This window comes from Argiope bruennichi, chromosome 1 (genome assembly GCF_947563725.1).
Source record: "Argiope bruennichi chromosome 1, qqArgBrue1.1, whole genome shotgun sequence".
NCBI classification, from domain to species: domain Eukaryota; kingdom Metazoa; phylum Arthropoda; class Arachnida; order Araneae; family Araneidae; genus Argiope; species Argiope bruennichi.
In genome coordinates, this window is record NC_079151.1 from 4,441,052 (window position 1) to 4,585,230 (window position 144,179).

The 144,179-nt window shown below is 30.7% G+C and overlaps 4 protein-coding genes across 4 annotated transcripts; 2 read left to right on the forward strand and 2 right to left on the reverse strand.

Moving 5' to 3' along the window:
- The first annotated feature begins 28,840 nt into the window (after positions 1-28,840).
- Positions 28,841-65,595, forward strand: LOC129962507 (26S proteasome non-ATPase regulatory subunit 8-like). The gene is made up of 7 exons (XM_056076252.1): positions 28,841-29,064; positions 34,854-34,926; positions 51,397-51,499; positions 54,705-54,798; positions 63,456-63,554; positions 65,160-65,345; positions 65,420-65,595. The coding sequence occupies exons 1-7, from the start codon at positions 28,957-28,959 to the stop codon at positions 65,552-65,554; spliced, it is 798 nt and encodes a 265-aa protein (XP_055932227.1). The 5' UTR covers positions 28,841-28,956; the 3' UTR covers positions 65,555-65,595.
- LOC129962500 (26S proteasome regulatory subunit 10B) lies at positions 65,581-100,709 on the reverse strand. Its single transcript, XM_056076245.1, has 12 exons — positions 100,528-100,709; positions 89,669-89,748; positions 88,746-88,785; positions 86,470-86,590; positions 81,831-81,945; positions 81,032-81,181; positions 80,307-80,430; positions 79,350-79,411; positions 73,239-73,359; positions 71,587-71,667; positions 66,603-66,674; positions 65,581-65,759 (listed from the first exon to the last, which is right to left on the reverse strand). The coding sequence occupies exons 1-12, from the start codon at positions 100,646-100,648 to the stop codon at positions 65,641-65,643; spliced, it is 1,206 nt and encodes a 401-aa protein (XP_055932220.1). The 5' UTR covers positions 100,649-100,709; the 3' UTR covers positions 65,581-65,640.
- A 19,721-nt stretch (positions 100,710-120,430) lies between these two features.
- Positions 120,431-131,926, forward strand: LOC129962124 (uncharacterized). Its single transcript, XM_056075866.1, has 4 exons — positions 120,431-120,563; positions 120,623-120,964; positions 121,468-121,605; positions 131,691-131,926. The coding sequence occupies exons 1-4, from the start codon at positions 120,431-120,433 to the stop codon at positions 131,924-131,926; spliced, it is 849 nt and encodes a 282-aa protein (XP_055931841.1).
- A 460-nt stretch (positions 131,927-132,386) lies between these two features.
- On the reverse strand, positions 132,387-132,824 carry LOC129962133 (uncharacterized). Its single transcript, XM_056075875.1, has one exon. It carries the CDS (start codon positions 132,822-132,824, stop codon positions 132,387-132,389), a length of 438 nt encoding a protein of 145 aa, XP_055931850.1.
- Between the last annotated feature and the right edge of the window lie 11,355 nt (positions 132,825-144,179).

Here is a 144,179-nt window from a genome sequence, read left to right on the forward strand (position 1 = left end):
TTTCGATAATCACTGCCAAAATATTTTACTCTTAGAATGCGGTATTTAGGGCATTCACAAATGATATGCCGAACTGAAATTATAGTATTACATTTTGCACAAACTGGAGCTGTGTCTGAATGAAGTAAATGTTTGTGAGTAAAATGAGTATGACCTATGCGAAGCCTTGTTAATACAACACTCATTCTACGGCTGAGAGAGTCATTCTTAAACCCAGAAATAAATGGTTGGATGGAATGCAATTTATTATAAAGTTGCGAGTCCCAAGTACTCTGCCATATACGAAGCGAACATTGCTTTAAAATTTGATCTAAGTCTTGAAACGGAACAAAGGTTTCTTCATTTGAGCTGGCTGTTTTTGCGGCAACATCAGCTTGATCGTTCCCAGAGATACCAACGTGTCCAGGAATCCAACAAAATAGAATATTAAAATTACAATCCAGCAATTTAAAATATAGTTTTACAGTACTGAGCACCAAAGGATGGCTTTGTCTGGATGAGTTCAAAATTGCTTCAATTGAACTTTTTGAATCGGTATATAAGATCCAATCTTTCTTTGATAATAGTCTTATCTCTCTTAAAGCAGTGTAGATGGCAAAAATCTCCAAGGTAAAAACAGAACAATGTTTGTTTAGCTTCCTGGAAAATACAATGTGGTCTAATATTACAGCTGAGACAACATGGTCACCAATTTTGGAACCATCTATAGAAGCAGTGCCATACTTTTTAAACGACTGCCTATGATCACAAAAAATTTGTATGTAAACAGATGGTGCAGTTGTAGATTTTGGCAACTTATTAAAATCATCGACAGTAAAAATGCTTTTGCATGTCCAAGGGGGGACTTCGTCTTCTTTAGTTAAAATGTTAATGTTCTTTAGTTTAAAACTATCTAAAGGACGGCGGATTCTAAAACCAAATGATGGAATAAATGAAATCTTTTTCTCGTATAACTGTCCATAAATCGGATTCACGATTCTGTCATATAAAGGATGTGATGGATTCTGATTTATTTTAAAAAAGTATTTGAGAGAAAATCTTTGGCGTCGTAATTGTAAACCTGATTCTTTAGTTATTATATATAAGCTTTGAATAGGAGAAGTTCTAAAAGCCCCTGATACAAGTCGGAGCCCCTGATGATGTATTGCGTCAAGCTGCTGCAGAATAGACTTTGCTGCTGAGTCGTAAATCACGTTACCATAGTCTAGTTTTGATAAAATCACATTTTTGTAAATTTTTAATAGAGTTGAAGTATTGCAACTCCACGTTGTATTTGACAAAACTTTAAGAATATTTGAAGACTGAACACATTTTTTCTTTAGATGAAGAATATGAGAACGTAATGTTAGTTTAGAATCAAACAAGAGGCCTAAAAATTTAACTACTGACACAACGGGAATGGGTGTGCCTTTTAACTGAATTCCTGGATCGGGGTGCAAGCCACGAACTCGACAAAAATGAGTGCATTTTGTTTTTTGAGTTGAAAAAACGAAACCATTTTTATCAGACCATTCCGTTATAGATTTGACAGCAGCTTGCAATTGTCGTTCGATAAAGGGCATGTGAGTACTTGAGCAATGGATTTGAATATCGTCGAGAAATAATGACCCATGAACATATGGTGGAAGTTTTTCCATAATTCCATTAATTTTAATAATAAATAAAACAACACTTAAAATACTACCTTGTGGTACCCCTTCATTTTGAATAAAATCATCAGATAAAACATCATTAATACGAACGTTAAAAATTCTTTTCTGAAGAAATTTTTGAATAAAAATTGGCAATTTTCCACGAAAACCCATATCATGTAAATCTTTTAAAATGCCATGCCGCCAAGTATGATCATATGCTTTCTCCATGTCGAAAAAAATAGATACTAGATGTTTTTTTGTAATGAACGATTCCCTGATGGCCGTTTCCAGGATTAGTATGTTATTTAAAGTACTGCGACCATGTCTGAATCCATTCTGATATTTAGAGAGCAGTTTCTTCTCTTCTAGAACATGGATTAATCTAGCATTGATCATTCTTTCCAGAGTCTTACACAGGCAACTGGTAATGACTATAGGCCTATAGCTTGATGGAAGCTCTGGATTTTTACCAAGTTTTAGAATGGGAATAATCGTTGCTCGATTCCAGGACGTTGGGAAAACATGCTCATTCCATATTCTATTGAATAAAATTAGAAGCGAATTTAACGAATTGGAACTCAAATTTTTTTATCATGTCATGATGAATGCCGTCAGGTCCAGGTGCTGTAGGATGCGAGTTCTGCAATGCTCGCTTAAGTTCATGAAGCTGAAAATCAGCATTATAAGCATACGACGCTAAGGTATTAAAATCTATTTTTCTTTTTTCTTGTTGTTTTTTATAGGTAATAAAACTTTGAGGATACGATTCTTCACTGGCTGCATTAAAAAAAGCTGTACCCAATGTATTCGTTATATTTTTTGTATCAGTGATAGAATTTCCACTGCTGTGCAAGAATGAAAGTTTCTGATATGATTTATTGTTCCCTAAAATCTTCCTAACTTTTTCCCACATGCGCTTGGAAGACAAATGTCCGTGGATGGAGCTAACATATTTTTGGAAGGAGTTAAACTGACTCTCTCGTCTAATTCTTCTAAAAAAGGATTTAGATTTTTTAAAGGCAATAAAATTTGGGGTGGTAGGATATCTTCTGAATTTATCCCAAGCCTTTCTTTGTGCTTTTTTAGCAGCAGCGCATTTTTCATTCCACAAGGGTTTGTAAAACCTTGGCAAATTTCCAGAGGATTTCGGAATAGCTATTTCAGCAGCTTTTATCAAGCATTTTGTTATTGAATCTACTGCATTATCAATATTTGGCTGTTTTACTATATCTTCTGTAATTTCGGAATGAGATCTAAAGAGTTGCCAGTTGGCTTTGTCAAAGATAAAACGCTTAGGTCTTCTGGGAAGGCTAACATCAGATTTTGAATATTTTAAAATAATGGGGAAATGGTCACTATTGAATAGATCATCTGAAACTGAGAAATCCCAATGGGGAACAAGTGAAGGTGAGCAAATGGCAAGATCAATGGTGTGAAAAGTTTTATTTGCCTAATGAAAATAAGTAACATTTGAATCATTTAAAAGACAAAGAGAATGGTCATCGATGAGTTTTTCGATCTGTCGACCTCTTGCATTTGTATCTGTGCTACTCCAAAGCGTATTATGCCCATTAAAATCTCCAAGAATAATAAAGGGAGCTGGTAACTGTTTGATAAGATCATCAAGATCTTTCTGGTGAATGGTGTCATTAGGCGGAAGGTACACAAAACAGACGGTTATTACAGATTTGATCTGAATTTGTACAGCTACAGCCTGCAGTGGAGAAGGAATATCAATATTCTTGGACGGAAAACAGCTGGGTATGAAAGTCGCGACACCTCCAGAAGCACGAGCATTTTGTAAATAATCTTTTCTATTTATTTTATAATTTTTTATTCTCACGTTAGTCATAGGGTTGAGATGTGTTTCTTGGATACCTAAGCAAACTGGTTGATATTTATTCAAAATAGATTTGATGTCATCAGAATGGGTGCGGTAGCCATTACAGTTCCAAGAGATTAAATAAATAACCATTATTTGGGTTTTTAAAAAAATTTTGATTTAAAATGTCCGGATGTCATGTGAGTAGAATCAGAATTAACTTTGTCCTCATCCATGCTACTTATAGAATCGTCTGATGGATGAATTTTCAGTTGTTCTTCCTTTTCCTCGATTTGATGTTTTTTATTTTCTTTTTCAAGATGTTGACGAGCTTTTACTTTATTCAAAATCTTTTTCCGCTTAACGTTTTTAGGAGGCTGGGAGGAATTTTCTTCATACAATTTTTTTATCTCAAGAAGTGCGAGCCAATCACTTCTTTTTACTGTTACAGTATCTGGGTTGGTATTTGCAGGTGTTACAGGATTATTAACAGTCGATTTAGGTATTGGCTGCGAATTTCGTTCAGTTGTTGAGTTTAATGCAGCATAATATGAGAGACCTGGTTTGGGTGTTCTGTCTGTTACTATTTTTCGAGCTTCTGGAAAAGGTATGTTTTTTGTGATTTTAACAGTTTGAATTTCTTTTTCTTCTTTGTAACGTGGGCATAAGCGGAAGTATGCTGGATGGTCACCGCTACAATTGAAACATTTTGGTGTTGTCGAAGTGCAGTTGTTACTATTATGATCAGGAAGGGAGCATCGAGCACAAATTTCTTTGTCTCCCCTGCATGCCGTTATGGCGTATGCAGATTTCTGACATTTGAAACATCGGATGGGATTCGGTATGTATGGTTTAACAGAACAGTTTATATAGGCTATTTTCACAGATTTTGGTAAAACAGGAGTGTTGAATGTTAAGATAAGGTGCTTCGTAGGCAGGATTTGATTGGTTTTTTTTAATCGTGATTCTACGAACAGCTATTACATTTTGTTCCTTGAGGCAATTTAGGATGTCTTCCTCAAGGTCTGTTTGAAATTCTCGTTCCGATATAACGCCTCTGGAATGATTTAATGATCGATGCGCTGCAACAGTGACTTGGGTTTCCCCTATCATTTTCCCCTCAGGGGCTCACCTACTATAGGTGAGTACGGGTGTCCCAATCCCGAGGTACCCAGGGATCTTTACTCCCTTTAGGTTTACTCTCCTCTGCGCCTTCTGCTGTCTTCTTTTTTTCTTTCCCTCGAGGGTAGGCGAGGGAGCTCTCCATGAGAAGCTGTCGCCGCTCTGTTTGCTTCCTGCTTCTCATGGACAGCAAATACCCCCACGTGTTTGCCGTGCGTGGCGACCCATTAGACGGGTGGTGCACTGTGGTCCCCAGTGTATTAATCGGCTGGTCGCTAGCCACCTAAGTGGTTAGTCTGCTAGGGATCAAGCGAAGGGGTTACTCCTTGGGCTTGGCGTTAAGGGTGGTCACTGTCCCCGGGGGTAACTCCCAGCTTATAGGTACCAGTTAGCATTATGGTAAGTGCTGAGGCTAGGAACATCTAGAGCCAGTTACTACCATCCCTTGTAGGGCTCCGTGGTGGGCGATGCCGCTAGGCCTGAATCCCCATCAATATCGTATGGGCCGTAAAAACTTTGCTCCCTTCAGTGGGCAACAAAAGAATCAAACATCCTCCTTAATACATTTTGACAAATTTTTCATCATAAAGCGCATGTCTACAAACAATGAAACCTTCCATAATGTTTCACCTTTTCTTGTTGAAAAGGCCATCAGTGGAACACTTGGTACTGTATCATCGACCCGGAAACTACGATCTGGTGATTTGCTTGTGGAAGTGAGTTCCCGAAAGCAATCACAACAAATACTGAAACTGAAAACATTGGGAACAATATCTGTAAGCGTAAGTGCTCACGCTACATTAAATTCTTCAAAAGGTGTAATAACGTGTGGCGAGTTGTTTAATGATTCCATTGAAAAAATTACTGCAGAACTGAAACCTGAAGGAGTAACTCATGTACGCCGTATAACTATCCGACGGGATGGACAACTCCTTCCTACTAAGCACTTCATTCTCACTTTTAACAATCCTAAATTACCTGAATCTGTGAAAGTCGGCTATATGAAATTGCCTGTTAGGACATATATCCCAAACCCACTTCGATGTTTCCAATGCCAGCGCTTTGGGCATTCTAAAGCCAGCTGCCGCGGGACTCTCACCTGTGCCCGCTGTGGAGAAAAAGGCCATGACAACCAACAGTGTTCTGCACCGGAAAAGTGCGTGAACTGTGATGGTAACCACAGTTCCTTTTCTCGATCTTGCCCCCGTTGGACATTGGAAAAACAGATTGTATCGGTTAAATTCAAGGAAGATATTCCATATCCTGAGGCCAGGCGAAAAGTACTTGCTCAGACGCCAACACCAGGCGTGACTTACGCATCTATTACCAAAAAACAATTTTGTGCAAATTGCTCCTGTGCAAATTGTGTGCAGAATATGCCCAGAACTAAACCTCTACCAAAAGTATCTGATACAGATTCGGAAATTTCTATAACCAGTGCTTCTGAACCCAGTAAACCGGAAAAGCATCAACGCAAAGTAAAACCGAACAAAGCATTAAAGCTTAAGATTTCGAAACGCGGCATCCCTCAAAATAATCTTCATCAAAAAATGAAAAAGTCAACTTTGAATAACTCAGTCGCTCTGGGACTTGCGAGTCAGGGCATAGTCCACAAGGATTTATCATCCATTTTTAAAGGCGTGCCCAAAAGTCCCGATAGTATTTCGCTTCATCCATCTGAAGAGGATGATAATGACCTCCAAATGAGTTGCGAGTTATCGCCAACTCCATCTAATGTTCCTACCACTGCTTTTAAAATACACGCTTCTTAATGGGTTTTTGTATTTCATGGAACTGTCGCGGCATTCGTCCCAAATTAAATGAAATTAGGACAATGCTTAACAAATTTCATCCCGCTTGTCTCTGCCTTCAAGAAACTTTCTTGAAGACAAACATCCCACTTAAATTACGTGGTTATAATACCGTTCGGAAAGATGCAGAAAACGGCTCCCATAATTCTGGAGGCGTCTGCATTCTAACCTCCAATTCCTTTCCTAGCACACCTCTTTCACTCCATACTGATTTGCAAGCTGTGGCTGTTCAAGTGCATGCACGAACATTAATTACAGTCTGCTGTATCTATTTGCCACCTAATGCTTCTGTTAGTCAACAAGATCTTGACAGTTTAGTGGATCAACTTCCAGCGCCGTTTATTCTACTTGGTGACTTTAATGGCCATTCTACTTGGTGGGGTTCAGATGGAACAAATTCTCGTTGGCGGCAGATCGAACAGTTTATTTCTAATAACTGTCTCTGTTTGCTCAATAATGACGAGAAAACTTATTTTCACGAACCAACACGCTCCTTTCACAATCTAGATCTTGCAATATGCTCGCCAGTTCTCTTTCCGCTTTTAAATTTTACAGTTGAAAATGATCTTCACAGTAGTGATCATTTCCCTATAATAATTTCCCATGCTGACAGTGGCGGTATGATTCAAGGTCCGCCTTATTTTCTATTTCAGCGAGCGGATTGGTCTGCATTCACAAAACAGGCAAAAATTACTGAAGCTATGGTTTATACAGCAGATATATCGGCAGCGGTACAACAAGTCCTTGACAGCATTATTAATGCTGCAAATAATAGTATTCCCAAGCGTTCCCCACGTCTAAGAAAATTTCGTAGACCGTGGTGGAATAAAGATTGCCACGATAGTTACAAAAAGCAAAAGCAACTTTGGAACAAATTCCGTAGGTGTCCTACTACGGAAAATCTCATTGCTTTTAAATGAGCTAGAGCTTACGCTCGCAGTATCCGTCGGCGTAGTCAGAGGGAATCCTGGCTTAGATATGTTTCTACTATAACTTATTCTATTCCTAGCAAACAATTGTGGAAGAAAGTCAAAGCAGCCAATGGAATATATCCCGATTTTTCCTTCCCTGTGTTAAAATCGGGAAATGTGGTATACTCTTCGCCTCTTGAAGTTGCCAATAATCTCGGGTATACTTTTCAAAAAGTTTCCGCTGTAGATTCATACAGTCCATCATTTCTGGTGGCTAAGAAGCGAGCGGAAGGAAGTAAATTACAATTTATTTCCCGTAGATCTCTTCCATATAATTGCGAATTTAGTTTGTTCGAGTTGAAAAGTGCACTGGCTTGCTCTAATGATAGTAGCCCTGGTCCTGATGGTATAACTTACAATATGCTTCGCCATTTGGACGAGGTCTCTCTTTCCAATTTATTAAAGCTATTTAATCGAATATGGACTGAGCATGAGTTTCCATTACAATGGCGTGAAGCTATAGTTATCCCAATACTTAAACCTGGAAAGGATCCTGCAAACCCTCTAAATTATAGGCCAATCGCTTTAACTAGCTCGATGTGTAAAACTTTCGAACGCATGGTCAATGCGCGCCTGGTATTTGAATTAGAAAAACATGATTACATTTCGCCACTACAGAGTGGTTTCCGCCGTGGACGTTCAACTTACGATAACATCGTCCTCCTGGAAACACAAATTCGTAATGCTTTTGTACGAAGAAACTACCTTGTTTCTATCTTTTTCGATATAGAAAAAGCTTATGACCGTGCGTGGCGCTATGGTATTTTACGAACTCTCTTTAACCTAGATTTTAGAGGAAATCTCCCTATTTTTATTCAAAACTTTTTAACCTCACGAACTTTTCGAGTACGTCTTGGTAATTTTTATTCCGATATTTTTAATCAAGCTGAGGGTGTTCCGCAAGGGTGTGTTCTCAGTGTCACTCTTTTCATAACCTATTTTAGCGAAATTCTTAGTCAGCTGCCTCCATCAGTTCAAGGTACGCTTTATGTTGACGATCTGCAGATCTCCACTCAAGGTTCTAATATGCACCTAATTGAACGGCAACTGCAGAACGCAGTCAACAAATTAGTTTCGTGGTGTGATAAAAATGGGCACACTCTTTCTCCGGAAAAGAGTCGTTGCGTTCATTTTTGTCGAAAACGACAGCTGCATCCAGAACCTGTGATCAATATTCGTGGAACTGTCATTCCCTCTGCCGATGAAATACGGTTTTTAGGAGTCATTTTTGATAGGAAGCTCACTTTCCTTCCGCATGTCCTGCATCTGCGGGAGAGGTGTGAGAAATCACTTAACATCCTGAAGGTGCTATCTAATACTTCCTGGGGGGCCGATCGTACATCCCTCTTACGGATCTATCAGGCCGTCATTTTATCCCGTATTGATTACGGGTGCATGGTGTATGGATCTGCTCGCCCTTCCGTTCTGCGAAAGCTTGATACGATACACCATTCTGCCCTTAGAATTTGCTCTGGTGCTTTTCGCACGTCACCAGTAGAAAGCCTGTATGCCATATGCAGTCAACTTCCTTTAAATCTTCGACGTAAGAAGATAGCCGCACAATACTATTTTCGAATACTATCGGCTCCGAAGCATCCTGTTAGTCACCTGTGTCCCCCGGTTGGTCTTCGGAGACTTTATGATGCTCGCCCCTCTCACATTCCTCCATTTAATGAGAGGGTTAAAGCTTTTCTTCATGATTCGGGACTCACCGAGGTTTTAATTCAACCAATAAATTTCTTTTCTTTTCCTCCTTGGGATGTCCCACAATTTTCATTTTTGAACCCTTTTTCTGGTTACGATAAATCTACAACAGCACCGATTATTTTTCAGCAACTCTTTCACTATCACCGTTGTCAATACTACCCTTACACAGAAGTTTTTACTGATGGATCAAAATCCAATCAGCATGTTGGTAGCGGAGTAGTATTTCCCTCTGAAACTTATAGCTATCGCCTGCCCACGTCTTTCTCGGTTTTTACTGCCGAATTGATTGCAATAGCTTGCGCTCTTCAACTGATTTCAGCTTCTTCTAATCGGACATTCTGCATTTATACTGACAGTATCAGTGCTTTGAGGTCTCTTGCCAATTTCAACAACCGGATGCATCCTGTTGCTATGGAAATCCTTCTTCTTCTTCGCGACCTTGAAAAAAGAGGCGCAAAAATTTCATTTTGTTGGGTCCCGAGTCATGTCGGAATACCCGGAAACGAAATGGCAGATATTGCGGCAAAAACGGCAAGTTCTTTGTTGCAGCGTGAACTTCCATATGACGATGCAAAAAAATATTTTGCTGATCATGTTCGCGCTTTGTGGCAGCAATCCTGGGAACAGCAAACTTCGAATAAATTACATTCTGTTGATCCAATGACAAGTTTATGGCCTGTTATCCCTGTACGTGCATTAGACGTTAAATTAACTCGACTGCGCATTGGCCATGCCCGCTTTAGCCACAAGCATCTTTTATTTGGGGAACAATGCCCTTCATGTCCAAAATGCCATGTAATTTTAACAGTCAAACATGTTTTAATAGAGTGCCCTAATTTTAATCCTCATCGCTTAAAGTTTTTTAATTCACTATCCATTGAGTTGCGAGAGATTGTGGGTGAAAGTCCTCACCCTAACATTTTTAAATTTCTACATAACATTGGTTTTTTACATTCTATTTAGTTTTGCTTTCTCAATTTGTTAATTTTTCGTATTTAATTTGTTTGACGCCTTTATTAAAAAATATGAAAAGCATATTTTTAGAGTACTAATTTTAATACGTTGCCCTTCAAAATTTGACTTTTTATAAATAAATTTCTTAGTATTACTTTTTATACGAATTTTATTTATCTCACCATTCGAGTGGCGCAGCATAGCCAGATTTGGCTTTTGTGCCAAAAACCCTAAATAACCAAACCAAACCATCCCCTATCATTTTTAGCTTTTCTATGTTTACTTATTGCTGTTTATTTTTCACTTCTATAAAAAGTTTACCATTAAATAATTTTTTTATATTGCTAACGTCTCTAATGAGACTAGTTATACATTTGTGAATAACAATTGGTGAAATAAATTTCAATGAACTTTTCTCAGCACTTATAACAAAAAATTTAGAAAAAGCATTACAATGGTTAGAAATAGTAGAAGTCATGCGACTTAGAGAAGGTTTCGGGCCCGACGGCGCCGCCCACCACGGAGCCAAACAAGGGATGGCAGCCACCGGCTTCAGACATTCCCAGCCTCGGCGCTTACCATGGTGCTAGTCGGAACCTATACGCTGAGAGTCAGCCCCGGGGACAGTGACCACCCTTAACGCCAAGCCCAAAAAGTGACCCCTTCGCTTGATCCCCTTGAGCAGCCCAGTCAAATGTCTGGGATACCAGCCGATTGATACATCAGGGACCAAAATGTACCACCCGTCTAAAGGGTTGCCACGCAGGGCGAAAACGTGGGGCTTTTGGCTGTCCATGAGAAGCAAGATGCAAAGAGAGAGGCGACAGCTTCTCATGGAGAGCTCCCTCGCTTACCGTCGAGGGATAGAAGAATGAAGAAAACAGAAAAGGAAGGGGGATTTAAAGAGAGAAGGGGGAAAAGAAGAGAAGAGGGATAGGGTGGAGTAGGAAGAGAGAAGAAAGCGTAAAGATCCCTGGGTTCCTCAGGATTGGGACACCCGTACCCACCTAAAGAAGGCGAGGGGATGGTCCTGTAGTTCGTAAATTTCACACTGTACACATAAACGTTTCTCTATCTCGTTCATTACGATTGGATCTTCTTATGAACGATTTTTGAGCCTTTTTATTCAACCTTTCTTCTCTTTTTCGACGATTTCATTTTAAAATCGATACGGCACGACTTACACTCATCGTTAAAAAATTTGTCCGTTTGTTTTACCGTTAATTTTTTGTTAAAAAAATTTTCAAACCGATGTAACCGCGTGTGCATTAACACACGATGAAGAGAAAAGGGGCACGATACTCGGTGGAAAGAAACACGTAAATCTGAGTGATACAGCTATACAAAAATTACCTGATATCACCGCAACTCCGCAGTTAGAAACACAAACAATGTCATAGGGATAAAGAGGGACATTTATGCGATTCTGCAACTCTGCAGCTCCATAGACTCTGAACCAAAACCTATAACATGCCTTTCTGGGCCTGAACCTTGATGCTTTTTTAATTGAAACAAAAATTCACTATTCGTAGGACAGCCATTAAAACTCCTCTCCGAGAAGATGTTGCCTATTTTTCAAAGGTCACTTCAAATAATCTGTTCAAATCTAAACGCGTTTTCCTCCATGACGCATTTGTTCAAGTTTTCTTGTATTCAGATTGTTATAAGTCAAGAACCGATAGATTAAGGGATGAAATTCTGAACATATCTTTTTTAAACATTTTACTTTAATTCGGTTTCAGTAAATTTTTTAAACAAATTGCACTTTAATAAATATGACTTTTTAAAAAATTAGTCTAAAATTTTTAGAGATTTTTATTCAAATATTTTTCATTTTCTTATTGAATTAATATTTTTTTAATTGCTGAAACAAAATTGAAGCTCATATATTTGTGTATAATTTTTTTTAAACAAAAATTGAAAATTAACCAAGAATATTTTGAGTTTTAGCGATTTAAAATCACATCACTTTTTCTTTAAAAAATTAAATTTTAAATTTTTTAAAAAAAATTTATGTTGTAATTTTGCTTATTAGTTATATGGTTAATCAGTACAAAAAAAATTCCAAAATTCTAAATTAATTAATTTTTTTAAAATATATCTCGGGCCTCCTTAGTATTTTAATCGAAATTTCTCAGACTCTACAAACTTATTTTAGAATATTTTTCTACTTTAAGTGTGTAATTTTGATATGAAAATCCCCTTGCGACAGAATCGTCGATGAATTGTATTTAAATAAACTATGGTTTAGCCTCAGCACTACAATGCGTATTTATTCTTTGGAACAGGAAAATTGCATCTTTTGTTCACTATTGGCATTATAATCCTATTAAAAGTATATTTAACTCTCTAAAGTTTCGACATGTTTCGACGTAATGCCTGGCTGTCTTCATGACCGTTATCCACGGATTTTAAATTAAACCGATTATTGCAAACTGAATTAATAAAGTATATTAGGTTTGCATGTATTATTATGTAAGTCTTAGACTGCTCGAAGAATGTTTCAGGCGCATTTTAACGTGTTTCCTTCCCCTTGCAAATTTGACATTTTGATTGATTGAAAGGTAATTAACGCAATGAATACCGACAAGGTGGTTTTACAGTCATTTATAGATGCCACAGAATGTGGGGACTCACAGGCTTCTTTAAGGTGGCACATTGTGATGTCACTCACGTAGAGGGGTCAGTCTTTGGAAAGAGGATGCTTGTCTTATCTGTGTTGACTGAGACTGAAATTGTATTTTGCTTCAAACAGTATTTTTTTGGAATAGCTTTTTAAATCTAAATGTTGTTGTTAAATTGCATTGAATTTATATTCAAAATAGATTATATATATACAGAGTATTGCCGAATTCGACCGACAAATTCAGAGGGATGATAGCAGGCATCAGGAGGATAAACAATCACCATAAAACAAGGGTCCCAAACGACGTTTATTAGGGGTAAAAATCTTTAAAATATAGGGAGACCGAGAGCTGTTGGAAACTGTAAAAAAATTACAAACGGTTATTCAACTACGAATTTTTTTTAAGTGAAAATACATTTTTGAAAGGTTTTTTTTTTTTTTTTTTTCATGCTGGTAACATGCGAATTTGATGATCTAGGGGGTCGTAAATTACTGAAAACGAAAAAGGAGTTTAGAACACATATTTGCAAAAATATTAAAATTTGAAGAAAAAAAAAAGCTTAAAAATGTAAGGAATTTTATATTTCATGATTTGATATAAGCGTTTAGTGTGAGAACTGGGAAGTTTTAAAGGTATTCAAAAAAAATTAAAATGGGAGCCAGAAAACATCGCTGCAACATCAGTACCGATGTTCGCAGAGAGCGTTGTCAAATTCGGAAGACAAATTCGGAGCAAGGATAATAGGCACCAAGTACATGAAAAATTACTAGAAAACATAAGTTCGCAGGTAACATTTATTCAGTGAAAATCGCAAAAACAGACGTCGAAAAAACAATGTCTTGCGAAGAGAATGGCCCAATGAATACGAGAATTAGGAACAAGGTAATCGAGAAGAAGCCTTCTCGTATGTAAATTTTTCATGCTTTCGAGAAAAATAAAAGCAGCGAGCAAATATTCATTAATGAGCATTGCAGAATTGGTGGTCGTTAAACTTCATTCGCAAACAACAAGTCAAATTTCACAAATGCAACTAAAACTTGCTGGTGCTCCACCATGCATTAATCAAATGTTCTGTCGTACAATTGTCGATGTTCCCTGCAATAAATCTGGTGGAACGTGCTGGAAAAAAACAAGGTACTTTGTGCCGTTGAAGCGTTAGGGCAGAAGATACGATCCAAATAGATGACTCTGTCCAGATGTTAATATCAAACTTGTGTTGTACGTTCGACGAGATAGTTATGTGGGGATTTTCGAGTGACCAAATATTCGCATTGTGCTTGTTGAAGGCATCTTCTCTCGTAAAGTAGACTTCATCTGAGAATAAAACTCTAGCAGAAAAATTCCAGTGTAGCAAGAAGCATCCAGCCTGCGATTCCACCTGATTTGCGATTTTCATTGAAAAACGTTACCTGCGACCCTATTTTTTTGGTAATTATTCATTTACTTAATACTTGGTCTGAATTTTTCTTCCGAATTTGACAACGCTCTGTGCGAACATCGGCTCTGATGTTGCAGCGATGTTTTCTGGCTCCTATTTTATTTTATTTTTATTTATTTTTTTTTGAATACCTTTAAAACTCCCCAGTTCTCACACTACGCGCTTATATCAAATCATGGAATATAAAATTCCTTACATTTTTAAGCTTTTATTTTTCTTCAAATTTTAATATTTTTGCAAATATGTGTTCTACTTTTTTGTTTTCAGTAATTTACGACCCCCGTAGATCATCAAATTCGGATGTTACCAGAATGAAAAATAATATTTTAAGAATGTGCTTTCACTTAAAAAATTATTTACAGTTGAAACACCACTTGTTATTTTTTTATTAATTTTTTACAGTTTCCAACTCTCTATATTTTTGCGATTTTCACCTACTACACGTCGTTTGGAACCCCATATTGTATGCTGATTCTTTATCCTCTAGCTACCTACTATCACCCCTCTGAATTTGACGGTCGAATTCGGCAACACTCTGTATATATATATATATATATATATATATATATATATATCATCTCATTAAAAATTTAACTAATAATGAATTTTCCAGAAACTACTGAATATTGATTTTTTAATTAAAAAAGAGATGATTTGGTATTAATCCGTTGCCTAAAATAAAAATATATACTTTCCGTTGCATATTAACTAACTCAATAGATGGCGCTAAGACCCTCCAATTATTTATCGCCTTGAAAGTCATAAGAAGAAACCAAATGAACTAGATGGGACACTTTTTATTTAAAAAAAAAAAGGCTGCTGTTATGTTCTTGATATGGTACCTGCTGCTGATATAATCTTTCCTTTTTGTTTTAATAATTGGCTATGAGAGTTCTTATATAGTTTATTTTATATATTTTTTTTCGCTTAATTTCTGGTTGCATTCATTTATAATTTTTTGTTTTGTTTCATTTCTGTAAAAAATGGTGCATCTCTTAGGCCATTTCTTTCAGGGGATTTTCGGGGAACGAGGGGTCAATACTGTTGGACTCAGGTCAGACTCCTCACAGAAAAAAATCCTTTTTTTTTTTTTTTAATCCCTGTCTGAGGGTGACCTTTAAGAAAGTCTTCAGGCCGGATTCTTATTTTATTTGGTTTAATTTTGTTTCTATTTTTCCCTTTAACTTAGTTTTTTTCCCTTTAACTTAGTTTTTTCCCTTTAATTAGTCTAGATTCATCTGTGTTTTAGTTGTAGCTGCATTTGCGTTCTCTAAATAAAATGATGCTTTTTCTACTTTTTAACTTTTTACTTTGATTTCGAAATAATTTAGATTGTTTCAGAAATAGATTTTAATTTCATATTGCTTATATATAACAATGCTTATATATATATAACAATTGTTTATCCCTCCATGCAAAATAAACTGGTGCAATTAAAAAAATAAAAATTTCAATGAATGTATACAAATAAGGCTTCTTTCTTCGGATTTAAATCATTCTTTCAGTTTATACTTTTTCGTTTATTTGATAACGAAATTAATTACTTCGGTGATTAATTACTTCAGTGATGTGTGAGACACAAATTACTTTTAAATATTGGGAAGTGGTGAATTCGTAGCTGCAGGGGCTAAAAAATATTTTCGTACGGAAGACAAAATAAAAATAAACTAGCATAATTTCTAATCTTTGCTTTTCATCTTTGTAAACTACTTATATATAATTAATGTGAGTCTTTAAAGGGGAATTTCATAATTAATTTCTCTTTTTACAAAATTCAGTAAGTCTTTTGCAATTTTTAAAATAAATTACGAAGTATCATGCATAAAAAAGTTTCCGTACGCAATATGCAAATTCTTCCTGAATGTTTTACAACTGACCTACAGTAAATATTCGAGGTTTGTTGCTTTGTCAGAGTTAATAACACAATATAGCAACAGTTGTTTAATTGCAATTTGTAGCTGATCGTCTTAAAATGGAAATTCCGAAAGCTATTCGTGAGTTAGTGCTTTGATTGCGAAAAGATGGATTATCTATGGAAAGAATTAGTGAAATCACTAACAAACCAAAGTCTACAGTGTAATATATTATTTGAAGATACCGTGAGATTCAAACATTTGAGGATATAGATCGATCTGGAAGACTTTCGAAGTTAAATTGTTTGCACAAAATAAATATCATGCATAAGGTGCAAGATAATCTGCGTATTAATGCACCTCAACTGGCAACTGATTTAATGGCTGATTACAACATTAAAATCACACTTGAAAGGATGAGAAAGGTCATTAAAAAGAAGGTTATAATGGATGTGCGTCCTTAAGAAGATTTTTAAAAATCTCTGCAACAGAAAAAAGAGCCTCGAGTTTTCAAAGAAGCATGTAAACAAACCTTTATCTTTTTGGGAATCAATCCTTTTTAGTTGTGAATCAAAATTTAATACCTATGGGTCAGAAGGTCGATTTATACAGCGAAGGATTTTTAATTTGTAATAGCACGGAAAAGTTGCCTTTCGGTATAGATAAGATAAATAAAAATTATAAAAAATCATTAGAGTACATCTTGAGGAGCGTTAAGGATGTTAAAGTTTCATAAAAACACACTTTTTGCAACTTTTTAAAGATTTTTGCGTGCCGCGATTATGAAATAAAAAGCTTTAAATAGCCATTGTCATATGAATAAAAGTATAAAAGCAGTTTTACTATTGCACTGGAATGGCACTGACTCGTCACCGGAGCGGTAGTTATTCATGTAAGATGGAAATTTGTCTGCATCCGGTGGCTAGGACAGAGTTGGCTTCAAATTAGTAGCTTTGCCGAGTTCAATTGAGTTTTCGTTTCCACTTCGTCTATTGTGTAACTCATTAACGTAACTGATTTGTTAATGCGTGCGCTTGTGTGCTTTGCTGTGAGTAAAAATGGCTCAGTCTAAATTAGTGAAGACAAGACAAATATCGGAGTGTTCCATTTTGGGGAAATTTGTGATTTGCTTGAAGTTGAACTCACTGCTTACGAAACTAGTGCTACTGTTATATTATACATAACCTCAAAATTGCTTTAAATAGGCGTTATCATATGAATAAAAATATAAAAACAATTTTATTACTGCACTGGCGCTCAGAGAAGGATCCTTCTGTAAGCGAAATATGTGACAGTTTAGTTTCCATAATAGAACAAATATGGTCAAGAGCTTCTATTCCTGTTGCTTCTATCAAAATAATTTCTCAAATGATAAGATAATGCTAAATACAGGAATACTTATAATACGAAATACAGGAATTTATTAAAGTCAAAAAGTAGAAAATGTTGAGATAAGTTTGATTCCAAACTCACAGAATTAATACAGTTAGACATTTATTTGACATTGTTGACTTGTATAAAAGAAAAAAAATGCCATTTATGGAATAAAAGGTTATAAACGATCAATGCTCTAACAGGAAAACGGTTGTAGGTAATATTGATATTGCTATCACAAACGTTTTGAGAAAAAAAGGAGCAAGAAAGAGTAAAGAACTACAGAGAATAGTTAAGTTTAATTAAGAACGGACTAAAAATATTAGTGCATCAGAAACGATTACTGGCGACGATGACAACGCTGAAGAACAACAGTTTTCTTTACAGAAAGAGGTAAACCAACCAGATCCATCAAAAAGACAAGAAGAAATAAAACTACCAGGTGCCTGCGTGTTTTAATATTAGATTAATGTTAAGTTACCTTTCATGTACTTATGGCTCCAAACATTTTTTTAACCCTATCTCATATTCACACTATCTCTCTGACGATTTCAAGAACGTTATAGATCGGATTATTCAAAAGAAATGGGTTCTTTGATGCTTCAGAAAATATCTTTTTTATCATGCTAAGTGATGAACGTGAAATTCAAAGAGAACTTGATTTACGACGTGTTTTAAAAACAAAAACAGGAAGTAAAGACAGATTCAGGAAGTTTAAAGTTCCAAAGTTAAGCTTCGATGCAAAGCATAATATCGACATTATCTCATGGCTCGAAAATGACGTAACTGACCCCCCCCCCTTTGCTAAAACGTGTTTCCAGTGACTCTCTCAAAAATTTTATGCAGAAAGCATCTGAAGCTGAACCAAAAAGTATAGGAGACTCAGTTATCGACTTTCCAAGGCTTCCTTGTCACATGCAAGTAGTGGAAAGAGCTGTGAAACTGCTGGCCGAATCGGCACAAAATGTTTGTTGTTCAATCGCAAGAGAAGGATGCATAACAGCAAAAATTGACTCACGTGTGAATATGCCAAAATTTAATTTAAAAAAAAGAACAGTTTAATGTATCAGTGAAGTATAAACACATTTTGTATCTGTAACATTTGCAATCATTACGGATACAGAAGTAAGAAACTCAAATTTTGACATAAAAATATTTTTTTATTATTATACTTTGTAATTAATAATTTTTTTTCAATTTCTATCATTATATATGTATTTAAAATAATCTTTTGTAATATTATGTGAAAGAAAAATTCATAAAAATATTTTATCAAAGTTTATAGTATTTCAATTTTTTTACAAACTTTAAGCTGCTTGCGGTACCTCGAGATATTGTTGAATTGTAACCAGAATTTTTTAAAATTATTTTTGAATCTAAAAGCTAACTTTTTTCCACTATTATCAAACTAAAATCTGAGAAAAATTTTTAAAGACCCTTTTTAAAATTTTTATTTCTTCAACTTTTTTACAAATTTCAAGCTCTTTGCGGCACCTCAAGATAATGTAATATTGCAACCAAATTTTTAAAAATTGTTTTTGAACTTAAAAGGCAGCTTTTCCGGACTATTAACAAACTAAAATCTAAAAATAAATAAATAAATAATAGAAGAAAAAAAAATTAAGGCCATTTTCGTTCCAGCCTAATGTACGTGCATCTTGACATACTAAAATAAAACATTTTGATCAGTGCATAAAAAATATAGCTTGGAACTGACTTTATTTTTCAAGAGGCCAACGATCCTACACACATCTCCAAGATTTGTCAACAGTGTAGTATTTTATAACGATTTGAAATATTAATTATGAACGAGTGCAGCCGAATAATTCACAACCTTTATAGTGTTAAACAGCAGAATTTATAGCCCTCCCCAGCCTCCTAATTTAAACTTTAAAGAACATTTATGGCAAGAAATCAGTCATGAGTTTAAAAAATGACACAAAGAACAAGGCTGGACTCGAAATATCCATTGAGGACATTTGAAGCAATATTTCTCCAAAAACAACAAAAAACTTGTGAGGGTTATGCCACAACTCTTAAGAAGTGATAAAGGAAGACCTACCGATCATTAAATGTAAGTTGGTTAGCATGAAAAAGAGCTTTCATGTGCTATGTAAATACCTTACGGAAACAGCTTTGTTCCTTATTAGTGGCATCTTTTATTTCTTTCAATTTGCGTATTTAATTTTCTCCATATTTTTTCCCTTATAATATTCACAAATAATAAATAAAATTGTGTTAAACCAATTTTCATTTTCATTACAAAGTATTTTGTGTCAAAAAATAAACTTTCATTAACAGTTGCACACGGAAACTTTTTTTACACATTGTATGTTGGAAAATCAAAACCCTTTATTATTTTTGTTGCTACTTCCACATTATGAGACAAGTTAAGTTTATATATGTCTTACAACAAAACATCTGAATTGTTGAGAGGGATTATGGCTCATTGGGGCCGCAGGCCCCACCATCCGTAAATCTAACAAGAAATAAAACTTTGGGGTGAATAAATAATTGTTCTTTTTAGTTCAAGGTACTAGTAAATGATGAGAGATTATTGAGATGACACCACAGGAGTGAGGCCAGGAGAAGGGAGCACTGGTTTTTGGGGTTCAGATTAGTAGCCAGGAGCCAATGAGGTGCAGGATACTGGGAGAGACTTGTTGGGACCAATCAGGAGATGGCGAGGTTAAGGGAGGCGTAACAGCGCTGCAAGAGAGAAAAGCTGGGAGATTATTCTAACAAAGCATTAATTAAGATGAGTTTCCTGGAAATTCCGCCAGCATAGACTTGATTTCTCTTAGTGAATCCAAGAGATCTTGAATAGGCATGTTTTCAGGGGTGGTTGGGTTTCCTTGTTTGGGTGGGTCAGGAGCGATCGAATGATGATTACTGAACTTGTTTTTTGCAGCATCTGCGTAGGATTTTCTTAGTTCCGGATTAATTTTGATCACTGGGTAGGATTTGCATCCACGCCAAGAGGCGAGGTGTCCAGCTTGGTGGCAGTTGATACAGACAGGTTCTTCTATCTTTTCTTTTATGTCACATCTATTTGTAATGTGCTTACCGTTGCATTTGATGCATCTGAGGGTGCATTTACAGTTTCTTGCACTATGATAAAAACCAGCACAGTTGTAGCACATCGTGGCTTTGTTTCTTTTTCTGTAGGTTTCAACTCTGATCTTTAGAAAAGCTATTGATTTCAGGTTGTAGATATCTTGAACAGATTCAGTCCTTTTTAGTTTAACCATGAAAATTGGGTAGAGGGTTTTCTCACGATAATTTCTCAGCTGGGAGATTCTTAATGGGTGGAAGTTCCTTTCTCTAAGTTCTTCATTAATTACACGACTTTCCATGTTGACTGGGAGTCCCTTGATGATGATTTTAAGTGGGCGGTCTTCAAAAGATTCAGAGAGAACATATTCTTGATTCTTTTCATCTAGGAGGGTGAGAATCTTATCTCTTTCTTCTTTGGCATACGGTGAGATTTGGATAAAGTTATTTCTGAAGGTGTTGACGGTTCTTGGGAATTGTCGGCATATTTCTTGCAGTATAATGCTGTAGTTTTCGGATATTTTTAGATTGATGGCTGGGATTTTTGACCTTTTGGGATCTTCAGAGTGTGTGATTTCTTGCTTTTTATCGTCTTCCAATAGGGCGTATTTGTTCGCAGTCTCAATATCAGGTTTATTAGTTGTAGAGAGAGTTCTCTTCGCTGTTTTCCTTGGGGATACTGGTATGAAGTCGTCGACATTCATATCTTCATCGGGTTGTGTGGCATCTGAGTTCTTTTGTGGAGAGTTTTCGGGTGATGAGTCCGCGGAAACAATGGATTTGGTGGTTGGTCTAGGAGCAGGCTGGTCTGGGTCATTCCTTGGTCCTTGATGTTGATTTACTGTCAAGATTCGGAGCCTTTCGTAGAGTTTATTAAGCTCTTGTTGGGCTTTTTTCTCTAGGGCGGACAATGGGGTCAATTCACGGTCACGTGTCAAATACCAAACAAACCGCTTCTGTTCAATTTTCAACCGCTCTGTGCATGTCGTTATGTCTGCCGATAACGTTGACACTGTTTACATTGTTGTTGACATTGTTTATTAAATATTAAGCTAGCCGATCAATTATTAAAAACTTCTGATTTTTTTTTAAAGATATTATTTTGAATTATTTTCTCCACATTTTCTTAGTTATATAATTTTATTTCTTATATTAAAATTTTAATTAGTATTTTCAATGGAATTATTGTTTATGCAAAATTAATTAACATCGCTTTTTAATTCGTTTGGTGCCGCTTTATTCTTTCCTTTCCCATATCCCCCCACCCCCTTTTTTTTGTCCGAAGGATACATTTTGACAAATGACTATGGCAGTGTTTTTGAAAAATTACATATGTTCTTTTTTACATATTATTTAAATAGTATTGAATGTTGAATTTTATGAATATAGTTCCCCCAGTTAGTTCTTTTTAAAAATAATTATTACTCTTAGATAAGTTAATATTTTAAAGCTTACTAATGAAATTATTGTATTTTTTTTTTTCCTTATGTAATTACTTTTTTAAATATTGAGACTTTGATGTTTTCAGTTTGCTTAGAAGAAAGAACATGAAACTCAAATTAGTATATATTGAATAAATTATGTTTACAATTTCAAATTATGAAATATAAAAGGTATGGATACCTTTTTTTAAATCTATGCAACTTATAAATAAATAATTTCATTTTAATTTGTAGAAAGTAGAAATCATTAACTGAAAACAAACAAACTCGCGCTTTCATAATTTATATATATATATATATATATATATATATATATATATATATATAGAGAGAGAGAGAGAGAGAGAGAGAGAGAGATAAAATATATGTGATAATTATTTGAAAAAATATGATCAAATGGATGTTTCTATGTACTCACTAATACAAAAAACTATTTACTATTTATCAACATTTATTTTTCTAGACACTTAGAAATAATATAAACACAGTATGACAAGAATGTTAATGTAAATGATGAAATCAATTTTATTCAACAAAAACATCCTAGATACTAAAGAACAGTTTTTTTTTATCAGTAATAAAAACATAATGTTGAACAGTATACTTTTAAAGCAGGACATTTATGAAATTTTTTTAAATGCTAAAGTTACATTGATAAAAATTATATTGAATGAATAAACAGGAATAAGGTCATGATATATATATATATATATATATATATATATATATATATATATATATATACAGAGAGAGAGAGAAGTTAAATAGGATATAATGAGGAGATGAAAGAAACACTTTTATGCTTTCACAGAATTTTATAATTCAAAATTGATATGTTAAAGAAATAGAAAAAAAAAGTGAAACATGCATGTAGCAATGAAGTTGGGAATAAAAATTATATAATAAATGCTGATATGGAAATTGATTTTCAATGAAAAGACCTTTATTTATTAAAAATGAAATCACTGAGGTGCACAGTGTTATAACAGGATATTATGATAACAATGAATTTCAGTTTAAATACAATAAACTATTGACATTTCATTTTTAATAATAGAAAAGATATTTGATATAAATTCACTTTGAATCCATCACAAATCTGCAAATGTAATCAGAAAACTAGTAATATTCACTTCCACCTAAGTTTAGCATTATAGCAGTTGTTATTTTTGCAATAGGAGTTTGTTTACTTACATAAATTAAATTTAGATAAGATTTTGTAAAAAAAATGCAATGTAATACTCATGTAAACATTTTAAAACCTTCTAAACATATTTAAAATTATCAGAAATTTCATCAAATGTGAATGAAGTAAATTAGAAATGCACTCATGATTTTGTTTGATTGTTTTTGGTGGCAAATCGCTTACCGATTTCTTTTTCTTCGAAGAGTTTTTCTAACAAATTACTGGAACAGCTATATTTAATAAATGGACACACACTGAATGAATTCTTCAAAATGATCGAAGCATATCACCGACTTCGAAGGCTTGAAAAAATCTATACCAAAGGTATCAACCATAGGCAGGATTGTTGAAAGGAAAATAAGAAAACATTTGATCATGACAGTCACTCTTGTGTTTCGCATTAAAGCATCCATCAGCACACCAGTATTTCCTCTTTTAACTCGTAATAAGAGGAAAGAAAATGACTCAAAAATTGTAACTGCAAATGTAAACAAAAAAATCCGCTTCATACTCGGCGGAGAACGTTAATGGCAGACTGATCGACGAGAGCGGCGCGGATGAAACTTAAATGCCATGCGCAAGAGGTACATGACATGTGACTTTTACGTCATATGAATTGACCCCATTCTCGGCTGTTGGGGTCCTTTCTTATCATGTAGCGGACTTTTGTTACTTCCTTCTTCCCATGAAAAATAGCATCTTTGCATCTCTTTATTTCGTCGCTTTTGGCAATTGGATCCATGTTGTCGAGGTCCATAACGTCTGCAGGTGAGGGTAGGTCCATAGGCCCTTCCGTAACTAATCCTAAAAAGGACGAGTCGGGCCTGACTGACGTTGTAGAGTCGGCAGTGGTCAGCGTAGTCCGGCCAGAGTCCGAGCTCAAGAGAGATACGTCTTATCACTTCACCGATCTCAGGGCGAATCCTTCACCTACAACAAAACATCTATAATATTCGTTAATTGATATATATAAGATGGATGTCGTATGTTGCCTTAAGAACAAATAATGAAATATCACGGCAGGTGCAATTATTGCTTTATTTTAATATTTTTAATATTAATAATAAAAATATTAATATTTTTATATTAATATTTGAAATTTTGGTGATAATTATTTAATATGAATTTTGTGATTATTATATATTGTGATTTCTTTTAATAATATTACTAATTGTGAATGCCAGCGATTTGTGTGTGTTCGAGTGAGCGTACGTGCGAATTTCCGAGATTGTAAAATATTGTGAATTATTCGGCTGCACTGGTTCATAATTAATATTTCAAATCGTTATAAAAATTGGGTGGCGGGAGGGGAGTATGCATTTCCTCGTTAAGCATAAAATAAATTTCATATTCAATCCCGAATATAAGATTTAAAAGTGATTTTGTTTAAGATCTTATTTAAGCATTGTTTTCCCGATATCATGCAAAATAGGATGACGTGAATTTATATGAATATAAAACATGTTTTAGATATTTATTTCAAGAAAAAGAAGTCACTTTATGTAAAACTTTAGTCTTAGACAAATTTCTGGTTTCGTAAATGTAGCAATAAATTGTCCTTTGCTCGAATCAAAGAAAAAAAGAAAATTAAATATTTACATTATATTTAATAAAATTATATGTATCATTTTATAATTCATTTATTTATAATGCAAATTATTAATTTTTTTTCTAAAGCCGTGGCGAAAGAAAAACTAAATAAAAGCAAAAAAAAAAAAAAAAACTGCATAATTCAAAATTAATAAAATATATTTAATTTAAATTATTTTTTATGGCGACATAACTTCTAAGCAATCTGAAATTTATGTGGAATGAAATATTTTTTTTATAAATGATCACTTGTAATTTCTTAAGAGAGTCATTACTTTATTTTAGCTGCTATTAACCGTTTTTCAGAATAATAATTTCGCTGTGTTTCAGTTCGACATTTTTAATGTGGTTCTGAAACTGTCAGAGCAAACGGGAGAAGAATATATATATATATATATATATTACGTAAACTGTGTAGTAAGAATTTGTGTGCATGCAATTCTTAGCAGAAATTACTAGAAAATTTCTCTGTTTCTATTGTTCATATTTATGCTGTGCAAACTACTCATATATCGATATTATTATTCGGCGATCAAAGTTTAAATGCAGAGGAACAATCTTCCTATACAATATATCTAGAAACATCTATATTTCGTAACCATAAGCAATAAACGAAAGCAATTCTATCTTGAATGTGCAATAATTTGTAGTGACTGCTGACCTCCCATGGCGTACATATCTCTCGCATTTTCAATGTATCTCTATTGAAAAACCCATGCGTTTTTACAACAGCTTACTGGTCTCACTGAAGTCGCTTTTCAAAAAGTTTTACACATTGATAAAACCACCCAGAGGGTTAATGTTAACTTAATCTCTGAACATTCCACAAGAAAATTTAAGTAATATATGCTCAGAAAAGACAGATGTAACTCATAAGGATCTTGAGTTAAAATAAAGATTAAAAAATATGGGCTTCTGGATTGTAATATAAATATTACTTTTCAATTTATCATTTATGTGTGTAGGGAGGCAGGGAATGGGTCCCATTACCACCTACATCAACTATTTTCCAATCCAATCCGTCACTGCTTGAATCAGAAACTCCCCAAAAAATCTTCTTCGGACTATTGAATGTCTGTTAGTCCATTCAATAGCCCGAGTTGACTATCTCCTAATTCACAGAAAACCATTGGGGTCAATTCACGGTCACGTGTCAGGTACCAAACAAACCGCTTCTGTTCAATTTTCAACCGTTCTGCGCATGTCGTTATGTCTGCCGATAACGTTGACACTGTTTACATTGTTGTTGACATTGTTTAGTAAATATTAAGCTAGCCGATCAATTATTAAAAACTTCTGATTTTTTTTTAAAGATATTATTTTGAATTATTTTCTCCACATTTTCTTAGTTATATAATTTTATTTCTTATATTAAAATTTTAATTAGTATTTTCAATGGAATTATTGTTTATGCAAAATTAATTAACATCACTTTTTAATTCGTTTGGTGCCGCTTTATTCTTTCCTTTCCCATATCCCCCCACCCCCTTTTTTTTGTCCGAAGGATACATTTTGACAAATGACTATGGCAGTGTTTTTGAAAAATTACATATGTTCTTTTTTACATATTATTTAAATAGTATTGAATGTTGAATTTTATTAATATAGTTCCCCCAGTTAGTTCTTTTTAAAAATAATTATTACTCTTAGATAAGTTAATATTTTAAAGCTTACTAATGAAATTATTGTATATATATATTTTTTTTCCTTATGTAATTACTTTTATAAATATTGAGACTTTGATGTTTTCAGTTTGCTTAGAAGAAAGAACATGAAACTCAAATTAGTATATATTGAATAAATTATGTTTACAATTTCAAATTATGAAATATAAAAGGTATGGATACCTTTTTTTAAATCTATGCAACTTATGAATAAATAATTTCATTTTAATTTGTTGAAATCATTAACTGAAAACAAACAAATTCACGCTTTCATAATTTTTATTTATATTACATATATATATATATAGAGAGAGAGAGATAAAATATATGTGATAATTATTTGAAAAAATATGATCAAATGTATGTTTTAATGTACTCACTAATACAAAAAACTATTTACTATTTATCAACATTTATTTTTCTAGACACTTAGAAATAATATAAACACAGTATGACAAGAATGTTAATGTAAATGATGAAATCAATTTTATTCAACAAAAACATCCTAGATACTAAAGAACAGTTTTTTTTATCACTAATAAAAACATAATGTTGAACAGTATACTTTTAAAGCAGGACATTTATGAAATTTTTTTAAATGCTAAAGTTACATTGATAAAAATTATATTGAATGAATAAACAGGAATAAGGTCATGATATATATATATATATATATATATATATATATATATATATATATATATATACAGAGAGAGAGAGAAGTTAAATAGGATATAATGAGGAGATGAAAGAAACACTTTTATGCTTTCACAGAATTTTATAATTCAAAATTGATATGTTAAAGAAATAGAAAAAAAAAGTGAAACATGCATGTAGCAATGAAGTTGGGAATAAAAATTATATAATAAATGCTGATATGGAAATTGATTTTCAATGAAAAGACCTTTATTTATTAAAAATGAAATCACTGAGGTGCACAGTGTTATAACAGGATATTATGATAACAATGAATTTCAGTTTAAATACAATAAACTATTGACATTTCATTTTTAATAATAGAAAAGATGTTTGATATAAATTCACTTTGAATCCATCACAAATCTGCAAATGTAATTAGAAAACTAGTAATATTCACTTCCACCTAAGTTTAGCATTATAGCAGTTGTTATTTTTGCAATAGGAGTTTGTTTACTTACATAAATTAAATTTAGATAAGATTTTGTAAAAAAATGCAATGTAATACTCATGTAAACATTTTAAAACCTTCTAAACATATTCAAAATTATCAGAAATTTCATCAAATGTGAATGAAGTAAATTAGAAATGCACTCATGATTTTGTTTGATTGTTTTTGGTGGCAAATCGCTTACCGATTTCTTTTTCTTCGAAGAGTTTTTCTAACAAATTACTGGAACAGCTATATTTAATAAATGGACACACACTGAATGAATTCTTCAAAATGATCGAAGCATATCACCGACTTCGAAGGCTTGAAAAAATCTATACCAAAGGTATCAACCATAGGCAGGATTGTTGAAAGGAAAATAAGAAAACATTTGATCATGACAGTCACTCTTGTGTTTCGCATTAAAGCATCCATCAGCACACCAGTATTTCCTCTTTTAACTCGTAATAAGAGGAAAGAAAATGACTCAAAAATTGTAACTGCAAATGTAAACAAAAAAATCCACTTCATACTCGGCGGAGAACGTTAATGGCAGACTGATCGACGAGAGCGGCGCGGATGAAACTTAAATGCCATGCGCAAGAGGTACGTGACATGTGACTTTTACGTCACATGAATTGACCCCATTAAGAGATAGTCAACTCGGTCAAACTGTTTGCTGTAGTTTCTTTGGATATATAATCAATGCGTAGAAAGTCTCGTCTTTCACTTGCCAAAGATGAACCGTTCAATGATGGCGGATGAATCGGATTTGAAAACAGAGACAGATCTAACTAATACCATTTGCAAATAATTGTTATTGAAAACTTGCTTTCAAAAGTGAAAATAAGAATATAAAAAAATTATGTTAAAAATAATCGTAAGGTATGTTTAATTTCGGATAATACAGCATATTTCACAAATCACACTTTCTGCAGTCTCGAACTCAAATGGTGAGTAAGGTTCATAGTAATTGATTATCGATCACATATTATTCAGTTTAAACTGTAAAATAATTTCTATAATTTATATATATATATATATATATATATATATACACCAAACAGTTTGGAGTTGTTTATCTGAAAGCTAATTAATTACTATTAATTAGAATTATAGTCATTAGAATATTATTATTGTTTGATTACTATTAATTAGAATTAATATTATTATTGTTTAATTATATTAATTAGAATTCAGGATTAATAAAATTTCGTTAAACGTAATTAAAAGACGCTTAAATTCTATTAATTAGAATTTAAATGTCCATATATATAAAACGTAAGGAGTTTTATCTATATGAATTCGAAACTTCGTGAAGTAAAAGATATGTGTTTTACTTTTTTTTTTTTTTTTCATGTTTCTTCGCAGAACTTTGTTGAATTTCTCAGAAATTTCCCACCATTAATCTTTGCTTGCTCCCTACTCTTTCATTCGAAATAAATGCAGAAGTGAAGGGAAGTAAGTAATGATGTAGCAGAAATGACAACTGCAGTTTCGATCATTCGTAACCGTCTCAAGAGTTGAAAATTATTATCTAGCTTTTGTTTTCCTTTCGACTTTTTAATAATAATCTTAAACATGGAGAAAGTTAACGATGTTGTTCATGTGTACCAAGTTTTGTTACAAGAATGGAAGAAAAATCCTCCAAATTTAGAAAAATGTGGCCAAATCTTGGATAAATTAAAGGTAAGTTGTTTTTTTTTTTTATCCAGACAGTTGAAAGATACCTAACAACTCATTTTAATAAATTGTCTTTGTATAAATGAGAATTAAGGCTAAAATTTCATTATTTTTGTATAATTTATATGGTTTTTATTATAAGTGTAAGTGTTTGATTATAAGATTTGGTTTCGTGTATTTTTTGTGCAAAAGAGCAGAATAACTTAAAGCGTTCTTTCTTAACAGTACATTTCCATTTCATTCATTTTCCATGTCATGTAATTTTCTCTCATCTTCCCTTCGAATAATTTTTGTGTGATTATGAATTTATACATAATTATTTGATTTCATTATCAATTAACATTATTTATTAACTTAATTATATATCTAATTGAAATATCAGTTATATTTATTATTTCAAGTATAACAGCTTCTTTCAAAAACTTACATTTTATTGTATGTATTGTAGAAATTTTATTTTATGGCTTTATTTAGAATATATCATAAAATATAGAAGTGAAAAGGAAAGAAATATTGTTCTACACTATTAATAGGATATATTATCTGGAAAAATGTTAACATTTGTGTTAAATTACATTTGTTCAGATTGAAATATCATGGGGCTATAAAATATGAATCCTTTAAAAAAAATCTGAGTATTATGGTCAGGATTTCATGTAAGTAAAATTATTAAAATTTTCATATGGAAGAATGCAAGAATATTTGTATTACAAATATTTTTTTCATTTTACTGAAAATATTTACAAATGTTTGCCTGTGATTAATTGCCATTGATTGTGTGCTTAATTATTCTATCATAACTATGATTATGTTCACTAATTGCATGTAATTAATACATAAGTACCCTATTGTGATTTAATAAATCATTTAAATTTTTTAACATGCATGCTTGGAAAAATTGCTTTCTCATATTGTCTTACACATAATGATTCTATTCTGTGAGCACAGATTTAGACAGAAACCTCTATGTGATAACTAGTTACACCACAATGTTAACCTTGATGTGGTGCATACATATAAGAATGAATAATATTTTATTGATATAGTACAAAGTAGCATCAGGATTCAAACTTGTTGCCAATTGGAGCCCTGCGATGGAATTGTTTTGCTTTAATTTATTTATTCAAAAAAGTTTTTTTCCCTGCATATTGTGAAAAATATTTAATCATAATTAATTTTTATACCTTGAATTTTTTTTAAAAAATTGTTATTTAAATTTAAATAAGCAAACTGTCTAAAATAAGGGGACTTTAAATATATTTCAAACCCACTTGCCAGTTTCTCTTTTTGAGAAAACAGTCAATATTCTTTTGCATAATGATTTTTAAAAAATCATTATGCCTTTCCTAAAAATTATATTGTTTTATGGAGCTTTTTTTTTATATATGTTATCATTGTGATGTATACCACATATTGATCATGCAAGAGAGTTAACTACAACTGCATATGCATAGCAATAGCTTTCATCATTTGTTCATTTATTTTCAACTAGCTACATATGGCCGCACTTTGCTGTGGCTCAGTCTGGTTAAATGGAAAAGGATGAAAAGAAAAAGTGCCTGTTTAAAATATGAGTAATTTTACAATGCATGTGGATATACAGTATTTTGTGTTTTTCCATTATCTGTGCTCATATGGAGATTGCTGATTTACTGACTTTAGAACACTTAATATATAGTTGTCCATTTAAGAAGAATCAATTTCTAGATCTAAACCATACAATTCGAATGATTAAGTCAAAGCTTTGTTAATGTTCACTGCAAATGCCATTCAAATTGGGAATTGCATTGCATATTTTGTGGAATCACCGGGATGCGAAGAATAAAACAATATCACCACTGAAAGTTCCTGTCAAGATAGTTTCTCATTAATTTCTTTACTGCATCTGATGGCATTTCTTACAGATCATGTGAATTCAAAAATTCTGCTGGATAATTAATTGCTCCATCTGCTTCTACAATAGTGTCGATGAACTTGTATGTGACTGCCATAATTTGAATGTTTAACTAAATAATATTGTTAAGCTCATGAATAAGTTTGATCTTGGCCTTAAGAATAGCTTATTTTCCCAGTCAATCGTAATTTGTTTGAATATTGGAAAATACTTTTTCTATCAATTCTTCTTTTTACATCATTAAAGAAGCAATAAAATTCATCATGATGTCAGATCAACCTGCATCACCCTGTTCCCAATTTCTGGCAATTGATATAAGAATATATCAGCTAAACGGTCATTTTGCAGCTGGGCATGCAAATTTGTAATTAATTACGGTACTTTTCCATTATACTGGCGCAGGAGATAAAGTTACCAATAAAGATGCAACCAATGCCAGATGGAATATTGACGCTGGTAACTTTTAAAAATAAGTCTGCTTGGTGTGATTTGTTCCGACAATTGTATGCTGTCGCCAAAAAGTCTGCTTGGAGAGATTTACACTGGTATAATGGAAAAGTACCTTAATTACAATCTCTTTATGCATCGCCACGAAGTAGAGTGTTTCAGGCATACATTTATTTTATTCGCTGGTGTCATTCAAGAAATTACAGGCAAAAAATCATAAAATCTTCGGAATGTAATAATAATGCACTCCCAAATGGTCTGATGTTTCTACGCAAATCTTATAATGATCAATAAAGTGCCTTGAGCAAAATTTTTATGAGCCATTTTGCATCATCCCTGGCAATAAGTGTGAAATTCTGCTCTACTTTTCTCATGCCAAATGTTTTTAAAATGCCTCAAGTTCAAGGCAATTTCAAAGCAGAGTTAGTAGTTCTTCCATCTGGCAATCCTTCTACCAATCTTGTTGATATTCTGTAGGCAAGAGCAATTTTGGAATGGAATTGTTGCTAGAATCAATCTAATTAGGTTTTTTTATCAGCTCCTCCTAGCTCATCTAAAATTGCTCTAGGAGGAATTTCATAAGTTCAGATTTCTGCAGCCCCATTATTGACAATTTGCATTATTTGCACGCAAATTTATTTTTGCACAAGCTTAGGAATATTTGATTGCATATATAACAAAAGATCACCCATGTTGTAATTTTCTTATTGGATGAAACAGTAGCAGATCAGTTCGGTAATAGGATTCCCATATGATTGAGAGCTTAGCCTGCAATTTATAAGCACAATCTTTAAATATTATCATGGCATCATTGTAGATTTCTGCTGTGAAATCCATGTTCATACTTGAATTTTCTTTGCATATTCAACGAAAAATATCTTTACTCATTTGTTACTTGCATTTTCCCCATAACTCTGTAGTAGATGAAGGAGAGCAGGTGCTCAGTATTATTGTAAACAATGCACAAATTTGATTTAGATACGACATGTTGCACATATCATTAATGCATATTCCCAATTTTGATTGTTTCTCAGTAAATTCAGATCTTTACATGTACTGCAGAAATTGACATTATAATGCTTTTGACAACTCGCAGTTACTGAAAAAAATGTTGGACCAAGCACATTGATTAATAGCATACGAAGAAAGAAGCATTCATCTGGACTGGGATGCCAGGGGTACAATCTACCTAATTTTGTCAATCTTTTCTAGTTCCCATGGCAGGTGTAATAGTAAAGGTGAATTTGGAACAACCCATCAATTATCTTTTTTGATATTGCCATTTCATATTTGTCTGTCATTTAATTTATGACCATTTTCTGTTGATCTTCTTTTGAATAAAGAATTTACATGGTTTTCTGTAAATGTTAGATACTAATACTCGAGAGAAGCATTGAGTATTTCTTGTCTCTTGTGCAAGGTGAAATTGGTTTCAGTATGCCACAAAGTTCATGTGTTGTATTTGCCGCATCAACATCATGCAAATTTTTATTGGCTTCCACATCAGGTATTTCTATGCATATTAAATTTTGTGGCTTTGTTATAGAGACATATTTATATATATGTGTGTGTAGTAATCCTTTCATTTGCCATTCTGTGGCAAGTGAGAAAAATGAATGCTATGATAAAATACTCAGTTCAATTCCACTGGAATGTCACATGAAGTGTTTAATTCAAAATGAAAATTAATTGAAATTTAAGAAAATTTAATTTCATTATACAATCAGAAACCTTGAAATGGAATCATGAAGTAATTAGTATAGAGTGTGTTACTTTTAACTCCAACAGATGACACTGTTTTACATGGCACTATCTGTTGGACACTGTTATCAAAAAACAGCAAAAAAAAAAAAAAAAAAAAAAAAGCATTTTTACTATTACAGATATAACATTTGTGTAATAAGTGTATAAAAATCCACTAGTATTGTAATGCAACATTGTGTCAAAATTTCAAAACATCCGAGGAAGAACTTTTGGCAATTACTGATTTTGAGCAAACAAACATTTACATTATATATCTTTGCCAACGTATTCTAAACCCCTCCGTGCTTGTGTTAGGATGGGTTTAATTTGGCAAAATAGGGGAAGATGTTTATTTTTAATAGTAAAGTAAATTCCTGAAATAGAGCACATCCTTCTGTGTATCCCCTTAGTGCGATGGAACCTTCAAAAAGTGGTTGTCTCAGAATACTGAAACGAACAATAGATGGTACATTTCTAATTGCTGTCTCTAAATCTGACAAAAAAAAAAAAAAAAACAGCAGAAGTAATTTCTATGGTTATAATACAAAATACTTTGGTAAGTTCACATCGATTTTATCTCTTCCTTCCACTTTTATTTAGAAAATTTTTTTAATGAATAGGTGGTCATTTCTATTTGAAAACTATCATTTGCTTTTATATAGTATATTTTTACCATTGGTATAGCTACCGAGTTTTATTTTAATATCTGTTTAAATTTCTTTCCTCGGTATTTAGCATATCTGATTGAAATTTGTTTATTTTCTAAAAAGTACTGTTGTCTTTCATTACTTAAGAAGTTATATCTGTTGATTTTTAATGATATTTTTCCTGTTTATTATAATATATGTACTTTTATTTTAATTTTTTCCGCTTAATGGATAATATTTTGACACATAAATATTTCGTCTTTCCATTTTTACACTAAATCACTTCAAATTGTTTAATAGTAGATTTAAATGTTTGTAATTAAAAGCGAGTTGCTTATCTGATATTTCGTGTTGAACTAGACTCTTTCTAAATATTATTCTTTGCTAAATATTATTCTGTACATTGTTATTTATATTTTATTGCTTCACATAATGTTTTAAAGATATCTTCTGATGCGGTTTTAGTATTTCATAGTTATTTTTAGACATTGGTGCTGTTTAATCTTTTATTAAGCCTTTGTAGTAAATTAGAAGGCTTTTTTTTCCCCTATGAATTATGTATTATATTGTTTGATCGTAATTTTGGAGATTTAATTCGTCTTTAGCCTTTATCTTTTTAAAGTTAAACTGTATTGTTTACCTTCACAAAAACAGTTCTTTTACAGTAAAACAGCATTTAAAAATAATTATATATAGTAATATATATGGTAGAGAATGATGTATCAAATCTTTAATCATATTTTTTATTATACTTATTTGTGAACATTAATATGGTCTAATAATGTATTGATTTCTTCTGCCGTTTTTGTTATTTATTCTTGTATTGGTGTCTTTCTTGCGTGTTAATGCTTATAGTTGTTGTATTCTATAATATTATAATTACTTTTTGTTATTAGAAAATAGTGAGCTTTGTCATGCTAAGTTCAGAGCAGGCTGTTGTTTCCTATTTAGCCCTTTTGTATAATTCAAACTGTCAACAAATAAATTCATCGAAAATTATTGGTATTATTTTTGTGGATTGTATAACTATTATTTTGATTTAAAAACTTTCTTTAATATTCTAGGTTGCTTTAACCCATATGACATTTTTGCCAACTAGTGATACATCAGCTACAAAGCAGGAGCTGCTTGTTGCTCGTAAGTTCATTCGTTTTACTTTATTTTATGTGATTTAATTTAAATACCTGTGCATTAATTAAGAATAAATAGAATAATCACATTTCAGTTTAATATCTAGAATCTTGTGACTATTTCACCGATATTTCTCTCTATAATTTCTAACTGTAGCTGGTTTCTGAAATTATTTTATTATTATGCTATGAATTATATCATTTTCTATACATTTTTTTAAATTGCATTTTTTTAGCACTTATATCTTGTTATAAGAAACTTACTTAATTTTAAATTCTGTTGGTTGCATTAAAACATATATGATTTTTTAAAGCCACTTTCATAATAGTAAATTTCAAATTTATTTTTAACATAGTATTTACACACAGATACAAAATTTCCATAGTTATTTCTTTAATTAATTTCTTTTTATTTTTTTAAAGATTTTATATAATACCATCTCTGGATGACTAGGTGAATTGATGGAATTATTCTTAGGAAAAAATTTCTTAAATACATAGTCTTAGTTTTAATAGTTCTTCAATAAAATTTTATTTTTAACTGTCTGCTTTCAGCGACCAGTTGGTTCGCCAGTATTAATGATCGCTAAAATTTACAATTTAGGTCCCTTAATAGGTTTTTCTGCAAAGTATTTTTAAGCTTCATATTTTGCTAGTTATATAATTCTATCATACTATTATGTAGGCCTTAAACAATTCTGTTTAGCGTACTACTTATATTTTTAATTTTCTGTCAGCACCTATGAAATTTCAACTTTAGAGTGGAAATGTTAAACTGCAAGTATAAAAACTTTTTTTTATTTGGTAACTTCAGAAAAGTTAACTTATTTTCTAATTTGAGCTTTTATCAATGTGATGGCAACACATTAATAAAACCTAATTTTTTCCCCTTGATATGCTCGTGCAAATTAATTTTTATTTTGAGCGAAATATATTGTTGAAAAATATGGTTAAAATATTTCTTTAAAGATTCATTAAAAATTGAAACTTAATTTATAGGTTAAAACAATGGTATCATTAAACAGAATTGTTTGAGCTTTAATTTGATGCAAAGATCAATTTTGTGCTACAATATTTTCGGAAGTTATATCGAAAAAACGCTGAAGTTTCATTTAATTTTTAATTAATTAAAAATTTGCTCCGAGGTGCTCATTTCCGCCCTCCAAGGTGCACACATGCCAAATTTGGTATTTATAGATCGAACAGTCTGGCCTGTAGAGCATCAATACACAAACATTGAGCTTTATTATAAGTATAGATTTAGAATTTTGATAGCCATGCAACTTTTTAGAAGTTTTATATTTATTCTGTTCATTGTATTTTGCACCTCAACACTTCTGTAATTTTTCTTAAAACTTGGTATTTAATCTGAGAGAGGAAATGGTTAAACTTCAATTAACTAATGATATGCTAGCAATATCAAAACACACTGATAAAATATATAAAGAGAATAGATGAAATCATTCAGCATTTGAATTTTTTGTTGCATCAGCTTTGTTACCTGTTTTTTTAATATCAATGTAGTGATTGGATTTTGAAGCGTTAGGAAATAAACGTTCATAGATGGCGCTAGACAGCTAGCGCGAGTGTATTTAAAAGAGTGATGTCATTCGAATGTTTGCTCTTGGAGGAGAAGGAGTTACTGAGCAGAGTAACTCTAACGAATCTGCAATAAATTTGTTGTTAAGTTTTCTATTTGCCTATTTATTCAAAGCACTCACGAACCAGCCACGACATTTGGCGCAGTCGAAAGGATTGAGAATCGAGTGCTATTTTTGACGAACTTGAAATCGAACTTTATTCGATAAAGGTGTGCTTTCGGTATCAATATGGCCTTCCTAGGCACTGCGAAAAAGGAAGATTTGAAGTTGTTGGCCGAAGAGCTGGGTGAAACTGTTTCATTAGAGATGAAAATTGTGGATTTAAAAAAATTAATTACTGGAAGTAAAAATTACGAGGAAGAGTTTGTGAAGAAACAAATAATAGTTATCATAGAGGATAGAAAAGATCAAAAACGAAAGCAAGAAGAACGAGAATTTGAAGAAAGAAAAATTAAAGAGTGGGAATTGCAGGAGGAAAAGGCACAAGAAGAACGAGAATTCGAACGTGAGAAACTGAAGCTGCAATATTCCAGTGTACCCGTGGATGTCGAATTACCGACTCCTAAAATAGAACTCAGGCACGTGATGCAGAAATTCGATGAAAAGAACAGTGATATCAGTTTATATTTGCTGTTGTTCGAGAGGCAAGCCGAGTGGGCTCAAATAAAACGAGAAGATTACGTGTCGCATCTAATAGGATTATTGCCAACGGATATAACCCAGCTCATCGTTCGAGAGCCAATCGAGAAAGTTAAGGACTATGACCACATCAAGAGTTTATTAGTGAAACGATTTAAACTCAGACCGGAAAAATTCAGGCAAGAGTTTATGACTCATTTTAAAAGACCGGAGACCACCTGGTGCGATTTTACTTACGAACTTAAAAATTATTTTGAGCAATGGATTCAAGGATTGGAAATAACTACTTTTGAAAGTTTGTCGGGTTTAATCATAACAGAACAGATAAAGCGAAAAGTACCTACGAATATTAAAGAACATTTTATTGATGTTTGGTCACAATTCACGAATCCAAACGAAACTGCAAGCAAATTAGATGATTATGAAAATGTGCGATCAAACAGTGTGAGGAAAAAGAAAGAACTGTATCAAGAGAATAACTGTTCTAAATATCAAACCTACGACGAAAAAGAGAGACATTTTTCGGAACTGAAATATGTACCCCCGTATTAACGAGAATTCAGAAACAAAACTTTCATAAAAACGAAACTACAAATTCAAGAAAAGTAACAAGAGACTGTTACGTTTGTGGATTGTCGCATTTTGCTAGAGACTGCCCAAACAGACATAAAAAATCGCAGTTGAGAGAATCTGCGGCAGAAAAGAAACGGGAAGACATTTTAACCGCGGAAATTCAGTTGGAATTAATTAATGGTGAAAAAAGCTTAAATATCAAATCTTTACAGTACGTTGATATTTGTGTGGGCAATAGAGAACTGAAAACCCTAGTTGACTCAGGTGCTATGATACTAATTTTAAATTCTAAATATGTGTCAAGTGAAGAAAAAGGAAAGATCATTTTAAAAAGTGCATTTGGAGAAAGGATAAACGCTACTCTTTCGAGTTTCCAAATATCATTAAAAGATAAAAACAACGAAGGATTTTCCAGGTCTATTGAGATAGTTGCAGCTATCACGGATAGAATTCAAGAGCAATTCATCCTCCCCCCCCCCCCTTCCTCTGTATTAAACTTATTGGGAGAAAGCATAAACCACAGCCGCACCCAAAACTCGTCTGGATTAGAGGCGCCTATGGAAGAGAGCTTTGATGAAGTTATGATTTGTTGTGGAGTTAGTCAGAACGAAGAACAACCGAGCGGAAATGAAAGCGATTCTTTGGATAAGAAAAACAAAATTAATGCATTGAAAGAAGAACAAAGAAAATGTGATACTTTGCAGTCAGTAAGAAAATATGTATCGCTTGGAAAAGGAAACTTTTTTATGAATGATGAATTAATATTCCACCGGGATAAAATATTAGGCGAAAAAGTGTGTCAGTTGGTTTTATCCAAAAATAAGAGACTGAAAGTTCTTAAATTAGCACATGAATCAATTTTTGGATGCCATATGGGATTAAAAAAGACTAGTGAAAGAATTAAATACAGTTTTTATTGGCCAAATATGACAGATGATATTAAAAACTTTTGTAGATCCTGTAAAGAATGCCAGTTGAGGAGTCCGGAAAAAATGATTGATAAAATTCCTATTACTCCTGTTCTCCGTCCGGAATTGCCATTTGAGATAGTATAGGACCCAATGAACCCTCTTCTGCTCGTCAGCATAAGTATGTATTATGTCTAATGGACCAGCATCCTCGATGGTCGGAGGCTGTTGCAACTGTGGTTAGTGGTGGTGCTTAATGATGAAATTCCAACTCTCGGTGCCTTTAGATATTTTTTTATTAACAATAACAACAGAGTTTAAAGCTCAGGGTAAATTCCATTACCGCTGGGGCCCGTACCTGTCACGCAAGTCCCCATTCTCGGGGGTGGATGTTTACAAACAGGAAGTAAATAACAGGCGGGAGCGCCATCTATGTACAATCCGCAACACTCCCCACCTGAACTTGTATAAGTTCATTTTCCATATTACATATATAATCATAAACAAAGAGAAAAATAGAAATGCATGAATCATAACATTACAACAATATAAAATATTCTTCCGATTAATGAAAAATTAAATACATTAAATTTCAATACCATTATTAATATATTTCCACCATTTACTTAATTCAGAATTTGCCTTTTTAAATGTTTTAGCTTTATCAGAATAAATTACAGAACACAATCCTCTACGAGAAATAAATCTCCTAAAAGCTAATAAAAATGAATAAGTACTCATATTATTAACTAATTCTAAATGAACAGCTCTTACTACAGCACAAGTAAATATTATCAAATAACACTTATCATTAGAGTCATTCACAAAAAAAGGTCCTGCAAAGTCTACGCCAGATACATCAAATAGCGAATGTTCTAGAATTCTGTCAGGAGGTAGTGGAGCTACCACTGTTCTCCAGTCTTTACCTTAAAACGTCTACGTATGAGACAGTCATTCAGTTCCTTTTTTACACATTGTCTACCTTTGATGATCCAGAATTGTTCCCGCAAGTGAGTTAAGGTACCTTCAACACCTAAATGGCCCATTTTGAAATGAGCATCCAATATCAGTAATTTTACAAATTTATCGTTGGATGGGAGAAGCCAAGGATGCTTCACCCTCATGTCACCACTAGAAAACTGCTGACGACCCTTCAATTGCAGCAGATTATTTTCATCGAGTTCAGGGCTCAAATTATACATGCGCGAGTCCTTGCAGATGACACTCTTAGAAAGAAGCTGATGAATTTCAGCTCCGAAATATTTATTTTGAGTAGCCTTGATCGAAGAATGTAAGGCTTCCTGAAGTTCGAAAGCACTAAGAGGTCCACTAAAATTTAAAGAACCAGGTTTAGAATTGTTCATAAACATTTTCACAAAAGCTGTAACACGCAAGAGTTTTCGAAGATTGCTGTATTTATCAATGTTAATACAGCTTGAAATACAGTCATCAACATTGGTAGTAGCAACCATTATGTTGACGTTTTCAGTTCTCCGTCGCTCTGAGGAAAATATTTCTTTATCACAAATGGAATCAGAGAGAATTGACGAACACTGCACAGGCCACGACTGTACCGGCCGAGAGAGCCCCTCAGGTCCCGTCCACCAGAGAGAACTTGAGAGAAATGCGTTCGCCGATTCCCCTCTCGTAGTTAAATCAGCAGGGTTTTCCGATCCACTACAGTTGTTCCAACAGAGCGGAGAAGTAAGTAATTGCACCTGAGTTACTCTGTTACACAAAAAGGGTTTCCATATTTTTGCCGATCCCTTCACCCAATGGATAACAATTTTCGAGTCGCTCCATAAATAAACTCTTTTAATTAAAGATGGAAAGGTGTCCTGCAAGTATTTCGCTAAGCGAGCATCGATGAGTGCTGCCATCAGTTCCAATCTCGCAAGGGTTAAAGTTTTCAAAGGAGCAACCTTACTTTTAGAAATAATAAAGCTCACCTTTGCTCTTCCTTCTTCTGTGATGTATCGGAAATACGCCACAGCCCCATAGGCTTTAGGACTAGCGTCACAGAAGATGTGAAGTGAAATGTCATTCGTTCTTAATTTCGTAAACAGTTTACGTTCAATCCGCAAGTTATTTATTGAAGAGAGTTCAGAGCACCAAGTTTTCCACTTTTCTTCCAAATCCTGTGGTAGCTGTTCATCCCATTCGAGGCCCCTTTTCCATAATTCTTGAATGAGAATTTTAACTGTGATTACAAAAGGGCCGATGAGTCCACAAGGATCGAAAATTTGAGAGATTACTCTCAGCACATGTCTTTTAGAAGTTCCGTTGGTGATTCCAAATTCCAAGGAATTCCTAACGTCTTTTAAATTCAACTTAATTTCGTCCTCAATTGGATACCAATTCAATCCTAAGAAACCCGATCCTTGACCATGATCAGTATTTTCTTTATACCCATTCTCAAACCAAAGTTGATTTAGCTCGACACAATTTTTTCTTAATTTCCTTAAATTGAACCCGGCGGAGCGTAATATCTCTATAGCAGAAGTTAACTGATAAGCATCCTGTGCGGTATCTGCTCCATAATATAAGTCATCGACATATAGAGAATTTAACATTTCGCAACATTTAGGATATTTATGACTAAATTTCCTTATATGAAATTTTAAAACGCAAGCCAAAGCAAAGGGGGATGTAGTTAAGCCAAAGGGAATACTTGCTTTGAGCCGCCCGTATCTTCCGGAAACCATAAAATTTTCAGATACTTTCTATCTTCCTCTGCAATTTCTATCATAAGAAATGCCTTTTCTAAATCTCCGCAAAACGCAATTTGATTTTCCCGAAATTTAAGAATAACATCCAATAAATTGGCATTAAGATTAACTCCTGTCTCAAGCGAATCATTCAAAGATTTTTTTATTTTCCCCTCCCTTACTACTACAATCATAAACTATTCGAACTTGAGTCGTAGCTTTATCGTCACGGATAATCGCTCTGTGAGGTATATAATATCCCGTCCGAGTGTCTTCATGAACACATTTCTCGACAATATCGCATTCTAATTGATCCTTAACAATTTTTTTGTACTTGCCCGCAACTTCAAAATTAGAATCCAATTCAACCGGAGATCCCATATTATCTTTCCACATTAATTTGCAAACATACCGTTCTCCATTAAATTTCAAATTATTTTCGAAGGTTTTAATCAATTTATCATCCCTCTCAGAAAGGCCTCGTATTTCGCTAGGAAATTCCTCTATCTCCCAAAATTTATTGAGCTCAAACAAAATAGAAGAAGAATCCATTACCAAACATTCTCGCAACTTTCAGTCGAATCGTTCCTCTTACCGACACCCCCTATCAGCCACTAGAAGACAATTTATGACCCAGGTGTTCTGACAGACCCTTTCCCGTTGGTCATAAACAACTTCCCAAAAGGAGTCACTGCCCACTAGAATTTCCACCGGAACCCCCTTGTCAAATGAGTCGGCAAGTTGTATGTTTTTTGTCTTCAACTCGCTCGAAATAGAGTCGTCTGGAATATTTCAATTCGAAATTATTTCTTACTAGCCGCCTTTGGCGACCAGCCGGTTCGCCAATCTTAATGTTCGTTAAAATTTTAATAATTAAATATTTTATGCAATTCCAACTTTAATAGATTCTTCAGCAAAATATTTTAAAACTTCAAATTTTGATAGTCATATAATTCACTCATAATATTATAAAGGCCTTCAGTCATAAAGTGATATGTATCTCTCTAATTTTCTGTTACCCCTCGTAGAATTTATGCTTTAAATTAAAGTGTAAAGGATTAATCTGCAATTAATATAATAATATTTTTTACTGAAACAAAGCATTTTTTTAATAATATGATTACTGATAATAGAGTCACTGAGCGTTTAAACTTTATGGGCACTAAAGAATATCTTTCTTAATTTATGTAATATCTCAAGAATTTGTCAACAAAATTTTCTCAGATTCATCATGAACGGATCGATTCATTAACAATGTTTCATTTTAAATGCATCAAACACTAAGAAAATAAAATGAATCGTTTAAAATAATCGGTCGAAAACAGGTTTAAAAAAACTACTTAAAAAACGATAACTATAAGGATATATCAAAAAAGTATATAACTAACATAAATACAATTTAATTACAAAAGCATGCAATTAGCCTAAAAATAATTTAAATTATTGAAAACAGGTTAAAAAAAACTACTTAAAAAACGATGTACTTAAAACTATAAGCATATACAAAAAATATATAACTAACATAAATACAATTTACTTACAAAAGCATAGAACTAACCTAAAAGTAATTTAAATCGTCCGTTGATAATGGTTGCCATGCCAACAATCAGAACATAGTGCGCATGCGTGAATTTTCTTCGCCTTTTACGGTAACGCAAATGCGTGAATTTTTCTACGCCAGTTGGGGTAACGCTATGCAGATTATACATTTTTAATTTCCTTTATTCTGTGTTATTTTAATTCAAAAGTACTTCAGAATGAATCTGAAACATGGATTAATTAACAATGTTTAATTTTAAATGCATAAAACATTAAGAAAATAAACAGAATCGTTTGAAATAATCCGCCGAAAAATCTTAACCCTAGCCTCATTACTGTTGGGAGAAAAAAAGAACTAAACCCTAAATCATTTGGCGTTGATGAAAATGGAAGATTATTTTGGCGGAAAAGTTGGCGGTGGGGAAAATGGAAGATTTTTTTGGCGGGAAAGTTAGTTTTTTATTAATAATTAAAATTCTAATTAAAATTTCAAAAAAAGGGACCCCAGGTGCACATTCCCGACCTCTAAGGTATACATGTACCAAATTTGGTAGATGTAAGTTGAATGGTCTGGCCTGTAGAGCGCCAACACACACACACACACACACACACACACATTGAGCTTTATTATAAGTATAGATTACCAGAGCTTCGAGCATATAAAATTTTGATCGATCATGCCTATTCTCAAGCTTCAAGCATACAATCGGATATCGTTTTTTATGATATGACGTTATTTTAAGTTTGGCCAAAAGAATATATAGCAAGCTCTTCGTATCTTATTGGTTTGAGATTTAACGTTTTAGCTAATTTAGCCGAGATAAAACTCTTATGAGAAGCGCTATCCAAAATGGCACTTGTTAATACCGACCTTTGTAAAAAGGCTTTATTTTTCGCATTAACATTACTATGCGATACAGAAATATTCTCAACATTTTTATTTGATATCGAAGGTGAATTATGAGAATTACTTCCGATTTCAGTTTGCCTTCCAACTACGTTTCTCACACTGCTTAAGAGGGTTATCATTTTTCCTACATACTGATTCATGGTGAAATTTAGAAGAACATTTTTTACACACGAATCTGCTCATATGATTTTTTTTAAAACAATTCCAACATCTACCCTCAATTTTAAGTTTATTTATTTTTTCTTCGATATTCAAAAGTTTACAACTTGTTGAATCATGACCGTTTACGCAATCGCAAAATATACAAACATCTTTTACCTGGGTATGCAATGCCGCGGCAGACGAAGCATTTTTTGGCCTTAAATAATTTTTTTGATGCCTATTATAATTTGGAGAAACGGTGCGTTGAGTTTTAGAACTTTTTGGGTTACTAATAATAGACTCACAAATTTCCCTCGATTCAACTTCATTTCTTAAGAAATCCATAATTTCCGAAACCTCACAGTAGGGATTGCAAAACCGGACCAAAATTTAATACCAGTATTCGGTATTTTTTATCTTAATACTGGGATACCGGTTTTAATACCGGTATTAGAAATTTTAGAAAAAGAAAGAAAACAGGTGTTTCTTTGTTTTATTTGCCAGTTTTGTTAGAGTAAATATCACAAAAATAATTTGTAACTTATAAATTATAACAATATATAATCACAAAAAAGTAAAAAAACATGTTATTTATTTAAATCACAAGAAAATTCAATCTGTGGTACTATTACAAATTTTTGAAATGTGATCTCAAAAAACATAATGCATCAATTGTACTGTCATTAAGCCTGAAAAATAATTTTATGTAAAAATTACCAGCTGTCGAAAACGCTCTTTCCGCGTCTACTCTAGTTGGTGGCACTGTTAGCAATGACCAACATACTTTTTCCAAGAATTGACCTCTAAATCCCTCATCTTCAAATAAATCGATTTCTCGTCGGATGGTTTTGGATATAGCTGATTTCCGTATTATATATTGGTTAGTTATTTTTTTTATGTTTTATTTATCGCTAATTCTAATTTTTGTTCAAAAGACAATTCCTTTTCACTATCGACATTAGTGTCATCATAATCTTCGATAAATGAACCGAATTCTTCTGAATGTAGATAGGTTTGTGGGTAAAAAATTTTAAGAAAATTTACTCTAAACTTAATCAGATTTGAATTGGTTATTTTCTTTTCTTCTTTTTCATTTTCATTTTTAAAATCATTATAATTATGTAAATATCATAAGACATTTTCTATTTCGGTATGCCTTTCTTCTGTGCGATTTTTCATTGTAATATATAATTCTTCAGATAGTGATGTGTGTTGTTCTTTCAGTGACTGCAACATGAAATTTATTGTTGCATTAGCTGTTAATAAATTAGAATCTCTCCGGCATAATGCCTCAATAGTCAGTTTTATTGGAAGTAGAGCTGATACAGTTCTGGATATTAAGTCGAATTCACTATCTGAAAAATTAATTTACAGGTTTAAGTCGATTATTGCTTTTTGGATTGGATTTCTCAGTTTCAAAAATCGTTCCATCATTAGAAGTAAACTGTTCCAACGTGTTTTAGAATCTAATATTAACATATATTCAGTTTTATTTTCAGTTAGTATATATTTAAGTAATATAAATTTTTTTAGGGGAACGTTTAAATATCTTAACAATTTTTCGAACTTTATAAATTATAGGATGCAATTCTTGATAGGTTAATATTTCATCCTCATTAGCAATATCTTCTTCAACAATTACATTGTCATTATCTTCATTGTCAATATCACTCTCACTCTTACTCTTTTCCAAGTTGGAATCCGAAATTTCTATATCCACAGTATTTGGATTCTTCTGTTCTTTATTTTTTTGGTATAATACATCTATTACTCTTAATTGAATTTCATGTGCATAGCACAACTGCTGATTTACACCAATCCACTTTCCAACTTTTTTCATAATTGTTGCTCCATCAGTCGTTATGGATACAATATTTTCTTTCAGGGATAATCCATATTTCGCTAATTTAGATTCAAGCCATTAATTAGCTATTTAATTTCGCACGTTAGGAAGACATAAAAACAAAAACGTATACTATTTTGCTATGTTCGCGATACCTGAACATATAATGAAGACAATTTCTAGTAAATATCGAAAAACCGATATTTAAACTTGTGAATACCGGTATTACAAAAATGTACAAATGGCTCAAAATACCGGTATTCGGTATCCCGGTATTGCAATCCCTACCTCACAGTTATTATCCTTACTGCGCTTCCGATGAAAATCCAAAACCAAATCTTGGGGCAATAATTTTAATAATAAAGGATTCAACAAATGACCATAAGATAATTCTGTAACATCTAGAGATTTTAAATTTCTTATATTTATTTCAATGTCGTCATACAATCTACGCAAGCCTTTAACGTGGGATGAATTTCTAACAGGCTCTAAATTTAGTAATCTAGACATATAGGAATTTATGATGAAATCCTTACGCCCATAGCGTTGATTTAAAAGTTCCAATACAAGAATCATAATTTTTTTCATTTAACTCGAATCCGGCAACTACGTTATATGCGGGGGGAGAAAGCAACGATTTTAAGTATTGAAATTTTTCTATTTTAGTTAATGAGTCATTATATCCGATTGCACTATTATAGCAATTAAGGAATTCCATAAAATTCGTACCGCCAGAAAAAAATAGAATTTCTAATTTAGGTAGTTTCAGAGCCGAAACTGCATTTATTGATTTGTTTAGGCTCGAATTAGATTCCTGGGCAGAAGTATTTACGGTGAAATGTTTAGATGACACCTTAATTTAATTTTGACTGTTAATATTTTATCCTCATATTCTTCCTATCCTTTTAATTCTGATTTGAATTTTTCTGGATCAGTAATAAGGTCTTCTACTTCTTGATTATATTGTTTTAATATTTCCTCATTAGTTCCTAAACGTTCAAGGATTTCCTCCAAAGTATTTCAGTCACTTTTTTCTTTTTCTTCCTCCAGAGCTACATGTGCTCTTTTTAGTAGCTTAGTGACGCTGCTGCGAACACTGCTTCTCTTTTCTATTATCTTTGTTAATTTATCCATGCTTAAATAAAATATCAAAGGTCTTACCCGTATCCAATCTTGATTAATTTCCCGGCCGATGCACCATGTTGCAACTGTGGTCAGTGGTAGTGCTTAATGAAGAAATTCCAACTCTCGGTGCCTTTAGATATTTTTTTATTAACAATAACAACAGAGTTTAAAGTTCAGGGAAATTCCATTACCGCTGGGGTCCGTGCCTGCCACGCAAGTCCCCGTTCTCGGGGGTGGATGTTTACAAAGAGGAAGTAAATAACAGGCAGGAGCGCCATCTATGTACAATCCACAACAGAGGCTATCCCTCTTCGTTCGTTAACGGCTAAAGCTACGTGTGATGCTTTATTGGAGATATTCATGCGGACTGGAATACCCAATGTTATTGCAAGTGATAATTTAACGAACTTTATTTCTAAGTTAACTCAGGAATTCATGAAAAGATTAGGTTGTGCTCCCAGATTTACGACGCCTAACCATCTAGCTGGGAATGACCTTATAGAAATATATAATAGGGTGTTCAAAAGTTCACTCCATCACATTATCAGAACTGATCCGAGTAATTGGGATAAATACATTCCGTATATGCTTTTTGCGTACAGGGAAGTTCCTAACTGTACGACGGGTGTTTCGCCATTCAAGTTAATGTATGGACGTGAAGCACGAGGACCTCTCAGTGTTCTAAAATCGAGCTGGTGTGGTGATATTGCCATTCCGTTAAACATGGAGAAATCAGTTGTGGATTATTTACAGGAGCAAAAAATAAACTTAGAAAGAGCTGCAGAGGAAGCATCTCTCATGGCTTCTGGTAAACAGCAGGCATATGCAGAATATTTTAATCGCCGAACCGCTTCTAAGGAATTTAAGCCAGGTGACCAAGTTTACCTGATTCATCGAACAAATTGTATGCCCGTTGTACTGGTCCTGGAGAAGTTATTGAGCATTGCCCTCCACATTCATATAAAGTAAAACTTAGCGATGGAAAAATTCGGCATTGTCATGCGAATAAAATTCGGAAATACTATCCAAGAATTAATGCTGTAGGCATGATCTTTGATGCAGACTTTGGAGAAGTTCATTCATCCCCCAGTTATAAAAATGTATGTTACTGGAAAGAGATATTTGATCAAGTGGATTTGCGACATCTTTCTGAGGAAGTGAAATGTCAAATCCGGAACTTATTGCGGAATCATCATTCAATATTTACTGGACAAGTTAGAGTTGCAAAGGTTGGTCATCACAAGATAAAATTAGAGGACGATAAAGAAAGGAAAAAACTTTACGTGTACAGGATTCCTGAAGCGCTGAAACCTCAAATAGACTCCCAAATCAAAGAACTCCTAAAACTAGATCTAATCGAAGAGAGCTCAGCTGACGTTGTTTATCCTATAGTCTGTGTAAACAAGAAGGATGGATCTATCAGGATGTGCGTGGATTATCGAGCTTTGAATGCAGCGACTAAAACCGACGATTTCTCCATGGAAGACGCAACGGAATTAATATATTCCATTGGACAGGCAAATGTGATTAGTGTGTTCGATCTTTTGAAGGGGTACTATTCGCTTCCCATGCAAGAAGATTCGCGGGATTATACATCTTTTAAGACCCATAGAGCACAATATCGTTTTAAAGTAATGCCTTTTGGGCTGAAAAATGCAGCTGCAACTTTTCAAAGGGAAATGAACAAAGCATTGTCGCCATACAGAGAATTTTGCCGTGCTTATATTGATGACATTGCTATATTCTCCAATGATACCCTCTCACTTGAAACGCCTTCATTTGGTGCTGGTTAGATTGAAAGAGCTGCAATTCACTGTTAATCTTTCAAATTGTGCTTTCGCGAAATCTGAAATTTCATACCTGGGACATATAATTGGCTCAGGAAAGCATCAAGCTGATCCATCTAAGTTAGAAACGATCTCTCGTTTGCTCGTACCTGAAACCAAGAAACAACTACGTAGTGCTCTTGGCCTGTTCAACTATTATCGTGATTATATTGCGAATTTCGCCGAGATTGCCTTTCCATTAACGGAACTAACAAAGAAAAGAAGCCCTGATGTGTTGCCGTGGTGTGAAATGCATAGTGTTGCTTTTGAAAAAATTAAAATCAGCATTGTTACACGCTCCTACTCTACACACCCTGAATATGAGCAAACCCTTTGTGATTCATTGTGATGCCTCGTCAAGCGGGATTGGCTCGTGTTTATCACAGACTGTTGATGGAAAAATGTGCCCTATCGCTTATGCAAGTCAAAAATTAAACAAAAGTCAACAATCTTGGTCGACAATCGAACGGGAAGCATTTGCTATAGTTTGGAGTTTGAAAAAGTTTGAAACCCTTGTGTTTGGATCCGAGATCCACATTTTTACCGATTATAACCCTCTTCCTTATCTGACCAAGTGCGTTCCTCGGTCATCTCGACTACAAAGGTGGGTATTTGCCTTGCAGAGATTCAACATAACATTAAAACATTGCCCTGGTTCTAAAATGCCGCATGCTGATGCTCTGTTACGTTTATTACCAAAATAGACTGAAAAACATTTTTTTAGTACTAATATCATTTTTCTGTTTTATATATCAATATGGGATTAATGACTATAAAATAATAATAATTTGTGCTTGATATTTATGTATATTTGTTTTAATGTTTTTTTTTAATTATCATTTTCTTAATATGTTGAATAATTGGTATTCGCAAGTTTGGTTAAGAGTATAATGTGCAAAACTATTTGAAATAGGATTAGTTACAGAAATATAACTTTTTCTAGTGTTTGTTATAAATTTTTATTCAGCAGTTTTGGTTATATTTGAAATATCCTTTGAGTAATGTTTATCAAGTGAAATCCTTTCTTAATTATGTTTTAATGTTTACTAAGTGATTATATTCATTATAAATTTGTGTTTATTAGTTGACTAGTGATTATATACATTATTAAGTATATATTAATGTATATTAACTGATAAGTGAGTTTCTTATTATCAAGATGGTATTTATATTCAATTGTGCATTTCTTATTTTACCTCATTGCTTTCTTAAATGTTTGTTAGTAATTAGTTATTCATTCAAGTTAACTTTGCATTTGTGTTTATTTTTATTTGGATAATTTGATGTTATTAGATACGTTTTAAAATCCAATTCATAATTTTAATTCAGAGGTATGTTTATGTTTTCATATAAACACTACTCTTACGTTGGGGGTGTAGTGATTGGATTTTGAAGCGTTAGGAAATAAACGTTCATAGATGGCGCTGGACAGCTAGCGTGAGTTTATTTAAAAGAGTGATGTCATTCGAATGTTTGCTCTTGGAGGAGAAGGAGTTACTGAGCAGAGTAACTCGAACGAATCTGCAATAAATTTTTTGTTATGTTTTCTATTTGCCTATTCATTCAAAGCCCTCACGAACCAGCCACGACAATCAAGAATTTTTGTTTATTGATTCAGTAAAAGATTTATGGTAGTATAAAATAAAGAACAAAACTAAAAGCAATAATTCTTTGAAGTATAAAAAAATTATCACATTTTTTTTTTAATTTAAAAGGTATCTATAATGATCATAAAATTAAAAAGAAGAAAAAAAAATGAGTAATATTTTATTAAAACTATTGAAAGAATAAAATCTTTAAGAAAGGCAGATAGAATTTTCATTCTTTAGTTTCAAAAATGGGAGAAAAATGTCAAAGTTTTTTACACACTTTTTTTGCTATATTTTTAAAGTTATCTTGGGGGGGGGGAGTCATTTGCTGTTGCACATTCTCATCTTACAAAGTGTACTGTGCTAAAGTTGACAATTTTATGTTAAATGCTCGTTTCTGTTCTTTATGTTCTACAACCAAAGAACAATAATAGTTACTATTATCATTATCTTTTCTAATTATAAAGAAGAATGTGTGGATATGCTAGCAAAATTGTGGAAGAATGTATGGATTGGTGCAAACAAAATAGACTGTTTGACTTAGAGCTACCAAATTTGTCATAGATATATTTTGGAGAGAAAATGTACACCATGATAATTTTAAATAATAATAAAAAAAAAAAATAAACATTTCATTTTTCCATAATAATTTCCCAAAATATTTTGCATCATTTTAAAATTTAAAAAAAATGAGTGATATCAATTTAGTTATGTATATTTTTGCTGAATTTTGTCAGTTTTTTAAAAATACTTTTGCATAATTTTCAATAATAAATTTCATTTTTGTTGTGAAATTCCAACCATTTTCATTGTTTCAGAAAAATATTTAACTGAGTGATTTTTATCCATTGTTGAAAACTAACATAGGATAATAAACAGAACATAGATTCTGCTTATTATCTGCACTGTGTGCATGAGAAATTACATTACAGTTTGAAATAGAATAAACTGACACTGAAGTGCTGAGCCAGTTGTTCACCAAAGGCAGTAATTTTATGTATATAATGTTCAGTACCTATTAAATTGCTAACTAACCTGAAATTGAATTATAACCAGAATATGTTTTGCTTTTCAGGTGATATATTAGAACTAGGAGCACAATGGAGCATCAAGAATAAAAATATCCCATCTTTTGAAAGATATATTGCCCAGCTGAAGTGTTATTATCTGGATTACAGGTAATTTTATAATCAATACATTAAGATAAAATAATAAAGCATGTTGAACTTATTTATATATAATTATAACTTACTATAAATGTCAAATGTGATAATGATACTAAAACACCTTTTGATACAATGTGGTTGATCTTTCCAATCTTATTTGAGAACTGAATGGGGTCTGACTTTTTCCTGTTTAGAATGTCTTTTTGTATGTGTTTTTTATTTCATTATTATTTTTTTATTGAAATGTGCATATTTTTTCCTTTCTTATCGATTTTATTTTGCTGAAAGAGGTGGTGTGCATTGTTTAAGAGAAATTTCATCTTGAAGAATATGCTTAAATTTTAGATTATTGGTATTGATAATAATTACATCATAAAGATTAAAAAACATGATCAACATAATTAGAACAACAGAATATTTATATACGAGTCGCCATAATATATACATTAAGACCTTTAAGCTTAACCTTTAAGCTTCGGGAATCCAAATTCAGAAAAGTTACTTTTAATGCGGGCATTCAGTTGGAAAAGCTAGAAGATGCTTTCCCCTTCTTTAAAAGGTGATTGTTGAAAATAACCTCTTCGATTTTGACCACCCATAGTGGTAATTGTTCATCTGTCCTCTCAATCATAACCAGGTTGCTTTTTTGCGGTTTTTACCGTGCCTGTATCTTAGAAAAAACCTTTTATTGCAGCTTTATTTTATTTTTCTGAAACATTAATTTACTAATTTCATAGGAGAAAGCATTGAATTAAATTTTATAACATTAAATAAATTTCAAATAGGATAACTGCTGTAGAGTTATTTAGCATGTTAAACAAAATGTTGTCAATTTTTCAATCATATTTGCAATTAAATAAATTTTTCAAGCATTACTGAAGCTGTAAATTTAATTCTTATAAAGCTTGAACACATCATTGCGAATTTTATCTAACTCATCAATTTTGATAAAATGTGACGATTTATATATCATGCATAAAGAACCTAATTGTTTATATTTTCTTTTTAAAAATATTTCCATTTCTTTGTGCATAACACAGATAACAATACTCTGCTATTTTGGAGATTAAAATATCTTTCAATGTTTTAATATTAATATATTGCACTCACAGAAATTGAATATAATTTTTAATCCTAACATAGTTTGAACAGTTTTTAAGATAAATTACTAGTAACGTTTTCCTATTCTATAGTTGATTCTTTCAATTTATAGAGATTTTTTTTTTTTTTTTGATAATTTCAATTATTTATTGCAGTGTAGTATATTTGAAAAATATACTCAATTTTGTAGACAATCAATAACTGAATTATAACAAAAAATTATTTTTCTGCAGAAAATTTACTAATACTTAAGTAATGAACCAGGTTTAAGACAATTCATTTAATCAAAGTAAGATTAGATATGATTTACTTAGAATTCGATTCATAAGATTTCATTGTGATATTATTATGCTGAAAAGTAGTTAGCAAAAAACTATTTAAAAAATAAATCTGGTATTCTAAATGATCAGCATTCGTTCCTAAATACAAGTATTTTTGCTAGCTGATGATTGAATGTTGTTTTTAAAAAATGTTGCCAAATCAGGGTTCACAAAACTCACTAGCACCAACTGTGATTATAACAACTGCTAGACAAAATCTCCTAACCCTAAGGGGTATGAGATAAAAAGGAAGGAATTTTATAGGGCAATTAGGGTACAGCTGGAAAGTTTAAATGAGGGAACGAAATCCAAACTTATTGTTGGTACAGCAGTCATACTGCCTGTAAGCTAAAGAGAGGGTCCTGTAATTATGGGTTCTACCATCCTCTTAGCATTTTTGACTTCACACATTTTAGCAAAGAATTATTTGCTGATATCAAGGTGAATATTGGTGGGGTTTTTTTATGTTTATCATTCAAGCTAAGCAAGATATGAACCATTTCCATTGAAAATCCTTCAAGAAGGCAGTTTATGCCTTTTAAAATCATATATCAAGTGATAATGTGGATTCAAAATCAACAGAAAATATTGGTTAATCTTTATCATCAATAACTGCTTTATAGATTTTGGATAAATTATAGCATATAGTATACCATTTGGATTGGAAACGATTCCAATTTAAATTAAAAAGAGTTTTATGACTCAAGAATTGAGCTTATTTTTATAGCTTTGAAAATTTTGGAGAATGTGGATGAGTAATTCTTAAGATTCCCCAGTTTGTTAGAGTAGAATGATTTATTATGGTATTTTAATTTACCATTTTATAAGTTTTTGGTTCCCTTAATTCAATTCAAAATTTATTGAATTAATATTGACTGTGATTGCCTATATTACTTGTACATACTCTCCAAAAGTTACGGAAATTAGATGAAAACTACAGAATTACATATTTGTAATGAAAAACTATGGGGGGGGGAAAGTGTGTGTGTGTATAAAAATTATTCCTCGCCCTTCCGAATATTTATACAGAAAACTACAAAATACACTAAAAATATCCCTTTCTTGAATCTTTACTCACAGTACTGTGGATAATGAAAATATTTTCAGCATTGTTAGTTGGGGGGGGGGGAACTAGAATCTTGTTCTAGCACGAATACAAAAACATTAGTCGCTGTTCATAAGAAAAATGAATATGAGAATTTGTTATGATGTTAAACTGACTAATAATGATTTAAGAAAAGCAAGAGTGTGTGCTATTTAATGAAACAAAATAGTAAATGAGTAAAAAATGGTGTTAATTTATGTTATTAATAAAATCATGTTTGTTGGTATTATTATTAAAGTATTTCACTTATATGTCAGTTAAATAATTTTGAATAATTTTTGAAAATATTTGTTTTGACTTGTTAAAATTCTTTGTAACTCTAAAATATCCATTCTTCAATGATTTAGTGATATTATGTTATATGTAATATATCAATAAGAAGTGCTACTAATGACTAGGTCATCAATGTTGGAGGATATATTTGTATTTAATTTTTCTTTTTATTTGTCATATCTAATTTTTTGTTTATATTGCTTGTCTTGTTTTTAAAAAGTAAGGGGATTGATATTTATGAAATTCTAATTATCTCTTTTAAAAAAATGTTTATTAAATACCTCTGGTAAGATTATTGAAGAAGAGTATGAAGATATTTTATAAAAGTTTAAAAATATATTGTGTTTTATTTAGAAATAATGTGTGTATTTCGAAAATATTTTCATGTGTGGCATTAAATAATATGCTTTTGTTACAGAAATGATTTGCCTGAATCTGCTTCGAAGTATCAGCTTTTAGGTTTGAATCTCTTGTGTCTTCTTGCTCAGAATCGAGTAGCCGAATTCCATACAGTAACTAATGTTTCTTTATACATAATTATTAATAAAAATATTGCATTTAAAGAGCGGCAGGGAAACATGGGTCATAATTCTTTTTCTTAATATTGAAAATTTTGGTTGGGGTGCAGTTTGCCCCAATTTTAACGATAGTAAATGAAACTGACTAATTTTTTTAGTAATTATGCATTAATTGCATGCTAGCAATGAATTCCTAAAAATGTCATGTTTATTACAACCACCAGTTAATCCCGAAAGATGTCGTGCTAGTCTTTGTCTACCATTGAGATGCGGTTAAGTTTAAAATTTTCCAGTTTAATGCAGTTGAGTACCAATTTTTTAATTAAAATTTTTTAAATCTAAATAAAAATTCACCATTTATAAAACTACTGCTTTTTAAGAAGCTTCTGCATTTTGTACAAATTTAAATGCATCAGGGTTGCCACGCCATCGGGAGAACCTGGAAAACAGGGAATTTAAAAATTGATTTGAAAAAACCGGGAAAATGCAGGACATTTTATCATTTGTGTGTGTGTGTGTGTGTTTTATCATTTGAGAAATTGTGAATTTATTTAGAGTAGATTAGAGTATTTTTTTAAACAATAAGATACTCAAAATCCGTATTTAATATAAATTGGATGGATAAAAAAAATCAATCCTGATTTTGCTAGAAGGGTTTGAGAAGTCTGACAAATCCATTTGTTGTAGGAAAATATAACCCTAAATAATATTTGGGAGACAGGCACATATTAATCATGCCGAGAAAAAAAAAGAGAAACAAAATTGTGTGTCAGTTCAAAAAAGTTATAATCTGCACTTATAATAAAGCTCAATGTGTGTGTGGCGCTCTACAGGCCAGACAGTTTGACCTACAGCTACCAAATTTGGTACATGCATACCTTAGAGATCGGGAATGTGCACCTCGGGTCCTGTTTTTTGAATTTTTAATTATAATTTCAATTATTAATTAAAAACTAACTTTCCCGCCAAAAAAATTCTTCATTTCTCCACCACCAAATGAGTGGGGCTTCATGGTTTTTTTTTTTTTTTTTCCTGCACTAATGAGGTTAGGTTTAACATTTTTCGGCCCAATTTTTTAGTAAGTTATATATTTTTTTATATGCTTATAGTTTTAAGTACATCGTTTTTAAGTAGTTTTTTTTAGTTATAGTTATTTTCTTAGTGTTTGATGGATTTAAAATTAAACATTATTAATTAATCGATCTGCTCATGAGGAATCAGAAAATTTTGTTGATAAATTCTTGAGATATTACATAAATTAAGAAAGATATTCTTTAGTACCCATAAGGTTTAAATGTTCAGTGACTCTGTTTTCAGTAATCATATTATAAAAAAAATGCTTTGTTTCAGTAAAAAATAGTATTAATTGCAGATTAATCATTTCCACTTTAATTTAAAACATAAATTCTACGGGAGCTAACAGAAAATTAGAGATATACATATTACGTTATGACTGAAGGCTTTTATAATATTATGAGTAAATTATATGACAATCAAAATTTGAAGTTTTAAAATATTTTGATGAAGAAGCTATTAAAATAGGAATTACATAAAATATTTAATTATTAAAATTTTAACGAACATTAAGATTGGCGAACCGGCTAGTCGGCAGTTGACAACTCTATTTTCAATGGATACAGACTTGGTTTTGAAGGCTTAACATGTTTCCGAACGATTATTTCAAACGACTCTGTTTATTTTCTTAAGAGTTTGATGCATTTAAAACTAAACATTGTTAATTAATTGATCTGTTTATGATGAATCTGAGAAAATTTTGTAGAAAACTTCTTGAGATATTACATAAATTATGAAAGAAATTCTTTACTGCCCATAGGGTTTAAATACTCAGGGACTCTGTTTTCAGTACTCATATTTAAAAAAAAAAAATGGTTTGTTTCAGTAAAATAATGTTTTTATATTAATTGCAATTTAACCATTTTTCCACTTTAATTTAAAGCATAAATTCTAGGGAGCTAACAGAAAATTAGAGAAATACATATTGCGTTATGGCTGAAGGCCTTTATAATATTATGAATAAATTATATGACTATCAAAATTTGAAGCTTTAAAATATTTTGATGAAGAAGCTGTGAAAACAGGCATTACATAAAAATTATTAAAATTTTGACGAGCATAAAGATTGGCGAACCGGCTGGTCGCCAAAGACGGCTAGTTAATAATAAATTTTGTATCTAAAGGAATGAAGGAAAAGCGGATATGTCAAGTTCGGAAATAAACCGATTTCGAACTTATTAGTTCAAGAACAATCATTTAAAGCTGAGTTTTAATGGGCATTAAAACGTGTTGCATCACATTCGTCCTTAATGTATTCAATGATATATTGAAAATATTTTTATTTATGTCCACTGAAAGTGAAATAACTATAAAATGTATGTTAGACCATACAAAAATGTCATACCTTATATGGTAAGGATTAGTTCATGACATTGATAGCTGAAAAATCTGCTGAAATGGATGCCCAAATACGTGAATTGGCAAAAATGAATACATAAAAAAAGTAATTTTGCTTTGTGATGTTTTTTAAGTATCATTAAATTATTTATATCATAACAGAAATATTTTTGTTGTTTTATCTCACCCGAGTCTAATTTTGTGTGACTAACAATTAAAGAGCATGAGAGGTAATATATTCTCCCCACTTTAATGTATAAATTTCGTCATGCTAATAATAAATAACTAAAGAGGAAGTGATTTTTTTTATATGCCAATATGAAAATTCTTTTAATATACTCCTATTTTAAATAAGGTTCAGCTGTTGCTTCCTTTCCTTGCTTTTTCTACTCCTTAAAATCGTATTGCATTATAACTAATGCATGAGTGCTATTTTTTGCATTTTCTCGTATCTTGAATATACGTAAGAGAAAACACTGGGGATTTTTTTTTCTCCAGATTTTAGTGGCAACCCTGTTGCATGTTTTAGTTCTTCTTGATTATTTTTAGTTAAATGGACTTATTTAACCATTGAAAAAATTATTTGACAAATATTATGTCTTCTATAAGTATTGTGTAAATATAAGGAGAGCTAATGAGAAAGAAAATTTAAAATGCCTGCTATAGTAGAATCATGTACATTAAAAATAGAAATGTACTTATCTACTTGTAGGAATTACAAAAAAAAGAGCACAATATTTTTTAGAATATTAATAAATTAAGATTAGCAAAAAAAAAAAAAAAAAAAAAAAAAATGCTCTTAAGATAATATTTAAATATAAAAATGTGACTATTAATCCAATATTAAACTAATTAATTGAATAAATCTTCAGATTTTGTGTGATTGACTTGACAACAAATATGCATATTAGATTTCTTTTTGACTTTTTTTATTTTATTTACTTTATTTTTATGTTCTTTAAATAAATACATAACCTTTGAAAAGTAGCTCTCTTGGCAATTTATTTAGCTTTTCACTCTGTGCTGTCTGGAGAAATGCTAGCCACACCACTTTGATGTTTTTGCAAAACTATCTAATGATAACTAAAGTCATCTAAACCAGTCCTACTGCTGCCAAACAAAATAATCTCATTTAGAAGTGTGGATGGCATAGTGATAAAGCAAGTAAAATATATTTCAATGTGCTATGCTTGTTATAGAAAAATACTTAATCAGTGGCAACTTGCATTGAGCATTCAAGAAAAACGAGATGAAACAACTTCCAGTTTGAATTTAACACTGAATAACAGCTTGTTTTCAAGTCTAAATTCCTCTGAAATTTATTGCTTATTTTAAACAGGTAATGATAATCCAATAAACTGAGTCTAATGAAATACTTTGGTTTTCCCTGTATGTAGTGACAGCTTGTATATTTTTACCAAGAGGTGTTGTAAATTAATATTTCACGATCTTGGTAAATTTCCGCTGAACTTAATGCTTACTATAATATTAGGTTAATATTTAAAAAAAGTTTATTAAATAAAAGTTTTATGTTCACAATAAAATTTTTATCTCTTTAATAATCTTTTCCTTTTTTTTCTCATTTATATTTATGGACTGCAGCTGAACTATAAGATATTGCTATAAAAATATAAAGTTTATTCTAGCTATTAATTTGCTATAAACCATTTATTAAAAATATAATTTATTTATCTCTCTATTATATAAGAAAATTTTGTAAACATTGAGTCTTATTCACTTTGTGATTGGTAGATATTGAGTCACCTGACCCATGACATTTCAGTTTTATTTTATCATTGTTTGAAATATTTAATGAAAATTAGTATTGCATCATAGTATTTCTATTGCACTTGATAATGAAATGGTGACAAAGAAGGAAAAGTAAAGCTTTAATTAACAGCAAAAGAGTTTGAAACAATACTACACTTCTTGACAATTTCTAAGGAACAGTTACATTTTTCGGAATAATTAAGTATAGACGATGATTGAAGAAATGAAACTAAGTACATATTTAGTAGGGAGGATGCGCATTTATTATAGCGCAAAATGGTGCAAATATCGACGCAATGGTGCAAATATCGAAGAATTAAAAATAAAAAAAGATGCTCCTTGGGCGATTTCCAAACAGCCCCACAAACATTGATCTTCAGCTCATAATGATGCAGACATGAGTACCTTAGTAAGATGTGAAATGACCACGGACACTAATGCATATTTTGCATCTGTTCTCCATGCTTTCCACTAAACTATCGAGAAGTTCTTGGAGGATATTGTCCCACTCCTCTCTCAAGGCGATTTTGAGCTCTTGCACTGTTCGGGGAGGGATGGTTTTTTGTGAAACACGTCTGCCAAGAGCATCCCAGGAATGTTCAATGGGATTTAGGTCGAGAGAGCAAGAAAACCATTGCATATGGACAATATTTTCACTTTGTAGTGTGTCCGATACCTCAACGTTTCTGTGGGACCTTGCATTATCGTCCATAAACAAAACGTCTAGACACAGCACCCCTAATAAGACGAACAGGATCCAAAATAACCTCTTTGCAATACCGTTGCGATGTAACGCTTCTACGCTCAAAGATGTGAAGCGGTGTTCTGCCATTGTGCATGATGCCTGCCCACACCATCCCACCTGGGTCGTACCGATCACTTTCACTAAAAAACTGTTGTGCATAACGTGTTCCACGCTCTCTCCACAGTAATTGGGGCCAGAATCACTTGTCACACTGAAACGAGATTCGTCTGAGAACATCACTCTAAACCAATTTTGTATATCCCAACCAACATGTTCCTTACACCAGCGTAACTCTCACAACGATAGCGTGGTTGAAGCGGGATGCAACGAACATCCGTGCATACAAACCAACTTGATTTAATCGCCGTGAGATGGTTCTTGCAGAAACATACGTACCGGTAGTGGTTGAAAGGTTTTCAGCTATCTGGCCAGAAGTTAAATTTCTGTTCCTTTTTGCCACGAGGGCTAAACAGCGATCCTCTGAAGGTATGGTGTTCCTACCATGACCCCTGGCATGCTTTTGCAAAGCATTTTCACCTTCAGCGGCCTTCTTTAATCGCGAGATGACACTCTTTGATACACCCAATGCAGCAGCTAGAGTGGTGATACTTTGACCTGCTTCCAGTCGTCCAACTACTCGTCCGCCATCGTAGGTGCTCAAATGATGTCTTGCTGACATATTGCTCTTAATTATGGCAAGAAGCAAACAGAATTTCATAGAAAAAAACTTTTATAACATCCTGCACTACTTTGGATCAAACATCAAACAGCGTGAATTTTCGTATGAATCATGAGCATGTATGCAATGTCTTTTGTATATTGGGTTGGCAACTAAGTAATTGCGGATTTTTTTTTAGAAAATCAAAAACAATTTTTTCATGGAACTAAATAACTTTATTCTGTAATGTATTGTCCATTTTGATCAATGACCTTTTGCCATCTTTCAGGCAGCATCATAATCCCATGTTCATAAAACTTCTGGTTTTTATTAGCAAAAAACTGAATCAGGTGCGATTTGACATCATCATCATTATTGAAATTTTTACCATTCAAGGAGTTTTGTAAAGATCGAAACAAAAAGTAATCAGATGGTGCAAGGTCAGGACTATATGGTGGATGTGGCAAAACATCCCAACCAAGCTCCAATAATTTTTGCAGAGTGACCAAAGATGTGTGTGGCCTTGCATTGTCATGATGGAATACAACACCTTTTCGATTTGTCAATTCGGGCCGCTTTTCTTCAACTGCATTGTTTAATTTCGTTAGTTGTTCAATGTAGACATCAGAATTGATCGTTCGGTTGGGTGGTAAGAGTTCAAAGTAGACAATTCCTTTGTAATCCCACCACACTGATAACAAAACCTTCTTTTGATGAATATCAGCTTTTGATGTTGTTTGAGTTGGTTCACCTGGCCTGCTCCACGATCTTTTCCGCTCGATATTGTTGTAAACAACCCATTTTTCATCGCCAGTTATCAGTCGTTTTAAAAATGGATCATTTTCATTACGTTTCTTTAGCAAATCGCAGCTGTAATGCGTTGCGTTAAATGTGTTTCTTTCAGTTCGTGAGGAACCCATGTATCAAGTTTTTGAACATAGCCAAGTTGTTTTAAGTGATTTTCAATGCATGTATGTGATACATGAAGCTTCTCTGCAATCTCGCGTTCTGTACTGTGACGATCCGAATCGATTATTGCTTTGATTAGGTCGTCATCAACTTCAACTGGATGACCAGAGCGTTTTTCATCTTTGAGTGAAAAATCACCAGAACGAAATTTGGCAAACCAATTTTGACACTGCCTTTCTTTTAAGGCTTCGTCACCATAAACAGCACATAACTAATCACCAGAACGAAATTTGGCAAACCAATTTTGACACTGCCTTTCTTTTAAGGCTTCGTCACCATAAACAGCACATAACTAATCACCAGAACGAAATTTGGCAAACCAATTTTGACACTGCCTTTCTTTTAAGGCTTCGTCACCATAAACAGCACATAACTTTTTATGAGCTTGCGATGCGTTTTTCCCTTTGCGGAAATAAAAAAGCAAAATATGACGAAAATGTTCCTTTTGATTTTCCATTTTTCAACGAACGCCAAACGAAAACTACGCAACCGATCAAAAAACTTTTTTTACTGATTGACAGCTGAATTGCCAACTATCAAATAACAAAATGTGTTTTACATTTGTACTATGTCTGCAAACCTAAAAATTCAACTGAAGCCATCTATGAGTGAAATCCGCAATTACTTAGTTGCCAACCCAATAGATAACGAATCCTGGTTTACCACGTCCTCTCAACCTGAATTTACTTTTATTGGTCAGCTGTCTGAGACGCAATTTTGCATAAATCACTTGTTCCTTAGCAATTGTCAAGCAGTGTATATGGTGATTCTACTTTTAGACACATTATTTGTGGCAATACTAAAGAATAGCTTTCCGATTTGTTTACCTTTTTCGAATAATGAACATTTTTCATCTTTTGGTTAACAATTGTGTGAATAACTGAGTATCCCTGCATTGCTTTTTAAGTAAGTAATGTGGTGTCAGCGATATTAGATGAAGAAAGTGCGAGCAAGAATCTGCCAGTTTGAATAGGAAAGCTGATAATGAAGCTGCTATATGGGTGAAAAATAAAATCAATAGTTAGATCTTGGAGATATGAACAAAGATGCTCTCATTCTGGGACTTAAGAGTTCTGCATCATAAGAAGGCCGATCCGGTTCATGTATGTTGTCATCATAGAAAGATTAAGCTCCCAACACTGAACGAATGGCCAGTGGAGATTTAAAATGTGCTAACTGGAACTGAAGTATTGGACAATATCGAAGTTGGCAAACAAAAGCGAGCAAGAGTACAAGAAAAGTGTTATAGTATATTATTTATTATTCTTTCATTTGCTTGTGTAGTTTCAAATTTTGGCCTGTGAAAACTTTTTCCACAATAAAACTGCAATTTTAAGCAGTGAAATCTTTTTTCAAAAAGTGTTCATGAATAATCATTGAACTTTTACTATAAATGCATACAAGAATGATATTGAATCAGGATAAAAATTCAACCCTCTTAGAAGTTTTCTACCTCTATAAAAAAAAAAAAAAAAAAAATTGCCTTTCATACTTTGAGTATTGATTCTTCGGTAAAAGTGAATTATAGTGTGTCCCATTCTGCGCCAACAATGCCAAGTCGCCAATAAAGATGACGGACATAATAAACAAATACTTCCGCAGAGCAGTTACGGTTACCATTTCCCGCCATATAATTAGGACCTTTTACTGATAAGTATTGTTTTTCTGTTCGTATTCACATTAAAAAAACGAAATAAGAAAATAACTTTTAATTATAATAAAGAACAAAATTAAAATCTTTAATCGATATTTTTGAATAACATTTTTTATAATATAGTTGTAGTTTATGTACAACTCAACCATTTCAAAAAATAGAAAACAAAGTAGCATTAGGGTTGCTAGAAGAGCGTTGGGTTGTAATATTGGCTACAAACTTGGGGACACTCTATTCTTCACTTTATCCGATTCTTCTGAATGAAAATTGTAATAGATTGTTAATGCATTAATATACTACTTCTTAAATGATAAAATGTTGAGAGTGCTGCTTTCCTATACAGAAGTCACCTTTTCCTGTTATATCAAATTGAGTTATTGTCTGTAAAAATATCTTGTTATCAGATTCATTTATTAAATTTTGATTATACTCTATTCAAAAAGGAATTAGAGTTGCTGCCAGCAAAGGAAATTCAAACCAATGTGTATATCAAGCACCCAGTATCCATGGAGCAATATCTGATGGAAGGAAGTTACAACAAGGTAAATACCAGGAACAAATTCAAAAGCATTCTGAATTTAAAATTGTATTTATATGCATCTGTTTATTTACTGTTTTCATTAAAGAGTGAGTAAAAACAAACTTTTAAAAAAAAATTATACCCCATTTCAAATTTTAATGTTAATAGAAATTTGTATGGCTTATTGATATATTTGTTGCTGCAAGGGGTTGTTTCGGATCTGTTCAAATCAATAAGTTAAAAGTCAACAAAAATAGTTCTGAATTTAAAAAAAAAAAAAAAAAAAAAAAAAAAAAAAACATTACACAGCTGCATTAATCTTTCTCTCTTATTATCTAATTAGATATTTTCGGCATCTATAATATGAAATTGAACCAGTATTAATGGTATCCCCAAAACTTTTTTGCATATTCTCTTTCCCTGAAAAAAATTTTGACTTTGGGAAAGGCAGAGAATAGCTTGTATGGCTATAGTGTACAATAATTGCAAATTAGTCTTAGGCATATTTACTGAATCTATTGTTTGATCTTGGCAATTTCTTTTTAGATTAATCTATAGCATATGGTTAACAGTATCTCTTGGATGTCAAAATTTGTGTTATGAATTTGGTCAGAAACTGAAAATCAAATTAGCGTTTCAGACATGTTTTTTCCTAATAATTGAAACCAAAAATTGATATAGAACTACAACTGTAGTTGCAAAACCACATAATAAATGTGATATTTTAAGTTATTTGTTGCTTCTAAAAGTACATAGTGACAGATGGATATATCCTTTGTTGGATATGGCTTTAAATTTGATTGGTGCTTGCAATACAGATGTTAAATCTGCATGCTGAATTTTAACCGCCTGTTTTTTTTTAAATAGTTATCTAATATTCGAACAGCTGGACAGACTTTCTCTGAACAGATTTTGTTCAAAATTTGATAGAAAACATGCAAATAAAGTCCATAAACCAAATTTCACTCATCTAGTTTGAATCGTTTTATAATTACCTCTGTCACCAGCTAACATATTCGAAAAATGTGTCTTTTGAACTCATTGAAGTCCAAGCCATGTGAATTCATCAAAATCTTAAATTTGAAGTGTTTGATAACTTCAATACTGTCTCAATACTTTTTACTTTACAAGTGGATTAACTAGAACAATGAGACATAATTCTGTCCCTGATTAAAATAGAAATATATTAAATGTTAACATTTTTAACTTTTAATTCAATATATGTAGAAGAGTTGACATTATTTTACAAGAAATATGATTTCTTAATAATATAACCATATTTAAAAAAAAAAGGCTCTAACTATCAAAATGAAGCTTGCTTCTTTTATCTAGTTATTCTGTCACTGAAATTTAATGGGAACCTATTCTTCCTTAATGCCATTCATTCACATTCTCTAAGTAACAATCTCTTTTCAGAGAAAATTTTGGTCAAATTTAAATGGAATGAAATTATAATCCTTTTGTATATACATTAAAATCTGAATTCACTTTAACATTAGTTTGGTAATATATCTAGGTTATCTAACAATTTCATAGATGACCCAAATTCATTTAGCACTTGCTGATATAAATTAGTTATTTTAGACTTGCCTATCCAGACAGAACTTTGTATAATTATTTTTTACAGGTGTTTTTGTCAGGTGGAAATGTACCAGCAGAGAGTTATAACTTTTTCATTAATATACTTCTGGATACTGTAAGAAATGAAATTGCTGCTTGTATTGAGAAGGCATATGAAAAGTTGGCTTTAAATGAAGCATGCAGGATGTTGTTCTTTAACCACAAGAAAGATATGGTTGAATATGCTAAAAAGGTAATAACTATTTAAAAATCAATGAAACTTCATAACTCTCTAGCGTAAAATTTTAAAATATTTTCCTTTTACAGAGAGGGTGGACTGTTTCTGGTGATTATTATGTGTATGATGTAGAGGATAAGGCTCATTCTGATGACAATATACCTGCATTTGAGCTTGCAACGCAAGTTATAGATTATGCCAGAGAATTGGAGATGATTGTATAATTTTTATTATTTAATAAAGTACTTCCTTTTTGCTTCGTAAACCATTTTTTATTAGAAAGATTCAACACATACATATATATGAAAAATTACACAGGTTTATAGTCCAATTTAGATTCTAGTTTCTTATTATCCGCTACTTTACGAACAGCTTTCATGAAATCCTCTTCTACTACATACTCTCGATCAGCTCGAATTGCAAACATACCTAAAAAAGATTATACAATTCAATATTTTATAGTATTATGAAGGACCACAAGATTATTTATGCTTTAATTGATTTAGAACAACTCATTAATATAGAAAAAATTCCTTCTGCACCACACTAGGAAGAGAGCATTTGTCCCATGATATCAGATTTAATGTACACTAGGCTCATACATAAATTGTCAATGCAACTGGGTTTTAATTTCTATGTGACTTAGGCTTAAGTGCTATTCAATTTTTTCCCCTGAAATCTAATTAGAAAAACTACACATGGAGCCAGACTGTTAAACAAATCACAATGATAGTACTCTTTATTATATTATATTCTTCTCAAATACAAAGCAATCTTATATTGCAAAAAAATTGGTATTTTAATTATTAATGAGTTTTTAATGCCAATAAATCCTTTCTTTAGAGACAAAACACATTTAATGGGCATTGTTCAAAATATTGACAAACTGTCATTACAAATATAATTATCTAAGTTGCTAAACACAAATAGCAAAAAAAGATAAAATAAATATTTTAGGAAATTGTCTATTTTAACTCTCCTTAGGGACCGACTAATATTTAAAAATAAAATTAATCAAGCAAGCTGCCAAGATTTATAAAAAATAAAGAAATGCATAAGTAAAAAGGAAGAATGAAATAATACTTTTAATGAAAAACTTTTGCATGGAAACTGTTCTCATCTTTATGAAATCTTGAATGAAAAAAAAAAAAAAGTAAAAATACTGAAAAAAAAAAAAATCTTTAGTTTTTGGGTTGGGGTTTTAAGAAACTTATTTTTGATCATTCAATCAATTAAGTGTTAACAGATATCAAATGAAATTGAAATAAATACCTGCTTCAGTGCAGACATTTCTTAAATCTGCACCATTGAAACCATCAGAAAGTTTAACAACTGCTTCCCAATCTGAAATATATAATTATAATGAATGCTTAATTCAGTCAACTTCCAGTTCTCTCTCTCTCTTCCCCAATCTAGAAATCTTCCAGTATTTTTGACATAACTTTTGAAAATTCCATTTAAATTCTTTCATACTAACATAAAAGCATGGCCCAACTAAAGATAATTTTAAAAAATTCTTATGTTAGATTAAAATAATATTTATAAAATCTTATGTTTACAAAATGCTTGAAATAAATAATTTCATTCGTAAGCTCATTCATATTAAATAAAAATATTTACATTAAATGAGCTGATATTCCTTTTTTGTTAGCATGTTTCCAACTTCTTTTGATCACCATCAAACAACTAATTTTAATAAATTTTGCAATACACATAAAATGCAATAAATTATTTACTTTTATATAAAGAAAGAACATAGGGGAATTTTTTTCAAAGGAGTTGATTTGGGTTCATTTCTAGTATGAAGTAGTGATAAAATAAAGTTATTTCATACTATTTTGTATTTTACTTAATATTCTTTTGAATTTATTGTGCTAAACTTTTCAACTACTCAATGAAAGTTTAAAAATAAAAATTGCCAATGTAGTAAAATGCTACACAAATCTTAAAACATCACAAATGAAAAAAGCTATATTCTATTATTTTAATACAAGTAATAATTATAAATTTATTCATTTACTATTCCTGCTTTGGATACTTACATACCAGTTGTTTTGTACAATTGATAGATTCATTTGAATGAAATAAATTATAAAGTTATACAATAACTATTTGCTTTTTAGTAAAAACCTTTGAGCCTATTTGTATTAAATGATAATAGTGCTAATTACTAGTGATAATAGATGTATAATAATAGTTATTGAAAATTAAACTTTTATTAATTAATAACTACTTTTGATAACCAGTGGATATGCCAGTATTAATGGTTGTTAATTGATTATTTTGTGCAATTAGGTTTTCAGCAAAATATTTTTAAACTTTTAATATTGATAGATATGCAATTTGTATGACTTCAGAAGCAGTACACTTTCATTGTATTATGCATTTCTCTAAAATTAGGAATGGAAAGTATAACTAATCCTATGATTTTCTTGAAAAAACTAAACATGTTCATTAAAAAATATAAGGATAGAAGGAAGAATCATTCAATATTAAAATTTATGTATGTAATAGTATGTGTTCTAAAATGTATGTAATATCTCAGAAGATCTTTCAATAAAAATTTAATTCAATTTTAGTGTATTTTAATAAGAAAACAATTTATAGAGAAGCAAAAAGGTAATATATATTTATGTGCCAATTATATGGAGGTGACAAAAGTCACAGGAAACCTCATAATAAAGAGTCTGTTGTGCTCCTTTTGTCCAGAGAACTACAGCAATTTGAGGTGGAATGGACTCAACAAATCGGAAATCCCCAGCAGAAACATTGTGCCATGATGCCTCTATGGACATTCGTCATTGCAAAAATGTTATTGATATAAAATTTTGAGTACAAACTGACCTCTTAATTATGTTCCATTAATTTTGATGAGATTCATGTCAAGTAATCTAGGTAGCCAAATCATTTACTGAAATTATCCAGGATGTTTTTCAAACTAATCGCCCATAGTTGTGACATGGTGATATGGCATCCATATAGAGTTTTCATTGTTATTTGGGTACATTGAGACCATGAATGGTTGCAAAAGGTATCCAAGTGGCCAAACAAACTATTTACAGTCAATGATCGGTCCACTCCACATAAAAACAGCTCACACCACACAGCGCCTCATTGACAACTTGGGTCTATGGCTTTCGGGATTCATGTCACTCTTGAATCTTGCTGAAACTGTGATTCATTTGACAAGCCATTGTTTTCAGTTGCCTGTGGTCACGAGCCCAGGAGAGGCACTGCAAGCGGTGTTGTGCTATTGATAAAAGCATTTGAATTGGTCTTCTGCTGCTATAGCTCGTTAAAGCCAAATTTCCCAGCACTGTCCCTAATGGTATGAGCATAACAGACAATCGCAATAATCCTTGTTTGTACAGCTTAATTCTAAGGTAATATTGGGTGACTGGCTGTAATTTTTTTTTTTTTAATTGTCCTTACGGAGAAATCCGTCTCACATTAATTTGTGCAGTTATTTCATGCAGTGGAACTAGATGCAAAGAGCATGTCTGTCAATACTGGCAGCTCTAAGCACAAATCACTGGTCTTTGTTATTAAGTGCAAATGGTCACTTTATTCTCTATCCTCTTCAGTCCTGAGGTACACATATGTGTACCTGCAATTATTTTCATTTTTCTTATCCTTTAAAGTTAAATTTTGACGAAATAATGCATGCATTTCAACATCTAGAAATGAAGCTTCCATTTTGCATCAATAAATAGCACTACAGCTCGATATTTTTTTCATATCCATCGCTATTAATTAGACATAACGAAAATGGCGTTGAACAGAAAACACAGCAAATATAAGTACATTTTTTAATATTTATTTTTAAAATAAATGCTTGTATATTTTTTTTATAAAATACTAAGTGTCCGGTTAAAGTCATTACCAAATTATATCCTGTTATCTCTAATAGAATCAGTGAAAATACAAATTTAACTAAGGCACACATATGTGTACCTCAAGCGTTTTCGCGCCCGTTTCTTGAACTGCTTGCGATTCATTGCGCTGTTTATCTTTTGAGCGCTTGTTTTCAAATTATCATTTCTTGCCCTTGAATATATTGTATATCTTTTTTATAATAAATAATTCTTATGTTCTATAATGTAATAAAATATAAATTTAAAAATATTTATTTTTTAACTTGAGTAAGAAATTTAATTTTATAGCTATCTTGTAGTCAGTAATTGATATTTCAAACCGACATCATGTATGGAATATACGGAATTTTATAAGCTAACAATTTTTTTCACGTCAAGTGGCTTTAACTCAAAAGGAGGTTATTGAACTTTTACGAAAAAGTGAGTTTTGGGGAAGCAATAGAATCTCTCATGTATCGAAAATAATGAAACCTGGTAAATAGGATGAATGGGTCACAGACGATAGTAAAATATGCCTTGTCAAGTGGAAAGATAATAAATCTGTGACTATTATCCATATGTATAGGTAATGAGTTAATTGGGATAGGCAGAAGACAGACAAAATAATTGAAACAAAAAGTTGATATAAAATAATCTGCTAAAGTAAAAGCATATAATATGGGAGGCATCGACCATTATTTTGCATATTCCCAATATGCATTAATTACAAATAATGACCGACGCGAGCATTCACGCATTTTGTAGATTTAGTAGTTGTCAACTGCTTGATATACTGTAAAATGGTGGCAAAGCGACAAGCTGAGCTGTCAGGAATGAAGCCGAAAATGTCATGACCCTATTGCAATTTCAAATGCATATAATTTGGTCCTTGTTGAAATATGAGGGAATTCTCATCATCAGCAAGAAAGGAAACCAAGAATAAGTAAAAACTCATCTTTTAATGAAAACGAATTAATAGAAGAAGGGTCATCAAATGATGGAAATGCAATGACAAGACCATTGGAGAATTCATAACCACCCTCTGGTGTAAATACCTCTAAAAGAGCAAGAAAAATTGTCAATTCCCAAATTAAAATAAATAAGGCTAGATATGTCAAGCTATCTGCAATATTACATGGACGATAAGTATGTATCAAAATGCAGTCATCCAGGATGAAACTCTAAGAAAAGAGTCAAATGCTCAAATTGCAATATCTACTTACGTAATATTTTTAAAAAAATGAAATTTCATTCAAAATAAGGTTTAATAGATTATTAATATAATAAATTTTGTATTTTTTTTTTTTTTTTTTCATTTATAAGGCCTTAGAATAAGAAAAGTATAGCTATTAAGTAACCAAGAATTTTTTTTTCTTTCATCGAAGATGCTTTAACTTGCTTAAGACCTGAGGTATACATATGTGTACCTTAAAATTATGGGATTTAAAATTGTTTGATCAGCAAATATTTTTTCCCACAAACTATTGAGATGTAACAAAGGTAAAAGATCTTGAAATCAAACTTTTAAACCCGTTTTTAAAAAAATCAGGACTGATTTTTTAAAAAAGGCTATGGTTGGAGGTTATGCTTTGACACATTCTTTGCACACACTTGATGCTGTGGATCTTGGAATTTTTATTCCAGTTTTTGAAATGGAATGTCCAATGCATCTAGTTCCACTACCATTCTGTTTTTAAAGTCTATTAATTCCCAATGTGGAGCCATAATCAAATCAGAAACCTTTTTACATGAATCAAATACAAATGGAAGCCTTGCCTATACATTGCCCATTTGCATGTTTTGCACATGATACTACTATTTGCATACTTGCCTATTGCCATCCCATGACTTTCATCACCTCAGTGTATATTATAGGAAAGAGTAGCAATGCAAGAGGAAATTGGGTAAATTTAATTTTTTTTTCTTTTATCATAGCTTTTGAAGTTAAACTTTGATTGAATATTTGAAATTATAATAAAAATTTTATTAAAAGCAAGTCTTAGACAGAAAACCACTGAACATGAAAAATAAATGTTATTTTATAAAAACATCAATATTTTGTATACTTTCTGATCATCATTTTTTTTTTTTAAATCAATCCAAAATGCAAATTTTGACCTTTAAAAAACAAAATCTGAATCCAATTTAGTCTCTAAGTGTAACAATCGGTCAATAGATGGCTAACACACATTATTCAGAATTTTATTAAAAATGTATATAAAAACTGTGTAGTTACAAGTACAATTTAACATTCATTTTAATATTGTGTAATTTCAAATCTCTAAAATTGTAAATTTTTTTGCCCTACTTATTGAAAATTCTCTTTGTTTACTAATGTCTTGGATAAAAAAAATTTCACACCAAAAAAAAAACCAATATGAAAAAGATAAACAATTATATACCTATTTCACCATGCTTGGTAATTGGTGCAGCATGAATTTTGCAAATTTCTAGCCTGGCTTGCTCATTTGGGAGGGGAATTTCTAGAAAACATATTAATACATATAAAACAAAAGCATAATGAAGAAAATGACATCAATTAATAATTTCTTTCCTGGCAAAGATAAAAAAAAAAAAAAAAAAAAAAAAAAAAATTAGAGATCAAAAAAAAAAATTTTTTTTGTGTTTTCATTATAGAACAATTATCAAGAGCAAATAAGAATAAAATTATTAGATCTCAATTATCTATTAATTTAATGTCATTAAAAGAATATTAAGCACTGAATAATATGTATAAGATTAAACATGCCTAAAATTAGCAGTATTAAAAAACAATGCTATCTACAAATTTAAATTAGAGCATTGAAAATTTAAAATATTAAAAAAATGATAGAAGCATGCTCATGGTTATAATTTTAAATTTTCCCAGCAGAAAACCTGATAGTCGAAGAATTTTCTGTAAGGTAAATGATGTTACAGAATAAATAGGCAATTACAGATTGAATAGGCAAAATATACAATGCAAACCAAAGATTCAGGGTTAAATATTTAACCTCTTAATTGGTTAGAGCAAAGAACATCCCCTAACAGGTGTCTTCAATAATGGCTAGAAAGTATTCTTTCTACAATCAAGCATCATCATTTTAGGAAGATTCAAATGCAGAATAGCTGCTGGTAAATGAATTAAATAATATAATGAACATAAATATTTATTTATATTAACACTAATTATATTATATTTAATAGCCTATAAAAGTGAAATAATTTATAAACAATAAAAGAAGAAAGAAAACTGTTTTTATAAAAAAAGTAAAAAAAAAAAAAAAATTATGCATTTCTAAGAACGAACAAGAAAAGGAAATTTACAACTAAATATATATTTTTCAATACTTTACTGGTTTTTAAAAATTAAGCCAGGGAAGAGAAAAAAAGCATTAACTCACACAAAAATAGCCAATCTCTAAAAATTTAAATATGTTGCCACAAAAAGAGTTGTTAAGTAAAACAACAAGTAAATTAGTGTAGCTGCAATAGGAATACATCTCAGCACGGAATATAAAATAGCATGTTAGAAAGCAAGCCTGCAAATTTCATTGAATCCAGGGTAGCCAATTCATAATAATAACCTCCAAACATTGTTTGCTCGAAGAACTGCAATGGAAAGATATTGGGAGACTAGAAGCAGGAGAAAATCAGGCTCTGTTACTCCAACTCAACTCCCTTGCTTCAGCCACTAGAAGGTTGGTATCAACATGAACCATGCACTGAAGACTTCACAAAATAGGCAGTAGTCTATATGCAAAAGAGACCAGCCATTTGCCAGCATCTAATATCATGTCATAGAAGAGAATGTTTGAGACGGACACATTAATATGTTCACTGGATGGCTAGGGATTATTGGATATCTTTATGGATGAGACCAGGTTTAGCATCCAAAGTAATAGTAGGTATTGTTTGCTTAGCAGATAACCAGGAATCTATTATTATCCATCAACCATTCAATTATCCATTTGGAAACCAATGTATATTTATATGTTATTTAAAAACCTTTTACTGTTAGCAGCAAATAATGCAATATTACAATTAATAGTATTATTTATGAAAAAAAAATTACCTATTTTTCTATCTAATCTGCCAGGTCGTAGAAGAGCAGGATCTAAGGTGTCAGGTCTATTTGTAGCCATAATTATTTTTACTTGACCAAGTGAATCAAAGCCATCCATTTGATTCAAGAGCTTTGAAAAAAAATTTCAAAATGAGAATGAACTTTTATTACTAATAATAATCATTCACACTAGTGCATCATACAAAAACATGAATTAAGATTAGGAAGCAAGATGCAATTTTTTAAAATAGAAGTAAAATTCTTCAATCGTATTTTAAAGAAACTTATAATAAAAAAAGAAACAAAAATGCATAAAAATTGGACAACAATCATTAAGATAACAGTAAAAATCAAACAAATTTAATTTTAATACATTTAGAAAAACTTACCTGCATCTATTTATAACCTTACCTAATAGTTTTAAGAATCAAAACTTTATGAACTTGTGTTTCAAAATTTTAAGCCTTGACACATTTCATGACAAACATTTGAATTAAACCACTATTTCTATGTTTGTATAGAAAATTATATACTTTAGAAACATATCAACATATATGACTCAACATAGCTTGCATTAAATAATGAAACTATTAGTCACTATCTTTTAGTTAGATAATGATAATCACTGACTATAACACTTTTAAACACATTTCCATCCAAAAATTAATAGTTCTTATTTAAAATAATTATTAAAACACAGATGTAATTAATATATCTGGAATATTAAAGAAAATAAGGAATATTGTCCAAAAATTAGTAAGATTTTAAAATTGATAAAATTTTAAAATAGTTGTATTAATTTTAAAATCTCACTAAAATTTGGATATAAATATGCAATTATATGTCTGAATGAAAGTTTAATTACTTTCCAGACAATTACACAAATAACTAGAATGTTGATATATATATAAAAATAAAAATTAGAGTATAAAAAATTTAAGATTTTTCTTAGCAATAATTCAAAATATTGTTCCAATTTTATTTATTTTTATAATACTTGCCTCATTATTCACTTTGATCACGAAATGAAAAATCAAACAGAGAGCATTTATTCATTAGATTCACAAAAAATCATTGAAATATGTATACATTTCTGAAACTATAAGGAGTAAGATATGCTCAACTTAAATTCTGTTTAATTATTTTGCTTTTTTTATTTGTATAAATTATGCTTTTAATATCATTTTTACATGTATTGCCCTTATTTACATAATTAATCTTTTAATCTGGTACAATATAAAATTTCTCTTACCCACCCTCTTCAAAAATGCCAATATATTACATAGAAATCTAAATTTTGTATATCAAATTAAAAAGCAAATAATGCAAAATATTAATTTTCCAGTGTACAAAATGTTAATATATTATTTTTCTTTTTCTATTTATATATATATATTATATACATACATACTAGCTTTTACCTGCGACTTCGTACACATGGAAATTTTGATGTGTATGTGTGAGAACTGACGATATGATCACAATGTAAAACGTTATCAAACCGTATCATTATGGTGCTGTTGAAAACAGAGTCTGATATGACATAATCAAGAAACTTGTCAATCATTGGGAGATCTATAGAAAAATTTCAAAATTTATTTTTATTCCAATACCGTTTTGTATAACATTAAAAACTTACTTTACATCGGCACATGCAAGTTTTGGGCACTTGAAACACGTGAAAAGCCAACATATAATTGACCGTGTGAGAAGCATGGAGTGCTCAAATGAATGCCTGCCACTTTTAAGGTTTGGCCTTGAGATTTGTTGATTGTCATTGTAAAAGACAATTTTATGGGAAATTGCAACCGCTTGAAACAAAAGGACAAGTTGTTTGGAATAATAGGTACGCAGGGAATTAAAACGATGTCTCCTTTAGCAACTCCTGTAATAATGGTAGCTTTTATAATATTACTGTCAAGCTCTGTGATACGAAGCCTGGTGCCGTTGCATAGTCTGGGTGCATCAAGATTTCACATAAGTAGAGCTGGAGCACCAACTTTAAGCTCCAGCTTATAGGAAGGTACACATGTTAATGCTAGAGAGTTGAGAAATTCAACAGGGTTGGCAGTACTATTTTCATTTGCCATCACAGTGTCTATGAATGTGTATAATTTTGAATTTCCGACGATCATGTCTAAAAAATTTTGTTTATTTTATTGACCGACTCGTTCTCAGGCGACAGCACTGCCCTCTCACACAACCACTCTTTATTATTTATACTAATCTCAAAATCGAGAAAAACTTACGTCATAAGGTCATTTTCTGTACCACAGGATGGGAAAATTCTTCAGAAAATAGAATTTTGCCATCTGCGTCGTTTCTAGACGACCCTTCTCAATAACTGGCAGTGTCTGCCCAAAAGCGCCTGCGAGCAAAACAACAACGCCGACCATCACCGCCTGGTTGCCGTGGATGTCCTGCAGGTTGCGGTTTAACGCCTCTAATGCATGCTTGTGAGACATTGTGCATTTGTCCCATACTATTAACTTGTACTGCTGCAAACGAACTCATCGGCCACTGTTTTTTGCTGATGTTGCATGTTGGGGTATCTTCGCTTCCAAGATTAAGCGGCAATTTGAAAACGGAATGTGCTGTCTGGCCACCGTTGAGCAAAGTTCAGCAATGCCCGAGGAAGCTACAGCCTGAGCTACATTGCGGAGTTGGGCTGCAGAAAATTCAGCACAAACGACTTACCCGCGACTCCTAGTGCGTCAAGAAAGAAAAATCCCTCCTCTCCACTATTTACTCAGCACAGGACTTTTTCGTAGACGACGTTGCTCAGGAAGTAATCGTGTGTCATTTCTTACCCTGCTTTTCCAAAACCACGGTGCTCCTTCACAATTTCACTTGATAATTATCCTCTTTGCTGCGATGGGGGTAAGCCGAAATCAGACATTTTCCAGATATGAAAATCATTTTATCCTCAATCAATACCAAAGCTCCGTTAATGATTAGGTCATTGTGAGTGCCATCCAGCCTATGCACGATATATTCTGATAAAGCGTCCTTGTATTTATCTCACAGCTGGAGGGGGTTTGATACTCCGCAAGTGCTCACTAAAATTGCAAACAGGTCTTCTAGTTACTTTTATAGCCCGAGCTTTATTACTCCTTTTCGAAAGATTAGATTCGCGTTTTCAGGGCATTTCAAAAAACTATCTAATAATTACAAATAAAAAAAATTAAAACTAACCTAAAAAATTATGTACTTAAAACTGTAAGCATATACGAAAAATATATAACTAACATAAATACAAATTACAAAAGCCCACAACCAACCTAAAACAATTTATTTATAGTGTGTACCTGAAATAAAACATGAAAGCAAATCCAGTCCGTATTTCTTTAAAATGTCAAATCTATTTAATTTATCAATCGAGATTGAGATAGCTACAACAGTATAATACACATAATTTTTAAACTTTTAATTAAAATGAAAATACAGTTGTCAACAATCAGAACACACTGTACATACGTGAATTTTCAACGCCAGTTGGCGTAAAGCAAATGCGTGAATTTTCTACGTCAGTTGGGGTAACACAATGCAGATTAGAAATTTTTAATTTCATTTATTCTGTTTTATTTTAATTTAAAAGTACTTCATAATGAATCTGAAAGATCGAATAATTAACAATGTTTAATTTTAAATGCATCAAACACTAAGAAAATAAACAGAATCGTTTGAAATAATAGTCGAAATCATGCTACACCTAACTTCATTAGCATGGGGAAAAATAACAACTGAAGCCCTACTCATTTGGCAGTGGCGAATGGAGATTTTTGGAGAGAAAGTTATTAATTAATAAAAAATTAACCACTCAAGTAACCGGAATAAATAGTAGCCTATGTCCTATTCCAGACTATAATCTATCTCTGTGCCAAATTTCATCCATTTCCATTCAGCTGTTCTGGCGTGATTGACTAACAAACATTCATCCAAACTTTCACATTTATAACAGTAGTAGTATAGATATACACTACACATATATATATATATGCATTGAGTATCCCAAAATAATTCAGCAAGCTGCTATTTCCCTAAATAATATATCTCAATATATATTTCCAACGACTAAGTTTCATTAAATAAGGTGGGCAATTGAAAATCTTAAGAAATTTTCATGCATTCCTCATAGTGTAAAAAAATCCTATATTAAAATGTTTCTTTTAATTCATCAGAATTTCATGTTTCTAGCTTTAAAAATTGCAGATATGTGTCAATTTTTTAATTTAGAGGAATTAATAGCAAATTTAAATGAAAACATTTTCATAAACACAAATTTAATCATACAGAAAAAGAATGATATATAAACATTTGTGTAGTAGTACATCATTTGATAAGCATGACTTTGATGGAAACTGCTGATCACGCATGTTTTTCACTTTGAATGCTCGATATTTTCAATTTCATTTTTATAAAGAAATGATGAAAAACTGAACATTGAAGATATTTAAGAAAAGTATTGGATTGCCGAGCTAAATTCTTTGCTTGCATTTGTGTTTTTTCTAAAAGAATGACATGTTCAATAACAAAGAACAATTGGATAGGCTGATGGTTTATGCTGTAAGTAATTGCAATCAGTCTAGTTGTAGAATATATATGTAGTTTTCAAATTCTTGGCATTCTTTAGTTATAACAAACTGCAAGATCCTTATAATTGAGATATTTTTCAAGTCTTTCTAATGCTAGTATATGAATAATTAATCCAGAACTCAACATTCCAAAACTTACAATAAAAAGATTCTTTTATAATAACTGGCATCTATTCATACTGCCAATAAACTTTTACAAAAATTGCCTATTAACTTTCACAACTATCTGACAGATGTTTGAATATTGTAATTTGGCCCAGCCATAAGTAAAGTTAAACCTTTCCTCTCTTTTAAAAATACAATTTGGACAGCTTTAATCATGACAGAATTATTAATCTTCAAAACTATCACTTTTGAAACAGAAACCTATTCTTCATAAAAGAGGTTCATCATCAGAGGCAATTTTCTATAAATAGATGGTGTGAGTTTATGAAAATTATTAAGTTAGGTCCATTTTGTGCAACAGTATGTCGAAGGCGATTGATATATTCAATCGCATTATGTGTATATTAAGGAATATATTGGCTTTAACAATACAAGCTCTCAATGTTGGCCAATGAATTCGAAATTCTGCATTTAAGTTACAGGTAATGAATTATATCGCATATGATTAAGTGTTGTTAAATGAATGGAATTTTGTATAGTTGATGAAGATATTCATTCTGACCGAATTTTTAAGCACTTCAATCAACAAAATATCTGCAAATAAAATTCAATATTCAATTCGTATTTTTATTTAATAATTCTTCCCGTTTAATAATCTTTCATGATATGTATATTATTTTTTTTTAATTATTGAATACCTCGCTCAAACACTGGCCAAAGGTATGGATAAATGATCAAAATCCTTTTTTTTTTTTTTTAAATAATCACAGGAAGTTTAACAGATAAGAGCATGAAACTTTATACCCTTATAGATGAAAAAAACATTTTATTTACAATGACACTTTTTCAATATGGGACCACATCTTTTATTTAAATTTTTGTATTATCCCCTTCTAGAAAAGTCAAATTTTTTTCATATATTTGATTACTTTTTCATGAAACTTTGCAACTGAAAGTATATATCTAACTACAATAGTTTAAAAAAATGAATGCCTATTCTTTTGTATGTGTGTGCATTCTGTATACATACTTACTTTAACTTCTGACTTAAGCAAAATTTTCATTTTTCCCATGCTCCTCCGTCAACTTACCAATAAAATAAAAGCTAACAGCAAAATAAAGGACAAATTTCCTTTATAGCTATATAATGAGTTCTTTAAATATACAATTTTAAAGATATTTAATGAGTTCTTCAAACATATAGCTTTAAAGCTATATTATTTGAAGAATTCATTGCTTAGCTATATTCCCCAGAAATTGCATTTAAAAAATTGAAAAGGATTAAAATAATCTGCTATGCAAATTTCAGCATAATTCAAATGCCACGAATAATGCCTAGTCATTCTTGTTTGAATCTAATGATTTCCTATTTATTGGATTACTTTAACACAGAAAGTGCATTTCATATAAATATATATACCTCCATCAAAGTTCGCTGAATTTCTCGATCTGCTGAAGTTCCTTCTGAAAATCTACGCCCACCTGAAAAAATAATTTATTCCAATATTGATAATTTAAAAAAAAAAAAAAACTAGAGCATTCAAAAAGCACAAATTATTTAAAATTTATTTCATTTCCTGGGTAATTTGAAAAATAAATTCACAAAAATAATTATTAATCATGAATGGAAATATTCATTTTAAATTAAACATTTAGATATATTTATGTGCCATTCTACTTCTCCTTAGAAAAAGTTATATTTTCCAAAGGTTACATTTTTTTAAATTTCTATTCTTAATAAATAGAAATGGTGGTAAAATGAAAAGCAGTATGGCAAGATTTGATAATTCACAGACTATTTCTCTTTAATTTTTTAACAAAATTTTAACATGTTAGATAGGAAAAAGAACTAAATAAATTAAGGTGGAGTATCAAAATTCCATAACTTACATATTCTTACTTACATCAATAAATAATGCAAAAAAAAAAATATATATATATATATATATTACATGCAAACTGTCATAAATGGGGCTAGACTATCTCATTACATTAGACATTTATAGATAAAAACATTTTTAAAACTGATACATAAAGTAATTGTAAATATAATTTCAATTCACAAAAAAGAGACCATACTTTTTCCCCCCATTTTTTTTATTTTTTTTTTAATATGAACTTATTACCGCACATAATTTCATTGATTTTTTATCAAACATATTTGATATACATAAATATAAACATTATGAAGTAAAATATAAACAATATTGAAATGTTTCTCTAATTTTAAAAGAAATTTAGAATACTACTATGGAATTTAAGATCATACCTTGAGAATATCAGAATATTTATATTGTAATAAAATAAATTTTTAGCTTCTCATTATTTTTTATAATATTGGATACATTTATCTTATGTGGCAAATACAAAAACATACCTATAGCATCAATTTCATCCATGAAGATAACACAAGGCTGATGATCTCGAGCATAATTAAACATTTCTCTAATAAGTCGAGCACTCTCACCAATATATTTATCAACAATAGCACTGGATACAACCTGAAACCAAGAAATGTTTTATAATTTAAGTCATTTTGATGTAAAATTACCAAAGCTCAATTCTCTACTAATAAAGATAATTCAATCTGAAAGTAATACAGAATATCTGTTGAATTCTAAAATTAAAATCTTTTTTTTTTTTTTTTTTTTTTTGCATATGTTAATTATAGAAAAAGTATTGTAATTATCAAAATATGATAGATTCAGTAAAATTGTTAAATTAACAAAAAAGAAAAAAAATCAATACTTCAAAATATTGTTCAACAATGCTATGCATTCAAGACCAATGCAAGGCATTTACTGTCTTACCGAAAGACCACAATTTTGTGCATAGGGAAGGAATAACAATCTTCAAGAGAATATGTGAGAAAGTTTAGGGGGGGAGGATTACTACCACTGGCTGCTAATTAAAAGTTTAGTTCAAACAGCAGCCAAAATCGATTTAACTACAAAAAAATTTATTTCACTCAACAAAATCAATGTTGATTCTGTTCAAAATATTAATACTTTCCATGAATTTAGCTATAAAGAAACATATGGGATTTTTTGTGTGCTGTTTTTAGACAAAAATAATTTTCTTTAATTAATAACCTGAACTTACCTTCAGAAAATTAGCTTCAATTTGACTTGCTACAGCTCTTGCCAATAAAGTTTTACCAGTTCCTGGTGGCCCATACAACAAACAACCTTTAGGAGGAGTTATACCAACCCTTTGGAAGAGTTCTGGATTTAACAGGGGCAGTTCAATAACCTAGGAGACAAAGATTTGAAAGAATTAAATGCTTAAAAATATGTAGAAACTTATATAAATATACAGACAAAAAGCAGTATTTTTAAAAACAAACTTTCACATAGTTTTAGTACTGGCTTTTTATTTGCACTATAAAAGTATATTTTCTCAAATATAAATTACAACAACAACAAATAATAATAATAAAATAAAACTCTTCAACAAAAAAATTTTATACTATATTTTAGCATTATAATTTTGATTGAATTCTGAACTGGTAACATTAACAGTCATTTCTGCTGAAGTTTCATTGCATGACAAATTTATCTACTTCAAGAAGATAACCGATAAGAATCAATATGCCAGGCAATTTTTTTTTATATTAGCTTAAGATGAAAATAATAATACAATTCTGAATATATTTGCACAAAAATAAAGCTAATTATTTCATTTATTACTTTAATAAAATACAACTGAATCCATGATTAAAAAATGTCTATTAAACTAAGATAACCCATTTTGTAACAGAGAAGATAGCATAAATTTAAGAATTTAAAACTAAGTAATTAGATAATATGTATACAGAGAAAATAAGGGCAATTTATGACTTGCTAGGGAGTAATATAAGATTTCAATGATGTTTAACAATTTTTATTTGTGTCCTCTTTACCTCTCGCAGTTCACGAATTTGTTCGCCAAGACCTCCAATCATGTTATAAGATATGTCACCTGGATCTTCATGAGACATATTGTATACAAGAGGATCAACTTCTCTTGGTAAATACCTATAATGAAAAATATAATAATGATTCAATATTCCCTTAATTAAAATTGATTTAAGGTTTTGCTTAGAGTATAAATTTGGAACTACTAAATATAAAGCAACATTACAAAAGAAAAAGGTTTAAAATAATAATAATAGCAAACTATCAATTAGGAAGAAAAAAAATAGACAATGTAAAGAAAAAATTAACTAAGAATTACTTTGAAATTCTAAATAATTAAAAAAAAGTAAGATCATAAAAAAATGTATTAAATTACATAATAGAACATTCTCCATTTTAGAGATAGTAAAAATGGAAAATATTACTCTTATTTATTAAACTTTTTCAATAATTTTTGAAAAAAAAAAAAATGAAATGCATGGTAAGAATTCTAAGGAACAAAATTTATTTTATAAAAAAATTTATATTAAAATTATAATCTCGCTTTCCAATAATTTATTTAAAATTTAATCCTACCTGAATTTTAAAACTAACAATTGCACAAAATAGATAATCAATTGAAAAATCAAAAATTTAGCATTGGAACTAAATATTTAGATAACTGTATTTATTATTTAGAACTGGCTGTCTACAGCAACCAGCTGATTCACCAGGACAAAAGTTTGCTAAAATTTCCAATATTTTATTGAATTTGGTCTCCTAATAGGTGGTTGAAGAAAACACTTTTAAGCGGCAAATTTTGATAGTCATATAATTTATTCTATAGGGTGTTCATTAATTATTGTCGGGGTTTCCGTACCTCATAATTTTCGAATAAAAAATATTACGCAAAAACCGATTACATATTCGTAAATTACAACTCAAAGAATTTTATTATGATATAAAAGTGCAAAGCTTGCACAATTTGCACTTTGTAAGCATTCAGCTGAAGGCGATTATGTACTTGTAAATTGCAACTCACAAGAATTTAATTAATGATATTAAAAAGATTAATGAATTTGCACATGGCTGCCCCTCGTGGCTCATAACACATCGAGACAAAATTCGATTTCCCTCCAAGTGTACTCCAGCATTTGTGGGGTAACATTTTGGATCACAGTAACAATTCTGCACTTCAATTCATCAAGAGAGGGCACAGGGATCTTGTACACAACGTTCTTGACAACCCCCCATAGAAAGAAGTCCAGCAGTGTTATATCTGGTGATCTCGGAGGCTATGGGATTGGTCCATCTCTTCGCATTGTTGCCACGTAAAATTCTTTGAGTTGTAATTTACGAATACATAATCGCTTTCAGCTGAATGCCTACAAAGTGCAAGTTGTGCAAGCTTTACACTTTAATATCATTAATAAAATTCTTTGAGTTATAACTTACGAATAAGTAATCGGTTTTTGCGTAATATTTTTTATTCGAAAGATATGAGGTACGGAAACCCCGACAATAATTAATGAACACCCTGTATTATAGAAGCACAAAACCATAATGTTCATTGTACTATGTATCTTTCTGATTTTCTGACATACCCCATGACAAATCCTATCCAAATTTCAACTTTAACTTGAAACATAAATGATTAAACTTCAATTAAAACAAAAACATTTTTGTGGAAACCAAACAAGTGTATGAAAAATATGAATACAATAAACAGAACCATTCAGCACTAAAGTCCTATATCCCTTACATAATATTTCTATAATTTATGCAAAATCAAAAAGAATCATTCAATAAAAATTTCTCTGATCTAAAATAAAATTCAGTTTTTAATTTTACTATCAAAATTATTTAAAAGAAATAAAATAATGTTTTGTTTAAGCCAATAAATGCACTTTTGAAAAATTATGAAGTCTAAATTTTAAATAGATCTTTGTTCCTAATTGTAAAGTAAAAGATTCTTGGCAATCAAACCTTTTAATTTTTTTTTTTTTTTTTTTTTTTTTTAACCTTCCATTTTCTGCAATCACACTTACTTGACTATGAAATTTTGAATATCTTTATTTTGGGCAATCAACAATTTCATAATTTTATGCTAATCATCCTCAACATTCATTGAAGTATCTTCAATGGTCAATGAACAGAGCAGTCTAAAATCCTGCATTTTTATAAGATAGCAATATACAAATTTTCATACTACCTCAGTTTTAAATGCAATAGTTTACCTTTCTTGTAATTTAGTATTTTAAGCACATTTTACTATATATCACTCAGAGGACCGAGAATCTGTATAAAAATTAAAAAAACTGTAATTCATCAGAACTTTATTGACACAAAAACTATATAAAATAGTATTTATTTAGACCATTTAATCCCATTAGTAGACATGTTTCAGGGTGCATAGTGAGAAATTGTTGTAAGAATTAAAACTTTTTAAGCACCTTAGCCAAAAAATTAAGTGTATTTTGATGTCATACATACATAAAATTGCGTATTTTTTAAACACAAGATATTTTTAATTTATAATAATGTATTGTTTTTATTGAATAATGTTTAGATTTAAATGTATATTTTTTAAACTAATTTTAAAATTTAATTTGTTTCTTCACACTGTAGAAGCACATCTTCTGTTATAAAAAAAAATTTTGGGTTTTGGCAGAAACATAAAAAAATGAAGGAAAAAAAAAAACTATCATCACCAAATAATTAATCTTTCATAAGATTAACAATAAAAATCTGGGATCTTTTCCAACATTTCTTAAAATTAACAAGTTACTAGTTAATTTGGATGGATACATCATTTTTGAAAATGTTGACATTGATATAGAAGCATGAGAATTTGATTTATTTGATTTTCATATATGCAGCAATAAATATCCGACAAAGCTGGGATGGAAAGCATAAACTTCCTCCAATGCTAACTCACAATATTTAGCAATTTAGAACATTTTATTTACAGCTTTATAAAGTTAAACCATTCCAGAATGGATACGATCATAAGATTGGCAAAACTGCCAAAACATTGGCTTATGTTCTAATTTAATTTTTTCCAGAAAATAATAGTATTTAGAACAGTTCAGCCTATAAAAAAATTATTGATTCTTACTTATGAAATTTACCATGGGGTTGTTTAATGTTTTGCATTTCAAAAATTTAATAAAAACATGTTTTTTAATCTCTATGCAAAAAAAAAAAAAAAAATGCTTATATATTTTAGGAAGAAATGAAAATGATTCTCATAAGTTTTCATAAGTAACAGGACAAATTCAAGTAATTAAAAAGACGCCATAATCTGTATTTAGAAGTAAAATAAAAATAGAAAATGACAGTTAATGCATTTATTAAAAAGCATTTTTGAAACTAGCATAAGAATGTTTTAAAATTTAACAATATTCAATACAGGGAAAATCTTATTCAGTGAACTGCTTTAAAGTTTTGAATTTTAAATTAAAGCAAAAAAAGCATTTTTTTATCATAATATTAACATATTTAATATAACTATTCGATGAAGCAATGACAATATTTTAAATTTCATTACAATAAGAAAATATTAAAATTTAATAAAATGCATTCCTTTAAGCAAAATAAGCATTACTGAAAAGTCACTCTTTTAAACTTTTAGAATATTGTGAAAATTTTTGTTCGATAAATAATAAGCTTTAATGCTGTGGCAGAAATATGTCAAAAAATTCTGTTTTTATTTTGTAATAAAACTTCTAATTACAATTCTAAAAACCCATTCTCATTAAGACTAATACTTAAGAGGTAACTTTCTGCCAAATTATGTCCCTAACTTCAATGGTTTGTGCTGTATGTTGCTCAATCAATCAGGATAACCTTTATATGTATGGAGAAATTTCAATGGGAAACAAAAGAAGGGAAAAGAAAAAAAAAAAAAAAAGTCTGTAAGAGTTACAAAAAGAGAGAAAACAAAAATCCAAAAATCTTTATAAAAATAGCAGAATCTGCAAACTAAAAAATAAAATTTTGAAAAAAAAAAAAAATGCTTTTCATTTCTTTTAAAAGTACCAGATCTAGCAGAATTGTTTATATTTATATATATATATATATATATATATATATATATATATATATATATATATATATATATATATATATATATATATATTATACTCTATTCCACCTAACTTGGCAATACTGAAAAAGGCAGAAAATGTGACGCTCTGCATTGGGAAAGAGTTCCCCCATCAATTTTGACTTTAAAATAACTAAATTTATCAAATATCACAAATTACAGAAATTGCTTTTTTATTAGCATGCATTTAAAATTATTCTCAAGTTAGAAGTGCTTACCTGCTAAGTATTTTGTAAATAAAACGAATGAATAAACTCAAAAGATTGACATAATGAATTCCACTTTGGCTAGAACCGGTCTTCAAGGTCAAATATTTGGCACACTTTTCGCATACTTTGGCACCGCCAATTTTGCATTTTTATATTGATTTTCAAATGTATTAAATAAATATAAATTTAATATTCATTATAACATCTGAATGCACTTACCTTCAATCAATAATATGATTCAAAATTCTAACTTTTATAGAACTCGCAATGAATAATTAATATTAAAAAAAGGAGCAGCACTTGAGTCAAAAGTGCCAAATTCTTTAGAAATATAATAAAAGTTTATACCTCATAATGGTTAAAGTGGTCATATCAAGAGCTACCCGAGTACCAGATTTCAATTTGCTCTTGTCCAACTGCCTTCGACATCCAACAACATATCGGGGGCCATTAGTAGCCTTCACAATAACTATAGAGACAATACATGTACAAATACATTTAGCATTATTTCAATTGCTATATTAAATAAAATGCAGAAAACAAACATAACAAATCTTTTCAAATATTTCTATGATGATATATTTTCCTTTTTCCCCCCCTTTTTTTGTAAGAAGATTTTAATTGCTACTTTATTTATTCAAAATTTATGTTACATAAAAGTTTATATATTGGTTCATTAATCTACAATTAAAAGGGACCATTATTTACAATTAACATGAAAATTTGAAAGGAACATACAGTAGTAATAATCAAAATCCTTTTTCTTATTGCATCAAACAATTTGGTAATCAGAATGAAACAAGTATATAATGATAAATCTCCATGATATTGTGAGTAAATAGGGTTTCAAATTTTTTTACAGATATCTATTTGTCATGAAAACATTTAGTTGAATATTAGTCTGATAAAATTGTCTATTATATGTAGTTTATATGTATCCTCCTAAATATTCAAAACATGTTCATCTATAGTACAACAGAGCAAATTTTTTTTAATTAAAATATTTAGAATAAATCACAGGCATGTCCAATTTAAAGCACTAAAGTTTGTACAGTAAGCAGGTTCATAAATCGTTACATAATTAAGTAAAATTATTTAATTATGCAATTATTCATTCACATTTCATAAATAAAATAAGACAAAGAAATCATTCTAGCTCTTACAAATTAAAGATTGTAAAATATAATTATCTGCTATTTTACAGTTTTTCAATACTGACATAATAAACATTTATCAATTAAAAATAATCAGTTTTAACACAATGCTCATTTGAATATTTGTTAGATAAGTAGAGTTGGTAATTCCAAAATTTTATATTATTTAATTCTATAAGGAGATCAAAACAATATTCTTTTAACATCCTTGTTACAAAAAACATCTTAAAACAATAAAATTAAAATAGAATTTTAATTTTCTTCACTCGCCATTAAAAAAGTGGTGATACTGTTTGCAAGTAGCAACATTTTTGGGCTGCATTTTGAAAGGGAAATGAGACATTTTGATAGGATTATATTGGGCAATGTGCGTACAATATTTGTAAATGTTATCTAGGAAAAGAATATTTTGTCCAGGTACACATTCTCTGTCCTATGTTGCATCTTGTGCTGTTCTGTAATTTTAAATTCTGAAAATTTTAATAAATTTTGGCTTCTACTTAATAACTTATTTTTTTATGGTAATTTATATTTAAAATTTAATAATTTATTTACTATGCTTAATAAATTGAATGGTAATTAGGTATTGGTAATTTATTTTTTATGTATCTACATATATCTTAATAAGTTTCAACTTAGGAACTCTTTAAATACTACTAACTATAATATACTTTTCTCATTATATAGTAATAAATAAACCTAAACAACTATTTGGGAAATAAATTTGTTCAAGTTTAAATAAATTAAAAATTTCTTTAAATTTTAATAATATATTAAGTGTTTACAGTGCGTTATCTAGATAAATTATTCTTATAATGAATAAACAAAAACTTCTAAATGAAATGATTTAAATTTTGAATTAAATTTTATGATACAGTAATGATTTTTAATTTTAATGAGCATGCAAGTACCATTTTAAAGTTATATGTTTCTGCATGAAATATGTCTTTTTTCCAATGATGTTATAATCATATACAACAGTAAAAAATTAAATTTTTAGAAATGGTAAAGTGTAATCATAATTTGCACATGACCGCTCATTATTCAACAATAATTTGGATGTTAGAAACATGATGATGCAAGAACCTCTATGATATAAATGAACACTTGATTGCAAAAGGGAGGAAGGAAATATTTATCTTCTATTGTCTTTATTTTCAACCATCTTGAATTTCAAAAGAATTAAATTTCGAAGACCAAAGGAGTTCAGAGGGTTAAATTCAAACAGAACAGCAGATCCTTTTATATTACTTTCAGGTATTATTTGGGAGGGGGGTATTATCAGGTATTATAATGTAAATTTATTGTATTCAAATGTAAATTTATTGCTTGCATTCAAAAATTAAAAGCTTTCTTTTATACACATGGGTATTTCATTATATTTCATGCTAGTTTTTAAAACATAATTGTTTTGACTGTATATTAGTACAATAAACTAACAAGTACAATAAATACATAAGTACAACTTACATTTTTCTTCAGTTAACTGCTTCAAAACTTCTCCCACAATCTAAGAAAATACAATATGAGTAAAGAAAAAAAAAATCAAATAATCAAATTCTATTTAAGACTGGCTTTTTTTTAATTAAAAAAAGCTTTATATGAATAAAATTATATTTGATGTATGATCGAATTTGAATTTGATAATTTTTTATGGACATTTTTTTTGCACAAATTTTTAACAATGTATATTTCTTTTTTCAGTGAATCAAATTTACTCTATTTCATTAAGATAAAATATTTAATCCTCCAATTTTTTATTACTGAAAATAAAGGAAGAAAGACTGCATTTAATATCTATAGGAGTAAGAAAGCGAAAATGCAGTACTGCTAAAGTTTAAAGATAGATGAAACAGACAGTTACATTTTTAGATGCACTATGATGTCATGAGACTTGACAGCAGATTAATTTATTAATTAGATAATTAAGTAAAACAATTAATGATCAGGAAAAATTAATTTTTATATAACAAATTAGGAAAGATAATTTACACAATAAATCAAACAAATTTAGAACTATTAAAATAATACGGTTCTAATGTCTAACAGAATTTGAGATTTAAAAGTTCTTCTGTTGAAGGAATCATGAATATAAATATTATATATGAGATTTAATTGAAATTAATCACAACTAATATTCTCAGCAAACAATAAAACTAAAAGTAGTCACTAAAGGTGGCTAGTTATACATAAAAATTATATTCACAACATTTATGCATAAAACTGAAGGGGAAAAAATATAAGTGTTAGAAATATTTTACAGATAGCCTTTAAATTATATTAAAATACTGTGACATGATAACTAACATCTAAATTCATTTTAATTATAACAATAACAAAAAATGATGCAGAATACTACTAAAAGTAATAAGCATACTTTATATATAACATACCTGCCCAACACTCTGTAAGGCTTTCAAGTCATTTTCTGATTTTTCATACAATTTATTAAATTCCTTAAGTTGTTCTCTCACTGCAAAAAAAGGCAGATATATAAAAAAGATAATTTAAAGAAACAATCTAAAAGATTAAAAACCAAGATAATTATCATAGTCATTTTTTTACAATATAAAATGCAGTCTTTTTATTTCAATTTTTCATTAATAATTTTTTAGCAATAACTGTACAGTAACATTTTTTATAACACAATAGAAGAATTTGCACAGTATTGCTCTGACTTGATGAATGTTAGTAAAATTACATCCAAAAATATAAAGCTTAAAAAATGAAATACAAAAATAAAACTTTTCATGTATAATTATTTAAGATAATGGTATTGTCTGGTAAACTATAGACAAAGAAGTCATGATAAATAATAGAAAATGAAGGAACACTAAAAAAGAAAGTAAGAATAATGAAATTAAAAAGTTTGAAGTAAACAATGCAATGGGAATTATATAAAAGTAACTGTGGGTTACTACCCCAACTCGCTCCCATTGCCTACCCCAAAGTCATATTTCTTCACTGACTGGATTAGAGAAGAAAAAAAAAACCCTTTAAATACATCTGAAAAACATAGCAAAAATCATTTACAAAATTAGCCATGTTTGTGATTTTTAATACATGAAATTGTGATATATATGTTGTGACTCCGCTACATCTGGAGGAATATCCCCTTGCTAGTTTTCATTTGTTTTTTATATTGATAACTACTGTGAATTGGTAATATTTTCCACTCACATGAAATGTCACTTTTGTTGTGATTAAAGATAATCATTCGGATGTTAGAGAGCAAGATGAGAGACCAATAAAAGCCTCGTGGAAACAATACATTTATAAAGTATGTTTCAAGATAAGAGCAAAACCACCATTTCGCAATGAGTTAAATAGATAAAAATTGTTATTGACACTGAAACAGGTGATTGCCTAGTTATTACAAAACTAAAAATAATAATAAATCATTTTTACAGCATTAAAAATAACATTTCACAATCTACCTCAGAGAGAGAATTTTTTTATTGCCAGATGTAAATAATTCACCATTGCAACAAGCCATTCTTCAATAATAGGTCCTCTTCAATTTAGTGTATATTGATTATGTTTCAATTTGATACAGAATCAATGTAAAAATGCTATCAAAGAATATTGTTAAAAATGCTATCAAAGAATATTGTTAAAAATGCTGATACTACCTTTCTAGGCCTTAAGCATAAACTTTGTAGAATTCAAAAAAGAATATATTCCAGCATTTAAAATAGTCAGATTTTTCAAAATGAACTCTCACAAACCAAATCCAGTTATGTTTATCAAGAAATTTGTAGCCATTTTACAAAGACAAAATTAAACTGCTATTTGTTTCAGTATCCCAGCACAACCACTTTTTGACAATTCTATCTCGCTTCTATTGCATTTACGAAATTCTTCATCATTCTTTGACTTTGATTTCCACCCTTTAAAATACTTTTTTGTTCAATTTTTTTTTTCATGTGTATGAGAGAATTGTGTTGTTTCTGAATGTATTATTTTATTTTAATTCAGTCCACAAATATTCTGTGTTTACTTTATTTTTAAATGTAAACATCTCCTCCTATAATCTTTCCTCTCACATCTGTTTCAACAAATTAAACCTATTCTAACGCATGTGCAAAAATTTGGAGTTTTTGAATTCATTGGCAAACAATATTTAGATGCACTTTTAGAACATAAAAATAGCAAGAAAATTCCAAAGTTCATCATAAATGCTTTGGTTTTAATCATTTCCAAAATAATTCTTTTAAAAATTAATGAAACTTCAAAAATGACTCTGATGAAGAAGATCATAAATGTCAAAGCTTAGACCACTTTGTCAATGAATACTTCTAATCAAAATGGATCTCTAAACATTGGACCTTATAGAACTCAGAAGAGTCAGCCAACTTAAAAGAGTTATTACCATACCTCTTTTCGAGATTATTTAAAAATTTTAAGGGGCAAGGGGTACCTTCAAGGAAAAAAATTTCATGGTTACAACAAATCATTTTCTTGCTCACAATTCTTTTGACAACTCCAGCAAACAGTACTAAAAATTATTTGATGAGACAACTTTTGTTTCTTCAGATGCCAAAACTGACTTAAGTCCTCCCCTGCCTTCCTCTGCTATCATGGTACAGTTAATCCAATGGAATTTCAGTAGACTTCATAAACAACTCTAGTAAAAGTAAGTATTTTGAAAGCAGATATTAGTGTTATTCAAGAAGCCTTCCTGAACCTGTAAGTTACTCTCCACAACAAAATTTGATACAGAACAGACAGGCACAACTCCCATTATAGAGGTCTCCTATTCAGTATATTAATAAAGATTTTTCCATCATTATCAGTTCACTCCATCTGATGTCTAAGTCAAGCACAGTGAATAATTATAGAAATCAGATCCACTTCATAAACAATTATATGCTCCTTAAAAGCTATTAACTCTGGAAAATCTCTACAAGTCTACTTCACTGTTCTTTGTTATTATAGGAGATTTTAATACTCATCATCAAATTCTTAAGCATCAGAGGAACATGATCCTGGATTGGATTTTGACAGCCTAAATACCTATGCACCAACACACTTCAAACAGGGATGCAATCTATCATTGCTGGACTTTATAATGTGTTCACCATATCCATTCACAAAACAAAATGGACAATCTCAAATAATATGTCAGAAATCATTCATTTTCCAGTTAAACTACAATTCAATCAAGGAAAACAAAACAGACTTCTGTCTGTCTGTGAATGCATTGGGATAAAATTGAAAAAAAAATTTTTAATGGAAATGATGAACCAGATCCACAGAATTAATGAATTTTTATTTCTAAGAATTTAGCACATTCTTAGAAACAAAATGCAACCAGGAGAAAATGAACACTATAAAGCAAAATATGTAACAAAAGATTTTGGCTGTGGATATTATTGGAATGTTCAGATCAAATCTCTTGAAACAAAACAGATTTCTTCACACTGCAAAGCTATCAAGACTAAACCGACATTGGAGAATGGCCATATATACAGCAGCTAAACTACACAAAAAAAAAAGAAAAAAAGAAAAGAAAAGAAAGATAGAAAGAAAGCTAATTATACATCTTAAAACCCTATCATAGGACAAGCTATTTGACACAGCAGGATAACCAAAAATGAACTTCTGAATTATCTGATCCCTTCTTGCTAGAGAGAATCTTCAATAAGATGCACAAAAAATAATCGGAAAGCTTCATTAACACCCCTTTGCTTGGCCAATGCCTTTGGTATAAATTCAGAAGCTCTCCTATCTTAAAAGATATCCCACTGAACTTAAGGAAAAGATTGATTAATAAACACAGAATTCCCCATCAGAGAACTTTTGCAGTCTTTTCCCGCCCCCCTCCGGAAAACAACCAGATCTCTAAGACTTGACAGAATAACAAATCAAATGCTCTGGCCCATTTCACACTACCCTTAAGAAATTACACAATATTATTAACAATATCTGGTAATCAGGCAATATCTTTTTTTTATGGAAATGTTAAATTTAATGCAATTTTAAAGCTGTGGAAGAAAGCTTCAAAATTAAGGTTCTACAGATTTATATTCTTCACTTCAAAATCAAACAAAAAAACAGAAAGAATATGTCACTGATTGACATTTTTTTTTTTTTTTTCTTTTTTTAAGTGAAACACATCATTTTCTTTAACCCTTTGCACTTGGAAAAGTAATTCGATTCAAATTTGTTCACCTAATACAATAGTTTTAATCACAGATTTTAAGTTGAATTTCCTCATAAAATTAATTTACATCTTTTTACCATTCCGTATTTTTAACAATCAAAATTGAAAAATAAATAAATAAAATACCAAAATGATACATTGTCTTGAATGGTGATTGAGAGATACTTCTGAGTGTAAACAGTTAATTTATCCAGGAAAAAAGAAATTATATTTGTACATTTACAAAGCCGATCATTATAACCCATAAAAGATGCCCTTTCCTAAACTGGCTAGGAATCATTTGCTACCAATGTGGGGGTAGTGGATTCTAACAACTATTTCCCGATAGCTTGCAGAATATTTGATGAGCACAAACAAAACTCCTAACATCACTGGGCTTGTGTACCCTCCAGAACTGGTCCAAGCTAGCAACTTAACAATAACAAAACTTGCAGGGCTGTCCTCTATTTTCTGCAAAGAATTAATTTATTTTAAATTATTTAAATCAATGAATTAATAGCAAAACTTGAATTTTCATGTATAAGCCAATAAAAATATTCAACAAATTCTTTAAAAAAACAATGAAAGAGAATTTTTGAATAACTACTTCAAAAAATTTGAAAAACATGATTGAATAAGAATATTGTAATTAGGGATTGCAATACCAGTATACAAAAAATTTGAATAAGAATATTGTAATTAGGGATTGCAATACCGGTATACCGGGATACCGAATACCAGTATTTTGAACCATTTGTACAATTTTGTAATACCGGTATTCACAAGTTTAAATACCGGTTTTTCGGTATTTACAAGAAATTTTTAAAATTGCTCCACTATATGTTCAGGTATCACGAACATTGAAAAATAGTATACGTTTTTGTTTTTATGTCTCCATAACGGGCGAAATTAATTAGCAAATTAATGGCATAATTAATTGCTTAAATCTAAATTACGAAACATGCATTATCCCTGAAAGAAAATATTGTATCCATAACGACTGATGGAGCAACAATTATGAAAAAAGTTGGAAAGTGGATTGGTGCAAATCAGCAGTTGTGCTATGCACATGAAATTCAATTAAGAGTAATAGATGTATTATACCAAAAAAATAAAGAACAGAAGAATCCAAATACTGTGGATATAGAAATTTCGGATTCCAACTTTGAAAAGAGTAAGAGTGAAAGTGATATTGACAATGAAGATAATGACAATGTAATTGTTGAAGAAGATATTGATAATGAGGATGAAATATCAACCTATCAAGAATTGCTTCCTATAATTTATAAAGTTCGAAAAATTGTTAAGATATTTAAATGTTCTTCTATAAAAAGTATATATTACTAAAATATATACTAACTGAAAATAAAACAATATATGTTAATATTAGATTTTAAAACACTTTGGAACAATTTACTCCTAATGATGGAAAAATTTTTGAAACTGAGAAATCCAATCCAAAAATCAATAATTGATTTAAACGTGTAAATTAATTTTTCAGATCGAGATTTCGACTTAATATCCAGAACTATATCAGCTCTACTTCCAATAAAACTGACTATTGAGGCATTATGTCGGAGAGATTCTAATTTATTAACAGCTAATGCAACAATAAATTTCATGTTGCAGTCACTGAAAGAACAGCACACATCACTATCTGAGGAATTATATGTTACATTGAAAAATCGCACAGAAGAAAGGCATACCGAAATAGAAAAGGTCTTATGGTATTTACATAATTAAAATGATGTTAAAAATGAAAATGAAAAAGAAGAAAAGATAATAACCAATTGAAATCTGCTTAAGTTTATAGTAAATTTTCTTAAAATTTTTTACCCACAAACCTATCCACATTTAGAAGAATTCTGTTCAATTATCGAAGATTAGGATGTCACTACTGTGGATAGTGAAAAGGAATTATCTCTTGGACAAAAATTAGAATAAGCGATAAATAAAAAAAATTCAACGAACCAAAATACAATACAGAAATCAGCTATATCCAAAACCATCCGACGAGAAATCGATTTATTTGAAGATGAGGAATACTCGGAGAGGTAAATACTTGGAAAAAGTATATCGTGCATTGCTAACAGTACCACCAACTAGCGTAGATGCCAAAACAGCGTTTTCGACAGCTGGTCATTTTTACACAAAATTAATTTTCAGGCTTAATGACAGTACAATGGATGCATTATGTTTTTTTAAGATCACATTTCAAAAATTTGTAATAGTACCACAGACTGAATAGTGATATTTACACTTTTTTTGTGATTTAAATAATAAGATTTTCTTTACTTTTTTTGTGATTATATACTGTTATAATTTATAAGCTACAAATTATTTTTAGTGATATCTACTCTCTCTATCAAAACTGGCAAATAAAACAAAGGAACGCCTGTGTTTTCTGTCTTTTTCTAAAATTTTAATAAATAATAAAATAAATAAAACCGGTATCCCGGTATTAAGATTTAAAAAATACCGAATACCGGTATTGAAATTTTGGTCCGGTATTGCAATCTCTAATTGTAATGCTGGAATTTTAGTTTCAGATTTAAGATTTTTCAGATAAAATTTTTAAGAAAAGTATCTAATATTCAAAAATTTCATAAGATTCAGTAAATTATTTCAGAGGTGCAAAACAAATTTCTTTAGTATGACAAATGATATCTTGTATACTTGTGTGCTCTTGATGACAACATACTATTTTGATATTTTCAATTCCATCAATTACCAATATCAAACTTATATTCAATAAAAGTAGTGCCACCAGGTAATGAATTTGTAAAATAATTCATCAAGATTTCCTAAGGTTATTATAACAAAATATAAATTTTTAAAAAGTTGAAAATAATTACAATAAAAAAATTTCAACTTGTCAATACACGTGTAAAAGATATAAAAAGTTTTTTTTTTTTTTTAACAAGTTCAAATAAAAAGGAATGTTCAGTTCTAATGTTCTATGAGTACAAAATGGTCATTTGATCAATCTGTGGTTAATAATTTCTGATTTCAAATAATCAATTATATACATATAAATGTATTGTTGCATAGGTCACAAGAACTAGTAAAACTTTGCTAGGAAGACCTGCTACTTACTAAAATAAATTCCTAGAGTAATAAAGTTATTCAATCAAAATCATTAGCTGGTGGAAAGGTTAAAATGTTGTATGTAAGCTTATATAGAAATAATATTAAAGGATCATTCCTATCTTTCAACAATTTATAGCTTATTCATTCAATATTTACATATTAAAGTAGCATAAGTTTGCAATGAATTCCTTGAAAATAATTCATCTTTGTTATTGAAAATTATTAATCTTTTATAGTGACTCCAACTTTGGTTACCCAGTCATCAGTAGCACTTCTTACTGATATATTACATATGATGTAATATCAACAAATTATTGACAAATAGATTATTTCCAAAGAATTTTAACTATTTAAAATAAATATATTCAAAATTATTCAAGAAATTTATTATTGACTAAATATATAAACAATTTTTTTAAAAATTGCAATACAACTTTATTGATCTAATAAATTAATACTGTTTATTAAATATTTACAATTTTGCTTCATTAAATAGCACAAAATTTTACTTTTCTGAAAACATCATTGCTCAGTTTAACATCATAACAAACTCGCAGATTCATTTTTATTACAAGGAGTGACTGCAGAGTTTTTTTTTTGTATTCATGCTGGAACAAAATCCCGTTTTCTTTTTCTATCCATGCCATATTTTCTCAATCAGTATTGCTGTAAGTGAAGATGAGGGAACAGGTATTTTTCCTCATCTTATTTTATGCATATTTTTATGCATTTATTTTCAGCATATTTTACAATTCACAGTACATGTGCCCATCTTTTGTAGTTTCCCATAGTTTATTATATATCTATAATTCTGTAGTTTTCACTTAATTTCCATACAATCTATGGTGATTCCATAGCTGGTATTTGGTATGCTTTATTAAAGTTTTTATGCATATCAGGAAAAGTATTACATATTTCTATCAAATAATTTTATAATAAACCCCATATCTAATTTGCATGAATTATATATAGAGAGATATGAGTATAGCAACATATTTGTAATTTTAAATATTGGTTTGCTCTAAATAATTCTTTAGGCAGAATAAATTACAATCGAACTCGTTTAATAATTTTTTAATAATTAAAAAAATTAATTTTTAATTATAATTCTTTAATTAAAAATCTAATTAATAATAATAATAATACATGGGAATGTTAAGTTTGCAGTTATAAATTTTTGGATTGATTAATAATCCATAAAAATTTCTTATTGATATTATTTTGATGGTATGACTAACATAACAGTCGGACCATCAGCAATAAAATATTTAACAATGAAATCCCATGATACAATAGTGATAAGTGCTTTCTTAAATTTTTTATAGAGGGCAGTAAATCCTTTTCTAATTTCATATTTAATGTATAAGGGCAAATTTCCACCTGATTCAATAAATCCTGACATTTGTTTTTTTTTCTTTCCCTGAACACTGTCCAGACATGGCCACTTAAAGCTTAAGTCAGTGTCTTACAAAATTTTTATTTTGTACATTTACATCATATTCTACTGCTTATCCTACATTCTTTCTCCTTGATTTTTTTCCAATGATATTAAGTTGTGAAGTTCCACTTACAAAATATTGCATTAGAAAACAGCAATAAATTATATCAAATAGTAAAATGTACTGAAGCACAATCTGAATAAATTCTCTTTATGCCAGTGAAATTCTTTTACTTTAAATATCATCAATGATTTTTTTTTTTTTTTTTTTTTTTTTTGTATTGAACATCTGTTTACAGTAGCAAAAGTGTTCTGCAAACAAATAGATAGGTCTGCATAAGATCTCATTTCTAAATGTTCATCAGCATCATACCTGAAATAAATTATTATAGTGTATATTATCACTGCTAATTTTTGATTTGTCATCCAGTAGACTTCCATTAATTTATTTTGGTGTTTGGCTACAGATTTGAAAGAAAGAAATTTCATCTACAATTGTCTGCATATTGTAATATATGCAGACAATATATAAAGAAATCTTCATATATTGTCTTCATTTCAGTTTTTTTTTTTTTTTTTTTGCTTTTTTTAAAATTCTTTTGCTTGATAAGACATATTATGAAACCACCTATTACATTTTAAAAATACTTCTATAACTCTCGCTATTTTTTTTAAACCAATTCACAGGATTTCATATTAAAAAAAAAATCTTACTTCTTTGTTATGAATGTTACTTAAGGTGTATGCACACACTTGAAACTTCGAAAATCGTTCAAAATATCGAATATTTTTTTTATTGCTAAATAATGTTCTCTGATCCTTTAGCTTTCAAACAATACCTAGATGTTGTCAATATTCGAAATATTTCTTGAGTTATAATTATTTTTCTTGAGGTGCTTTCATTAAAAACTCTAGTTATGGTTTTGGATAAATTGAAGAATAGTGTGCCTCCGAGTTTGTCGCAATTATTGCAACCCATCGGAAAGTTCTTCTAGCAACCCCAATGCTGTTTTGTTTACTACTTTCTGCAATGGTTGAGTTGTACATAAACTACAACTATATTATAAAAAATGTTACATTAAAAATATTAAAAAAAAATATTGATTAAAGATTTTAATTTTGTTCTTTATTATAATTATAAGTTTATTAAATAATGAAAGTTAAGCTTATAATTAAAAGTTATTTTCTTTTTTTTTTTAATGTGAATACGAACAGAAAATATTTATTCTTTTGCAATTTTTAATTGTTAGTATGCTCTTTAAAAAATCGTCTGCATTCTCATTTTAAAAGATAGCTGCAATGGAATTCTTCGCAGTTCTCGTGATTCTTTTGGTGTTCTAACGGTTGCTTCCCTTCATAATTTGTTATGTCGGGAGTATTTCAAACCTGTAGAAAGGATGAAGGGTGAGATAAATATGTATACATAAATATATATTTTTAAGAGTTGATGAAGTTAGGAAAGGAGGCTGATTTGTAATTTTGTATTGAGAATGGTTTGATATCGAACCGGCAGAATGGATGAAGGGCGAGTGGAATATATTTTTTTATGAGTTGATTGAGTTGGGAAAAGGACGTTTGAAATTTTGTGGAGAATGTTCCGATTGCTTCTTCCGCCATTCTTTCTTTTCTTTTGGTTATGTATTATTTCTATTATCCACACAGTCCTTCTGTTCAATGTGCTAGCGAAGCTACTAGGTTCCCGTTCCCGCTGCTAGCAAAGCCGTAAATTGTTTTTAAAGTTAAAAAATTCTGCCCTGTGCCTTCGGCATCTGTAGAAGGCACCAAGCAGTATGGGAAAAAAAAACAATACTTATCAGTAAAAAGTCCTAATTATATGGCAGGAAATAGCAACTGTAACTGTTTCGCGGAAGTATTTGTTTATTTTGTCCGCCATCTTTATTGGTAACTTGGCATTGTTGGCACAGCAGGGGGCACATTATAATTCACTTTTACCACAGTTTTTTTAAAACTCATTTTATGAAGAATGATATGTTTCCACTATGTTGCTTCATTCAAACAATCATAACTCAACAAGAAATTAACCAAATACAAATATTTATATATCAAAATAATCTATATGAAATAGCGAATGTTTTGTGCCTCAATCAAAGTTATATTAATACAAATAAATTTTTAATAGCTATTTAAAAAATAAAATTACTGAAAAAAATCTCGCTTTTTTTATTCATCGTTGATGAAAAAATTGTTAAAAAAAACTATATATTTTTATAACTTGATTGAGGCAGACAACATGAAGACTAATATTAGGCATAATTTCCAACTAGAATTGTGTGTTTGTACAAATTAGAATTTAAGATATCATGTTTTATAAAATATGCTCATTAAATATTATTTAATTAATAATTAGTGTAAAATGATTTTTTCTCATTGAAATGAGTTTAAACGTATATTAATGACCTACTGTGAAAAAACTAGATTTTTAAAGTTAAAAATTAAAAAAAAAAAAAATTCTAGTGTGTACGTACACCTTAATGAAATTATTTTTATACATTGAACAATGATTCAGCAAATCATAAGGGTGTTATTGGAAAAAAAAAGACATCAAAAGTTATCCTTACTCTCTTTCAATCTTCCTTCAATTTCTTTATGTTCCAAAATCTTTTTCCTATATTCTTGAAGCGCTTTTTCTCTTGGATTTTCCGGTTGAACAGGACTCGGAGCTACCACTGTGGCTGCCATTTTAGCTTTCGTTTCTGTTTATGTCACTTCTAAGCAAGAAGCTGTTCTTTCAAATTGTGGCCAGATTTGAAAGTAAAATTCTCTCCAACTACAACATAAAAGTCATATTGTCACAACACAAATTAACTAAGAGGAAGGTTTATTTTAGATTTCAAATCTCTGATAATTCGATTAACGCATTTTAAGAAAGTTAAAATTATGTGAAACAAATCACTCAGAAAAGCACGACTTTTTCTTGTTCATTAGTTGTAATTGGACAAATCATATCAGTTGTTACTTTCTATTGTGATCCAGGACCTGCAATCGAAATATCTATAATATCATATCAAAGATTTGAATCGCACCTGTCTTTCAAAAGTATTGATCGTTCGTATTTGTGACTTTTTGATATTGGTAAGATAATAACAATCTGTAGAATATAAATAATAATTCGCAAAATAATTTCTCCTTCACTGCCGTATTCACCAAACCGGTTGCTAAACAACGGATCGTTCAACCCATGATCAACGATAAATCATCAACCAATGATCATTGGTATTCACAAACGTTAGTTTTACGACTAAGCATCAACGCAGCTTTTTCTGCCTTTTTCAACCGGAAATGGATTTGCATTGGTCCAGATATATCACATGTTTATCAGCTGATGGTTGGCTCTTTTTCATGTTTTTATTGTTATTTTGTTTCTTTCCGAGATGTGTATACTGTCTGTCCACGACAAGAACACTGCTAGACAATCGTCTATGTTTACGGCGGGCGTTATAGAAACAGGTTTCGATAGGGACGATCCATTTTGAATGGGTGGAATTGAACAGAAGTTTGGGGGGGGGGAGGGTATTCTTTTTCTTGGCGTCAATGTGAAGCGATAAAAGAAAACCTGTTGCTCATTCATCTTCTCGCTTTAGTCGCAGTTGCACATATCTTTATATTCGCTTAGAATACTTTTTATATTTTATTAATCTTTTCTTTGGTTAATATTAACTGAATTTCATTATTTAATATTTTTTTTGTCTCTTAAATTGAGAGAAAAAAAAAACGTTGTTTTAACCTTTTGCTCTTAGTGTTAAATAATAATTATGAGAAATTGTATTTATAGTTTTAAAAGAAAAAATAATTACTTTGAAATTAAAAATTGTGATTCTATTATGCTATATGAAAATATTTAGAGATTAAAATTATTCAATTTCTTTTCTGGAATTGAATGAGTATACGCAATTGTTAAGAAGTAATTCTATTAAATTTTTATTGCGAAATATTATTCAACTATATAATGGTATGAAGAAAATATTATATTATAGATTAGCGCATTACTTTTTTTTCAATAAAATAAAGAAAAATAGTCATTTATTCAGGTTTGTTTTCTCGCCTTCCTGTTGTTTCAATAGCTTTCCTTCTAAACTATGATTCCAAGAATCTAAAATTGTATGCACGTTAATGTGAGTTAGAAGGATTAAAGTATTTAATGAGATTCCTTTCTACTCAGGTGCACTGATTGTGATAATAAAACGGTAGCAGATAAGTATTCTCAAACGGCCTTGATGGGCTTTGAATAGAAATGTGAAGAACATTGGGAGTGAAGAATTTTCAACCCCGAAATGATAAAATGCATGCAGGAATTTGGATCCTTTATTGCTTCGAGCTCCTGACTACTGATATACATTGAAAGGAAAAGCTCATTTATCACTCTATGATTTGAATTGACAGTTCGCGAGAAAAAATTTTCTTTGAAATAATTGTATTTCTTTTTCAAGCAGGTGGAAATGAATAAATGATAATCTGGAATACAAAAACAAACTTTTACAGCGTTTTTCGTAGAAAAATGTAAAACGATGTTGGGCTTATTTAGTTGGGTTCCTTTAAGTCCGGGACATCTGGCACGTGCATGAATGAACACTTGAATTATCTTCAAATTCAGAATACTTTTGGATATAAACTTTGCGAAATTAATTATGCTGTAAAAAGCTTGTGCGTATTAAAAATAAGTTACAAATCAAAGTTTGATTTTTAAAAATCTGAAAATTGATAGTATGGTAATTGTTAATTTTGTGTTTCGGGAAATAGTATATACATCAGAAAAATAAATAAATATAAATTTGGAAAGGTTTCAAGCATATTTAACAATGAACATTTTACTTTATAACAGAATAAAAGCAACCTTTTATAAAAATTATGAAATAATTACGATTAATTATGTTATAGTTTTTATGTTAAATTAGATTACCTCGCGTTTGCTGCGGAGAATTTGATATTAATAACTTATATAAATTTAAAACAAATGAAATGAAAACGATTAATGTTTTTTTCATGCATGATTTTACTTATGAATTTTTTTTTTTTTTTTCTTCTTGTGCAATCGTTAGACATACAAATAATTATTCAGTTTTTCTATTCGATTTGTTTTGTTCTTTGTATACATATGACAGGAATATCAGATATTTTCAATATTCCGAGTATGCAAATGATTTGCAGCTTAGTGAATTATTTTTAAAATTTGCTTTCAAGAATTAAATGCAATAATACCAAATATCGCCAATTTGGCGCTAATCGTGCCTACGTAAGAAACTTGAATTAATTTCTACCTCTGCGAAATGAACTCTTCCTACAGTAAGCTGTTTCTATAACGCCCGCCGTAAACATAGACGATTGTCTAGCAGTGTTCTTGTCGTGGACAGACAGTAAGAAATGTGGGACGATCAAGCGAGAAAGCAATGTGATGTTGTCTAGTGATAAACTCATCGAATTGCTTACATGATATTATTAAGCTTTTCGTGGGATTGTTTCTCTGACTATACATTATTAAGCAAGCATATTTCAAATTTTCACTGTATTATGTAACTAAACATTTGAGCATCTTTTGAAGGGAGAATTGCGTTTCGAATAGTTTTCCAATGAATTGAACTTTTACAAAAGGTCTATCTGAAAATTAAATTTCTAAAAGAAATGCAGATTAACCAAAATGAGTACATTTACATATGGAAATATTTTATATATAATAATAGAATATATACATAAACAATACAAATAACAAACTGATTTTGTTAGTGAGGAATTCACTGTAGTTTCATCTAAACAATGAATTTAACAAAATTTGAATTTCGAGTAAATTATCATTAATTGTAAATTATATTTCTGAGAAATGTGACAAATATTTGAACAAGTAAAAAAAAAAAAAAAAAAAAAAAAAAGCATAACTTTCTTTATCAATTATAAACTAGTTAAAAATTTGAAACTTGGTGGATTTTTTTTCAGACCTCAACATTTTTTACAAAATATGCCATTTTTTTTTTTTTTTTTTGATTTGTTAACATCAAATTTTTATTAGTTGAATTATATTACTAGCAAATCATAATATTTATCTTTGTTTTTATTTATGATCTTTCCATGTTCTTTAATATATATTGTAATAAATTATAATCATACAAATTGTTAAAACACAGCAACTTCCTTGCCTTTGGCAAGGAATTCACAAAATGTTTATAACATTTTTCTTTAAAGTGTTTATTTTGTTAGAGTGCATTTTAATGAGCAATGGATTAGTATCCTGAATTTTTAATATAATAAAGGGGGGGGAGGAAATGCAGTATATAAATTCTTGCTTACAAAGTATTATGACTTTCATATTAGTAAATTATTTTCATTTACACAAAACATTTAAATTTCCAAAGGCTATTTTAATTGCAATTAAAAGCAGTGATATCTCTGACAATCCCATATAATTGTTTGTAAGAAGTTTATAACGTATATTACAAATTTCTCTTTATTTGACTTTCAGCATTTATTTGAAAACAAATAAGTTTTAAACCTCCACAATATGTATAAGCTTCCAATATGTATTATACTTCCAATATGTATTATTTTAGCATTATGTATTATATTTCCACAATATGTTATATTTGAAAAAAATAGTAATATTACTTTTGGTGTCAATATTTAAATATGTATTAGCTGTCTAAATTTTCAAAATAACATTTTTTTTTCTTTCTTTTCTTAAAGCAGAAAAAAAGTAAAAAATTCTTATTCTGTGCTATGCTTTTATTTCTGTAGAAAAGCAAATGTGGAAAAATATGCTTATTAATTATCAAAATATTAAATTTTTACATATATAATTGTTAAAAAAATTTATAGATATAAATGTCTGAATATATACATATTAGAAGAATATATACATTCAGAATATATACTGCAAATCAGAAGATTCAAATTATAAACAAAAGTCAGTGAAAATTGTATATGAATATTGAAGACCAACAGCTATTTCCCCAAAATAAATATTCATGCAATAAATTTGTATAGTATATTGTTATTGTGGAAGTGAAGAAGCTCATTTATACCTCATATCTAAAACTTTTTGTAAACAATGAATTTAACAACTCTTTAAATTTGAATGGGCTAATTGTTAGCTTGACAACATGTACTTGACATTACAAATCAGTATAAAAATAATGTAAATATTGATGAAAACCATACTTATTTTAGAATTGATATCCCTGAATAAAACAAATGATTAATTTGCACATCATAAGCATTCACTTTTGTTCAAATAAATTGAGTGGCAAAACATCTACAATTAACAATAAATTTTTTAGCACTTTCTGCTTGATGATTCAAACTTAATCAAAAAACAACACATGTTAACTTGATTAGCCTGTCAGAAACTAGTAATGATATTTTAATTCTTTCAAGAAAATGTGATATTTTCCATTTGTTTAAACAAGCTCTTGCTTTTTTTTCTTTTTCCCCAGAATTTTGTACCAAATAAGTTATTAATTTTTTGATATTTTATTGTTAAGTTTCTACTAATACTTAAATAATATCTGTTACTTTATTATATTAATTTCCAATGGTGTTTTTAATTATTCATATCTTCATGACAATCGTTACTTCCTGAAATCATAAACCTATGAGCACAAGTATCTAACTAATTACTGTTAAGTCATCATAGTTTCCTTTGTTTAATTGTCAAATTTTTCAACTCAGAATCTTGTGTATTTAAACAAGGAATCTCTTTCTATATTTAAAATATGATGAAAGATGATCCGAATTGAAATGTTTCAAGAAAGTAAAAGAATTTTTCACAAAAAAAATTTTTTTGAAATAATCTTAAATATTATTCTAACAGGTTACATTAAACTGTCAGTTAAGTTAATGATTTTTTTAAATAAAAACCTCTTTTTTAAAATTTTATATTTGCATCATAATTTGTAGAAATTTGAATTAACTCGTATAAGTTATTATCTACACTTGTTTTTAAAATTCGAAAATTTTCAAATCCCAATTAATCTATTTTCTTTGTTTTTTACACAATTCTCATAATATCTTAAAATATGCAAAATTAAAAAAGGACTTCTGTATACAAAAATCTGTTTTATTCAAATCTGACTCGAAAAGTAACATATTATATGAATTAAAAAAGAAAATTCTGATGGAGAAGTTACAGCTTCTACAAGCATTAAAACAAAATGCCATTAAAGGCACTTTAAAATGTAATATTGATGCTGATTATTAATTCAAAATTCTTCTACAAGAATTACAAGGAAGTGTCAATAAAGGTACTTTAAAATGCAACATTAATGCTAATTCTTAATACAAAATTCTTCTATATGTGTCTTTTTATTTCTCTAATACATATACATATTGTAATAAGATAATGAGCACATAAAACCACTAGGAAAGAACAACACTGATATGAGCCATAAATGTATGTCATTTTCTATAAATCATAAAAAGAACAATATCAAATTAAAAATATATTTGATTTTCAGAGATTTGAATAAGGAATTATTTAGTCATTTCTATACAGATAAATTATAAAATAACATCTTTCAAAAAATAATTAGGTAGAGTCATTAGAAGTAATGTTAAAATTTGTTGTATAATGAGAAGGAAAACATTAATAAAAATTAGGAATCATTTTCAGCAGATACGAAGGTCATGATTTGATCTCTTTAAAAAATGTTAATTTTATGCACATTGTTGAAGATTAAAGCTGAAGTAAACTGATATTGTGAAAGAGATTAGCTATATTGAGCGACTAAGCACATTATTATATCACACAATTTATAAGCAACAAAAGTAATTTCTTTAAATTTCTAATTATTAATCATAATAAAAACTGCAATAATTCTTTTTCTATAATATAAATAATAACATAAAAAATCAATTTACTAAAAAAAACTTATATATCCATGTGAAAACAGTGTACAGTCATGGAAATGAGTCATACAGGAAAGTTTCAAAAATACAAAAAGCAATCCTGTATAATCATCACCAGACAGATGAAAAAGATTTCTTTGTTTGTTGCTTTTCTTCTTTATTTTCAAAAGGAAAAGGCTGTTCCTTATTTCTTCCATATCTTGGCAAGTCTTTAATCTGAGAAATATGAAATAAGAATTAATTATAATATTATAAATAACTGTAGTGAAAAAAATTGCTAATTTAACAATAATACTTACATGACATACTTAAAAATTGCTAGTATAAACACAAATATTTGATATAATTCAAAAATACCATTTTTTAAATCTAAATTTAGAATAAATATTTAGAATTCATTTATACAGTACACCTATTATAAAGAAAAAAGACATAAGATATTCTATTCTCAATCATTAGAAATGTGCATTCTAAAAAATTTGTAAGTGATTTCAGATAACTTTATTTTTTTACCAAATCTTAAAATATTATTAACGAAAACATATTTATTATTTAGGTGGTTGTTTTTCAAAAACCCTTCTTGCTTTAAATATTCATACGAAAATCTGCCATAATCTTTGATATACAGCTGTATAACAGTAGGGGTGGAGAAATAAGAATTTTTCAATATGGAATAAAGCATAATGAAAATTTTAAGTTTATATTGCAAATAATCTTTAATACTTGAATTCTTTATTATATTTTTACAGATTTACAAAGTTGAACAATAAAAGGAACAAGGTTAAAATCGATTAACTTGTAACATTGTCTTAGTAAAGAATGGGAAATTTTTCTTATAGCATGACAAATGCAAAAAACTGTTAAAGATGAACTCTAGTTACAAAAGTAATATTAAAAGTTAATTAAAAATGATTTGAAAAAATATTACATACATACATTATCAATTTTTAATAACTTATATCGCCATAATAATATAATTAAAAAAAACTATAAGACTACACATATGATATGAATATGTATAGATACAAAACAACTTATTTTACTAGCAAGTCATTATATTAACCAGATAGAAAATATGCAATAAAATGTTTTTAATGGAAGCATTTTAAGGAACAATCATTTGACAAAAAACAGTATAATCATACAAAACTTGATGAGTTATCTAAAAGGTATTAATAAGTTTAGCAAATTCTTTTAATTATAATTCATTTGCTTCAAAAAATTGAATGTTCAAGGAATTACACAAATGACAGATTCTAATTTTAATTCTAGAAAATAATAATCAAAAATCGACTCGGATATAATAATAATAAAAAGGGATTCCCATATGAAGGATATAAAAGAGATTAATGTAAACATACCTCAAGTCGCTCAGATTCATTATTTGGCAGGTAAATGAATCTTGGCCTCATTTCAGCTATACATCTAGATACTTCCATTTATAGCCCGGCAACATGATGACTGGCTAGTTTGATTGAAATCGCCAATTATTTGTTGATGACTTTCTGAAGCAAAAAAACGTAAGGCAATACACAATTTCTCTTCAGTAGCACTGTTTCGTAAAATATTGGTGCTTAATTTCTCCTTCTCAAAGATAAAATGCATTCAGCAGAATTACGGGGAGGTCTGTACTTTGAAACAAAATCATATTCATCTAACAAATCCAAATCAGATACTCTGTCAGTGTAAATTATTCACCTCTTATCTGATATCAACTGCAATAGTTCCAATGTATCTAAATCCTCCATGTTTGTTTGTTGTTTGAAAACTAATGTAACAGTTGTCTTTCTTGAGAACTGCGCATGCGGAAAACCGTTGATCAAATTTGATTATCGGAAGTCCGTGAATCAAAAAATGGGGCAAAACAGGATGAAACCGACAATCAATTTGGTCTGGTGAATACCGATTTGACTGCTGATCAGCGTATAATCATCAGCTGATGTTTAACAACGGTTGGTGAATACGGCCGTCATTCATTCCAGGGATCGATGGATTCCCACTAATCGAAATTGACACTTTCTAGAGATCGGCCAGACAATGTCAACCAAAATGAGTACAATCACAGCGCAGCATATGAAAGCATCAGGTTGATGTGAGCTTCGCTGTGATTGGACTACTAAAGGTTGCCATGAGCCTAGCGACTCTTTCGCTTATTTCTTTTGTTTACACTTCCGACAAAAAGGAAGTTAAGATAATTAATTACAGTGAATTGTTCGTAAAGAAATCCATTAATTAAATAACTTTTTGAAACAAAAACAGGTACAAATTGAATGGCAATTTTTTAATTACTACACAGTATTAATAATTAATTAATAAATATTCCTTAAAACTTTTTGAAAGCTAGGAATACAGTAGCATTCAAACTTATTCGGAATTTACTGTTGTTTATTTTCACTAAAATATTTCTAAAATTGTTATAGACAATATAAAAATAATTTTTTTTAAAAATGCCTGTTACGGTATTAAAATTTTGAAAGTATGAGGGAAAAACATTTTCATGTCTCATCTCAAACTTATATAGGTAAACAGTAATTTAATAACACAAATTCCCCTCTTTACTTTCTATCTAAAATATAAATAAATACGTAATCATATAACCAATCACTATCAAAGAAGCACCGAACCACACAGACGGAGAAAGGAAGCTTATGATGGATGGATTAAAAAACGCTATACAAAAAGTCGATATCAAGATTCCTCTCTGTTGGTGTTGTTTCTTATGGCCCCTGCCATGGACAAGCCCGCTGCTACGAAGACACCGATTTTAAGCCGAAGGGGGAACGTCTCTTGTTTTTTTTATAGTAGCACCATCTAGGGCCAAGAGAACGACTTAACTACATACACATCAGAACTCTTTTCAAGGGGCGAACTTCATTCACGTATTTCATTCACTCATCCACATATTAGACCATATTATTAATTTAGACCTGCATCAGAGAACGATCATCCCTGATCCAGTACCCCCAGTGGTATTATCTCGACATGGAGGCCTTTGTGACCACGGCAGATTTATACGGGATCCTGCCGCCAGACAAGCGGGGAATCTTCGACCGGCGGGAGCAACCCAAGGGACGCGAATCCAACGCCCCAACAACTAGGCTATCACGGCCTCCTCGTTCCTCTCTAATAATGATGTTATCATCCCTCCTCTTACCACCACAAAAGTGGTCCTTAATAAAAGTCGTATACATCACGAATATTCAAATTTTTATTTTCAGAGCCAAGTAAATGAGAACATTCAGCTTCTGCATAAAGCTATGCAACCTGCGTATGTATTTTAGGAAAGGTTTCTTCTACCGATTCGACCCCGAATACCAAATGTAATAGAAAAACAGGATTGCAGTTTTAGAAACAAAATTACCTACCAAATTTCATTTATTTTGATTTAAGTTATCGCATTTAGATATTATTTAAAATATGATATGGAACCATATTTTCGGTGCTTTCTATAAAATCTTATAAACTATCTCTCTACGTTTTGTACTATCGTGTTCACCTGTACTCAAATAGACATACAAACTTCCTGAGCGTGGATTTCGTTCAAAATTTGATAGAAATCTACAAATTTAGTATGAAAACCATGCACCAAATTTTGTACATGTAGATAGCACATAAAATTATAATTCTCGAATAAATAAATAAATAAAATTAAAAAAAAATTAAGTAAATTGAAAGTAAAGATTTTGATTACAGTCTACGTTTCAGATCTTCCCGAATTTGAAAACATGTTCTTAGAACATGATAACTGAAAAACGATTTGAGCTACATGTACGAAATTTCGTGCGCGGATTTTATTCTAAACTAGCCGCCTTTGGCGACCAGCCGGTTCGCCAATCTTAATGTTCGTTAAAATTTTAATAATTAAATATTTTATGCAATTCCAACTTTAATAGCTTCTTCATCAAAATATTTTAAAACTTCAAATTTTGATACATATAATTCACTCATAATATTATAAACGCCTTCAGTCATAACGTAATATGTATCTCTCTAATTTTCTGTTCGCTATCTCTATGTATCTCTCTAATTTTCCGTTCGTAGAATTTATACTCTAAATTAAAGTGGAAAGGATTAATCTGCAATTAATATAATAATATTTTTTACTGAAACAAAGTATTTTTTTGTAATATGATTACTGAAAACAGTCACTGAGAGTTTAAACTTTATTGGCACTAAAGTATATCTTTCTTAATTTATGTAATATTTCAAGAATTTGTCAACAAAATTTTCTCAGATTCATCATGACCAGATCGATTAATTAACAATGTTTTATTTTAAATGCATCAAACACTAATGGGAATTTGAATCTTAAAAATAATCCGGCTGTTGCACCTAAATTATATGTTGCGCCTAATCAAAAATTAATCCTCAGATTAAGTTTTTTAAAACTTCTCATAGAAAAAAAAAAGGAACTGCTCGGTCTGTGAAAATTGCAATAAGAAGTAAAAATTAAATGAAGAACTTCTGGATGAACCTAATAATCTTTTTGAGTAAGAGGCAGATTTAAAATCCTTTAATGTTAAAAATTCTGAATATGTTAATCTTGATGTGTTTCATCAAGTTTAATAAGTTTAATGTCACAAATCCTACTGCTACAATATTACCTATTAATAATATTGATCTTACATTTTATATGTTAAAATCTTTAGATCCATATGTTACTGTCAAAGAAGAAAAATATTTTAAATCAATATCATCAAATTTCAAAAAAGGTTGGCTATACTATTCAGTTATTCATGGATTTAATTTTGTATTAACTAGAAGATTCACAAATTTAAAAGCTATAGAATCTTTATACTCTCTTTTGATTTTTAATCCAAAAAACATTCTTCAATTTCCTTGGATTCGAGAAATAGCAAATTTTGATTTTTTTTATAATTCCTGTAAATTTAAATTCCCATTAGGCTTTAATAATAGCTGATTTGAAAAATAAAATATTTGAATATTTTGACCCATTTTGTTATAAGCCAGATAGGGATACCTCAACATTAATAAACTGTTGGTGTACACTATTAAATTATTCGCTCGATTCAAATAGCCACTTGCAGATTGTTTTTTCACCTCATGTAAAACAAATAGATGATTTTATTTGTGGCGTCTATATTAGTTACTATGTGTATCAGGAATGAAACAATTTATCATTGACTGGAAATTTTGATATAGCTGCTTTTAGAGCATTAATGTTTGTACAAATCACTGCAGGCTTAAATTTTTAAAATGCAAGTTTTGTTTTGAATACACATTTTCAGCATTGTATGTTTGCTACATTTCTTTAAGTAATTAGAAAAAAGTGGGATTTGGACTGTACACCATTAATATTTTAAACTTTAAATTAATAAAATTCCCAATGGTTGGTTAGGTTTAGGTGATTGTAATATTTGAATATTTTGACCCACTTAAGCTCTTAACTTTTAGGAAAATTCTTTGTTTATTTCAGTTTCAGTAACAATCAAATGCAAATTATCAGTGTTGCATTGATGTGAGAATGGAGAACCCAACTTCCTGGTAAGTATATGGAATATAAATCTGTAATATAAATTAAAAGATTATGATGTGTATTCTAGATATTGATGTGTGTGCTTTTTTATGTGCTTGAAGGATTGAAAAAATTGTTAAGTATTCATATTGTTGCTTGCATTATTAAAAATCCCATTTTATTTATTTTGTCTTCTAATAAAGGAATAAAATTCCCAATGGTTGGGTTTAGGTGATTGTCTAAATATTTTCTGGCTTTCTCTTAAGTTTTTAACTTTTAGAAAAGTTCCTTTTAAATATTTTAGATTTAGCTGAAGTAATCAATTCTGCATTGAAATTTCGTATAACGCAAACATAACTCAGTCTCCCCTCAATAACATCTACTTCAGTGAAGACTCAGCTTCCTGGATGCCATACCAATGCAAGGGAATTATTTTTATTTTTGTATTCATATTAAAAAGCCTATTTAAAGCTGTTTATTTCCTAATCGAGACTTGCAAAAATCTTTAAAAAGTTGTAAAAAGTGTGTTTTTATGAAAAATTAACGTCCTTGTGGCACCACAAGATGTGCTCTAATAATTTTTATGTAGCTTATCTATACCAAAAGACATCTTTTCCACGCTGTTACAAATTAAAAATCTAAAGCTGATTATTTCGCAAAAAGACTTTAAAATATAGCAAAAATTTCAATTTTATGAAATTTTAACGCTTTTGCGGCATCTCAAGACGTACTCTAATATTGTCCATATTTATAATTTATTTTATCTACACCAAAAGGCAACTTTTTCGCGCTATTAAAAATCAAAAGTTCGTTTTGTTTGTTCCACCCTACTGTACAGTAGCAAGTACGTACTTGTCATGAACAAGATCTTGTGTATAAGCTGAAAGAACAGACAATAGCAATCTAATTTCTGCTGATGTGCAACTTACTGAAATTTATGATTGGCTGAGTTTAAATCCACCTAGGGATGACGAATATTTTACGAGCGGTTATTACGTAACCAATATCAAAAAGTGACAAATACCAGTGATCAATACTTTTCAAAGAGGGGTCTGATGCAAATCCTTGATACGATCTTACTGGTGATATTTCAATTACAGGTTTTGGATCACGATAGAAAGTAACAATCGATACGATATCACTGAAATTCACCGGAGCGGTGACTTTACTGGAAAGTAACAATCGATACGATTTGTCCAATGAAAGCTCTCGAACAAAACAGAATAGGAGAAATCTGTGAATGGATTGAAAAGTGAACGGACCGGTTATTGGAATTATCGTATCATTGAATTGCATATCACTGAAATTTATCGGAGCGGTGGCTTCACTGGAAAGTGTGAAGTCGCCGCTCCACTTCATGAGAGTGACCTTGACTTTCCGATATTCGCATTTGACGATGCACTATTCCATAGAAATCATCTTTAATTGCTTGTGACATGACTGATTGCATACATTCTGTTTACTGCCAGCGCCATCTATTGGTAGAATATAGAACTAAAGTAAACATTTTAAAGAAATGACATATATATTTGATTCAAATTTTTCAGAAAATGGTTTACTCCAATAAAGAAATTAAATAAACAGTTCTGAAAAAAATCAAATTTAAGAAGTAAGCTGAAATGGATAAATTAATTCAATCACACGTTACTTAAATTAGTATTAATTACAATTAATAAATTTTATATTTAATACTAAGCAATAATTTTTAATTAATAATATGATTGAAATAACAGATATTTGGAACAAATATTTAAAAATAACAATAGCAAAATTATTTGTTATTCAAAAAATCGTGGGTTATGCATCTCAAGTGCAGTTTGATCGTCAGACTTTTATTTGTTCGACTGGAAATTTGCTCGAGAGACAGTCTTTTCTGCATGAAGAATTCGAGTTTTTTCTTCACAAATAGGAATTAAATATGCCGGCTTGAGACGATCTGTGGAGGCGGTTGATGTCCTGCCATTCAGTTCGATAGTAAAATTTTTCTGTGTCCGTTTTAAAACTTTGTGAGGGCCTGTGTAGGACTGGCACAAAGGAGGTTTCACACTGCCAATCCTTAAAAATACATGCGAGGAAGTTTTTAAAGATGGATTTACATAAAAATTTGTTTTATCATGTGCAGATGTCGCTACAGGATTCAATTCAGGCGTCGTATTTCGAAGACGATCGACAAAGATGTCGTCACAAGGTGGAATGATAGATGTTTCTATCATATCACTGGGAAGTTGTAGAATTGTTCCGTACACCAGTTCAGCACAAGAGGCTTTGATGTCTTCTTTGAGAGCAGTGCGGATTCCCAAAAGAACTATAGGTAGAATTTCTGCACATTGAGCGCTCTCATGGGCTTTGATTCATGATTTTAAATGACGACGGAATCTCTCCACGATGCCATTTGCGATCGGATGGTATACTCTCCTGCGGATTCGATTAGTGCCTAACATTTCTGAAAACTCGCGATATAAAGATGACCGCATCTGCGAGCCTTTTGAACTGTAGTTATTATTGAAGGGCATCCGAATCGAGATATCCAAGTATGAAAAATTGCTCGATAAATGGTTTTGGTTTGCATGTCTGCAATTGGAATAGCTTCTGGCCATCTTGAGAATCTGTCGATCATTGTTAACAAATAGATACAACCATTGGATGGAGGTAAAGGACCAACAATGTCGATATGTATTTGTTGAAAACGAGAATCGGGCAAGCTAAATGTTCCTGATGGAGCTTTAATGTGGCGCTGAATTTTTGACCGTTGAAAGGGCTCACAGTACCTCACCCATCCTTTTATATCTTGCTTCGTAAATGGCCAAACATATCTTGAGCTGATTAATTTTGTCGTTGCTGCTATTCCTGTATGTGAAATGTTATGCAGCTGCACAAAAATTAGTTTTCGAAAAGATTCTGGAACAAATGGTCGTGATGAACCAGTTGAAATGTCACAAATGAAGTCAGAATTCGGGCTGAAACAAAGTTTGAGTGCCAGTTGAAATGACGAACTTTTGTCATGTAAAAACCTTTGAGTTTCAGAATCATTTTGTTGAGCTGTTGCGAGTTCACAAAAATTCAGAAAAGGTGATTTAGTTATTGAATTCAATTCTATACGTGAAAGTGAGTCTGCCGCAACATTATTGGATCCTTGCACATGTCTGATGTCAGTGGAGTATTGGGATATTAAATCAAGATGACGTAATTGTCTCGGGGAACATTTATCTGGATTTTGTTTGAAGGCATAAATTAATGGTTTCTAAACGAAATAGATTTAAATTAATGTCCGTGGTCACCACTGAAGAGGATTGATTAATCCATAATGTTATTTGTCATGATCTGACTTCATATAAAGTTTTTGGAAGCTATCACTCTTCGTTTCTATGAAAAACATATCTTTATTCGACACACAACAACATCGCACCCTCTGTCGCTCGTAGCTATAATCTGGTTGTATTTCACCGCGTTCCCCGAGAGGCGGAAAACTGAGTCATGCTACGCTTTCAAGGCCATTCATGATTAATGGAGATGAAACCATTAGAGCACTATGGATGAAACGCACATCACACATTGGCGCGCTTTCTCCGAGAAAATTAGAACGATCGCTACAAGGTAAAAGAAAGGATTACAATTTTAGTAATGAAATAACCTACCAGATTTAAATTGTTGCGACTTCACTTATTGCATCTGCATGTATGTTAAAGTAAAGACAGATAGCTAATTTTCCTGATGGTTCTAAATATGATACGTATCTATATTTTTGATGCTAAATCACATTTTATCCATCTAGCTTTTTATGTTTTGAAATTATCGTGTTCACCTGTACCTTTCAATGAAATCACTTTTATTTCCAGTCAATTCAAGATTTTAATGTTATACTAATACTTTTTATGACTTCAGTCATTTTATTTGTTTTCAGGCACTTAGTAAGTATACTAAATACTTTTATTTTCGCACATATTCATTGCTATTTATTTTAATTCGGAGAAAATTTCCAAAATAATAACTAATCAAGTTTAATACATTTTCATGCACTGAGTTTTTTAATTAGAAGTATGAATATTCTTTAAATTTTCTAAGCATTGCTTGTGAAAATTCTTTAGACTACTCATACTGGTTACATTCTCTCACATCTTCTTTCATTTTCGTAGCTCTATTTTTATAAAGTTGATGGGAAAATGACGGAAGAGCTGTATTTTTTATTACTTTATTGCTTAACTAGCCGCATTTGGCGACCAACCGGTTCGCCAATCTTAATGTTCGTTAAAATTTTAATAAATAAATATTTTATGCAATTCTTAATTTAATAGCTTCTTCATTAAAATATTTTAAAACTTCAAATTTTAATAGTCATATAATTCACTCATAATATTATAAAGGCCTTCAGCCGTAATTTAATATGTATCTCTCTAATTTTCTGTTAGCTCCCGTAGAATTTATGCTTTAAATTAAAGTGGCAATGATAAAACTGCAATAAATATAATAATTTTTTTCTCATTGAAACAAAGCATTTTTTTTTTAAATATGTGATAAATTAACTCTACGAGAAGGCGCAATGCGTTCTTCCGGTGATAGCCAGCAATCGGAGGGCAGAGTTCAGAGTTCACTGGGGAGAAACGAAGTCCGCCGAGAAGGGTGCGACCGGAAATCGAGAAGACATGATACTCTGAAAAAAGGCCGCATCTGGAATTCTTGCGTAGAAGAATTCCTCTGCAAATGCCAGTGTACCACGCGTAGGTGGGAAAGATCCTTTGAACAATATCAACTGTCCATCTTCATATAATATAAATTCCTTCTTCATCATTGAATTCCCATTTGTAAGAATCATCATTTGTTAATCAAGAATGAAAGGACTAAGCTAATCCAAGTGGACTGATGCCTTAATCCATCACACCCACAACCATGGGGGCTCGGAGCCGGTGAACAGCAAATTTTAAAAGATACTGTGCGATTTCTGTTTTATATTTATTCTGCCATATTTTTGAAAAGGAGTGTTTTAAATAATTTAAAGAAGTGTGATTTAGAAATACTTGCCGAAGAACTCGGTGAAACTGTGGCAGAATTTTGGAACTTAAGAAATTTATTGAGAATGGAATTAAAAAGAAATTAATGAGAATTAATGAAAAATGGATCAAGAATTTGTCCGTGGCATCGTCAAATCGATCGTTGAGGATCGGACGGCTAAGGCAGTTACTGAACAATCCAAGTTAGAGATTGAAAAATAAAATTGGCCCGACTTGAGAAGGAGATTGAGCTAGAAAAATTGAAAAAACAATCATTGCCTAATGAGCGATCAAACGTGCTTTTTAGTGTTGAAAATTTAATAAGAAGTATTAAAATACTAACAATTTCTGTTCCTGAGAAACCCGAGGCATTGCATTGTTTTTTACTTCCTTAGAAAAAGCATTTATTACTAAAGAAGTTTCTAAAGACTTACAAGCTGAGATATTAATTAATTTGCTAGGGGTAAAGCTAACAATCTTTTAACGTATGCAACTCAGGAGGAATTGTCGGATTATGAAAAATTAAAAGAGTTATTTTTAGCTGAATTTCAGCCGACACCTCGAGAATGTCTTAGTAATTTTAAAAATGCTGAACGTTTACCAAGCGAATCGCATGTGCAATTTGCATCGCGATTAACTGCAACATTTGATTACTATTGTCAGCTAAGAGAAGTGGAAAGAGATTTTAAAAAAATTATGTGATCTAATTGTTGCGGATAAATTGTACGAAAATTTGGATTTCAGAACTAAAGAATACATAGGTATTCGCGAAGGAAAAGCATGGTTTCCACCAACTCAGTTAGGTCGCGAATGTGATTTATTTTTTTCACCTCGGGGTAAATCGTTATCTGAAGTCAGTAATTCTAATGTACATAGTGATGAAACGAGAGCATCAGGGTTTCAAAAACAGGCAATGAAAAGTGAATCATTCCGTCGAAACAAAAATCAAAATGTTAAACTGGAAAGGATTTGTTATGTATGCGGGGGAAAGGGGAAAAGCTTTCATTTCGCTCGTAACTGTCCAAAACGATTAAAAAATCTACAAATGAAAGTGAGACAGGAAATAAATTTGTTATATCGGGAATTGGAACTAAACCAAAAAATACGCTAGAATATATTGATATTCTTGTAGATGGGAAAAAAAATAAAATTTCTAAAAGATTCAGGAAGTGAACTTATAATAGTGAACAAATCATTTTTTCCTTACAAAAAAACAACGGGAAATATACGTTAAAACTTGTTTTGGAAATGAAGTTTCTGTTCAAACGGCAACTTTTTCATTTGCTTTTAATGAAAAATGTAAACCCGTTGAGATTGAGGCAGTTATAAGTGATCAGTTAGTAATGGAGGGAATTTTCCCGACGAAATGTCTGAATCTTATTCAGCAAAATGAATTGGCAAGCGCCGAAAATAGACAGGTAGATTCAATTGAGGGTAAACTTCCATTTTTTGCGGCGGCAATTGAGAATGAATTAATTACTCGACGTTAGACATATTTTTGATGATAGTTTGCGTGATCAGGTTTTGCAATTGATAAAAAATTATGAACCATCTAAAAAATCTCGAGAGACTGATTTACGCCTAAATGTTGTACTGAAAGACGATATTCCAGTACGGCAACGGTCTAGAAGATCACCGTCCGCTGAGCAAAAAATTATCGATAAACAAATAGATGAATAGTTAAAAATGGGTATAATCAAACATTCTTGTTCTGAATAAGCGTCCCCAATTTTGTTATGCAAAAAGCGAGATGGTACACATAGGTTATGCGTGGATTTCTGACAACTGAACAAAAAAGTAGTTAAGGATTCTTTTCCTATGTCTCAAGTGGAGGAGTGTTCTCGATCATTTAGGAGAGGCGAAAGTTTTCTCAACTTTAGATTTAAAAAATGGGTTTTTTCATGTCCCAGTTGAGGAAAAATGTACCAAATATTTGGCATTCATTTGTCATGCAGGTTTTATTTGAATTTTCAGACTCCATTTGGTTTGCCCACCAGTCCTAGTGTGTTCTTAAAATTCATATATCATGTTTTCAAGGATCTAACTAGGGATAGTACAATTGCAATTTATATGGATGATTTCATTATACCTTCACGCAATGAAACAGAGGGTTTGGAAAATTTTAAACGTGTTTTAAAAGTAGCTTCCGAATATGGATTAGTAATTAATTTTAAAAAGTGCCAATTTTTAAAACGAAAAATTGAATTTTTAGGCTATGTTATTGAAGAGGGCACAATTCGCCCTTCATCAAATAAAACGATTGCCGTTCAAAATTTCATGAACATAAGAATATTAAATAAATGCAAAGCTTCTTAGGTCTCACAGGATATTTCAGAAAATTTGTGCCAAATTATTCAAAACTTGCAAACCTATTAAGTGATTTACTTCGTAGCGGTGTAGAATTTGAATTTGGACCATTACAAAAACAGGCATTTCAACGTCTGAATGAACTTTCGGGTCAAAGTTCCGTACTCCACATTTTCTAGCAAGGGAAACCTCTTGAATTACATACGGATGCTAGTAGCCATGGATTCGGAGCAGTTTTATTACAACGCTCAGATGATGGACAACTACATCCCATTCATTATATGAGTAGAAAGACATCAACACAGCAAGAAAAACTATCAAGTTATGAGCTAGAGGTGCTAGCGATTATAGAAGCATTGAAGAAATTTCGAAGTTATCACTTGGAAGCAAAATTTAAAATAGTCACCGACTGTGATGCATTCCAAAGACGATGGAAAAGAAAGACCTGGAGCATAAGATAGCCAGATGGGCATTATTTCTGGAGGAGTTCGAGTGCGAAGTAGTCCACAGAGAAGGTCAACAAATGTAGCATGTAGATGCATTGAGCAGGAATGCAGTGTGCATGATCAGCCGTTCCCAAAACGAAATTACATCTAAGATCGCAACTGCACAAGAAGCTGACGAACGTATTCAATTGCTGAAAACTCTGGTCGAGAAAGGAATCAGAGATGATTACCATATAAAAGAAGATGTCTTGTACGTACAAGTGGATGGACGTGAACTCATCGTTGTACCGGAAGCGATGGAACTAGAGATCATTCGCAGGATCCACAACAAAGGACCTTTGCTTTGCAGAAAACTGAAGATTTGCTGAAAAGAGACTTTCCTATCTCGAAAGCTAAAAGGAAAATAGAAAAAGTCCTTATGAATTGTGTTGATTGCATCCTCTGTAATAGAAAACGAGGCAAAGGAGAAGGTCTTTTGAATCCAATTCCAAAGGACAATACTCCTTTGAGCACATACCATATAGATTTTATTGGTCCCTTACAAGCAAGAGGTATCAACACATATTTACAGTAGTAGATGCCTTCACCAAATTCGTTTGGTTCTATCCAGTCAAATCAACATCAGCAGCAGAGGCACTGCAAAAACTCAAGATACAACAAGCTGTCTTCGGACATCCTTCGAGAATTATTTCCGACAAAGGTTCTGCCTTCACTTCTAAAGACTTTGAGGACTACTGCAAGGACGAAGGGATTCAACATATACGAATAACAACAGGAGTGCCAATAGCAAACGGCCAAATAGAAAGGATGCATAGAATACTTATTCCAGTGCTTGCAAAACTGTCAATAGATGATTCTGCCAAGTGGCTCAAGTTCGTACCAAACGTTCAAAGAATCATTAACAGCACTATCAGCAGATCCACCAAATTCACTCTCTTTGAGTTGATGACAGGTATGAAGATGCGAAAAAAAACGGACCTAAGAATAAAAAAAATCCTAGATCAAGAATTCTTGCACGCCATGATTCAAGAAAAAGGAACAATTCGAGAGGAGGTCAAAGCAAATATATTCAAACTGCAAGAAGAGAACCGACGGCAATATAATAAACATCGTAGAATTGCCCCACCCTATAAAATGAACGACTTGGTAGCAATTAAAAGAACCCAGTTAGAAGGAGGTCTGAAGCTAAGTCTAAGTTCCTTGGACCTTACAAAGTGGTGAAGATAAAGCCAAATGTAGCGACGATGTAGCTAAAGTGGGATCTCATGAAGGGCCTCAGGCAACTTCCACTTCAGCTGATCACATGAAGCCCTGGACTGATACAGTTGCAACTTGAGATCAATACATTTCTTTTTTTTTTCATCATTACCTTTTTTTTGTTTCTTTTTATTCCTATCCTTTATCTTCAATATCCTCTCTCTTTTTTTCTCTCTCTTCTTCATTTGTGTGTTTCAGAGTTCGGAGGACCTCACATGTCGATGGCCGAGCAAAGTGGTAAATTAACTCCACGAGAAGGCGCACTGCGTTCTTCCGGTGATACCAGCAGTCGGAAGGCAGAGTTCACTAGGGAGAAACGGACGTCCGCCGAGAAGGGTGAGACCGGAAAGATCCTTTGAACCTGCGGTGGGAAAGATCCTTTGAACAACATCAACTGTACATCCTCATGTAATATAAATTCCTTCTTCATCATTGAACTCTCATTTGTAAAAATTATCAGAATCATCATTTATTAATCAAGAATAAAAAGTGGACTGATCCAAGTAATCCAAGTGGATTGATGCATTAAAACCCATCACACCCACAAATATGAGTACTGAAAACAGGGTCGCTGAGTATTTAAACCTTATGAGGACTAAAGAATATTTTTCTTCATTTATTGTAATTGGAGAAATTTTATCGATTTTCACTCTAATATTCTTACTAATTAAAATATTTTTTTTAATTTTGCAATTTTAACTTTAAAAAAATTGCAGCCTCTTGCCTCCCCCCTCCCCCGTCGGCGAGAAATTGAGAGTTTCGTCTGCAGAAGTGTTCTTCATTTCAGGATGGTTGTAGAGAGTTGCGCATTATCGAATATGATTATTCAAAGTTCACCTTAAAGTTAATATATTGTAAACAGTAAAAAATCTTTAACGTAAAAATATCTAAGTAATGGTTAAAGTGTTTTGGCTATATTTGGCAAAATAATCGATAGGGCAGTAGGTCAGTAATATGCCATATTTTGAGGACAAATTTTGATAGCTGAACTAAGAACTGAATGCAATGTGCAATGGATATCGAAGACGTTATGTTCGTAGATTTTCAGACACCTGATTCAAATGTCTTTCATTAAGCTTATAATTTTTACTACTTTTGACAATATAACCGACAAGGTTACAAGTTCATAAGATGTCGACAAGTTGATATTCTCATTTTGATAGCAATTTTTGGTCGGTCGACTATGAATTCAATGCGGTGAATTGCGAAGATGTTAAATTGCAAATTTTCAGACATTTGATTGAAATGTCATTCACTTGGCTTATAATTTGCACTAGATTTGGCAATATATAAAACAAGTGAATAAGATTCCAAATTCTGCCACTCACTTTTGGGTGGCCAACTATGAATTAAATGTGATGTATGTTGAAGAATATATCCACAGATTTCCAGGCATTTGATTCAAATGTCGTTCATCAATATTTTAACTTGTACTACTTTTGGCAATATAACCGACAAGACGACATGTGAATAAAATATAAGACAGGTCCCAATTTATCAAAAAATGTTGATCAGTTGACTGAGAATTCAATGCGAATGAATGTCGACGAGTCCAAATTCTCAGTCATTTTATTTAAATGTCAAAATGTTCATTCAGCATATAATTTATACTATATTTAGCAGAATAATCAATAATCTGGCAAAAGAATAAGACGACAAATTTTTTCGAACTAATCTTTGTCCTTCGGTTAAGATTTCATCATAAATGATGGAAAAAAATTGTTTTCAACGGGCACTTCGATTACTTGTCAGTGGAATTAATAGAGAAGTTGGTGCTTTTATATTATTCATGAATAGGTGGAAAGAGTTGTTTTCCATAATTCATAATTCAAATCCAAGTTCTAAAATGAATCGTCATCTTATTCATGTAATTGTTACTTAATCGGTAAAGAATTGATAAATTTATTTTATTTATTTCACTATGGGAATTTTCTGACTAAAATCTAGTTAATAGTTAAATTAAATTTAATTAAACACTCTTTTCTTTTGACATTCTTGTGCATATGCATGCTAAAAACTCACTTTGGGTTTTTTACTTTGCGGTATCCAAATTACGTGAATTCATTATAAATCATAGAGTAAATAAGTTGCATAATTGTAAATTAAGTTTATTTAACAGTAAAATATCTGTTTTCTTTTGCAATCTGATTTATCAGTGTACAATTATTACCCAAAAGAAATATTACCGACTGCAGTTGACGATAAAAAAAAAATTGTGGTATGGTAGCTTTTAAGCTGCACTAAAAGAGTTTATCCAAGTATGCACTAAATTTGTTAAATAAATTACTTCCTAAATTCTTCAGATTCTCCATTCAATATTATATGTAATCGGGGAACGTGTTGTTTATATATATTTTTATTTCAATTACTATTCGTGGCTAAAACTATATAATTTCAGATGCTTTTAAATTTTTAATAGACTTTGAATAAAGATGTCTTGATAAAAAGATGATTAAAATAATTTTTCATACAATATTCATAAATAACACATTAACCCCTTGATATACTAATTTACTTCACTTCCTAATTAGATGGCAAATCTTATCTGGGACAATTATTGTTATTTTAATCCCTAGTATAAAATAAGGCCATTTGAGGTAATGACGTGTTTTCAAGTGGTTTTTGCATTTTAAATTACTTAATACTTCCACTTAATTGTAGATTTAAAATTAAGAAGTAAACAATTCCATACGCGAGTTAGACTCGCCATTGCATACGAAGGGATTAAGAAAAACCAATGCATGCAAGGGGATAAAACTCATCTTTTGGGAGAAATATAGGCTTGAAATAACTTCGAATTAAGAAAGTATTTAACCATAAGAACGCATGCCTAAAAATGAAGATAGGCCCGGCCTTCTTAAAAACAACATCATTGTATCTTTTCCGCATTCTATATGTCCGAACTATAGTAAATTTTTGTTGACTCCGCCTACTTATTCTCCTCGGATTCGAAGCACATCTTAATTCCAGCTCGTTGTTGCAATCCTTATTTAACAAATATTTTAGGTAGGGGACTATGCAGAAAAGTCGATTTTTGACGAAAACATCAAATATTTTTTATTTATTATTCTGGATTTCTAAAAAAGTTTTTTTTTATAAAACTTTTTGTTTCAACTTTCATTTTATATAGATTGATTTTATATAGCTGATATAAGATAGTAAGAGTATGCATGTGTTCATTTGGCATGATACGTCATTCTGGTGCAATCTGTGTTTATATACTACAAACTAGAATGGAATATGACTATATTTTCCCTAAAATTAGATCTTAGAGAAATTAAATCTCAAAAGTCTCATGAAGAAAAAGACTCAAATATTGACAATTTTTTGATGGTCAGTAAAAGAAACTGAGAATATTTTTTTACAAATACCTTTGTAAAGTTTCAACAATAAAAGAAAGGATCAACATCTGAATAAAAAAGAAGTTAAATAATACTTAATTTTCTTTAATTAAATGTAACATTAATTATTATGAGTTATTTTGAAGCTAAATAAGAGAAATTGTGCTTGCCCCCCTGTCGGATTTGTCATTCCCCCCCCCTCGTCGGCAAATCTATGCCGCCGCCTCTGATAGCCATACAGACTTCCTGAGCATGGATTCTCGAATAATTAATAAATTAAAGTTTAAGTAAATTGAAAGTCATGATTTTAATTACTGTCTACGTTTCAGATCTTTCCGAGTTTCAAAACATGTTTTTTAGAACATGATAACTGAAAAACGATTTGAGCTACATATACGAAATTTAGTGCATGATTTTATACTAAATTTGAAGATTTCATTAAAATTTTAAACAAAATCCATTCTTAGGACGTCTGTAGTTCTGCTTGAGTACAGGTGAACACGTTAAGTAAAAAAGCGTAAGGAATTAGATAATAAGGTTTTATATAAAACCTCTAAAATATAATTCTTTGTACATCACAAACATAAACAAAATCCTACGAAATCAGGTTTTAAAAACTAGCAATAAACAAATAGCCAACTTTAAAAAAAACAATAAAATTTTTATTTATTTTTTAAATAAAAAAAATTTGCTTTTGTTTTGTTTTGTTTTTTGTTTTCTCATTAAAGAAATAACTCAATAGCGCTTTGAGCTTGATAAATGAAATTTGGTTTATGGTATTTACACCAAATTTGTTTTCTACCAAATTTTGATCAAAATCCATTCAGACATAGTCTATCTGTCTAGCTGTGCGAATATAAATTAACATGATAAAAGGAATAGAGCTAGATGGATAAAATTTGGTACATAGATTTAACATGTTATTCATAGATATCTATCACATTCGGAACCAAATCAGTCAAGGGGTTGACCGTCTGTTGTTCCGTATATTAGAAATAGAATTTTCGCAAGCATGTAAACTCTATTTGCTCTATGAATTTTTGACTACAAATGTAGTTTTGTTTGAAATTTTGTTTTCAATGGATTGGGGGAAAAATTCGTCTAAAACACAAATTTGATTTTCGGTTTCTATTAACGGCATGCTTTGGAGTAATCCTTCTAAATAAACCGTCGAAAATCACACAAGAAATTCAGTAAAAACACTAAATTTAAGCCAAAGATTTATATTTCAGAACCGTTCTTTGCGCATGTTATAACAAAGATACAAGCCTTTATCCAAGACCCGCAATTTTATGTGGGAATAGGGAAAGGGATAACTCCCATATTATACCATAATGATGAAGTTTTGTGAAGATCACTGCTGCTGGCTTATTTAATTTCCATATAAGATTTAATTTAAAATAATGTTTTTTTTTTATTAGACAGGGCACTGTCTATATAGTTTACTAGTATTCTTAAGTCCAATTTGGCAGATTATTTTGCAAACTTTCCGTACTTTTACCTTTATTTTAAAATTACCTTTTACCCGATTATCTGAAAGACATTGTAATGTTTAAATAAAATGTTTACTGTTTAATAATGTTTAAATGTAATGTTTAAATAAATAAAAACCGCCCTCCTCAAAAAAGTCACAAATGTAAATGTCCTAATTTTGGGGCAATTCCAAAATAGATTTTGTATATTTCTGAAGCAAAAACTTGGTTTTTAAAAATTATTGGAAAAATAGAATTGAAGCATTTATTTATTTGGGGAGTTTTAAAATATGTTGCAGGTTACACTTTTATATGCTAACCTTTATTTTCCACGATATTTCATAACAAATATTGCAACAATCGGTAATTAATGTTTACCGATGTAAGAAAATGTTTGATGTTTCTTTTTAAAGAGTTATTCGAATACAAAACAAGTATTCAAATGATACATATAATTATTAGTATAATCAAAAATATTAATTGATTATCATCGAAAGTTATTGCTCTGAATTAATGGAGTTTGCTGAAATTTTTAGTTTTAAAAACTTTGTTTCTGGTCTACAATAATTTAATAGATAAAGTATTATCAAAATAGATGTTAAACATTTTAAATATTTTTGATTAAACATCGACATCCAATTGTTTCTTTGACGATCTATGCCTTTTTTTTGCATGTTTTATTCATTAATTTTTTTTAAAGAAATTAAACAGTCTACCATTCAAGAAATTTATTTTTATTTTCATTAAATAGTTAAAATTAATTGACTATGAGTTATTTTTTGTTTGAATTAATCACTTGATTATAAATTAAATTGGAATAAACTGAGTATCAAAATTTCTATCTCAAATTAAATCGTCGAAATCTTCTCCCCGGCCTGTAAAATTTAGTTTCCAGATATCAAACTTTATTTCCTTAAATGTCCTCCATGTATAGAGGGCTGGCGAAGATTTCCTTCTCGTGTGAAGTTAAGGTAGCTTTTTTTTACGAATTCCTTTCCAAAATAAGTTTCGTCCTGCTTTTAAAAGGGACCGAAATTCAGCTGCATTAAATTCGTTAGAAGGCTACGGTGACTTAATGGGAGTGTCAGATATTTGAAAATTCTTGACACAAGACTTACTTTTATAGAAGATTTACAGTTTAGAAGGGTCTTTTCATCCAGATAATTAAGAATCAAACATCTCCGCAATGTTATAGAAAAGAAATTTGCAGAGTAATGCACCATCTCAGACAGCAGTGAGGTTTCAACCAAGTAATTGAAGCAGTGCTTCAGTTACTTTTAAACAAGACAAGTTTACGTATCAATAAAAATGCTACAAAACAAAGTGATAACTATAGTTATTTCAAAAACTGAGATTTGGGATTTAATTAAACATCTAAAGCAATTGAAATAATTAAAAAAAAATTTTTTTTATATATTCTTCTCAAGCCATTACAATAAAAAATAAATTCAAATGCTAATTAACATCGTTAAATAAAATGCTGAGTAGATGCTAAAAATGCTAAAAATTAAATCTTCAACGTAAAAAATATTAAACCAGAAGTGAAACAATTCCGTCAGATGTTTGAGATACTCTATCATGTGAATAGTTACGAATTTTGTTGCGACTTTAGTTATGAATTTTGTCCCAACAAAGTGTGAGCGCTGCTGAAGTTTGAGTGTCTATATTGATATTATCTCTTATTTATTTCACATTTGTTTTTTTTTTGTGTGTGTGTGTTTGTTTTAGTATTTTTTGTTATGTCAATTCCTTATTTCACATGAAATGTTATAAAATATAGCATGAATCATTTCATTATTGGTGGGAACTGAATTTAAATTTGATTGAAAAGAAATCGACTCTTATCTGATTGATAAGATTGCATGCGTTTAAGTAAATATTCTAATCCATATACTAGAATATTTTCTGAATGTTGTAATTTATTTTAATCATTTTCAATTACTGATATTTAAACTTACGATGATTAATGCATTAATAGTATCGAATAAGATGGTCAGAATTTATCCATGCTTATTACATTTTAGTGAAAGATATATCAACTCTTATATTAGTATTTTCAATATCAATTATGAAGTGTTTCAGTATTGCTAATGAAGAAAGATAACTGATTCATAAATCAAATAGGTCTAAGTGAATATTAGTGTGCACCAGCTGGTTGTCGTCAATATTGCAACCCATCGGATCCCTCTTATAGCACTGCTGTTTTGTGTACTACTTTTTGCAATGGTTGAGTTGTACATAAACTACAATTACATTATGAAAAATGTTAAATTAAAAATATTCAAAAAATATTGATTAAAGATTTTAATTTTGTTCTTTATTATAATTAAAATTTATTAAATAAAGAAAGTTAAGCTTATAATTAAAAGTTATTTTCTTCTTTCTTTTTTTAATGTGAATACGAACAGAAAGTATTTATTCTTTTGCAATTTTTAATTGTCAGTATGCGCTTTAAAAAAATCGTTTGCATCCTCATTTTAAAAGACAGCTTTAAAAGACAGTTAAAAAAACAGCTTCGCAATTCTCGTAATTCTTTTGGTGTTATAATGGTTGGTTCCCTTTATAATTTGTTATGTCGGGAGTATTTCGAACCTGTAGAATGGATGAAGGGTGAGTTAAATATGCATATATATACGTATATATATTTTACGAGTTGATGAAGTTAGGAAAGGAGGCTGATTTGAAATTTTGTATTGAGAATGGTTTGATATCGAACCAGCAGAATGGATGAAGGGTGAGTGGAATATATTTTTTTACGAGTTGATGAAGTTGAGAAAAGTATGTTTGTTTGAAATTTTGTATGGAGAATGTTTCGATTGCTTATTTCTCCGCTTTTTCTTTTCTTTTGGTTATGTACTGTTTCTGATATCCACACAGTCTTAATGTTCAATGTGCTAGCGAAGCTACCAGGTTCTCGCTCCCGCTGCTAGCGAAGCCGTAGGAGGTTTTTTTTTAAGTTAAAAAATTCTGCCCGGTACCGGGCAGTATGAAAAAAAAAAAAAAATACTTATCAGTAAAAAGTTCTAATTAGATGGCGGAAAATGGTAACCGTAACTGTTCCGCGGAAGTATTTGTTTATTTTGTCCGCCATCTTTATTGGCGACTTGGCATTGTTGGCGCAGCTGGGTGCACACTAAAATTCACTTTTACCATGCTTGAAACAATCTACATGCTCCCAGTTCTTTATTTCCTTTTCGTTGATCAGTCATCAGAAAGCAAAAAATTTTTTACATATTTGTTTTTCCATCCCTCTGTACTTTTCCTTTTTTTCTTCGGTCTCACACATTGACCTTTCAAGAACATTATTTGAGATGTTTAAAAATGAAATTCAGTAAATTTTCTCAGTTGTTTATGATTTTAAATTGATTTCCAAAACAATGTTTGCACATAGGCTAAAATATGGAAATAATTATAGTATCGGGCTGTGTGACTGAATGTTGTCTCATATTTATGAGTGTCACACTTAATACAGTTAAATATAATATTTTTAAATCTTAACTATTCAGTTCTATTATAATATTTTTGAATGAATATATAATATTTGTAGATTCTGTTAATTTATTATTTTATTGGGCTATTAATGTATCAGTTAACAATAACTATGAAAAAGTTTAGATGTTTTTTTATTAATTGTTATAAATTTTGATCTATTGTAAATAAGTAAAGTCTTTTTCTTTTATGATTTAATCTGCTTCAGACCTCTGAGCCTATCATATATTTACTGTCATGTATTTTAGATTATCATTTTTTTTCAAGATTGCTTTAAGTAATTTTTAAAAATTTAGAATTTGACAGTTATTTGCAGTGTATTTCATTATTTCACATAATTGGTTGCCTTTGACAACATTTGCCATTCAAAAGCAGGCATCTATGGTGTCAAATGATAATACCGATGATAAAATTATAATTAGTTTTTACACTTATCTCAAGATAAACATTAGGAATTGAGAATGACAAAGAAATTCTTATAATTTTTCAAATTATTTTATATTTGTTGAAAGAGAGTTTTTATTTTATCACATTAAGAGTGCTTATCCTAAAGAATGTGAGGTATGCTTAAAATCTTATTCCTCAATTTCCTCTTTTGCAAATCATTTAAAACGCTGTAAACCAAAGGTTTGTAATGTTTTAACTCTGACAAAAAGCAATTGTAATAATTTATTGGAGGCTAGTATTAGTTTTCATGCAGAAATTGTAAAAAAGCCCAAATTATGTTTAGTGCCAGTCGAGACAACTTTAAATAATCAACATTTAACTGATAAATGTGTGATAAATTCTCTCCAGTTGTGTCTAGAGTGTGGTAGATTTTATAGCAGTAATAAATATTTAACGAACAAAAAAAAAAAAAAAAAAAATTGTACCGATAACAAGAAGAATGAATCGTATTTGTGTACAGAATGTATTAAAGCTTATGTTAGTGTATAGAATTTAAATAAACATCTTAATGTTGTTCATGATGTTAAAAACATCAAAACTTATTCCTTTAATTAGGGGACAAGTTTTAGAATTTTTTTAGAATCTGAAACTATTGGTACTCATATTTATTTTTAAAAATCAATTGGTAAAAAAAATATGCTGTGAGAAAACATTCTATTATTATTCATGTCAATGTTTTCAACCGTCATATCCATCAAGGATTAATTCGAGGGCAGAGCGAAATGGTAAATGTAAAAATAAAAACGGGGTAATTCCTTTCAGTATAAGTTGACCCATTAAGATTTGCGTATGTAAGCAGAAGAATTTGATATCGTTTACATATTATTCCATTCATAACCAACAAGTCAGTTACAAGAACACCAAATATCATCCAATTAAGGAAAGGTCATGCTATTTAATTAAATCTTTCTTATTACTTTCCTTTCCCATTTCAAAAATTGTCAGTTTATTATATGACGATGTAGGATGTCGAGATAATAGAAATTTTTTCCCTAAAAAGGAAGCCTTCATATCTCTTAAAACTATACAGAATTATTTAAGGCGTCTGCGCAATTCAATTCAGCCAGCCAATGATGCCATGTCTGTTTCTAGTATAGTAGAGGAATTAAGGAAAGTGTTGTGACTGAAGACGATCTTTTATCTATAAACTATTTATTTTACATTATGTACAGAAACTCTATCAAAAAACGTAAACATGGATGATACTCTACACTAATTTCTCTTCCGTTGCCAGTATCGCTAGCTGAATAACAAGTTACATAATTAGAAAAGACAACAGGAAGTGCGAAATATAAAATGAGTGGCAACATCCTCCCACCTTTTGTATTGCAGACAAACACTTTAAAGCAATACAAAACATAAACAAATTATTACACACTTGCATTACAAACACAAAATCTTATATATGACATTACAAAAATAAAAATTATTAACAGTTCCTTGGTTGTCCTCGATGAGATGGTCTCTAGCGCTGAGCTCCAAAGGATAAATTCGTTGAAGCGGTCGTATGATCTCACCACTGGCTAGTCGTAATTTAGCCACACGCTCCACGCCGTCCTTACCTGGAAACAATTCGATCGCTTGAGCCAAATACCAATTAATTCGGTTTGGGTTCTTTGATTCAACTATGACGATTTCTCCCGGAGTCTATATTTATGTTCAAGTTCTACAGGCAACACCTCGTCCCAGCCTATTTTTCCTCTACAAGCTTCTTGCATAAGTAATTTTGGTAACAATAAAGCTGGAGCCGTAAAGCCAATCGGATCGTATACACTGTTGATCACAGATAGCAATACCCTTTTTGTAACTGGCTTTTCTTGGGTGCAATCTATATTTGCTGGTAGCTTGCAAGAGAGTTCGACGCTGACTACATCCCAACTCAGGCCAAGTACCATTTGCTTATCTTGATTTTCCTTAGAGTTATTAGAAGCCCATCAGCGCAATTCAAATGCGTCTACTTTCATTATTTGTATGGATTGCGATTTCAGTTGTTCCAGTTCTGTAGCGTCATTAACACTCGTAACTAAATTGTCCACGTAGAATCCTTCTTTTAAATGACCAATTGTCTTCCTGAGGCTTTCTGTCTGGAATTTTTCTCGTTCTAGATGGTAACTTATAGTGGCATTCAGCAGAAAAGGGCGGGAGGAAACGCCGAAGACTACTCGACAATGACGATAAATTCTTATTTCCGAGCATCCAGTTTTCTCCCACCATAAAAATCTTAGGACATCTCTATTCTTCTTCAGTTCTCAAACGTATCTGTAGAAATCCCCGTTTCGCATCTGAAATTACACCTATGGCACCAGAACAGAATTTTAATAGTAAAGGCAGTATTTTATGTATAAGACTTGGGCCCACACTTAAGCATTCATTCAAGGAGGCAAATCCTGGTTTTTTGAACGAAGCGTCGAAAACTGGGCGAACCTTTGGTATTGCTTGATGGCTTAATGACGGGTCTGTGAGGTAGGTAATGGACTTCCTTGGCAAGCTGATCTATTGGAACAGCTTCTATAATACCTTCTGCCTCCCACTGTTTAAATACGTTATCGTAGGCTTCAAAGTAATTTTCGTTTATCAAACGCTTAGTTGCTGTACGAAGTCTGGATTCTACTGCGTCGTATTTATCATATAGAGCAGGATGTCCAGCTAGCCATGGTAAAGCCACTTCATATCTTTGATTTTCACAGATCCTAATTCTTTCCTTAAAATGGGTCAAAGTTTCTTCTTCAAGAAGGCTTTCATTTATCTTCTCTATGGGATCTGTAATGCCCAAAACTTCCAAGTCCCACATTTTAGGCACGTCCATATTTTGTAAGCTTAATGTGTCTAGGTTAACAACTTCATTTTTCTTCCCCAGTCCTAAAATTGTCCAACCCAGCAAGGTCTCAACTGCAGATACTCCTGAAGATAATACTTCTATTCTACCAGTCAAAATGCTTCCAAGTATATCAGCTCCCAGAAGAACTCGTATAGGTGGTGAATCTCTTCCAACATCTGTAAGTTTTATTCCTCTGGAAGCAAGCTCAGAAAGCAATTTCCTATCATATATTCTAGGCAGTAGTCGTAATTCCACGAGCAGTAGTCGTAACTCCACGAGCATTGGTCGTAACTCCAGGAGCAGTAGTCGTAACTCTAGGAGCAGTAGTCGTAACTCTAGGAGCAGTAGTCGTAACTCCAGGAGCAGTACTCGTAATTCCAGGAGCAGTACTCGTAACTCCAGGAGCAGTACTCGTAACTCCAGGAGCAGTACTCGTAACTCCAGGAGCAGTAGTCGTAACTCTAGGAGCAGTAGTCGTAACTCTAGGAGCAGTAGTCGTAACTCTAGGAGCAGTAGTCGTAACTCCAGGAGCAGTACTCGTAATTCCAGGAGCAGTACTCGTAACTCCAGGAGCAGTACTCGTAACTCCAGGAGCAGTAGTCGTAACTCTAGGAGCAGTAGTCGTAACTCCACGAGCAGTAGTCGTAACTCCTCGAGAGTACTGCTGAAATTAAGCTGAAGTTGTGCGCAGCTTATCGCCATCCTTGGCGTCTTTCTTCGCCAAACATTCCTTCAACTTGTTCGCCGTAGCCGTAAACGAAGTTCTTAACGATTTTCGTTTTGTTTTCAAAGCATCCATATTCACATGAAAACTTAAAATAGTTGCTTAAAATTATTTGTAATAAATTCTTAATGTCTGTTTATAAAGAAGAAAATAAAGTGAATATACTTTCTAAAACTTAAATCACTTTCGTAAACTTCATATCGTAACTCATAAGCAGTAATTTAAATTATTCGTACCTGCACATTTTATAGTTCTGAATTCTTCGAAAGCAGAATTCTGTCTGTCGCGGACGCCAATTTGTTGTGACTGAAGACGATCTTTTATCCATAAACTATTTATTTTACATTATGTACAGGAACTATATCAAAAAACGTAAACATGGATGAAATTCTACACTAATTTCTCTTCCGTTGCCAGTATCGCTAGCTGAATAACAAGTTACATAATTAGAAAAGACAACAGGAAGTGCGAAATATAAAATGAGTGGCAACAGAAAGAGCCATACAATCTTATTTTAATTTTTAAATTACCAAAGTCAACAACAATTTGGGGCCCTGCACATTTAGATAATTTGCCGAATTATGAAAGTTCTGCTGCATTAGGTTTACAGACTAAAGCACAAAATGATATGTTAGTTAAGCATTCAGATAAAATTCTTTGTATTGATACAACTCATGGCACAAACTTTTATGACTTTTATCTTCTTTCTCTGCATGTTCAGAATGAATATGGTCAAGGTTATCCAATTGCACATTTTATTACTTATGATTTAGATTATCATACCTTAATTGCTTTATTTTCAAATTTATATTGTCTGATTCCTGATCTGAATATAAATACTGTAATGACCGATGATGATGGTTATTCCTTTAAAGCATTTAATTCTGTATTTGGTCCAAATATAAAACATCTTCTATTCCAGTGGCACGTTTTTCTTGGTTGTAAAAGGCAGTTAACTTCAAAAGTATGTTGTTGTTGTTGTTTCTAATGGCACTTGCCATGGACAAGCCCGCTGTTACGAAGACAGCAATTGAAGCCGGTGGGTGAGCGTCTCTCGTTTTCACAGCAGCGCCAACTAGGGCCAAGAGTACGACTTTGCTACTCACTCATCACTCATTCGCTTGCACAACCCCTTTTTACAGGAGGGCACATTCACACATCTCACAGATAGGACAACGGAAGAACAACCATGCCCAAACCGGGACTCGAACCCTGGACCTCCAGATGATGGGGAAGACGCGCTACCCCTATACCAGGACGCCGGCTCAAAAGTATGTGATAAGTTTCACCGTCAAAAAATGTTACACGAGTTATTAAAATAATAAAGGAAGTGACTGAAATAAATTTTGAAAATAAACTTTCAATGTTTCTCGACTGCACATGCGATTTCGACCAATACTAACAATTATTGCGAATCTTTTTACAATCAGTTAAAAACAATATATATTGATTGTAAGTATAATAGGCGAATACATGATCTTGTTTCAATTCTTTTGAAAATGGAAAGAGATCGATTTTTAAAATATTCTTGTAATGTTATTAATAATATTCCTACTCATTCCAAGTTCACTAAAACTGTTAAAGAGAAACATGACAGGGCTCTAAAGATTCAGAATATAGATGTCATTGAATATGACAATCATTGGGAGGTTAAATATCAATCTCTAAAAGGAAAGATATATGTAGTAAGAAAAATTGCAGATGCTTGTGTTTTATTGTATCATTGCTCTTGCGAAGACTGCAGCAACGTGTGTAAGCACATACATAAAATTCATTTAATGTCTTTCAAACAACTGCTGATTTTAATAAATTTGACTGCTGATTTAATAAATTAAACTGCTGATTTTAATAATTTTACGATTAATTCTGATATTTTAAGTGAAAAATTAAATCCCAACATGTTATCTACCAAGAAGTGCAGATCAAAGGAGGCAGAGTGCAAAAAGTTATGCTCGGAAATGTTAGAATTAATAGAAATTCCACAGATTAAAGAAATCATGTTAAATAATGTAGTTAGTTGTTTGAATAATTTGGTAGCTGGTATGCGTGGGGTTTTGAATTTTAAAAATATTCGGGCTTCTTTTATACCTAAATTATATGTTGCACCGAATCCAAAAATTAATCCTGAGATTAAATTTTTTTAAACTTCTCATAGAAAAAAATAAAGGTACAACTCGGCCCGTGAAAATTGCAATAAAAAGCAAAAATTAAATAAACGGTATGAAATGAAGATTTAAAACATTATTATCTCTATTATTGAATCGCATTTGACAAATAACAAAATTCTTATATGGTAATATATGATCTGTTATTTAAATTTGGCAAAATAATTTTTATTAATAATTTAAAAGTTTAGTGAAAATTAGATGAAAAATAATGTTTTTAAAATGTGTATTAATGTTAGTTTTCATTTCAACGCATTAAAACCAAACAAAAACGTTTGAAAGCATCATATGAAACTTTTCTTTAAAAATTTATTCACTGAGTTATAATATAAAATTTAAAATTTTTTGTACTGAAAGAAAAAAAAAATTGCCCCCAAAAATCAATGAGCGAAAGGCTTCATGCTAAAAAATTTAAATATGCTTGAGTAAAACTCTTAGGCTGAAAGAAAATGCAAGCACATTGTTGAAAAACCGCAACGCAATTCATTGCTCAAATTAGATTTATTATTTCGAATGACGGGTTTCTTCTATATAAAATCAGTCTAATTATGTACAATTGAATATTAGAAATACGAAAATTACTGTACAAAAGTAGCCCAATGAATAAGTATAACTTTTGAATATACTCTCTAATAAAGGCATCACCTCCCTCCCTAAATAAAATCATGGGCATTAGACCATACTGTAAATGCCACTAATGCACAAATTTTTATTTTTAGCCAATGGCATATGAGTTTTGTGCTTCACAGTACGGTGAAGAAAACCAAATATGTATTGCGAATGCCCCTTTTTTCAACCAATTGAAATCAAAATTTAACACAGAATGCATTTTTAATATCACGATCATATATTAAATTTCATTTATCTAAGTCTTCGTGTTTTTATATTATCGTGTACGGACTAACTAACATTCAATTCTTTGACAGATTTAATTCAAAATTCGATAAGTATCTAATTTAAATGTTAAATTTTTATACCGATTTTATTCGTATAGCTATTTACTGTCTATCCTATTCATTTGTATTCGAATAGCCAAATAGACAGACTTCACATCAATGGATTTCATTCATCAATGGATTTGAAAGAAATCATCAAATTTGTTGAAATAACATGCAACCAAATTTCAATTTGTCTTGCTAAAGACGCTTTTGAGTTATTGTGTTCATAGACTTACGAACAGACATAGTTTCCAAATTGTGCTTTATGGACTCAGGAAATTAATTAAAACTAAGATATTGAGATTAGTTAAAATCTCGAGTTGGATTTTTGACGATTACAATACTTTCTCTTTGCATACTTCGCTATACTAGTAAGTAAAAATGGGCTTGACTTCATAAATCACTTCATTCTTTTATAAATTATAATAAATTTTATTATAAACAGATAACTATTATGGGAACGATTTTTTTTATATCCTTTCAGAACTTCGAACTGAAATAAACACTGTCAGCTTTCAATAACTCGAATGGCATATTCTCTAGCATATCTTCTGATAAAGAAATATTAATTTGAAGTAACAAACAAAATGAAATTAAATTTTAGAGGGAGGTACAAAAGTGTATAATAAGTTGCAATAAATTTATACTTTTGATATAATACTAAAAAAAAAAAATATCTGGAAATAAAATTTAAGAAACATAGAAACAGATATTGAAAGACATAAAAATATCAAAATGTCATTTTTCTTGTTTTAAACTGCAAAAATTTGTCTATATTTCTTTGCTAATATCAGTTTGAATAAATAATAGAGACAACTGAATCATACTATTCCACAAACAGTTCTCAACTATTAAACAAAAAAAAAAAACACACAAAAAAAAAAAGGTATTTTTCAGTTTGCATTACAGATTCGGTATGGATCTCTGTTAGATTTTAATCTGGAAGAAAACTAAATAAAAAACGATCAAAGAATCTTTACTTAAATATTCAATCACCATTTATAACCTATTGAATTTAGAATGTTTCTATTAATTTAGAAAAAAATATATTAATATTATTCTTATCAATTTAAGAGATCTGACATTTTTAAAATGGAGGTACTCGCCTTCAGCAATGACATTTTTGATGGAATGGTAGTGGGGGAGGAGGTTCCCTCATTATTGGCATCTTTGATTCAAGCAGAAAAGAAGAGTCATGCTATAGCATCAGAATTCGACGTTTGAGGTAAATATTATTAAAAATTAATCCTTTTCATTAAATAAACAAAATACTGATAGATATTGTTACGAATCTGTGAGACGGCTTCCCAGCATAGTCGGTTCCATCGGAGGTCCCAGAGCTTGGCGACGAATTTGGCGCCAAAATAGATTATACCCGAAACATCGAGAATTTTCCCGATCCGTCCAGTAGGAACGGAGATACGCCTCGAACGTTCCTGATTGGTTGAGAGGCTTCTAGACCCGCCTCCTGAGACCTATAAAAGAAAGCACCCGCAGCTGCCGGGCAGTGGGGAGTCGAGTGGTGAATTGAAAAGTCGGAATCGACAGAAAGAACTGGCCTTCCAGAGATTAGCGGAGCAGCGACGGAGTCAAGTGAGTGCTGAATTAAGTTGTGCGCTACGGTCTGCATTAGAGTCTGTTGTGTGCTATTGTCTGCACGTCTCGGCTGAAGATAATTGTGTGCTGTATATAGTTGTCGTCTTTGTGTTGTCCTGTGTGTCTTCGTGTAAATAAACGTCGTTGTTTCATTTTCTACTGCCGCCTGCTGATTGAGTGTTCTCCACACCATATAACTCCCACTATCCAAACGAACCATGGAAATTTCGTAACAATATTCTTTTAGCTTAAAAGAAACTAACCGCCTTCGGTGACCAGTTATTCACCCTTCATATTAAAAGTAATAATTTAGCCCTTCAACTACAGAAACAAATAATCAGCTGAGAAAGACGAAATTTTAGTAATAATTTTATACTGTGGTACCTAATCCATAGAAAATAAAAGATAAGAAAATTAATAAAGAAAGTGACAGGAAACCCATATTGAAAGGGAGGGGAATTAAATTGGAGTAGATGACCATGAAATTGAGTTAGGATTTCAGGATTACTTTTATACTACATAAAGTATGATAATCATTTAAGTTCTTCTACATGGAAAGCAAAGGGGGAATCGTCTATCAATAAGCAGCATTTATATTTTTATCTTTCGAAAGCTATACCTTCTCATTGTGAATTCTATTTAATAATAAAAATTAAAAAAACAGTAGTACAGATTTTTCGAGTCCCAATTTCCAGAATGCATTAAAAATAGTTTCATAATAAAATACATATTTATTAACTTTATAAAATAGAATTAAATGAACTTCCTATGGTAGGCATTTCAATTGTGTGTTTCTCATAATTTTTGCTAAGTTAAATATTAAAGCAAAATATTGATTAGTAATCTTACAAAATGATATTAATTTTAATATTAATAATTATCTAAAATAATTAATATTCATTAACTAATAAATATCAATAATTATTTCATATTCAATTTCATTTTCTTAATACTCAATGTTAAAGTGCATTTATAATTATCTAAGAATTAAGGCATTTATTCTATTTTTTGAAAATATCAATTTATATATGAAATAAAAATATATTTAAAATCCATATAATACAATTTAAATAACTTCAATTTAAAAACAAAATTTTTTTTAAAAAAAGTTAAATAATTTGCAGGTGTAGCTCAAAATATTTCCATACATGACATTTTTTGAATTAGTTTTAAAGAATGAAATAATAGCATTTCAATTTTCTATTGTAAATATATCAAAACTGAATATACACATAAAAGTATTAATAATTATGCTGCTATTTAAAAATTTTTTAAAGAGTTATTTGGGAAGGGGGATCACATATCTCAATACAATATGAAAATCAACATTACACTAAGATACCTGTGAATAATTTATTGGCTTATCCATTCAAGAAGATCTATCACAGCTGTGATGCATGCAAATAACTGCTATCACAGATGAACAGATTATGTAGTGTGCCACGGCTGCCAGCTGGATTTTCTTCCTTAGCAAATCTTCCATTTTCTTATCCAATACTTTCAAGTTGAATATTATCAAACTTCAATACTGCAATGTTGTATCAATTTTTGAACAAGAGATATTTAGAAAACAGAGATATAATCACTGAAGAAACACAGACAAAATTTTATTATAGAAACCAAACGAAAAATAAATAAGTTTCTCAAAATCTAGTATTGTAGCTTAAACTCTCAAGGCAGAAGATGACTTTTTTATAAAATCATTGTCAATCAGGTAACTATTATATATTATATTTTGTTGAATTAGAAAGAAATTTGTTATGAATGATTGAAGGTAAACAAAACTAAATATTGATCTTTAGATTGAATAATATTATGTATAAACAAAGCTACAGGGCAATGAAAAGTACATAAATGCTGTTAAAGTAAATGCAAACATAACATCACAACTTAACAATAAAAGAAAATTTTTCATTAAAATTATTATAAAATAACCTGATTACAATGCATTACACTCGATGGAACAAGAGGAAATAATACATCGTAAAATTTTCATAAATAAAACAGCTAAAAATAAAATGGAAAATTAAATTATAAATATTGCTTTTTATCTCTCACAATGCTATGCAAAAATAAAAATTAGAATTCATTGAAAAGTAAGACATAATTATTGTTAAAATTAACCTAAAAACAGAATAGATTCATGTAAAATTTGAGTCGGAGCTATTTTAAAGACTCAAAGATTAGCAAATTGAGTTATTGATTTGACTGATTCTAAAATCTCTTTTTTGAACTTGTGTAAAATAAGTAGGGATGAACTAGATGTTTCCTTTAATGCATACTGTGAGTTTATAGCAAGTTTCTTTGAACCTGTACAATATAATAATCATTATAGAAAATTTTTCAAGATTTGATTGGATATTAAAATTCATACTAACCATGTAAAATTCTACAAAAAAAAAAAAAAAAAAAAAAAAAAAAAAACTGTAAAATTACATATAAATCTAAATCTTATTTACCAAATATATGTGATAAATATGTTAAAATAGTCACTGACATACATTTATTGTCAATTTTTCTTCCCGAGAACCATTTCAAATTTTAATATTAAAATTTTCAAGATTTGTATTCACATTTTTATTGTAAGACAATTAACTATATATGTTATAAACAGCCTTTAAATAACTTTTATATTTATTATTCATAAAAAAAATAAAAGATGCACTTTTTTTTAAATAAATCCAAAATAATGTTATGATGAAATAAAATATAACTATAGTGTACAACTGCATAATATATAAGAAATATTAATTTATTTACAAATTATTGAATAAACTACATATATAAAATAAGTATTCGGATATTAACTGCATGCTGTTGATGAATATAGTCAAGATTTAATTATGGAAGAATTTATGAGCAATGATCCTTGGCAATTAATTGTTAGCATGTGGTTAGTATACAACTGAAAACTAAAGTTTTCATCAAACATATCATTTTTTGTATTTTATTTATTATTGAAATTCATAATTATTTAATAAATGAAAGTAAACGATATATAGAATCATTTGAGCATCATTGCAAAATATTTAGAAAATATCTATTCAGAATGAGATACAAAAATTTCCTGACAACTGATGATACTTGTTCCAACATTATCTAAATATAGGGGAGAAAATACATGTTCAGATTATTCAGTTGATTTTAAAATCTAAAATGCATAATAAAAAAATTAATTTGCATATAAAAATATTTTTCTATATCATTTTGCTTATACTTCATACGAAAGAATCATACAAAAAGGTGATTAGTTTTTCATTGCTTCTTGCTTCTTGTTTTGTTAATTTAGCAAAGTACAAACATGGTTAATTGCTCCTAATGAAATTAATCATAAAAGTAAATTCAATAGAATAAAAAATTTTAAGCAAAAGAAAGAAATGTCAAGGCTGGTAAATTTGGATTAATTAATCACACATTCTACTACATTAACGAAAACCTTCAAAGTTCGATTCATCGGTATAGGAATTAAACAGTTCTAATATATTTTCGGGAAGAGTGTCCGAAACTTCATTTTCAGCATCACTATCTTCACTGTCAGTGATTTCCTCGCTTTCACTAACAATCCCGGCTTTTATAAATCCCGATCGGATGGTTGACACTTAAACACTTTTCCAGGATTTATCGACCCATTCGGCAACTTCAGTGTATGAATCGAATGTTTTAGTTATCCCTGTGCAAAATACATACGAATGTTTTCTTGGAATCTCGCGCTTTTTTTTATATTTGATCATCGGCAGTTCACGACAGCGTGTTTTTTAAATTTCAACGATTTTAACTGTGAACAACCAGCGTATTATCCGCACTGGTGGATAGGCCGGCCAACGATGTGCTTCGTGCACGGTGTTGGGGTGGAGTGCCGTAATGAATGGTGGATAGGCCGCAGCTTCAAAAATTCCCATTTTAAACACAGATAGTCCGCGGACTATACGCGCAAAATTACGATACTTTTACATTCAGGATAATGGATGGGTATGAAAAGAATGTCACATTGTTATATTTAAGGCGAAAACTTATTGCATAGTTTTATTTTACTGTTTACTCATGATAGCAGATTCTTTATATTAAATATGTATCAAAATATTGCTTTGTTATTCGAAAGCGAGAGCCTGCTCTTACAAGATTCAATATTCAGAAACGTTTGCTACTTTCATCAATCAATATATTTTCTTTAATAATCACTTTGTGTAAACTTTATAGTTTCATTTACTTTCTTTTTCTAGGACAGACTGTGCAGATATCCAGTTTTACAGGGGTGTTTGTGCTCCGGGGAAACCCCGGAATTCCGGGGATTTTGAACTTCGATACCCGGAAATTCCGGGGATCGTCGTTCAAAAGGAAATAGGTATAATAATGAATTATTTATTTTGATCTGGGTAATTTTGTTTGCTTTGAAAGCAGGAAACGCAAGGTCAGTGTGTGTGGTGAAAACTTTTCCTTTCTTTCTCCAAAGGCAGTGATAATGCGTGAAAAGGGGGAAAAAACTTCCTTTTTGTTCTTTCCTTATTACGAGTTATGACTCATTCCCCCGGTTCTCGGACATTCTCTTCTGGATTCTTTTCGGCAAGTAGGCGCGGCAGAAAAAAAAGGGAGAGACTTCGTTCGACCAGATGTGCGATCACGTGACCTCTGTTCAGAGGTCTTAATTTTGCAAAATTAATGGTTATTAATTTTGCAAAAAAAGTAATTCATTGAACTTTTATAATTAGGTCATTCAATACTTCATAATTGTAATTTTTCATTTCTCCCCCCCCCCTTCTCGAAACTCCAAAATGTCGGTAGTAAGTCCGTAAAAGTTTCAGGGGATTTTTTGGGGTCCCACAAACACCCCTGAGTTTTGCTAATCGTGATCTTTTTTCTTTGGCTTTATTCTTTATTCTTTTGAATTCACTTTTATACTTACTTTCATTAGGAGAAATTTACCATTTGCATTTGTTATTTACTGCTTTTACATAACTGGTATGTAAAAAGTCTTAATTTTTTGTTAAATTAACAAAACAATATGAAAACTCAGCACAAAATAGAAGACTGATTTTTTTTTTAAAAGGTTAGGAATTTTGAAAATATGAAATTGTTATACATACTTCAGTGTAATATTGATGCAAGAAGCTATGAAAGACAAGATCAACTATCATTGCAATTCTTTGTTATGCAGTATTTGCAAAAAGATATATAATTTTATATACTAGTTGGTTTTTTTTTATAATGTATATATTTTAATTTTAAAATCGACTTATTAACCCGAGTATGTATTCTTCCCCCTCATGTTTAGTATTGAAGAACTATTGGATCAAGTGTCATTATCAAACTATAATTGCCATGAACATTTTTTTACTCAATTCTAAATGAATATTCTCTTTCTACTTAACATTAATAATCAAATGAGTGGATTTGTCTTTTTTTTTTTTTTAATTTAATAGGTATGAATTTCAAAAAATCACATTTCAAGAAAGTTTGTTTATAATTAGAAATTAGGTATGTGTGTATCAACTGCATGCTAACAATTAACCACCAAAAATCACCTGCTAATAAGTTCTTTCATAAATAAAACTTGACTATATTTGCCAATGGCATACAGTTAATATGCAAATACTGTATATTATATGTACAGTTTACTCAATAATTAGTAAGTAAATGAATATTTTTATATAATATTCAGTTTTATGCTATAGTTATAATTTATTTCATCTTAAAATTGTTTGGAACTTATTTAAAAAGGCAGTACATCTTATATTTTAATGAATAATAAATGTAAGTCAGTCAGAAAAATTGTTTATGACATATATAGACCTGTGTGTTATAGTAAAAATGTGAATACAAAACTTGAAAATTTTTATTTGAAAAAACTATTTTCTTAAACATGAGTTCATGTTAACGTCTTCTGTCGCACAGGAAAATGCCTGAAAGAAGAAGTATGATTGAA

Excerpts from the sequence above, each read along its gene's own strand:
- LOC129962507 (XM_056076252.1), top strand. The coding sequence starts at position 28,957 with ATGGAGAAAGTTAACGATGTTGTTCATGTGTACCAAGTTTTGTTACAA. Across the intron at positions 29,065-34,853 it reads AAATCTTGGATAAATTAAAG|GTTGCTTTAACCCATATGAC; the intron begins GTAAGTTGTTTT and ends TTAATATTCTAG. Across the intron at positions 51,500-54,704 it reads TGTTATTATCTGGATTACAG|AAATGATTTGCCTGAATCTG; the intron begins GTAATTTTATAA and ends CTTTTGTTACAG.
- LOC129962124 (XM_056075866.1), top strand. The coding sequence starts at position 120,431 with ATGAATTGTGTTGATTGCATCCTCTGTAATAGAAAACGAGGCAAAGGA. Across the intron at positions 120,564-120,622 it reads TGGTCCCTTACAAGCAAGAG|TCAAATCAACATCAGCAGCA; the intron begins GTATCAACACAT and ends GGTTCTATCCAG. Across the intron at positions 121,606-131,690 it reads ACGGACGTCCGCCGAGAAGG|GCAACACCTCGTCCCAGCCT; the intron begins GTGAGACCGGAA and ends CAAGTTCTACAG.
- LOC129962133 (XM_056075875.1), bottom strand. The coding sequence starts at position 132,824 with ATGGACGTGCCTAAAATGTGGGACTTGGAAGTTTTGGGCATTACAGAT.
- LOC129962500 (XM_056076245.1), bottom strand. The coding sequence starts at position 100,648 with ATGGCAGCCACAGTGGTAGCTCCGAGTCCTGTTCAACCGGAAAATCCA. Across the intron at positions 81,182-81,830 it reads AAATTCGTGAACTGCGAGAG|GTTATTGAACTGCCCCTGTT; the intron begins GTAAAGAGGACA and ends TTTGTCTCCTAG. Across the intron at positions 66,675-71,586 it reads TACCAAGCATGGTGAAATAG|ATTGGGAAGCAGTTGTTAAA; the intron begins GTATATAATTGT and ends TATATATTTCAG.